We start from the raw sequence: 144,179 nt of genomic DNA on the forward strand, positions 1-144,179 counted from the left end.
GACTGTAACGTGCTTTTGGGACGTCCGGAGGTCGGGAAAGGTGCTGTATAAAATGCAAGTCTTTATTTCTTTTACAACTGGAACTCCTGTCCATTAGCTTCTTAAAAGGATGCCACATAAATAATCCTCTAGCTCAGCCTAGCTGCATGATTCAGGTGCATGTACACACACACACACACACACTGAATATCAGAGGGGCCCTTAGCTATCACAGTATGTGAAAAAAGGCCCAGATAAAAATATACTCCATAATGCTAATAGGGGAATTTAGCGCATATCAGCAGTACTGTGTTGAAATGTCACAAGGGAGTGATTCAGCTGTTCGTAGTATTGAATCTTTACTTGCCGACATTTTTGTATTTGTATGCTATTACTGCTCGGTTCATTTGAGTGATCGTGGTGTTAGAATTCTGTTGCTGTGCTCAAGGGGTTACTCCTCACACAGCCGGAACATTCGGAGTGTCCCTGTTTTCAAGATGCTTACAAAGGAAGATCTATCCAGCCAGATCTCTACTGTGGGCACAAGATTAAAGTCTGCACAAATCCCAGGCACCTCTTTGAAGGTAATGGCACAGTGATTATAAACATGGCAATTAAGTACAAAGACAGGAGAGTAATGTAAAAACCCGCCTGGACCAGCTAATAGGGTAAAGATTGCAAGTCTCCCGGGGTGGAGCCTCACTCAACATGAACATGGAACATAAAGTCGGTTGTGCAGATGTCTCGCCCGCGCTCGCACTTTTCTGGTTATCAATGATTTACTTCATTGTGTTTAATGAGATTACAAGGAACTAGAATAATTTTTATTCACTCCTTTTATATACCTAAATATTAAAATTTAAACAGAGCAAAATGGCAGTTTCTAAATCTTTTAAATAACACAATTAATTAGTGGCCCCGAGCCTTCCATTAGGAGATAATTTAAGATCCTGTTTCAGCTCAGGTCAGCAACAAACAAACAGTTAGCAAGGGGATGTCAAACCTTAAGTACTGTCAACCCTGGCTCAGTGGTAGCACTCTCACGTCTAAGACAGATGGTTGTGGGTTCAAGTCCCACATCAGAGATGTGAGCAGATACTCTAGGCTGACACTCCCAGTGCCAGTGAGGGAGTGCTGCATTGTTGGAGGTGCCATCTTTCAGATGAGATGTTAAACTGTGGTCCTGTCTGCCCTCTCAGGTGGATGTAAAAGATCCCATGGCAGTATTTGAAGAAGAGTTTTCTGCAGTGTCCTGGCCAATAATTATCCCTCAATCAGCATCACTAAAAAAAAAGTCATTATCACATTGCTGTTTGTGGGATCCTGTTGTGCACAAGTTGGCCGCTGCGTTTCCTACATTAACAACAGTGGCTACACTTCAAGAGCTCTTCATTGGCTGTAAACCACTTTAGGACGTCCTGAGGTCATGAAATGCGCTATATAACTGTAAGTTCTTTTTTTTACTAACCATGCAGTGTGTGTGTGTGTGTTAGATGAAGCACAGGCTCGCCAACAGAAAAATTAGGCTTGGCAGATTAAAGCCTGCCGGCTTCGTGTGTGGGCATCGGGCAGCACAGCGGTGCCAGGACTGCAGTGAGTGATGCGCTGGCTCCACCTGATCCCCACTGAATGGACCTCGCGCGAGGTCCGCTCAGCTCAACATTGCCGTGACCAGCGCCTAATGTGCTGGGAGTGCCAGGAGCACCGGTGGCTGGGACGTCAGGTGTCAGCACTTGTGAAAGGGCTGTTGCCTCCTCTGAAAGCACTGACCTTCAGCTGCAAAGACTCCTTTCCAGAATTGGTCGCTGGAAGCCAAGAATATAAAGGCCCATCAACACTAGGTGGCAGCAAGGAGAGAGAGGGCCACCCAGGAGAAACAACAGCAAAGCAGCAATCATTTAATTCTATCATGAGAAATATTTTTCATAATTTCTTTCATGTGCACACAACAAAATGGCCACCTTAATATTACATAGATTTACATAGAATCACATAGCATTTACAGCACAGAAAGAGGCCATTCAGCCCAACTGGACTATGCCAGTGTTTATGCTCCACACAAACCTCCTCCCACCTTACTTCATCTCACCCTATCAATATATCCTGCAATTTCATTCTCCCTCATGCATTTATCTAACTTCCACTTAAATGCTATTTGCTTCAACTGCTCTATATGGTAGCAAGTTGCACATTCTGATACAGGTCACAGGCATAATTACAAATCTGTGCACCTATTCAGAACTTAACACTGAAGCCCTTCAACCTAACAACATAACCTTATCTGAATGTCCTAGAACTGACTTGCACCCCATCAAATAATAATCTCCATGGCCAAATCAGGTAGGTCTCCACCCATCCATGTCTTGATGGCCTGGTGACAAATGTCTCTTCCAAGGTTTGGCTATCATTGATGTCTCAAGCACAGAGGGCAGATGCTGCAACAAGTAAGGATGGGCACTTCGAGCTTCACTCTCAGCTGATCTTGTGTGGGTTCTGAATACAAATACTCTGGGGACTGAGTTTCAAAGTAGAACCTACCCTTCTCGCTAATGCTCCAGCCACGTGACCAGTAATAGACAGACACTCACCCACTGATGCCCACAGGTGGTGTATGCTGTTTACCTAAAGGACTCTTGAGGATTTCCAAGTGAACTGTTTTACTAAAACAATTACATTAGCATCTACACTACACTTCTGTGATATTTTGTTCTGGCCCAATTACAGCAGCAGCATGCTAATGTAATTTGTCTAATCTCAGAATACAACAGAAAATTACATTTTCCTTTGTGTATCATGCTTATTGTTACTGCTTATAATGGGGATTCTCAAACAGCAATACTTCAGTCACTATTGTTTTCCCTTCCTACACAATCTAGGACACAATTGGAGCTTTATTTGTTTAAACAAATAGCAATGCAGATTATTCACTTGGGGGTTTCACCTTTTACCCCCCTTTTTTAACCTTCCTCAGAGAACCAGACAAGTTTACTTTATCTGCATCCTTGATTGGTTGCATCACAATTAATGTGCAAATAAGGAGCTAATTGGAAAATAACCTGCAATAATTGTGCAGAGTGGTATTAATACTGCTGAGTGCATCAACGAACTTATGGGGTGTATAAATTGCAGCGCTGTTACTGATGAGGCCCTTTGGGGATGGTGAATAGGAAGCAGTAATGTCTTCCACTGATTGAAAAGTCAATGCAACACCAACTAGCAGTCATATGGGAGGTAAACCTAGTTTCCTACAACTCAATCCAGTTGAATAGATATGTGGAAGGAGGTAGCTAAAGAAAAGTGACTCAGTAAATGACGAGCTCACTCCTTTACTGCACTGTGCATGGTGATAGAGTTGTTGCTTTGCATTACCATATATGGGTAGAATTGTCAATTATCTTGCCCGGGTAGAAATGCCCATCCAGAGCTATTACAAGTGTTAACCCTATTTTCATAAATAGATTTATACAGTATTGTAACCAAAATGTAACCAGTTCCTTGCTGTAGGCGAAACACTAAAGGAAGACATTGACAATTACAACAGCCTAGAAAAAGCAAACCAGCTTACGAGCAGCTGAACAAGATTGTTGGCTGATATAAGTGATTGTTATACTCTTTATTACCTACCAGACTTCAGACCTATCTAAATATGTCCTTTACTGTGTGGCCATCTTGATTCTAAATTGCAAGGGGTTCATTTTAACTCCTGAGTGGGAATATGGCAGAGTGAGTGAAGTACCCACCTGGGGTTAGGGAGGCTTTGATGAAGGCTAAGTGTCACTTGCTGACTTCCTGACCAAAATGGCTTGGGAGTCGTGGGAAATGGCTGCTTGGCCGTTAAAATTGGGCAGTGGGAGGCTGCTGCTTGGGACTTGGGTGAGTGGTGCCTGGCGCAAGGCACCTGGCCTGGGATAGTTGCACAATTGTACCTAAAATGTGGAGGCTCGCAACAGATCTCATCAGAGTCTTGGTCCCAGTTTTTGAAAATGTGGTTGGATTTATTACTTTCTCCAATACAATTGTTCCATTTTTATTGTCTAGAACTATCAATCCTGTCTTCCTTGGTCTTAAACTTGAGGCTATCTAGTATTTTCCAATGGCTCCTTGCCAAAGCTGGTGGCTGGTGTAACCATCTGACCTCTGGCTCCTTAATGAGATGAGGCCTGATCTCTCAATCGGGCACTTCTAGCAAAGACTGACACTGACGGGGAGCACTGGACGGGTAACTGAAGACCCACAGTGTAACATTTGCATATTGAATTGTCATTGGCCCGCAGGCATCTGTAAGGAATACCTATTATATTCACATGTGATCACATGCTGAGTTGTCATTGACCTGCAGGCATCTGTAAGGACTGCTATTGTTTAGAAGACACAGGGGTCCTGACTGCATCTTGTCCACATGGTGCTGTACTGATATGAGTTAGCACAGACCTGATGCTTCATTAAAAGAGTTTAAATTGTAACACTCCGTTTTCCTGCAATTTATTATTTTTGTACAAAGTGTGCAAAACAAGACATGGTGTCAGAAGTGGGATTTGAAATGGACATCGTTGGAGCTCCCTTACCTCGAATGAATTGGGAATCTTTGAACTTACATAGAGAATGGTGCAAGTTCAAGTAAAACGTGGAGTTGATGTTCTCGGGTCCACTGAAAAGCAAAGGGGAGGAAGAAAGATGCAGCTACCTACTCCTGTGGACCGAAGAAAAAGGGAGAGACATTTTTAACACATGGTCTCTCACCGCGGATGAAGCAAAGGTACTGAAAAGTTATTTTGACCATTTTGAAGCATATGTGATGCCCAAGACAAACACGATATTCGCTAGGTACAAGTTTCAGAAGAAAGTACAAGGAGCTAGTGAGTCGTTTAGACAGTTCATGACTGAGTTAAAACTGCTGGTAAAAGACTGTGTATATGCAGATAAAGATGAGATGGTCAGAGACCGCATCGTGTTTGGAATACATTCAGCTAAAGTGAGAGAAACTTTTGAATGTTGGGTCCGGGCTAACGCTGGACAAAGCTACAGACATAGCTAGATCACACGAGATAGCCCAAGCACAGTTGAAAACCATAACCGGCGCCACGAGCAGCTCGAGTGAACAGACAGTTCACGCAGTTAATAGATACACACCAAAGAACACTGCCCAGAGAGCGTGTTTCAGAACAGAAAGAAAATGCAGAGGAACTGTTTATTGATTCTGTGTCACAGAAAAAACAGATTTCAGAGACTGAGCAAGCCTTTGCCGATATTGAGATAGGCAAACAGGGCAAAGAGCTTAAGTTTAAACTAGACACTGGATCTCAGGTTAATGTAATTCCTCTGAGTGAGTATCACAGCTTGAAGGATGAGTGTGAGCTACAGCCCACCTCATGCAGACTGACCGGCTATGGGGGTGAGCAGCTCATTGTAAAAGGCACATGCGTGATGAAATGCAAGTACAAAGAAAGTGACATGATGTTGGACTTTTACATTGTTGATACTCGAGCACCTCCAGTGCTAGGTCTAAAGGCATGTTTAGACATGGACCTCATCAAGCTAGTGCTATCATTGACAGCACCAGTTGATCAGCAGACAGTCATGGAGGAATTTGCTGACGTTTTCAAAGGAATCGGATTATTCCCAGGTGAATGCACTATTCACCTTGATCCAGCAGCAACCCTGTGGTTTGCCCACCGAGAAGGATACCCCTTGATCTACGTAGTCACCTGAAGGAGGAGCTGCAGAGCATGGAGAATACAGAAATCATTGTCCGGGAAACAGAACCGACAGAGCGGGTCAACGCGTTAGTAGTGGTTGAGAAACCACGTACAGGCAAACTCAGAGTCTGTCTCGACCCCAGAGATTTGAACAAGGCTATCAAACGCCCTCACTACCCTCTACCAATGCTAGATGACATCACACCCAAGCTAGTAGGAGCACATTACTTCAGTGTAATGGACGCACGATCAGGATACTGGACTATCAAGCTCACGGAAGAGTCATCTAAGCTAACAACATTCAACACACCATTTGGACACTACCAATTTCTGCGTTTACCATTTGGTCTTATCTCAGCTCAGGATGAATTCCAGCGGAAGATCGACGAAACCTATGAAGGCCTCGACGGAGTAGTCGGAATCGTAGATGACATCCTCATCGATGGCAGGAATAGAGAGGAACATGACAGGAACCTCCATGTGCTGCTACAAAGATCACGGGAGAAAGGTATCCGGCTCAACCCCGAGAAAAGCATAATCGGATCCACTGAGATCAGTTATTTCGGGCATCGCCTCTCAACTGATGGCATTAAGCCAGATCCAGAGAAAATCTCTGCCATCAAGAAGATGGAGCCGTCGAAGAACCGCACAGAGCTAGAGACAGTACTAGGCATGGTTAACTACTTAGCCAAGTTTGCCCCGAGCCTCTCCGAAATCAACGCACCCATGCATCAGTTGCTCAAACAATCCAATGAGTTCCTGTGGGACAAACAACATGACACAGCATTTCAGAAAATGAAAGACCTAATCACCAGAGAACCAGGACCAGTTCTTGCCTACTTCAACCCCAACAAAGAGCTCAGACTACAAGTGGGTGCGTCAAAGTATGGACTAGGTGCAGTATTACTGCAAGAAGGAAAGCCCATCGGCTACGCTTCCAGATCTCTCACAGACAGTGAAATCAACTATGCTCAAATCGAGAAAGAGCTATATGCAATCCTGTTTGGATGTAAGCGTTTCCACCAGTACGTCTATGGCCGACAAGTCATTGTGGAATCCGACCACAAGCCCCTCGAGTCAATCATGAGGAAACCACTAGCCGCAGCCCCACCAAGGCTACTAGAATGATCCTTCAGCTACAGAAGTATGACTTCACAATCATTCACCATCCAGGCAAAGACATTCCTGTCGCAGACACGCTCTCCAGAAAGTCTCTTAGCTACCAGGACAGCAGCCTCAGTTAAGGCATGGATGTGCAGGTGCACATGGTGTACAACAGCTTACCTGTGAGTGACTCAAAACTGAAGGAGATCCGAGCAGAAACAGAGAAAGATGCACAACTCACACTGCTGAGCAAAGTCATACATGAAGGATGGCCTGAGGAAAGGAGGAAATGCCCTCAGAGCATATCTGAATTCTGGAACCACAGAGGCGAACTGTCACAAATCAACAGAATCATCTTCAAAGGGGAGAAAATCATCATTCCTACCAGTCTCAGAGAAGAGATGTTGACAAAAATTCATGCTGGACATATGGGCATGGAAAAATGCAAACAAAGAGCACGTGACATTATGTTTTGGCCTGGAATGTGCAAACACATTGAGGACATTGTCGGAAAATGTTCCATTTGTCTAGAACGCCGCCCATCAAATGTCAAAGAGCCCATGATACCTCGCCGTATCCCAGATAGGCCCTGGCAGGTTGTCGGTTGCAAGCAAGTGCATGCAAAACGTGTACAGAGACAGCAACACCAAAAGAGATACTATGACAGGTCAGCTAGACTACTGCCGCCGCTGCACAATAGAGAATCCATCAGAATCCAGGAGCAAGACTACTGGAAGCCAGCAGTCGTCATCCAGCCAGCTGACACTGAGCGATCGTATCACGTCTGCACCCCAGAAGGACAGGCGTACCGCCGCAATCGCAGGCACCTCCTGAACACCAAGGAACAACACCGTCATTCCGATGAGAGGATCAGTTCAACAGAGTGTGATGAACAGAGCAATACACAAAACACATCATACTCACCTGAACCTAAACCTGAACCGGAATTGTTGACCGATTCAGGAGCATGCTCAATTCCATACCACACAAGGTCAGGACAAGAGGTCAAGCCTAGAGTTATCCTTGATTTGTGAACTGTCAAAGGGTGTAGGCGGATCGCTGCCCTAAAAAAAAACTGTACATCGTTATTGAAATGTTGAGATGTTTTCAGCGCTAGTTAAATGCTGAGTTTACTTATATGTTTATGCTACCGAGAACATTAGGTAGAAGCAAGGTTTGAAAGTAATGCATAACATTTTTCTTTTAAAAGAAAGGGGATGTAACATTTGCATGTTGAATTGTCATTGGCCCGCAGGCATCTGTAAGGAATACCTATTATATTCACATGTGATCACATGCTGTGTTGTCATTGGCCTGCAGGCATCTGTAAGCACTGCTATTGTTTAGAAAACCCAGGGGTCCTGACTCCATCTTGTCCACACGGTGCTGTACTGATATGAGTAAGCACAGACCTGATGCTTCATTAAAAGAGTTTAAATTGTAACACTCTGTTGTCCTGCAATTTATTACTTTTGTACAAAGTGTGCAAAACAAGACACACAGCACCTGACTTTCTGAGCTCCAATCACTTTCAGGCTCCTTCTGCTTGTGCCTGGAATCCTTTGCAGGGCTTAAAGGAGAATTTGTGCTGAGCTCCAGGTGGGAGTTGGAAGAGCCTGAAAGACAGCAGAACTGGGAGATGGAGAATGGGGAACACTATCCTTCTGGGGGCATGTGGGGAGGGGAGAAAGCGAGGGTGGGATGCAGGATACTAGAATGAGAAGGTAGGCTGAAATGCAAAAGAAATAAGGGAACTGGTAAGAAAAGATAGGAAAAAGGGGAGAAGCTAGAGGATATACACATTTGTCTGCTAATACAACAAAGTATTCGAGTTTGCTTTTTATACTGCAGCCGAGCACTGTGCTAATGGTCTGGTAACCTTGCTCCTTTCATCAGCATGCTATAGGGCTGGCCTGCCATAGTTATCAGGCTTCAAAGCTCAGAGAGTACTTTACCCACAAAGCAGAATAAAAGAGAGATTTTTACAAAGGGACCCTGTAGAAGGTACAATTTTCACTTTGGCTCTACTTTTCCCCTGGCGACAGGTATTGCAGTCATCAAATCGACTTCAGTCACTATTATTTTTCTGGTTGCAAATTGAGGATAGTTGTCTTTTTGAAAACAATATTTGAACATGAAAGCCCTTTCGCGACAGCCAAAAGGACAGGTGATGTAATAACATTTAATACACCCCTCTAGGATTTCAAATTTAGATTTCATGTTTTTGAATGTCTACATTTCGAAAGGCATTTGTAGCCCATCACTTGTTTGTAACTGCAGTAAAGGAGGTTGGGGACATCTCTGTCTCCATTTCAGTTCTGGAAGGACTTCAACTGATTGCTCTGTAGGATGGGGCAGTGTTTGGGTTGCCCCAGGTATGCGTTCAAATCCAATCCAGACTGGGTGAAATTCTGCTCCCTTGAACAGCTCCTCGGGGCACTGAGAACCCTAGAATCCTTTCAGCGGACTACCTCAAATCTGATCTGAGTGCAGTCAAACTGGGCATAATTCAGCACTTGTCAGCATTATTCTCTAAAGCCATACAAATGCTAGTGTGGAAAATGGTAATTTAACACTGATACGGTAAAATGGTGGGTAATTAGCACTAATGTCAAAACAGTTTATTACACCTGATCAACACCACGCTTAAACTGGGATACGTAGTTGCTTGATGTACACATTCAATGGGAAGAGAATAGAAATTTAGTTTTCCGCACTGGTATTCCTTGCCCAGGGAGGACTAGATATAATCAATTTTGCATCTATGCAGTTTCTGTCTACACAACCCTACTCTGGTTACATTTTTGTTTGCTATGCTTTTCAAGTTTGTTCGAATTCTGCATCCCCCACCTCCTCTGCCTGTACTGCAGAGAAACTCCTATGCACCAAACAATTTGACTTCCCAAGTTACTGCAAGTTTTTCAGTTTAACTATATAAAAACGCAAAATACAAGTATTTTACATAACTGCACAACACGACATTAAAATGCAAGCTGCATTACATCTGTATGCTCTGGGCCGATTAAACTTGGCTTCTAATCCCACTTCAACTTGACAATGGCACCTTGTTCTTGATGCCCCTGTGTAACACCATGGGGAGATTTTTTTTCCATAAGCAGCATAAATGAATGCGCAAAGATGAATTTGGCTGGGATAGAAAGAGGGGAGGGACTGGGCTGAATTATTGGAGATGATTGTTGCTGTGTTGGAGAAATCTAACTCGCTCATTGGAATTTTGGGTTAAACTGTATATAAAAGAGGGACAGTTGGTCTAACGTGCAGCATCGTTACTTGTACTGATCTAAAGGGTCGGAGCAGAGTGTTGGCTGAATCTGTCACCAAGGTCAGAATAAGCAGCATATTTCTTGTCTGGCACATTACCACTGGATATTAAACACTAACTGAAGTGAAAGGAGGTGCTGGTACCAGCTGTTTACTTCGAGAATTGGCAGCGCTTTCATTGTCATTAGTGAAAGTTGCCTACAGTTTACCTGTTGTATTACATCAATACCTGCACAGCCAAGTCATTTAGGGGAATGAGGGAAAGACGAAAGCAATGGAATCCTGCCAGTCAGTCATAACCTTTATGTTGTATCGACACATCCACGTCCAAAGTCTTATCAGTATGTGGCTATGCATACTGGGTTAAAGAAATTGGTGAGAAGTCATCAGTAAATTGAAGCATAGCATCTTCCTGAGCCACAGAATTTAGAACTATAATAATATTTGTTTCAACATGTATTCTGGAAGCTTTCCACCTTGGTGTCCAGGAACCAATATATATGCAAATACTGTATGAAAACTTCAGCATCAAACATTGAGATGACTGTTTTGAAATGTGACATGATTTACTCTCCTCTGGTTTTGAGACCAATGCAATGCTAGTCCTGTTCTTCTCTCAGAACTCAAACTCCCCAAGATCTTACAAACTGAATATTGCAACCGTATAATATTTTTTAAAAATATGAAAGAATGCATGTACCTAGGTAAAAGTTTTGGTATAGGGTTTGGTTAAATTCTGAAATTGGCAAAGATGGATAGATAATGTGATTGGGTACATGTACTGTGTATGTAATGGATGTATGTTAATGATATAAGTAGTCCTTTGCCACACCAATTGAACTGATGCTGTCTCCTTAATCTGTCTGCTTGCCATACAGTAAGAATGTAGGGGGTCAGTCCAGTATCCTTTTCTACTGAATAACACATGTAAAAACAATAGGGATTGTGTGTGTTTCTTGGCATATTTAACATTTGTTCCCCTGGCCCAAATATTTGCTTTGATCTTGAAGCAGGTGGACTATGAAAGGGTCATGCTAGCCACATGCCTAATATCCCAGTTGGTGTTGCGTGTGCAGCTTGAGGCTGGGGGTGCTAATTCATGGAATCCACCTTCAAAGCCTCAAAGGCAAAATTGGGTAGGACTCTGGACATTATCCTATAGACACCTGTCTCTCATAGATCTCTGCAGTCCTCCAATTCTGCCCTCTTGTGCATCCCTGATTTTAATTGCACAACCATTAGCGGTCATGTCTTCAGCTACCTAAGCCCTAAGCTCTGGAATTGCCTCCCGAAATTTCTCTGTCTCTCATTCCTTAATACATACTTTTTGACCCAGCTTTTTGTCCTAATAGTTCCTTACGTGGCTCAGTGTCAAATCTTGTTTAATAACACTTCTGTGTTTAGGGCTGTGGGATGTTTTATTACATTAAAGGCGCCATGTAAATGACTAATATGCCCACACTGGATATAGCAGGGCAGAAGCACAGAATGTGGATCCAAGTAGCATAATAGGATTAAGTGTGTGTGTCGAACTGTAAAGTTAATATAGGATGAGGACTGTATTGAGCCTTAACGTAAGGGCCTGTTGTAGATACCACAAAGGCAACTCTGGAACCCGATATCAATCTGAAGGCTGCTTCCGATTGGGGGTGGAATTGGGTGGGCGAAATCTAGAAGTCAACTCAATGGGGCGGAATCTGTGATCACAACTGAATTGATGCAATAAATTTTGACATCCAGGTTTCACGTTTCCAAGTTTCGCAGCAGGCATGATGCGCACCTGCATGACGCGGTCTCGGCTGTATTTAAAAGGACAATGTACAAATAGAAATTGGAGTAGCCAGGAGGTGTTCACAATGGATTCTGCACACAGAGTAAGGGCAGCACCCAGACTCAATGAGGCATCGTTGGAATTATTGTTGGGTACTGAGTACCATCAGGATAGGAGGGACATACATTTCCCCAGCAATAGGAGGAAGAAACCTACGGCTCGCACCTAGAAGGCGCGGTTGGAGGTAGCTGAGGAGGTGAGCAGCAGCAGCATTGCACCTAGGTCTTGGATGCAATGTAGGAAGCGGTTTAATAACCTAATCAGGTCAGGAAAAGTGAGTACATTTGCTGATTCACCTACATCCTGTGGTTTAAGCCCTCGCCTACTTTCACTCTGTCTTGCTAACCGTTCTCCATCACATCACTCTACACGCCCACTCAACTTTCAGCAACACCCAGCCGTCACTTTCTATGCACTTCATCACCTGCCCATTTATCCATCCACTGTTACCACTCATCCCAATCCTCATGCAATGTGATGCATCTGTCTCATAGTCACCCTCACCGAATGCACTGGATCCATTGGGTTAATACCTGACTTCCACTCACATATCTTTTTTCACCAGCTTGGAGGGAACAATAGTATTAAATGCAGAGTTGTAGTCAATGAACAACAGTCTGACGTAGGTGTCCCTCCTGTCTAGATGTTCCAGGGCAGTGTGTAGTGTTAGGGAGATGGCGTCGTCCACAGACCTGTTCGCCCTGTATGCGAACTGGAACGGGTCCGAGGAGTCGGGGATGATGCTGTTTATGTGTGTCATGACCAGCTTTTCCAGGCACTTCATGGCTACGGGTGTTAGAGCTATGGGTCGATAGTCATTGAGGCCTGTTACCTTGGTCTTCTTAGGTAACGGCACAATAGTTGTCTCCTTGAAGCACACTGGTACAACAGACTGCTGTAGTGAGATGTTAAAAATGTCCGTAAACACAGGAGCCAGCTGGTCTGTGCAGGTCTTGAAGACACGGGGTGGAACCCCGTCTGGGCCAGCTGCCTTCCGTGCTTTCACCCTCCTGAAGATTCTCCGGACCTTGGACTCAGTCAGCTGTAATGTGTAATCCTCTGGATGGCTGGGGGTTTTGATAGCCGGCTCAGTATTCTCCCTCTCAAAGCGAGCATAAAAAGTGTTCAGCTCGTCTGGTAGGGAGGGATCGGTGTTGGCGACTCCCGCTGAGCTCCCCCTGTAGTTGGTGATGGCCCTTAGTTCCTGCCACATGCGTCTGACATCGGAGCCCCTGCCATACTGGGACTCCAGTTTGTTCTTTTAGTCTCTTTTTGCTGTTTTGATGGCCTTTCTGAGGTCATACTTGGCCTTCTTGTAGAGTTCGGTGTCCCCTGATTTGAAAGCGGTACACCGTTCTCTTAGTTTGTTGTGGATGCCTGAGTTCATCCATGGTTTGCGGTTGGGAAACGAACGGACAGTCTTGGTAGGAATGCATTCATCCACCAGTTTGTTGATGTATCCAGTGACGTGGCCTGCATACACATCCAGGTCTGGGTTCTTGAAAACACTCCAGTCCGTTATTTCCAACCCTCCCTACAGTTGTAGTTCTGTGTCCGCTGTCCAGCTTCGCACCGTTTTCACTGTTGTGGGTGTGCTCTTTAACCTCTGTTTATAAACAGGAAGTAGGAGCACGGAGGCGTGGTCTGACTTGCCGAAGCCCGGCCGAGCAATGGCACGGTAGGCATGTTTTATTGTTGTGTAGCAGTGATCTAAAGTTTTTCCATTTCTCGTCGGACAGGAGATGTGTTGAAAGTATTTCGGCAATACTTTCTTTAGGTTGCAGTGGTTAAAGTCTCCCGCAATGATGGGAACTGCCTTGGGATACCGGTTCTGAAGTTTGCTAACCTCACTGTAAAGTTCGCTCAGTGCAGTGTTAGCGTCGGCTCGTGGCTGGATATAAACTGCTGCCATGAGAATAGCAGAGATTTCCCTTGGTAAATAAAAAGGGCTGTGGCGGAGCCACTAAGGGACTCCAGTCAATTGTATATAATTCCCTTTAATAATATGTTGGCTACAGCCTGAGTCTGTATCTTTGTTTTCACTGTTTACATGTACAGAGCGCAATCACTTTAATAGCGCGGGTAAACGCGATGACGTCACGCCATTCGTCACGTGATCCCCACCGGCGGGAAAAACGTGATGACGTCATGACGTCAGTCACGGGACCGCCCTAGCAGTCCTCGTGGAGCCTCCGAACTGACTAGACCTATATTCGATGTTCTCCTGTAGTTATCTGTTAAACTTTGTTACTTTTCATTAAACCTTGTTTATTTGATCGCCTGAGTGGACATCAGTCTTTTGGATAGGAACTAGACATTCCTACAGGGCGACACTTGATTGTTAGTAGTTCCAGATTAGGTGAACAGTGTTGTGAAAGTACCTGGACATCTGTACACCAGTTGTTGTTGATCAGGCAGCAGACAACCCCGCCTCTGTTCTTCCCCGTTGAATCAGCTGTTCTGTCAGCCCGAAACAAAAAGAATCCCTGGGGCTGCACTGCCTCGTCAGGTATCATGGAGGTTAGCCATGACTCTGTTAGGAACATGGCACAGCACTCCCTAATGTCCCGCTGTGAGGCGATACGGCAATTCAGCTCATCAATCTTATTTGCCAGAGATTGAACATTGGCAAGGAGAATGCTGGGCAAGGCTGGTTTCCACCCCCGTTGGCGTGATCTAACTAGCAGGCCTGCCCACAACCCCCACCTGCGGGCTCGTTTGCACCTACTCCCCGGGGCCTGATGGTTCTAGTCGAGGGGTGGGCTCCCCTGCCCCCGCTGCTCTCCATTGTCCCTCAGTACCTCCACAGGTAAGTCTGTTGTTAAGTTTCTTGTTGTGATGTCTGTATTTCCATAAAAATCCACTGAAATGTTCCGTAAGTCCAAGAGTGTTTGGCGACTATATATAATAACCACTTTCGCGCTCAGGACACACATGATAATAAATAAAAAGTACGTAAAATATACAAGAAAATACTATTGTTCCCTCCAAGCTGGTCCTGAAACTGAGGGACCTAGGCCTGGGCACTCCCATCTGTAATTGGATTCTGGATTTCCTGACTGGCAGGCCTCAAGTGGTGAAAATAGGGAACAACACCTCATCCACTCTGGTCCTCAACACCGGAGCGCCACAAGGCTGCTGCCTCAGTCCTCGGCTGTACTCTCTGTTTAAACATGACTGTACAGCCATACACAGCAACAACCGGATCATCAAGTTTGCCGATGACACCACAGTAATTGCCCTGATAAGCAACGACGACGAGACGGAGTACAGAGATGAGATAGTCCAGCTGATGAGATGGTGCAATGACAACAATCTTGCCCTGAACGTTGGCAAGACTAAGGAGCTCATCATAGACTTCAGAAACCACCGAGGGAACCACCGCCCCATCAGCATAGACGGGACGCCAGTGGAAGTCATCAGTTGCTTCCGATTCCTGGGACTGCAGATCTCCGATGACCTGGCCTGGAACCACAATACTGAGGTCATGCTGAAGAAGGCACACCAGCGCCTCTACCCTCTATGGTGCCTGAGGAAATGCGGCATAAGCACACAGTGGCTTGTGAACTTTTACCACGGCACCATAGAGAGCGTCCTGACGGATGGTGTCAATGTGTGGTATGGTAACACCACTGCACAGGACAGGAAAGCCATCCAGAGGATTGTGAGGATGGCAGAAAAGATCATCGGGTGTGCACTTCCGCCCATCGAGGAGATCTTCCAGACCAGGTGTCGGAACAAGGCCCGTTCCATCATCCAGGACCCCAATCACACTGGGCACAAACTGTTCTCCCTCCTGCGGTCCGGTCGTCGGTACCGTAGCATCCAAACCAGGACCAGCAGGTTCAAGAACAGTTTCTACCCACATGCAGTACATCTACTGAACTACTAACCGCACTGCCCCACATATCATAGTCACATTCTCCCCCCCACCCTGGAATTGTATATCACATGAACCGTGAGCGCACAAGAACATTCTTGATCACTGGACTGTGTGCACATAGGACTCTTGTACCTCAACCTTAACTTATAACTTATATAACTTATAACTCATTTGTACATTGCACACTGCATTTTAACTTATACTTATTTATATATAAATATAGATATTATACTTATACTACCATATACTTATCATATTACATTACTATTACTTCCAGTGGTAATAGAGGCTTTTTGCACTATTCATCATATTCTGCAACTTGGACTGTCATTGCTATACTTATTTGTTTATTTGCTTATTGTTTCTATATTTATACTTGTTTTTACTTTTGCTTTTTATATTTATACTTATATTGTGGGAGTGAGTGGGGAGTAAGCATTCCATTGTACCAGTTACATATGGCAATAAAATAACCTTGAATCTTGAAGAGAACGCAAAATGCAAGGGAGAGGACTGGAGGTGGCCCATCACAAATTGTCCAGCTAACTGATGCAGAGGAGGAGGCCCTGGAGATATGTGACTCATCTGCATTCCTCTCAGTCAGAAATGGAGAGAATGGGAGCTCGCAGATAGCTGGTGACAGAATAACAAATATCTCTGACACATGTATGCTGACTTTATTTCATCAGTGAGAACTATGAGAAGACTGAGTATGGTGATTGTCAAGATTGTGACTTTGGCATAACTAAATCATATCCCTTTAATTTGTCTTCCAGGATCTTCAACCGTACAGAAAGTGTCACAGGACATCCATGAGGATGATTCCTCAGAGGACCTCATTCCTTCTGAGGGTGCACCGTCAAAGGATGTGCAGCCATGCACCACTGCAAATACTCACTTCAGTTGATCCACTTTAGACAGTTGGTTGGGTTTTCACCTGGTGATTCACACTTCACAAATGAGCACGAGCAGACACTGGGGGCAGAGACAGCTGTGGAGAGTCTGTGTCAGGGGACGCAATCCTCTCCAAGCTCTGCTCAGCTGGACATAGATGCTGAACCCCGAGGTGTATTGTTGAGAAGGACAGTGCTAGAGGTGCATCAGCAATGTGGTGCTGGCCTAGGAGTGGGATGATGGCGAAAGGGGATATGAAAGTGGGAACTCCATTCAAAGCGCGCCCACGTTTCACCCATTGCCTCCGCCGCTGACCCCCACCCCCCCCGCCCCCGTCAGTACCCGATATGCTGCCTGATCTCCCGATGGCCGAGTCTGCCCCAGCACAGGTGCAGTTGGAGCAGGCTTTGGCAGGGTCCTCGGGCTCCAAATCCCAGAGGGCATCTCGGCAGTCAGCAGGGATCTGAGCAGCCTGCCTTTACCTCTGCTGAATCCATATGAGATGCATCACATAGAAGCATTAGGAAATGTAAGTTAAAGAAATTGTAAATCACCAAGGGTATGCACATGAGAAAAAGTTATGTTATTAAATTTCCTTTTTACTTTTTATCATGCCACATAAAATCTATTGATTAGCACCCCTTCCACATCTTGCCTATTATTGCGTCCTGAATGCCGACTCACCCTTTCACTTGTTTCATGGTAAATGCCAATACATGACGGGACCCATTGGGCAGATGTGCAATGGGCCACTGTGTATTTGAAGGACTGTTTAGTGCAATGAGAGAAGGGATGGTGCCGGTGGTAGGAGTGGGCCAGAGGATTTAATTTGTTATGTCTTCCTGTGTGAGTCAGCAATAACTGGACCTTTGCGCTATAAAGCGTCCTGGTCAGCAATATGCGCGGCTGGTCTGGCGACGGGTGCCCCTTCGTCCTTCCACCTGTAATCCTCTCTGTTGTGCAATGTTGTGCAGGATGCAGCACGGCACTATCATTCTGGACACTCTCGCTGAAGGGCGTCTCCAGAACTATCTAGGCACCTGAAGCACATCTTCAACTTTCCAATGGTTTGTTCTGCGACACACCTGGTGGTAATGTGGCTCTCATTGTAGCGCTCCTGCGCCTCATTGGTGGGGTTCTTCACAGGTGTCATGAGCCAAGTTTGAAGGGGGTTTCCCTTGTCTCCTACAAGCCAGCCCTCAAGTCTGCTTTCTGGAGCTGACAGCTCCCAGGGAATCTGGCGTACAACTGCATGAACCTCCTCTTCTGATTGCACGCCAGCTGTGTATCGATGGACGAATATCCCTTGCGGTTTACATCCCTTGGGGTGGTGCTCAGATTGCCACGTGTGTGCAATCGATGGCACCCTGTATCTGTGGGAATCCAGCCAAAGATGCAAGTCTGGCTATTGTCATCACATGGGAAGTTTATACAACTTCCAGCCCTGACAAGCAATCTATCCATCACCTGCTTTGTGCATTTATGTGCAACAGACTGTGAGGCCCTCGGTGTCTCCGGTTGTGCCCTGGAAGATACCAGAGGCAAAAATTTGAGGGCGGTGGTGACTTTCACAGCCATTGGTAGTACGTGGCCAGCAAGTCGTCTTCTTCTAGGAGGCTGCAGATGTCTGCCATCACCTGACATGGCGGCCTCAGCCTGCGGAAACATTGCTCTTCTGAGAGGTCAAGGAAGCTGAGCCTTTGGGCAGGATTTTCATTGGGCCATGGAGGCGGGATTGGAGGCATGTGGGGGTTTAAAATCCCGAAATCAGGGTGCACAAACCCATCCTGCCCCCAACCCGCCTCCATGCCAGTTTCAAAGGAGGCGGGTACCTGACCCGCACTGGGATCCACCTCCCCGAGGCAGGAAGGGGATTAGTGCCAATTAACTGCCTGTTAACAGGTAGTTAACAGGCAGCTTTTAGCCAGTCCCTATTTTCATTGTTGAAATGTGGGATTCCCGATGGCTCTAAACCACGCCAAGTTAGTGAGGCGGGCCGTCGGGATGAAGGGCTTGGAGGGGTCGAGATGTCCGGTGTTCAGGTGAGTGATGGGTGCATGAGTGCAGAGGTAAGTGTGTTTGGTGTGTTTAAAGTGATTAAAGAAGTTTTACTTACATTTACATACCTTTACAGCCTTCCTTCCCTCAGGTCTCGGGAGTCCCTCATCTCACCGGCACAGAAAGCAGAATGGCCTCGATCTGTCAAAAGTTCCAACATTCAGCTTTCTGTTCTGGGGAGATCTCTAAATCATCCTGACAGGAAGGAATTAACTTGGAGTACAGATTGTCAGTGTTTGACAGCTTCAAACAGCTGTGAACCGCTGATATTTCATCTGTCAAAAGGTCTTGACAGATGAAATATCAATCTGTGACGTCACCTGTTGCCGGGTGGCCCCTAATTGGCCTGCTGAGCCCGCCTCCTACCCGACTCCTCAATGAAAATCCAGCCCAAATTGGCTGTAAACACTGTGATGTGGATAGTAGCTCCTATGACCTCGGCCAGTCTCTCCTGTGCAGCTCCCTCCTGTGCACGTGCTGATACTGCCACAGCATGTCGTTGCTGCCAAGGATGGTGAAGGTCTTTCTCTTCTGATGTACTGTCAAATATATCCAACGCGCCTCCTATCCTGACCTTGTTAGTTTGAAAGCCACCAAAAGTTTAGGAAAAGCTATATCTACACAAGAACTCTCTGCCAAACATTTGCCAGAGTTAACCGAGACACCAATTAAAATAAGTGAGGTTTCATTCAGGTGGGGCAATCACAAGTTTAAATACCTACCTCAATCTCGCCTCTCTTTCACTGGTCAGTTTCCCGATCCCCAGGAAACCCGTGCTGAAGACGTTCAATTTAAAGCTAATTAAAATTCAATGTAAAAAGATCTCATTAAAGTCTCCTAAGGACGCCAATTGCTGCAATAAGTACCTGCCCATCTGCACTAATTAAAACCCCGACATTGGCGAGTAGTTTACTCGCAGACATCCAAACGTGTCTCCGTTAAACTCAGATGTGGCCGTGTTTGAGCCGGGTTTTGGTCGCAATGTCAAATTCAGTTATTTTAAATACTCACCCACCCTCAAACCACCCATTCTTGGGGTTAAAATTCCGCCCCCCCCCCCCCCACCTCCCCGTCTCTGTAATTATGTACCTGTTACTGGCACTCTAGTTTATATCATTTCATTCACATTCTAAAGTGGCCTTGCTCTTTATCTAGTATCGGAACATGTAGCCATGAAGCTGTCAGATTGTTGTTAAAAACCCAACTGATTCACCAATGTCCTTTTTTTAGGGAAGGAAACCTGCTGTCCTTACCCGGTCTGGACTGTATGCCTCTAATCCCACACCAACTTGGTTGATTCCTAACTGCTCTCTAAAGTGGTTGTAGAGATTCGCGTATCTCTGGTAAACAGGATCGAGTGCAAACCAATATGGCGGATGTATTGTGTTTAATCGGAGTTCAGGATGGAATATAACACACTAGTAATACAGCAAAAACATATAACCGTGACAAGTAGCTGATACCGGACCCGATTGGACAGACGGCTGGCGTGCGTGAACAGTTCTCTGGCTTACGGCCTCTCTTCCTCTTGTCTAAAACCTCCGAGTTGGTGAGCATGGGATCACTCTCGAAAGAGCACTCGACCAGCCCAACTTTTGCTTAGCTCTTCCCTCCACCATCCGTGTGGGCAAACCCTCAGGGTGTTATTTTTATTCCCTTTTTAGGGGTGGGCCTAAGGCCAAATTATTGACAAGACCATTTAACCTATAGAGGCTCCCCTAAAACATTAGTGTAGCGTATGTACCTTGAAGAAGGAACTATATTCTGCAGCCCCTGTATACTGCAGTACCAGTAGTGACCACCCCTGTATATAAGCCTGTGTAGTAACTTTGTATAGTAGTTCCAGTTTTGTCTCCATTCAGTAAACACCTGTTATAACCAACTTCTGCAGTCCATGTCTCAATTACACACGGACATTACATTGGCGATGAACAGATCCGAACTTACCTACAGTTCTGCACCACCTCACGGGGATCCATCCCTGAAGCGAAGTTATTAGAGGTCGAAGCCAGAAGGAAGAAATCCAAAAAAAACAAAACAAAACAAACAGAAGAAATGGGCGTCAACCGTGGGCAACCGCCCTCTGATTCATCGAATTCGAAGATTTGCAGGAGAGGCTGTCGAGAGCTGGGCTTGGTTATCCAGTCTATGGTGTTACAGCTAATCGGGCTGGTGGCAGGTAGTACACTGATCCTTCCTGGGCTGCGGCGGGCTAGAGCTCGATCGGGTGGCTTTTCAACGGGGCCGAGCAGCGTTGTCGGGAAGAGTAGAGGGAGAGAGAGGGTGGAGCACACACGGCGCGGCCGGTGCTACGAAGCCGGGCAGCGTACAGACCCGAGAAGAGGGAGGGAAGTGTCCCATAGGGTCTGCTCTGACAACGGGAACAGTAATTAAAATAAAAGAAAAAGAAATTAGAAGCGCAGAAAGCCGCGAGGAGCTGCAGTTTGCCACGGGGACCGCGGAGAGCGGCATTGGCAGCAGCGCGGGGGGAAGCGCACAAAGACCATAGGGCGTCGCCATCAAGGCATAAAAACACCAGCAACAGCGCTGGCAGCAGCGGAAAAGGCAGAAAGCGCGGGAGGCGCCATCTTAATCCAGCGGGGAAGAAGGCAAAGCGCGGGAGGCGCCATTTTGTTCAATCGGGGAAGAAGGCAAAGCGCGGGAGGCGCCATCTTAGATCTCCAAGATGCCGAACACTGGCAATATCCCTGCCTTCGATAATGCAATAGAAGACTGGACCACGTATGTGGAAAGAATCGAAGTATATTGCAAGGCAAATGAAGTAGCCGATGAGAAAAAGGCATCGGTACTACTAAACTTAATGGGCGCAAGAACGTACGGCCTATTGCAGAACCTGATCACTCCAGTCAAACAGATGGCGAAGAGTTTTAACGAAATTGTTGATATCCTACAGGAACACCTAAATCCTACACCGCTGCTGATAGCAGAAAGATTTAAATTCCACAAGAGAAATCAGCATAAAGATGAGAGCAATGCTGATTACCTTACGGAACTACGCAAGCTAGCAAAGCACTGCCAGTTCGGAGCAGGACTGGCAGATACCCTACGGGACAAATTTGTCTGTGGACTCCTGAGTGAAGGAACCCAGAAGAGGTTACTCTCAGAGAAAGAGCTGACGCTAGATAAGGCTTTCAGCGTGGCAGTATCGTACGAAGCAGCAGCAAGGGGAGCTGCGGAAATACAGCAAAAGCCACAGGAATACGGCACCCATGAAATGACACGGGGATTTGAAAAATGTTATCGCTGCGGCAGAACAACCCATGACCAGAAGGACTGCTGGTCCAAGGACAAAACATGCAGGCAATGCGGAAAGATGGGACACATTGCACGAGTTTGCAGGTCCGGGAAGAAGACTAACGACAACAAAAAGACTACTAAGGAACAGTACAGGAAAGTACAAAAGATGACGGACAGTAGTTCCGAAGACCAGAAGAGCGATAGTGAATCCGGGAACAAGAGACTAAGCTGTCTCAAACTACACAACGTAATCACAAAAGAGGATCACCGAACCATTTGGGTCACCTTCACGATAGCAGGGTCCCAAGTCAAAATGGAATTGGATACAGGATCAGCCCTGACCGTCATGAATCGACGAGACTACGAGTGGCTATTCTCACACATACCCTTGAAAGACACATCCATTGTCTTGAAGACATATACGGGGCAGAAAGTATACCCCAGAGGGAAAATAAGGGTGCCTGTCGAATACAACGGCAAGGAAATACAGAAATTGTATCTGTACATACTGCAAGATGGTGGACCACCATTATTGGGACGTGAATGGATCAGAAAGATAAGTTTAGACTGGCACTCCATTCAGGCACTGACTGTGGCTAGTAAAAAGGATGACGACGTCACACCTGGATGATTGTCTAAAATCTTAGCTAACGCTAAAGAGGTATTTCAACAAGGACTGGGAACTCTTAAAGGCGTAACCACCTCGATAAAAATAGAAGAGAATGCAATTCCCAAGTTTTTCAAAGCAAGACCGGTATGGTATGCAATTCGACCAGCCGTCGAGGCAGAGCTGGAGAATCTGGAGAATGCAGGCGTGTTATCTAAAGTAGACTGGAGCGAGTGGGTGACACCCATCGTTCCTGTCATGAAGAAAACGTTAAACAATAAGTCTGAGGAGCCAAGGAAGGTTCGCATCTGTGGGGACTTCAAGGTGACTGTGAACCCAGTCCTTCACACAGTACAGTATCCTCTTCCGAGGATAGAAGATATTTTCGCCTCACTATCTGGAGGGAAACGTTTTACAAAAATTGACCTAGCGCAAGCATATCTGCAGATGGAGGTTGAAGAATCCTCTAGGAAATATCTCACGATAAACACTCACAAAGGTCTTTACCAGTATAATCGACTGGTATTCGGAGTAGCATCAGCTCCGGCTATATGGCAAAGAGCGATGGAACAAGTTCTGCAAGGGATTCCGGGGACTCAGTGTTACTTGGACGACATCCTAGTGACAGGTGAAAATGACAGTGAACACCTTGCCAACCTAGAGCAGGTGCTCACTAGACTAAGAGAACATGGGCTACGAGCCAATCGCCCCAAGTGCGAGTTTTTTAAGAAACAAATATCGTATTGTGGCCACGTGATTGATGAAGAGGGGTTACATAAGCCCCCTGACAAAATTGAAGCGGTAGTTAAGGCTCCAGCGTCTGAAAATGTGTCGCAACTGAGGTCATTCCTCGGATTGGTGAATTACTACCATAAGTTTTTGCCGAATTTGTCCACAATTCTGCACCCACTGAACACCCTGCTACAAACTGGAGTAGCATGGAAATGGAGCGATAAATGTAAGCAGGCCTTTCAGAAGTGTAAAGGCCTGATCACTTCAAGAGAAGTATTGGCTCACTACAACCCATCACTACCGATAAGACTGGCGTGTGATGCGTCTCCCTACGGTGTTGGAGCGGTACTGTCACATAAATCCCTTGATGGTTCAGAGAGGCCGATAGCTTTTGCGTCACGCTCGTTAACTGCAGCCGAGCGTAACTGCACCCAGATTGACAGAGAGGCCCTCAGCCTGGTGTGGGGGGTGAAGAAGTTCAATCACTACCTGCATGGTCAGAAATTTACTCTACTAACTGATCATCAACCTCTTGTCTCCATTTTCAACCCTAAGAAGGGCGTCCCGATAATGACAACACAACGGCTACAGAGGTGGTCCCTTTTCCTAGGGGCACACCAATATGACATCGAGTACAAAGGAACTAAACAGCATGGGAATGCTGATGGATTGTCGCGCCTACCGTTGCCGACGGTGGAAGAAGCACCTGCAGTGGATCCTGTGGAGATATTCCACTCGACCATAGTCGAATGTCTACCTGTGACGAATGCAAACATAGAAAAGGAAACACGAAATGACCCGACACTCTCCAGGGTCTATGATTTAACAGTGGAGGGATGGCCAGCACATGGCGAACCACTGTTGCCAGCATTCTCGCCGAGAAGAGAACAGCTGTCAGTGTGCCGAGGAACCTTGATGTGTGGATCCAGAGTAGTAATTCCACCCAAATTGAAGGATAGAGTGCTCAATGAGCTTCATGAGGGTCATCTGGGAGGGGTAAAAATGAAGAACTTAGCCAGAGCGTTTGTGTGGTGGCCGGGAATCGATAGAGAAATCGAAGAGATGACCAAGAGCTGTACAGGATGCCAGAAGGTCCAAAACGCCCCACCTCAAGCCCCTCTACACCCATTGGAGTGGCCCTCATCTCCATGGCAAAGGGTACACATTGATTTTGCTGGTCCATTTATGGACTCAATGTTTTTCATTGCGGTGGATGCACATTCAAAGTGGCCAGAGGTAATAAAAATGTCCTCAACCACCACAGAAAAAACTATCACAGTCTTACGAACCATATTCGCCAGAAATGGGCTGCCTGAACAGGTTTGCTCCGACAATGGACCACAGTTTGTGTCTGAAGAGTTCCGGAGGTTCTTAAAGAACAATGGTGTTAAGCATTACACATCCGCCCCATATCATCCAGCCACCAATGGATTGGCTGAGAGGTTCGTTCAAACATTCAAGAAGGCTATCAAGGCAATGTGTAATGAAGACATACCCCTACAACACAAGGTGGATAACTTCTTGTTTGCCTACCGGAATGCGACACATGCGGTTACCAACCAAACTCCAGCCATGATGTTCTTCAATCGAAGACTAAGATGCCGCTTGGATTTGATTAAGCCAAACATCAGAAGAGATGTGGAGAACAGGCAGTTTCAGAATGTGAATGAAAGGCCAACCAGGAGTTTCAAGATAGGTCAACCAGTTTTGGCCCGGGACTACCGCACAGAGAAATGGCAGCCAGGAACGATCTGCACACGGCAAGGACCTCTAATGTATACCGTGGACGTTGGAGAGAGCATTGTAAGACACCATGCTGACCAGATTCTAGAGTCACTGGAAAACGTCAAATCTACACCACGATCCTATACACCTGGTGATGAAACCGAAGTACCAATTGCATCTACCTCAGAATCGGTGATGCTGGAAGCAGACGAACCAAACAACGACGTTGATCCCGAATCAACTTTGCCAGAAGAACCTGATACCCCGAAGAGGCGTTTTCCGGACAGAATCAGGAAGCCTCCTCAAAGACTGAATTTATAATTGATTAACTTCAGCTAATGTATATAGCAACTGTAATTGTAAATATGTTGTTTAATTATTAATCGAATGTTATGTACTGTTTAGCTAAAAGGGGAGGAATTGTAGTGTATGTACCTTGAAGAAGGAACAATATTCTGCAGCTCCTGTATACTGCAGTACCAGTAGTGACCACCCCGGTATATAAGCCTGTGAAGTAACTTTGTATAGTAGTTCCAGTTTTGTCTCCATTCAGTTAACACCTGTTATAACCAACTTCTGCAGTCCATGTCTCAATTACACACGGACATTACACTTAGTACCCAATGGGGCGTCGAGTTCTTTGTCTCAATTCTTGGATGAAAGCCCTCCCCTAAAGAGGTGTCATGGGCCTTGAAATTCGGTGGCGCCCCATTTGGGGCGTCAAGCTCGCCTGGGTGCTGGAATTACCGCTGCGAACGGAGCCGTTTGCGCCATCCCGATATTCAGTTTCAGCGCCCCAAACGGAAGCGTGGCGTTGCTCGAGGCGCCCGCGTCCCGCTTGGGGCGTTGAAACTGAATATCGCAGTGCAACGTGCCGCAGTGCCACACGCTGCGGCATGGCACGCTGCGGTACTGCAGGCCTTCCTCCCCTTCTTAAAGGGGAGGGGCCTGCACCAGCGCGATCTCTGATCACGATTGCCGGCAAAAGAGCCCGGCACCGAGGAGAAGTGCCGGGCTCTCGGGACACAGCCGGCACTGCCTTGGCGGGAGCTCAGGAGGCTGGGGAGGGCGGCGCGAGGAGGTGCTGGCAGGTGGCCAGCAAAAAAAATGGCCGCCCCGCACCTCCCCTTTAATTAGCGCCACTACCGCCGCAGGTAGGCCCCCCTGACCCGGTCGCAATTTGCGACCGGCATTACAGCGGGGGGCGCGACCAAATATTGCGATCGGGGCGGTAGCGGGGCGCTGCGCACACCGATGATGTCATCGGCGGTGGCACAACACTACAGGCTAACGCCGCCTTTAACGCCCCGCTAAATATCGCGGGAGGCATGGCCAGTGGCACTAAAGCCACTGAGTGCCCTCTTTAGGCGCTAACTGGTGGCGCAGCCCACCGAATTTCTGGGCTATGATCTTTCTCATTTTTACATTTTGAAAGTTCCTCCATTGGAATTTGTCCTATCTCTCTTTGTCCCTATCCTCCCTGTTACAATTGGTACTCAGCCTGGCCTTGTCCCCTTTCAATCATGAGGCCCAAGCCAGAGCAGTCCCACTTCAGCCAGTCACTATCTCACTCTATTCAATGTCTTTTTATATTAATTAACTTTTAATTATCTTCACAATCTGCTTACCAAACTCCAAATTTTACCGTAGCATTATAATATGGTTATTAGTAATAGTGGAAGAAACATTGGCCAAATTAAAGATACATTAACAAAGTCAAAACCCTAACTTACAAAAGACAGATATGGCAGGCAAAGCCATCCTGTGGGCCCCTTTGTGGAATGTTTATGCCTCATCTAATCTAACTAACTGAAGACACTTTGTCTCAAATTCTAATACGAACCTCCAGAAAAACGAAACTTCTACATTAACCCCTTACTTGTCTCGAGCAGAAACGTACAATCATTTAAACACAGTATTATTCGCATAGCCATGTACATTTTTGGGCACCCCCAGTTTCTAACATGGTCAAGCCACTCAGTTGTTTCAAACCGCTACGAAAGGCTCAGCACCTTCTCGGGGCAACTACGGATGGGAAATAAAAAGCTGCCTTGCCTGTGAAGCACACATCCCGACAATGAATATTTATTTTAAAAATTGCAGCTCAGGGAATCACTATTGCAACAGTTCTTGCCTTTCATTGCATGAGATTTTTTTTTTTGTTTAGGTTTATACTGGTCAATCCCACCTTTTAATATTCGTTAAAATATCTACATTAAATATTAAAGGGAGTAAGGTAAAGACTGTATGCAATCTAAGGCTTCAGATGACATTTATAAATGTCTCAAACCTTCCACTCTGGCAGTTTATTTCATCTAATCTTCTCAATTGAGTTACCCTGCATCTCACTCCCAGATATCTATCATTTTATATATCACATTAGACAGTGGTGCCCTCTTAAGGTCAACTTTTATTCAAAACTTCATTTTTAGTTTCAATTTTCTCCAGCGGCTGTATCTGTGGATAAGCTTCACCTCCTCACAATGGGCCATATTTTCCTCTCTTGCTAATTTTAGTGAAGAGGTAGAAGTGTTAAATAGTATTATCCTATTGGTAGAATGCACCAGCCTGCTATTCATCAGTGGTTTAATGTTGCTTGGCCAACGGCCCCTACCTATAATGAATGGTGGCTTCACAGTGAATCAAAAGTGAAAGGAAAATGGCTGCAAATGGTGACTTTTTTCTCATTCCAAATATCAAATTGAGTGTAGAAACAAACCATGCAGTCTGTAAACTTCCAAATTTCATTGAACCAGCCATATTGTTACCCCTGATGGCTCCTCCAATAGCAATTAATAATTTGACCCTTGTTGTGTGTATAATGGGCAACATCTGTGGAACAGTGCTCCTGTGGAAATCAGCTGAACAAGTGGTACCGAGTCCAATGGTTTGCAAATCGTACCCAATGTGAGTATCGGGGCTTTTCATATTACCCCAATGGCCTTCATAAAGAGAAAGGGGGAAAAATTCAGTTGTTTGCGCCTCCCGTTAGCACCTTAAGAGGGCGCTAATGGGGCGCAAAGCAACTAGCGCCCGGGCGCGGCGATGTTTGAGCCGCTCGCGAAATTAACTAGACATTTTGCGGCGGCGCTAAACACTACCGCCACGATCTCCTGCGCCTGCAGATCGTGAAGTCAGTCGAGTGCGCATCGCCCAGTTAGCGCCCCAGACCGGATATTGAGTGGCGCCCCCTGCCTTACCGCCTGTTGGAATAAACGGGTCTTTCTCCGAGTGGCAGGCACTGACTAGTGGGGTACCGCAGGGATCAGTCCTCAGACCCCAGCTATTCACAATATATATTAATGATCTAGACGAGGGAACTAGATGTAATAGCTCCAAGTTTGCAGACGACACAAAGCTGGGTGGGCGTGTGTGCTGTGAGGAGGATGCCGAGAAACTCCAGTATGAATTGTACAGGTTGGGTGATTGGGCAGAAGCATGGGAGATGCAATACAATGTGGATAAATGCGAGGTTATCCACTTTGGTGTCAAAAACAGGAAGGCAGATTATTATCTGAATGGCAATAGATTGGGAGAAGGGGAAGTGCAACGAGACCTGGGTGTCCTTGTGCACCAGTCGCTGAAGGTAAGCATGCAAGTGCAGCAGGCGGTTAAGAAGGCAAATGGTATGTTGGCCTTCGTAGCGAGAGGGTTCGAGTACAGGAACAGGGATGTCTTGCTGCAGTTGTACAGGGCCTTGGTGAGACCACATCTTGAGTATTGTGTGCAGTTTTGGTCACCTTATCTAAGGAAGGATGTTCTTGCCATGGAGGGAGTGTAGCGAAGATTCACCAGGCTGATACCTGGGATGGCAGGAATGACGTATGAGGAGAGACTGGGTCAATTGGGCTTATACTCACTGGAGTTTAGAAGAATGAGAGGGGATCTCATTGAAACTTATAAAATTCTAACAGGACTAGACAGACTAGATGCAGGAAGGATATTTCCGATGGCCGTGGTATCCAGAACCAGGGATCACAGTCTAAGGATAAGGGGTAAACCATTTAGGACAGAGATGAGGAGGAATTTTTTCACCCAGAGAGTGGCGAACCTGTGGAATTCTCTACCACGGAAAGCAGTAGAGGCCAATTCATTAAATATATTCAAGAAGGAGTTAGATATATTTCTTAAGGCTAAAGGGATCAAGGTATATGGAGAGAAGGCAGGGACAGGGTACTGAATTTGGATGATCAGCCATGATCGCATTGAATGGCGGAGCAGGCTCGAGGGGCCGAATGGCCTACTCCTGCTCCTATCTTCTATGTTTCTATTTTTCTGGAGAGATTCAATGCTGTGTGAAGGAGTTTTGAGTACTGAGCAGCACTTTGCAGGTTTAACTTGATTTGCCCTTCCTTGCTTTACCAGCGCTCTGAGGTAGCGCCTCGCTCCTCGGCCTTTGCGCCTTAAGACAGGTGTGAAGTGCCTGATTTAGTGCTCCAATCACCTCCAGGGGTGATAAAAAGCCAAGTTTGCCGTCGGAGGCGATAATTAGCGCCAGGCGCTAAACTTTGCGCATGACCAATAATGGCGCCCCAAACGGGGTGATATTGAATTTTTCCCCCAAAGGGTCTTCACTCAATTTTCAGGTGGCATCTAACCACAGTAACATCATTCTGCACATCAGGGCCATTAATCAGGAACCTGCCGTGATGTCTCCCTTGTGCAGCAGTCCAAGATGCCTGCATTATCTGAAGGCCCACTGGATGGACAACTCGAGGAAGCAGGTCCATCCTCTGCACCCAGGGCTGCTGACCCCACTGAGCAACCCCTTATCAGCAGAGCAGCCCCCTGAGCTGGGCACCTCCGCATCTGTTCGCAATTCACTGGCTGCTACCTCCATCTTCACAAAGTGCGCCATGCAATTTGGGGAACAATGAAAAAATGTGTGCAATGCTTGGAATGGAACTCTCTGAAGGAGATGGTAATCCCCAACGTGGGTTTGCACCATGGTTAGCAGCACTAGCAATGTGTGCAAAAGTGAGGATCAGTACCTTTTGCCATCCTCTTGATGCCTGCACACTTTCTCCTTTTCAGTTAAGTATGAGGAATCAATGTGGTTCTACAAATTCTGGACCAGCCACGTAAATACTGTGGCTACAAGAGCAGGTCATAGACTGGGTATTCTGTGGCGAGTGTCTCACCTCCTGACTCCCCAAAGCTTTTCCACCATCTACAAGGCACAAGTAAGGAGTGTGATGGAATACTCTCCACTTGCCTGGATGAGTGCAGCTCCAAAAACACTCAAGAAGCTCGACACCATCCAGGACAAAGCAGCCCGCTTGATTAGCACCCCATCCACCACCTTAAACATTCACTCCCTCCACCACCTGCGCACCGTGGCTGCAGTGTATACCATCTACAAGATGCACTGCAGCAACTTGCCGAGGCTTCTTTGGCAGCACCTCCCAAACCCACGACCTCTACCACCTAGAAGGACAAGGGCAGCAGGCGCATGGGAACACCATCACCTGCAAGTTCCCCTCCAAGTTACACACCATCCTGACTTGGAAATATATCGCCATTCCTTCATTGTCGCTCGGTCAAAATCCTGGAACTCGATCCTTAACAGCATTGTGGGTGTACCTTCACCATACAGACTGCAGCGGTTCAAGAAGGCGGCTCACCACCACCTTCTCAAGGGCAATTAGGGATGGGCAATAAATGCTGGCCATGCCAGTGACGCCCACATCCCAGGAACTAATAAAAAAAAGTTCAATATTACCCTCCATGCAGCTATTAACTTGGTGCTCTTGCTACAGGACTTGATTGTAAAGAAAATCTTCCCAAAGTACAGTTATGATACACAAGAGGTGAGTTAACTTATTATACCAGCTCCATGCATTGCCATTGAAACTAGTCATGTACAAGGCCAGATTGAGCCTCGGATGTTTACATATTCACAAATTAGTGTTTCCACCTCTGGAGAGAGGAAAGGGATAGCTCTCAGCCAGTATTAGAACATCCATTTGTACATGTGGTAGTCAGAAAGGCTGCATTATTTAAAAAGAAATGACATTTTACTATCTTGTCCACACAAACTAGTCCTGTTCAACAGACTGACAGTTGCTGGTAACTGCTGTTCCTGAGTTAAATGTCTCTCCAAATATCTCCCAACATATCTCAAATAAAATCCTGCAAGCACAGCCTTGGGGAAACTTGTTGCCAGTGATTTGTTCGTTTCAATGGATACGGGGACAAATGCAGAATTTTGGAACTTCAGTAAGAATTGTTCTGCCTAGATCTGTATCACAATGAAACCTGATATAATTACTTGCCAACCCTCTGGGCTGTACACTTGCAGAGTGGGACCGTACTAGATTAGGGTTTAAATGATGGATGGACTCCAGTTATAACAATAACCACTTTATTTATGATCTATTTTTTCCCATCAAGATCTTGCAAAACTGCTACACTACACTACTAGCTCTACATTATACATTTAGTTGTAGAAGTTTAAACACTAATACAAGTACTGTTAATGCGGCCAGGTTTTGGGTTTGTTGTGGCAATATGATAGTGCAGTGAGGATAAAATGTGAAGTGGTCCTACTGTATTCTTTCATGCTATCTAAAGCACTTCAAAGCTTTGGGGGCTTCTGCACACTGGTCTTGCATACAAAAAGCTAGAAGAGCAACCTCTTAATAAAGATTTTGGAGCACATAACCTATTCCTCTGGACACTTGGGGGAGGGAAAGCACAGATCTGTCCCAACTTCCCTGTGTCTCTTCCTATTTCAGATGTTCACGGGGGGTACACTTAACACTCAATCCTAAGGTTTCCCTCTTGGTATTGTTTTAAGGCTGAAGATGTTTTGCTGCTCAGCATTTCCCACTCCCATTGGCAGCTGTTTTCTTGTTGGACCAGAGACGGCCAGTCTTGATCACCTTGGGGCTGTTATCACTCTGAGAGGGATGGGTGCCTCCCATTGTCGGGAATGGATAGCTCCGTTGTCCCCGTCTTCATGGAGCTTTTCCTTGACTAAGCTGAAGGCAGAGGATTCCATGTTAGTGAAGGGAGGCTGTTGTCTCAGCCATGTGCTTTCATGCTCCGCACGGTGGCCTGAATTGGTGACGTTCACAAGTTCAGTCCCACAATATAAATCCACACAACTCAAACCAAACCCATGTTAACTTATTATTATTATTCAGTTACAAATTAAGGGGCGACTGCTGGCAGCCTGAAAGGACACAATCCAGATGTTGCTATATTTCTTTCATTCTCGGAATGTGGGCATCACTGGCAAGGCTGGTGTTTATTGCCCATCTCCAATTGGCCTGAGAAGGTGGTGGTGGGCTTTCTTGAGTCGCTGTAGTCAGTGCGAAGGTGTTCCCACAATGCTGTTGGGGAGGGCATTCTAGGAGTTTCACCCAGCAACAAGGAAGGAACATGTCCAAGTCGGGGTAGTGTGTGAGTTGGAAGATAATTTGGAGGTGATGGAATGCTTTGCAATTGTAGTCACTGCAAGTGTTTGTATAAAAACGCCCTGGAAAAACTTGCCATCAAATCGTGCGTGGCGGTTTGCACCTTTAAGGCACAGCAGTGCTTCTGGTGATCTTTCTTCCAGTGCTTATTGCCAAGCAATCTATTGAGGTGTTAATACAAAACTTTGGTCCTCTCTCGCACTGTGACCAGCTCCAGTGAAGGAGTTTCATTACACGCCCACCCACACCCCACCCCCTGCCCCCACATTGAACAGTTTATTTGTTCACTGGCTCCAAACAGCCAAGAAACTAAATTATGTAAAAGGTTAATTATCTTTTGTTCCATCTAATACGGGTTTGGAGTTTATTGCTCCAGCTATTAGGAATATAATTATAGTCTTTGGATCGTGATAATTGGCCAGTAAATCACCATTAGCAGTTAGTTACTTTCCCTTTTTCAACAAACACTGAAAAAACGCACCTGAAAATATTTCTCATACTTTGACCATAAATGTAATTCAATTCCTTGGAAGTCAAACTCCAAACCATCGTCAACACCTTCACCGAAGCATACAAGAGCATGGGCCTTACACTAAACATTTGTAAGACAAAGATCCTCTACCAACCTGCCCCCGCCACACAATACTGCCTTCCGATTATCAAAATCCACAACAAGGCCTTGGACAACGTGGACCACTTTCCACACCTCGGGAGCCTACTGTCAACAAGGGCAAACATTGACGACAAAGTCCAACACCTCTTTCAATGTGCCAGTGCAGCCTTCGGTCACCTGAGGAAGAGAGCGTTTGAAGACCAGGACCTCAAACCCGGCACTAAGCTCATGGTCTACAGAGCAGCAGTGATACCTGCCCTGCTGTATGCCTCAGAGACATGGACCATGTACAGCAGGCACCTCAAAGCACTGGAGAGGTACCACCAACGCTGCCTCCGCAAGATCCTGCAAATCCATTGGCAGGATAGGCGCACCAGCGTCAGTGTTCTTGCTCAGGCCAACATCCCCAGCATCGAAGCTCTGACCACGCTCAATCAGCTCCGATGGACGGGTCACATCATCCGCATGCCCAATACGAGACTCCCAAAACAAGTGCTCTACTCGGAGCTCAGGCATGGCAAGAGAGCCCCAGGTGGGCAGAGGAAACACTTCAAGGACACCCTCAAAGCCTCCTTGAAAAAGTGTAACATCCCCATCGACACCTGGGAATCCCTGGCCCAAGACCGCACAAAGTAGAGGAGAAGCATCCGAGAAGGCGCCGAACACATCGAGTCTGTTCGCCGGGAGCAAGTGGAAGCCAAGCGCAGGCAGCGCAAGGAGCGCACGTCAACCCAAGCACCCCACCCACCCGCCCCTTCAACCACCGTCTGCCCCACCTGTGACAGAGACTGTAGGTCCCGCATCGGATTCATCGGTCACCTGCAAACTCATTTTTATTGTGGAAGCAAGTCATCCTCAGTTCCGAGGGACTGCCTAAGAAGAGAAGAATTCAATTCCAATCTTTTGCAAAGGTGCAAAAATGAATATGGTCCATATGCACCATCAAGACTGCCCCTGCCCCCAGTGGGTGTCATGCAGTCTCCAGGGAGAGGAAAAAATCTTTGGGCCAATTGAAGAGAAAAATTATTTCTCTGACCTTGAGCTCCAGAGACTGCAGTGACTGTCACTAGTCATGTTTATCCCCATCCATAGTTTGGCTCTGCCTTCCCCTCACAGAACTTCAGCTCACCACTTTGAAGGTCTTTGGCAATGTTGGTAATGCCAAGCAATAACATTTTGCTAATGATTTTGGCTGCAGGATTGTTGGAACACTTCAAACATGCAAGTGGATATCAGCAAACCTGAGGCTAGTGAGCACAACCAATCTTAATTTCCAGACCTATGTCAATAGAATCATAGAATCATACAACACAGTAGGAGGCCATTGGGCCCATCGTGCTTCTGCTGGCTCTTTGAATGAGCTATCTAATTTGTCTCACTCTTCTGCTCTTTCTCCACAGCCCTGCAAATTTCTCCTTTTCATGTGTGTATGTACAATTTCCTTTTGAAAGTTACGATTGAAGCTGCTTCCACCATCCTTTCAGGCAGTGCATTCTAGAACATAATGGCCCAGAAATTCGGGTCTCCACAGGCGAGTACGCGCTGGGTACTCACCCGTAAGCCCGATGGAAGTGCCGGTTTCGTGCATGCACTGCGCATGCGCGGGAAACCGGCACTTCTGTTCCTCTGAACGAAGGGGTTCAGAGGTCGAATGCGTGTGCAGGGGAGTCTGCGCGTGCGCTTTGAACTTACGTTTTTTTTACAGGTTTTTCCGTGAGGGTAAGTCTTTAGAATTTAGAACTTTAAAAAGCAGTCGCAAGGCCTGTTTTTTACAAGGTAAGTGGTCAATTAATTAAAATTAAAACATTTTTTCCACAGGTTTATTATTTTTAAATACTTTAAAGCAAGGTAAGTTTATTTTTAGCCCCGTTAGAATATAAAATTATTTTTTCAAAAATTTAAATTATTGTTTAAAATAGTTATTTAATGTAATTTATAGTTTATTTAAAAAATGTGATTTTTAAAAAATTTATTTGAAGGTTTACTGCTATTTTGGGGCTGTAGTATTTATAAGTCTTGACAGCTCTTCCTGTCAAGACTTATGAATGGGCTTTTCCCTCCTCCGATTGGCTGCCCATGGCCCACGTGATCCCAGGGGACGCATCGAACTAACTGCGCCCCTGGGACACGCAAGCACTGCGCGCTGGCAGCTGGGCCAGGCCCCAGATCGGAATTCCACAGGGCCCTACAGCTCAACTGCCGGCACGCAAGGTAAGTGCAGGTCGGGGGCTTGCACCCGCGGGAAGCCCCCGACCCGAATTTCTGGGCCATGCATAACTCCTCGCTGCGTAAAAAACGTAAAAAAATTTAATAACAAGCTCCATATCATCCTGAATCTTGGGCCGCTTTTGTAATGGTCCAGGTGAACTGTAAATGCTAAAATAAGAAACGTAATAGTTCAAGCAACTATGATTCGCACTTCTTTTGAAGATTGGATCGCTCTGTTTCCAGCCTCTATCACCCTCTCCCCTCATCCATGGTTTCCCTGGACTGCCTACTTGAACAGGTGAGCAGCTGCTGTGCTTATAGTCTTCTGTTAATGCTGCACTAAAGCCAGCAACTAGGTGGGTGTTTACATGAGAATAGCCTGAGGGCACTTCTGACTTCCCCTCCCTCCTCCCTACAGAGGTGCCCGACTGCCATTTGGTACCTTCCAACAATAGCTAAACTGAGATTAGGAACTTGGAAGGGACCAATCCTGCATCCCTGTCATTCCGTATTTCACACATTGCTCTATTATGTCAACTGCCGCATCCTTTCCTAAGGTTTAAGTATGTAGAAAGAAGCGCATGAGACTAAAGTGTTAACTGCACTGCATTTCATTTACTGGTCTGTTAAATGTGACTAATGGTGCGTTAGTTGTCAGGTGCTTCTCACTATCTTGGTACCATTCCTCAGCCATGCCATGTTGATTTTTCTCCTTTCTTTTCACCCCCTGTTGCTCCCCACCCCAACCAAAGCCTTTGGGAGCTTTGGGAATGGAATGGAGCATCAGTGGAGCGGTGGATCTGGAGTTTGCTTTCAGTCTGCAGGATAGCTCTCTATATATAATAAAACAAAACAAACCTGGTATAATTTGGAGTTTTGAAATGTTTCACTTTCCAGGCTCTGACCTGTTGACCTTTCACTTCTTCTGAGAGACTCTCTTTATCCTTGCTGCTTTCTTTTATTCTCTTTGTTCTTGCCCTATCGGCTTTAATGAGACCGCATGCCAGCTGCCACAAGTAATGCTCATTTTTAGTTGTAAAATATTTTGATCTGAAGATGAGCACATCCACCTCCCACATTCACAGTGATTTACAATCTGACCATAAATCTCACTTTTAAATTTCCCTGATGACTGACTCCATGACAGTTCACCGAGCAAACAGAATTTGTTTGATTTGAAATTGACTAGCTGAATTGTAGAGTGAAGTCTGTTGAATCTGGCCTGATTGTTCACTGTTGATAGTCCAGCATGACATGGGGCCCTGTGACCGTTTAAAAAACCATCCTTTTTATTTGTTTCTCAACTTCAAAAGTTCTTGCTTGTAACCAACTGTGTCCCGTGCTCCATTGGAAGCTGGCAATAAAATATCTCTGTGAGCATTAAACAAACTGTGCAACAGAAGCCTATTCTGAACTGGAGGCTCCAGTGGAATGAGATCTATCCTGTCAGATTGTGCATTTGCGGCCTCCTGGGTGTTCCAGAGGGGGTAGAAGTGGCATCTAACTGCTGAGGCAATGGGCAAGCTGGGCTGATGCCTGCATCTGCTATTAACTCCGTATCTGAAGTGCCCTGGGCTGAGGTCACTAACCTGTTGCTTTCTGGGGCCATGGCCGCAGTTTGAACTTTGCCAGATTGTGCACATTTTCGTTGGTAATTGTGCAAGTCGGTTATCTGCACTTACCATGCTAGTCTAGTCCTTGCTAATGTAAGAGTTGAGGGACCGGTCCACACCTCCTTCTTAGTCTATTGTAGAGGTGGAGGAAAATTGTTTGTTCTCTAGGGAGGTTTAATCTGTTGGATTCATGCATATTCAAATTCTGGATATTCTGAATTTAAAACCTTGGGGGGAAAAATTTGTGTGCGCCCACAGAATTGCTGGTGTCACCAGCAACTCGAGTTAATGGCCGCCGAAAATGGCCGCAGCGCTACCGCTGGAAAAATTGGCGATGTGAAGTGCAGCGCTAACTTACTGTGCAACGCCCTCCTGGTGGCATTAATGGAGGCCCCCGACCCGAAGTTCCCATCCACAGTTGGCGGTGCTGCTTCTTGCAGCCTCTGGGAGCAAGGCTGTGGAGTTCGCAAGGCATTGTGGGCAATTAAAGGGGCCATGAATTAAAGGGGCAATGCATTCAAAACTAATAAAGATTAAAATCAAGTGAAAAAATGCATTATTCAGCCCTTAGTGCCTTTCAAAAAAAACATTAAAAATAATTCCCAAATGACAGCCTTCAACTCTTAAAGCTGAATTCCCTTCCACACCTAAAAAAATGGTATAAGTGCTTCAGCACTAACACATATGGTTCAGCAAGCCAGGGAAGGGGCACCCAGGGTCTCGAACACAGCACTCCAACACTGCAAGAGAGGTTCTCGACCCACAGGGGCCAGGGGGCCCTCCAGAAAGAAGCATGTGGGACCACATCATCAAGGCAGCCACTGCCACCAGTGTCGTCCCCACCACCTGGCTCCAATGCCCAAAAAAGCTTCATGACCTCAGACCACTGGTCAAGGTCAACGAATGCATCTTCAAAAGCCGTCTCCTACCAACTGCATCACTAGCCTCACACACTGCTCAATGCATGACCCCCACCCCCAATCACTCACAAGTCACACCTCCCATTCCTAGCCTCACCTCACCCCCTTGGAGGAGATGGTGCAGGCCATTCTTGGCAGGGGCATGGCTGTGTCATTGGCCAACGGCGGAGCTGAGAGGATACAAGATGCTGGTACCCTCACACGTTATCCTCCTTCTCGCATGCACCTCTTGCTTTTCCACCCTCCCCTCACCACAACTGCACCCTTGTGCCTTCCTCTTTTCACACACCCAAGAAATGCAGCCTGCCCAGGCAGCAGGTGACCAAGAAGAGGGAGAGGAGAGTGTAGAAGAACAAGAAGAAGATTGATTTGACATTCCCAGCCACCAGCTCCTCAAGGTCAACCAGCAAGGCCATCTGCAGTATCCCCCACTGAAAGTCAGCAGCCTTCCAGCAGCCATGCTACAGCCACTGGGGTAGCATTGCATGACAGCAGTAGGATAGGCAAAGGCACACACAAGACAGTCACTAATAGAAGGGTGATGAGTTGATTTCTTGATGTCATATTGGATGGATAGATGTATAAAGTTGGATTGGAAAGTTTGGAAAGTTTGCTTTTTGGTGGCTTTTATTTAGGTATCGTGGCCAAGATGACGGTGCGATGATCAGTAACAGAAGGAAGGTAAGGTGTGGGACAAATGTTGAAAGGGGAATTGGAGTTGTAGTCACTGGGACCATGGGCGGATGATTCTATCTTGGCCACAAAGGTGCTGTTTGGGATGTATCCTTCCTTCAGCTTCCTCCTCTTCGGCTTCCTCTACTTCTGCTTTTTCCTCCTCTGTGTCTTCCTCTTCCCTCTGCAAGCAGATGCTGTAAATCTGAAATGCCAGCATAAAATGCTGGAAATACTCAGCAGCTCAGGCAGCATCTTGACTTGAGACGTGAACTCTGTTTCTCTCTTCATGCATGTTGCCTGACCTGTTGATTATTTGCAGCATTTTCTGTTTCCTCAGAGGCCTTCCTTTACCATCTGAAGCCTTCAAAGCGTCCAGCAGAACTCCCTACACACTTAAAAAACTTTTAACATCTATTACAGCGAGCTGCTACTTCAATAAAATTTCAAAAAACAGTCCAAAAGCTTAAATGCAAACTTACCTGAAAAGTGTGTGTCCCTTTAAGAGGTGCTGACAGCGCCTCTGTCAGTCTCCGCACGCTGGGTTTCCCTTGATGTGCCTCAATAAATCCGAGACTCGATGTTAGCGAAACAAAACAAGGCTTTTATTGACTTAGAAGGTAACACACAGAGGAGAGGTATCTTCCATCCAGAGGTCTGCCGTACTGGATGTGCTGCAGGCTGGGCCAGCTTACATAGGGGCCAGGTATGGGCGGAGCCCTACACATAGTACAATACAATGGGCCAGGTATGGGCGGAGCCCTACACATAGTACAATACAATGGTGAGGAAACGGAACTGAGGTAAGGGAAATGAAACTGAAACCAACCACAGTCACAGGCAGAGAATACCAATGAGCGATGAATGGAATATTTCATCACATCCCTGACATGCTTAAGATCCAGCGCTGAACTCAGCGCTAGTGTCGATGTTGGCCATGATGACGTTAAGTCTCTGACTCAGAAGTGAGAGGCCTACCCACTGTGCCAAAGCTCACAAGTTTATCCTCTCGCCTCTCCACACCAGAACTGTCAACCTCTTGTAAATTGGAGCCCAAGATCCCAGTCACAGTATTCACAATAATATTCAAAGAAAAACTATGTCTGCACTTCAGTCCTAAGGGGTTTTGCTGCATTTGGTGGTAAAGCTGCCACTTATTCTATGGTAGTGTGCAGGTTTTCAATACCCCCTTGCATGACAGCACAGATATCACAGCAGCACTTCTGCATCGACTCCAACATACCACACAGATTGTTTTCTTTGGAACAGAGGAGGTTGAGTGGAGACTTAATTGTGTGTATAAAATTATTAGGGGCCTAGATAGAGTGGATAGAATGGACCTATTTCCATTAGCACAGAGGTCAATAACAAGGGGGGCATAGATTCAAAGTGATTGGTAGAAGGATTAGAGGGGAGTTGAGGAGAATGTTTTTCACCCAGAGGGTGGTGGGGGTCTGGAAATCACTGCCTGAAAGGGTCTTAGAGGCAGAAACCCTCAACGCATTTAAAAAGTACTTGATATGCACTTGAAGTGCCATAACCTGCAAGGCTATGGACCAAGTGCTGGAAAGTGGGATTAGGCTGGATAGCTCTTTATCGGGCAGCATAGGCACGATGGGCCGAATGGCCCCCTTCGGTGCTGTAAACTTCTATGGTTCTAATTTGGCCATGCTTTTTTTGCAAGGCGCTAATACTTACTGGCAGCGCTACGGAGAGGGCCAAAATGGAGGACGCCGTGGGACCCGTCACCAGCTGATGAAAGAGCGGCTTTTTGCCAGTAACGGGTGGCATTAAGCCCCCGAATGTTGAGCCCAGGTTGTTTCCAAAATGTTGAAGTTAATCTGGACCCTCCAAAACAACAGCATTCTTAAAAAAAGGCAATTCCATCTATTTTCCAGTGCTACAGATGAAGAAGAGGAGGTTACAGTTTACAAGAATGAGATAGAAACAGGCAGGTGATTGGGGGTATAGCCAGCCATCAATGAAACTAGTTAATTCCTATCTGGTTTAATAGTTGAAAATGGGATTATAATAGTTTCCAGACTTGGCCTTTGTTCTTGTAATTCGGACTAACCTTCAAGTAAAAGATATTAATTATTTTCCTTCACTGGGGATAATATGCAATGTATGAGACGCAGAGCTTTGAAAGTAATGCAGTATTGTGATCTCTATGTAGAATGGGTCTTGTTCTCAGCTCATGCAACTGGTCTTGCACGTTATTTTTCTCCGCTGTACAGCTATCTAGATTGAAATCAGCAACATCACTCATGTACGAACCCGTCTGTTCCACATAGTCACTACATTCCTCCTTTAAAATGCCAATTAAGCAAGTTCAATCAATCAATTTAAACAACTATTAATGACTCCTACAAATCTAAAGATTCACTGAAGGTTTTTGCCTCTCTGGTAACGTACCTATTCTTGGTTGTCTTGTGGGAGGGAGTCTTGACAAGATGGTATGAAATTAAAACATTTATCCGAGAATAATTTGGGATTCACTGTGGTAAATATTCCTGTGACGGGACAAGTAACATTCAAGAGTTACGATCAGCTGAAGGGATAATACTTGTGATCCAAACTCTTGCTCATTCAAACTGTGCAAAATATATTGTTGGAAGCTTTATCCTTCTTAAATTTTGAAGCAACTTTTACAACTGCAAAGAGCACTTTAATCTGTGCATTTCATGTGAGCTGCCTCTCTACAGAGCTAAATCCGCCAACACAGATTAAGTATTAAATTCATAGAGTTGTCTCGGTACATCAAATCAATTGAATTCTGCAATGCATCACAGAGCTGTTATGAACTTTCAGTTGCATGACCCATGTGAATGCAAAAATAAAATGGAAATGCATGTTCAAATTAACTACTAGCTACTGTTTGTAGACCAAACTTACCTTCTGCTTCAAGTCCACAGCACACCAAGTAGCAGTGAGAACTGAATTTGGGTTCTGAGGCTAAATACAAATGTTAAGAATTGAAATGGTAACTTTTTACTCCATGTTCTTTAGTGTAGCTGAAAGGAATGTGTAATAAACATTGATATGAAGTGAATAGAAGCATCAATAGTCCCAAGTCCTCTATCTAAATAAGACAGAAAAGAGTTGAGCACATTAGCACTGAAGGGTTGCATATCACTCTTCTACCAAATCAGAAAATCCTCATCCCCCCACATAGCACAAGGAGATTGATTTTTTTTTTTTTAAAAAGCTAGCTCCTCATGGATTAATGGACAAATGTACGATGTATGGATTGAGCCATGCTAAATTAAAATGTTTCCAGTTCAATCCAGCTCCATGCTGAGTTAGCTTACCTCCCCTATAGTTTGTCTGCAAAACACAGACTATATTTCAAATGCAATTCATTTGTGCTTTGGGGTGTCCTGCGGTCATGAAAGGCAATATATAAATGCAAATTTATTCTCTTATGCAGTTGGATGCTACACAGGGGGAAATCGGCAAGGGTTCTCCTTATGGACGGCTATCCAATGTCTTCTTTAGAATGCTTGCACATGAAAAACGTTTGGCAAGGATAGAACCCAGGCTGGTCTGATGCTCATTGAAGTCTGACCTGAGTGGTTATTAGAGAGACATGCCCTACTACTGGTGCCGGTGAAACTAGACCCCAACATGAGGCCATGAGAAGAAAGGGTAATTAACATTTATGTGCAAAAAAAAACTTTAAATGAGCTGATTATGATTCAACTGCAGAGTCTCGGCTGCACTGTTACTTTTGGTGTTTAAAGAAAAATGAAGACTTTTTTTTAAACTGGAGTCCGAGTGTCTAGTTGGAATTGTAGAGAGCTGTTCCCTTTTTTTCCTGACTGAGCCCTATGTTAAAGTAATTGATGTATCTTGCTCAGGGGTTAGTTGATGGATTAATTAACCACCCAGCATCTAGATGAATTAGCTTCTCGTTCTTTTGAAGCTTCAAGTCCCCAGGTTCTGTCTTGAAAGATCCATTTTTGAACAATGTATTTAAGAAGTTTTTATGTGTTGAACTTATTGCTGATTTAGATTGATGAATTAAAATCTTTGAAGGTTTATTAGGCCTCTTAAGATATTAAATTAAATGTATTGGTGGATTTATGATTCAATGGAGGACAGGCATTGAAGTATTTCCTCATTTCTCTTGATATTTTATTATTCCTTTTGAGAATTCAGGAAGATGATTTGCAGAATAGATGCAATGAATAAAGGGAGGTTAAGATTTTGTGCTGTGCTCCAAGAAAAATAGATTTTTCTATCTATTCTTTAATTTGAATTGTTGAGATGCTGAAGAATTGCTTTATGCTTCATATTTGGTATTTTTTGCTGCAATATTTTCTGTCATCATCGATCAAATTTTTCAAAACCTAGTTCCTGAACAGTGTGTGTGTAGGGCCTCTCTTATCTCAGGGGTCAGGGTTCAAATCCAGTCTATACTGATGGGATGAAACTCTTCTGTTTGTTGGCTTGAGGATTTTAAATAAAATTGGTTTGCGGCTGTTTCAACTCTATTCCTAATAAGCACAAGCCCACATCACAAGTTTTTGAACAACCTCGTTTTCCCTTTCTTGAAGATTTTCTTCTGTGATCACTGGAATTGGGCATTTGTATGCATTTAATTTGTACTATGATTTTGAAGCACCTAAAGTGAAAGGGGCAGCAGTGCAGGTCTTGTTTCTTGTCAGCCAATCACAAAGCACATTGATTGGCCAAATAAAAGTCTGGGCTAGTTTTAGAAACTCCTCCCCTATAGCAGGAGAATTATAGAACTTGAAAATGTTGGTGGGGGAAAGGGAAAGCAAAAACGAATGTTCATTTACTGCTTCAAGTTTGTTTTAGCCAAGGCTGGCTTGCTAATGGATAAAATCATTTGTTTCTCAATGGCACCTGTAATGATCAATAACATGTCATTCTATAGTGGACACTAGGTGGAGCCGTAGAGCTGTGTAGAGCTGTATATAAGACTACACTACCCAGCTGTATATATATATTAAGACTACATTACCCATGAGGCACTAGGCGACCCACAAGGCAACAGTCAAGATGAAAGCCTCTACAGATACTGTACCAGTCCACATGTGCTCAATAAAGTAACTAGCAAAAGCTAGCTGTGTTCATAATAAGAATGTCTATTTATTAATGAACATAAGATGGTACCAGGATGGTGAAGATCTGCTGAAAATTGTGAAAAGCGACATGGAGAATTTGAAGCCACTAGAGCGTTTGAAACTCACAGGAAACATCGACTACAACTGGCAGACTTTTAAACAACAATTCAAACTCTACATTGCAGCCATCGGATTCGGTACGAAGCCAGATGCAGGGAAGATAGCGTTGCTGCTTACAGTTGCAGGCCCACAGGTGATAGAGGTATTTAATACATTTGTACTTAATCCAGTGGAGAACAGAGAAAAATTAGAAGATGTGCTAAAAAAATTTGATGCACATTGCTCTCCCAAAAAGAATGAGACCTATGAAAGATACATCTTCTGTTCTCGGACACAGCAGCAAAATGAGACTTTTGATAGCTTTATAACTGATCTGAAACTGAAAGCACAGACATGTAATTTCTCTGAGCTCAAAGCATCCATGATTCGTGACCAGATTGTGTTTCGTATTCATGATAAAAAAGTCAGGGAACGTCTGTTGAGAGAAACCGAACTGAATTTGGAAAATGCGGTGAAAATATGCCAAGCCAGCGAGCTAGCTCAAAAGCACGCAAAGACTTTCAGTGAAATCAATAATGATGCGATTGTAACGAGTGATAATGCTGCTGTCGGTGCTGTGTCCTATAAGGGGAAGAAACATGGGCAGAACAGAAATGAAAAGCAATCGGAGGATGAAATTTTTAATTGTAAACGCTGTGGTTACAAACACCAGTTAAGACAATGCCCAGCATTTGGAAAAATGTGCACAAAGTGTAATGGAAAGAATCACTTTGCCAAACAATGCTTTTCAAAAGTACAAACTAAGAAAGGGCAATGAGTTAATGTAATTGAGGACACTGATTTAAGTGAGACATTTTTTGTAGGAATGGTGTCATGTGACAATATCAAAAAGGATACAGAAAATGTGCAGCCCTCAGAAATGGACAATGCTGAACATAAAGTTAATGCAGTAAAAGAGGACAAATGGATGATCCCACTGCAGGTAAATGGAGCATTAGTTACCTTGAAACTAGACACTGGGGCAAAAGCAAACTTAATCAGTATGAGTGACATTAACAATATGAAAGAAAAGCCCAAAATACAGAAAAAATCAGTACTACTGAAGGACTATAATGGACAGAAAATAGATAGCTTAGGTGTATGTACACTTAAAGTGACAGTCAAAGACAAAGTGCATCATCTCATGTTTTCTGTTGTGGCTGAAAGGCTTGATTCACTACTGGGTGACAAACTTGTGAGGACTTAGAACTGGTCAAAAGAGTCTACCATATAAACTGTGCCATAAGCAGACCAGATGACTCGATGGATTCTGTGGTGAATAATTTCCAGGATGTGTTCAAAGGATTTGGAGTTCTACCATTCACTTACAAGATCCAGCTAAAACAGGATGCTCAGCCAGTGGTACATGCTCCACGAAGAGTTCCAGCACCCCTGCGTGACCGGCTCAAGAATGAACTGGACAGAATGACCACACTAGGAGTCATCAGGAAAGCCGAAGAGCCAACAGACTGGGTTAACTCCATGGTATGTGTAAAGAAAAAGAACAATGATCTAAGAATATGCATGGATCCAAAGGACTTAAATGCAAACATAAAATGTGAACACTACCAGATTCCCAAGCGAGAAGAAATCACCAGTGAAATGTCAGGTGCCAGATACTTTACAAAGCTGGATGCCTCACAAGGATTTTGGCAACTAATACTAGATGAAGAGAGCACCAAATACTGTACCTTCAACACACCATTTGGCAGGTATTGTTTCCTCAGAATGCCTTTCGGGATAATATCTGCATCTGAAATCTTTCATAGAGCGACGGAACACATAATTGAAGGTCTGGAAGGAGTTCGGGTCTATGTTGATGACATCATCATCTGGGGCTCCACACTGAAAGAACACAATGAGAGACTGACTAAAGTGCTACAGAGCATACGCTGGAATGGACTGAAGCTCAACAAAGCCAAGTGTCAGTTTGGCATCCAGGAAGTCACTTTCTTAGGTGATAATCTATCTGGTAAAGGAATAGAGCCAGATATGGAAAAAGTAAACGCCATACTCAAAATGCCCCGACCCACTGACAAAAAAGGAGTGCTATGCATCATGGGGATAATAAACTTCATTGGAAAGTTCATTCCTAACTTGTCAGCCAAGACAGCCTGTCTGCGAGACCTGCTACATAAAACAAATGAGTTCGCATGGACAGAAAGACATGAACAAGAGTGGATAAACCTCAAAACAGTGTTGACAACCACACCTGTACTCACCTTCTTTGACCCAACCAAAAGAATCAAAGTGTCAACGGATGCATCAAAAGATGGCCTAGGTGCGGTCTTGCTACAAGCAGAGGGTGAAGATTGGAAGCCTGTTGCCTATGCCTCCAGGTCTATGACTAATACTGAGTGTCGGTACGCCCAGATTGAAAAGGAATGTCTAGGCTTGGTAGTTGGACTAGAAAAGTTTCATGGCTACATATATGGACTTCCCACCTTCACAGTTGAGACAGACCACAGCCCTCTGGTTGCCATCATTAAAAAAAACCTGAATGAGATGTCTCCAAGGATTCAACGACTCATGATGAAGCTGCAAAGATATGACTTTGAACTGATCTACACACCAGGCAAATACATAGTGTTAGCAGATGCACTATCCCGAGCACCCACAATGAGTCATGTGAGCTCTACTGAAGAAGACGTGGATGTTCATGTGAGTATGGTCACTGCTGCGCTGCCCGTGTCAGACACAAAATCAAAGCAAATAGCAGAAGAAACAGTAAAAGATACAATATTACAAACAGTAATAGAGAACATTCATCATGGTTGGCCAAAAGGTTCCTGTCCAAAATATTTTCACATAAGGTCAGAATTGAGTGTCGCAAGTGGACTATTACTAAAACGGAACAGAATAGTCATTCCATAGGCTCTACGTCAAGACATGCTCAAAAGGATTCATGAGGGACACCTCGGAATTGAAAAATGCAAAAGGAGAGCAAGAGACACTGTTTATTGGCCTGGCATAAATAAGGACATTGAGAACATGATAGGCAAATGTGAGACATGTCAGAAACACCAAAACAAACAAGCAAAGGAACCAATGATAGTAGCTGACATAGCAACAGCAGCATGGCAAAAGGTTGGTATGGACCTTTATCATTTAAATGGTAAAGACTATCTAATAGTGATTGACTACTATTCTAACTATCCTGAGATGGTGCTGCTCTCAAGCACCACAGCAAGCAGTGTCATAATGCATGTGAAATCCATCTTCGCCAGACATAGAATTCCCAGGATTGCCGTTAGCGACAATGGTCCGTGCTTCAACTGTAAGGAGTGGCAACAGTTTGCAGCACATTTTGACTTTCAGCACATCACATCCAGTCCTTTGTATGCTCAGTCAAATGGTAAGGCAGAGAAAGGTGTTCAAGTTCTCAAGCAGCTACTGAAGAAAGCGACAGAAAGCAAGTCTGATCCTTATCTCGCCCTGCTGACCTACCGAGCCTCACCTTAAGACTGTGGTTCTTCACCTGCTGAACTACTAATGGGTCGCAAGTTGCGCACCACGCTACCCTGCTGTGCAAAAGAACAGCAAAGTGAGGAACTGAGACAGAGACTTCAACTGTTAAAGCTGAAACAGAAATCATACTATGACAAGTCATCCAAAACTCTAAAACCATTGACAAAGGATGATGCTGTCAGGATTGAGGATCCAGATGCATGGAACAGGAAAGCTACAGTTCTTGAGGAAGTAGGACCAAGGTCATACACTGTTAGAACTGAGGAAGGACAGATTCTCAGGAGGAACCGCCGTTCCCTCCTAAAAACACGAGACTATTCAAGACCAGATTGATGACAATGCCGCAACTGCATCTTGTCATTCACCGCCAGAACAATCTCATGAAGACACATCAGACTTACCCGTGTTGAGAAGATCCACACGTGAAGTAAAAGAGCCTGATAGACTTAATCTTTGAGTACAATGTAAAGCTTTGAAAATGTGTTGACTGTTTTGAAAATGTTTATGTTTATAGAGCACTAACAAAAGTGTTACTGATATTATCTTTATTGTTTTCTTGAAAGTTGATTGATATTGATTTTGTTAAACCTCAAAGAAAGGGGGATGTAATGATCAATAACATGTCATTCTATAGTGGACACTAGGTGGAGCCGTAGAGCTGTGTAGAGCTGTATATAAGACTACACTACCCAGCTGTATATATATATTAAGACTACATTACCCATGAGGCACTAGGCTACCCACAAGGCAACAGTCAAGATGGAAGCCTCTACAGACACTGTACCAGTCCACATGTGCTCAATAAAGTAACTAGCAAAAGCTAGCTGTGTTCATAATAAGAATGTTTATTTATTAATGAACATAAGAGCACCTTTATTTGAAATTTACCAAAACAAAGTTAATAAAGTGAGGCAAAAGAGTATTAACTCCTACCGAACATACTGGAAGTCAGATAATCTCTTCAGACTTCTCACTGGGGGAGAAATCCCAATGAGAAACCAAATCAGCACTGGACATGCTATAAGCAAGATTTTCATGTAGAATTACTCAATTATAAATAGTTCAGTGTGACCTTGTGGTTACACATTATAGGTCAAAATGATTAAATATGGAAATAAGACAGCAAATGTTATTTCTATTGAGGGCAGAGATTTTAAAAGGCTATTTATCATACAACCTTAAGATAAGGATTCATCCTGTCCTCAAAGCAGATTTCAGATGATCAGATCATGTGCGTAATCCAATTTAATGAAGCATCACTCAGATGCTAGCAGGAAACAGTGCATCTCTGGAACCTTGTAAGTGATAAGTATCCTATGCCACTTTAATGGAATATTAATGGGGAAAGGGCTGATTGCAGGTACTTGTGACAAAGTGATTTATTGTCTGTACAGAGCTGTTGACTGAGGCTACTTTTAGTTATTCATATGGTTTAGTGTGTTATCGCGAACTTCATACTGATTGTATTCTAAAGAAATAAGGGTGACCTAATAGAGGTCTTTAAAATTATGAAGGTGCTTGACAGAGTAGAGATAGGGAAGATGCTTCTTTCCTGTGAATTCTATGTTCAGAAAGACACTTGTAGCTTGTCGAAGTATTCTCGACTTCCCAATCGGAAGTTCACGAGTTCTAGTAATCAGGGCTTCCTATTGGCTGAAAGTGCTCTTGCTAGTTGGCAGGCAATTAGTTATCTTTGATCAGGATAAGAGATGAAGGTTTAGAAAAATGAAAAAGTAATGCTGTCTTAAATTGGGGAGGGCAACTGACGTATTCTCTTTGAACCAAGCCTCCCACTGGTTTATTCAAGGAATGACATTGACCTTGATGAACTGTACACAAGTCTTTAATGTCCCATCTCTAGCTAGAGATTTTGTGGTGGCAAGTGGAAACTAAGATGTTCTTTTTCATGGGTGAACCTTTTTGGTACCAGGTAAATTAGTAGATATCAAATCAGGATGGATGAAGAAGAAAAACTTCAACAATATTCAGTTCCAAAACTGCAGTATGTTATACACTTCCCTGGTAAATCTATTTCCAAGTTCCAACTCCATAGTGTTTCATTAAAAAAACATTATTCCAGGAACTGGGTTAAACACTAGGCTTTCACATCTGGAGCTTGGGCTGCAATCCAGCACTGACTGACTGGTGAAAGTTTCAGCTGTGCTGTAAGCAAGCTAACCTTTGTGGAGCCTCAATCAGTTCATAATGAGCTTGATTGGCCACCACAAGTTGATGCTAATTTGGCAATGTCACAATGGTGGCTTGTGTACAAAATGGAAGATTGTCATCCTGGTGAAGTAGGAAAGTTCTGAGGCACATCATTGTGGCAGAGTAGTGTCTAACCTGACCTGGGGTTGTTTTGACACTGACACTGCTCGAAATGGAACGTGTTCCCCAGCACTAATCTTGTCTTGAGCACAGAAATTCACACATTTTTATGTTGCATAGAGACTAAGCAGATGTTTGATTCGGATGCTGCTGGCTCCTCCCTTTCTGTGGTACTTTTAATTTTCTTCTCCTCCACCTTGTCCAGAGAGGTATAGCAATATAGGTCACCCTTTGTAAGAAGGTCAATGAAGGATTCTGGTCTTCCAAGCCATGATCCCACTTCTGACCTGCAACGGTCTGGATGCTTGATATTTCTTCCCAGATAGTAGCTGGAAAGGAGGAAAGAGCCACATAAATTCAGACGGCAGAATCCATCATTCCATCAGGGGTCTTCTGCTGGGTGGCTGGAACATCTTACCTGCCCCACTGGAAACTCTTCTGGCTGGAGACTGTAGTGTATGTACTTTGAAGAAGGAACTATATTCTGCAGCCCCTGTATACTGCAGTACCAGTAGTGACTGTGGTAAACCACTGTATTGTATATTGCCACCTCTGGGTGGCGCTGTGTATGGAGGCATGCCTCAGCTGACTCCACCCACCACTGTGTGGGTTTCGTTCAGACTTGTTCAGTCACTCACGAAGAAGCATGGTCTCTTCTTAGCTAATAAAAGCCTTATTCATCTCTTCTTTCGACTCATCATCTCTTCTTCGACTCATCACCTTTTATGAAGTAATTGATAAGCGTATCAATTTTATTAGCTAAAAGTTAAATGGCGACACCTGAGGAGCAACAACAGCAACGGATACAGCAGACATTGCTGAGAGCCCTCAGACCACCACGCCTGGACCTCGACCCTCAAGATGTGGGTGCATCAGCCAAGTTTGAACACTGGCTGAGCTGCTTTGAATCCTTCCTCGCAATCTCACAGGTTACAGAGGAGGATCACAAACTGAAAATTTTGACCGCCCAGGTGAGCCATCAAGTATATATGCTAATCCGGGACTCTAATACGTACGTGGCGGCCCTCGAGCTACTAAAAGGGCAATATATGCGCCCAGTGAACACAATTTACGCCCGACACCTCTTGGGATCCCGCAGGCAGCAACCGGGAGAATCGGTAGGGGCATTTGCACGGGCGCTACTGGCACTCTGCAGAGACTGCGATTGTAAAGCGGTAACGGCTGTGGAGCACGCGCAGGGACTCGCCTGTGATGCCTTCGTCAGGGGCCTCCAGTCAGACCACACCCGGCAGAGACTGCTAGAAAGCAAGGAACCCGACCTGAAGACGGCCATTGCCCTTGCGCTCTCGTTAGAGGAGGCCCACCGAAACCTCGAGGCATACCCCCGTAACGGCGCCGAGACATGGCAATCGAAACCGTGGGACACGGGACCGCCGCCCCCGGCACCAACCGCTGCAGCGACCCAACCGAGACAGCAGCCTCCGGTAAGAACTGCTTCGATGCCCAGTAACCAGGCCCAAAAATGCTATTTCTGTGGCCAGTTAAAACATCCCAGAGCGCACTGCCCAGCTAAGACAGCTACCTGCTCGGGCTGCGGGAAGAAAGGCCATTACGCTAACGCCTGCAAGGGGAAGCCAGCCAGCAGCGCAGCGTGCGGGCCGTGGGAGCAGCCATCTTATCCGCCATTTTGTGTACCCCCGGCCGCATGGCATCCGCCGCCATTGTATCCAACGCACTCAACCGCCATTTCGTCACCGGAACCGACCACCGTCTCGGCGGATGACTATAGTGACTCACTAAGCCACATACTGGCCTCCGTGACGCTGGATCAAGGCCACCCTCACCATCTATCCAGCTCCATGATGGATATCGCGGTAAACGGCCGCGCCATCAGTTGCCTGATCGACAGCGGGAGCACAGAGAGTTTCGTCCACCCCGACACGGTACGTAGCCACTCCCTCACGATTCTGCCAACGCACCATCGCATTTCTATGGCGTCCAAGTCCCAGTCAATGGACATCAGCGGCTACTGTGTGGTGACCCTGTCAGTAGGGGGCACTGAATATCAAAAATTTAAACTGCTAGTCCTGCCCCGTCTTTGCGCTGCCGTCCTGCTAGGGTTGGATTTTCAGTGCCACCTTAAGAGTGTCACACTAGCATACGGTGGACCCCTCCCCCCACTCACAGTCTGCAACCAACAACTTTTAAATCGCCCGCTGCAAACCACCTGCAGCCTTTCCACATTAAAAGTCCCCCCCCCTCCCCTGTTCGCTAACCTCACCCGCGACTGTAAACCCATCGCTACCAAAAGCAGGCGGTACAGTGCCGGGGACAGAGCTTTTATCAGCTCTGAGGTGGAGCGGCTCTTGAAGGAGGGCATTATCGAAGGTAGCACTAGCCCCTGGCGAGCCCAGGTTGTAGTCGTTAAAACCACTGCAAAACGCCGCATGGTAATCGACTACAGCCAAACCATAAACCGGTACACCCAGCTGGACGCGTACCCGCTCCCTCGCATATCTGATATGGTCAATCAGATTGCGCAATACAAAGTATTCTCCACCATCGACCTTAAGTCAGCGTACCACCAGCTGCCCATCCGCCATGAGGACCGCCAGTATACTGCCTTCGAGGCAAACGGCCGCCTCTACCACTTCCTTAGGGTCCCCTTCGGCGTCACCAACGGGGTTTCGGTCTTCCAAAGGGAGATGGACTGAATGGTTGACCAGAACGCGCTGCGGGCAACCTTCCCCTATTTGGATAACGTCACCATCTGCGGCCACGACCAGCAGGACCACGACGTTAATCTAGCAAATTTCCTCCGTACGGCCCAACGGCTGAACCTAACGTACAATAAGGAAAAATGTATGTTTCACACCAAGCGCCTGGCCATCCTCGGCTGCGTGGTGGAGAACGGAGTCATCGGGCCTGACCCCGACAGAATGCGCCCCCTAATGGAGCTACCCCTTCCCCACTGCCAAAAAGCACTGAAGAGATGCCTGGGGTTTTTCTCCTACTACGCCCAGTGGGTGCCCCTCTATGCAGACAAAGCCAGGCCCCTCATCAAAGCCACCTCCTTCCCCCTGACACCAGAGGCGTGTGCAGCCTTCACTCTTATCAAGAACGATATCGCGAAGGCCGCAATGCACGCGGTGGATGAGTCCATCCCCTTCCAAGTGGAGAGCGATGCCTCCGACTTCGCCCTAGCCGCGACCCTTAACCAGGCGGGCAGACCCGTGGCCTTTTTCTCAAGGACCCTCCAGGGCCCCGAGACGAGACACTCCTCCGTCGAAAAGGAGGCCCAGGCTATTGTAGAAGCGGTGCGTCACTGGAGGCATTACCTGGGCGGGAAACGATTTACCCTGCTCACTGACCAGCGTTCAGTAGCTTTTATGTTTAATAATAAGCAGAGGGGTAAAATCAAGAACGACAAGATCTTGAGGTGGAGAATCGAACTCTCCACCTACAATTATGATACCTTGTATCGGCCAGGGAAACTCAATGAGCCCCCAGATGCCCTATCACGTGGTACATGCGCCAACGCGCAGAGTGATAGGCTGCAGTCCCTCCACAATGACCTCTGCCACCCGGGGGTCACCAGGTTTTTCCATTTTATCAAATCCCGTAACCTGCCCTACTCCATCGAGGAGGTCAGGACCATGACCAAGAGCTGCCAAATCTGCGCCGAGTGCAAACCGCACTTCTATAGGCCGGACAGAGCAAGCCTGATCAAGGCCACCCGCCCCTTCGAACGCCTGAGCGTCGATTTTAAAGGGCCCCTCCCCTCCGCTGACCGCAATGTGTACTTCCTCAACATAGTTGATGAGTACTCCCGTTTCCCCTTTGCCATCCCTTGCCCAGACATGACCAGTACCACGGTCATCAAGTGTCTGAATGACATCTTCGCTCTGTTCGGGTTCCCCAGCTATATACATAGCGACAGGGGCTCATCGTTCATGAGCGACGAACTTCGGCAGTACCTGCTAACAAGAGGTATCGCCACGAGCAGGACCACCAGTTACAACCCCCGGGGGAACGGCCAGGTGGAAAGGGAGAACGCGACGGTTTGGAAGGCAGTCCTCTTAGCACTAAAATCTAAGGGCCTTCCGACCTCCCGCTGGCAGGAGGTCCTCCCTGCAGCGCTTCACTCCATTCGGTCACTGCTTTGTACTGCCACTAATGCGACCCCTCATGAGAAAATGTTCGTTTTCCCCCGGAAGTCTACATCGGGAACCTCGCTACCGGCATGGTTGACTTCTCCTGGGCCCGTCCTACTGCGGAGGCACGTGAGGACGCATAAAACGGACCCCCTGGTCGAGCGGGTGCACCTCCTACACGCCAACCCCCAGTATGCCTGGGTGACATACCCAGACGGGCGGGAGGACACGGTCTCCATACGAGATCTCGCACCCTCGGGTACCCCTGAATTACCACCGTTATCCCCCTCACCACCGTTATCCCCCTTACCACTGTTATCCCCCACCACCCCTCCCAACCCAACCCCTGCAGACGGCATGCCAAAGCCCCAGGAATCTTCGCCAACCACCCAGACACCAGACCCGACGTCGGATGCTGCAACACCACCGCCGCCACCACGACGATCAGGACGTCAGACAAGGCCTCCTGATAGACTTAACTTGTAGTACCCTTCACCCCGCCGGACTTCACATTAAACAAGGGGTGAATGTGGTAAACCACTGTATTGTATATTGCCACCTCTGGGTGGCGCTGTGTATGGAGGCATGCCTCAGCTGACTCCACCCACCACTGTGTGGGTTTCGTTCAGACTTGTTCAGTCACTCACGAAGAAGCATGGTCTCTTCTTAGCTAATAAAAGCCTTATTCATCTCTTCTTTCGACTCATCATCTCTTCTTCGACTCATCACCTTTTATGAAGTAATTGATAAGCGTATCAGTGACCACCCCGGTATATAAGCCTGTGTAGTAACTTTGTATAGTAGTTTCAGTTTTGTCTCCATTCAGTAAACACCTGTTATAACCAACTCCTGCAGTCCGTGTCTCAATTACACACGGACGTTACAGAGACTTGATCTGATTTTTCTTTGTGTCTCTCTTCCTCTCCCCCTTTTGCATTCCTGGCCAACTTGCATCCAGTTCTTGAATAGATTCAGGCCCGTGTATCTAAATTTAGGATTTTGATACTGGTGTAGAGCACTAAAAATATATAAATACTATGCTTATGAGTGAAGGGTGCACTGCTGTACCTGCTAACACCCCTTGTAGAGCTTGAGAGAAATAGGCTCCGCTTTTCTTCAAAGGTTATGGGGATTTTTTTGGAGGGGGGAGAGAAACTCAGATGAATGAGACTGCTATCCAAGTGGAAAATGGAGTCCATTTAATGTTTTTACTGGGTGAGGGGAAAAGCTGCAAAATTCCTCCATACACAAGATCTATAGGAAGAGACCTTTCCATTATAAAGCACTTTGTGTCCTCTGGACAACACAAAGTACTTTTGAAATGTAGTCAGTTTCTTCTTTTTTCTGGCAAATATAATGGCGAAATTACACAGCAAGGACCCAGAAACAGCAATGAGAGAAATGGCTGGATATTCTGTTTTTGGTGTATTTGGTAGAGGGATAATTGTTGGTCAGGACACGTGAATGAAGTACAGCATCCACCTTCCTAACATGCAACACACCAGCTCTTGCCCTCAGCACAGGTCCTCTCTGATGTAGCAGGGTTTTAAAGATGGGCACACCATTTCCCCAAAATATGACTTCTATTGTGTCCAGCACAAAATGATGAAATAGGGCTTTGGCCTCTGATTAACTGCATTCAGTGTATAATCTAATCAACCCTGTTCTTAAAATAGAACCTCATTAGATAGTACAGCAAATGTGCAGTGACATAGATTCCATCTACAAATCCCCTAGGGTAAGATACTGATCTCTTCATGGCTGTCGAGGGAGCCCAGAGAATGGGCACGATGCTTTTCCCCAAGGGCATGAGAATTGGAAGATAAGTGAACCAAGATTGTCCTTGCATACTGCCCCATAAGTCAACTGTTAGTAGCGCTGGCTGGGACCCAGGATCCCGTAGCTTGCCAATTGGGTAATGATGCATCATATGAGGGAACTTAACTAGGAGGAAGAAAAATAGAAAGGGAATAAAAATCTCCTCTACCAATCACTTTCGAACTGCAAAACAGTTGCAGTATTTTTTCTATTGCAGATTTTTTTTTTAAATTAGACATCTGAAACAAATAACCCTTCTATGTTCTATCATTTTGGAAATCCTTGCACACTACCAAGTACCTCACGAGCCTCAAGTGTACATTGGAAAATCGCAGGCCCCGCGATCGTCTGACATTCTCGTGGCATATTGCTATTTGTGAGGATTCAAACATTTATCCTTGTAAGACTATCTTGGTTTAAGTGTCAACCTGTCTTTTCTCTCTACACCTGCTAACTGACCTGTTGTGTATTTCTAGTATTTTCTGTTTATGTTGCAGTATTTCTTGGCTACCAGTTTTTTAACCTTTTTTTACATATTACATAGCATTACTTAGGATATACGGCACAGAAACAGGCCATTCAGCCCAACCAGTCCATGCCGACGTTTATGCTCCACGTGAGCCTCCTCCCGTCTTTCCTCATCTAAATCTATCAGCATAACCCTCTATTCCCTTCTCTCTCATATGCTTATCTAGCCTGCCCTTAAATGCATCTATACTATTTGCTTCAACCACTCCCTGTGGTAGTGAGTTCCACATTCTCACCACTATTTGGGTAAAGAGGTTTCTTCTGGATTCCCAATTGGATTTCTTGGTGACTATCTTATATTGATCTCCTCTAGTTATGCTCTTCCCCACAAGTGGAAACGCTCGCTCTGTGCCTACTCTATCAAAACCTTTCATAATTTTAAAGACCTCTATTACGTCACCCCTCAGCCTTCTTTTTTCAAGAGAATAGAGGCCCAGCCTGTTCATCCTATCCTGATAGGTGTACCCTCGCATTTCTGGTATCATCCTTGTAAATCTTCTCTGCACCTTCTCCAGTGCCTCAATATCCTTTTTATAATATGGCGACCAGAACTGTATGCAGTACTCTTAAGTGTGGTCTAAACAAGGTTCGATACAGGTTTAGCATAACTTCCCTACTTTTCAATTCTATACCTCTAGAAATAAACCCTAGTGCTTGGTTTGCTTTTTTTATGGCCTTGTTAACCTGTGTCGCAACTTTTAGTGATTCGTGTATTTGTACTCCGAGATCCCTTTGTTCCTCTACCCCACCTAAACTCGCACCCTCCAAGTAATAAGTGACCTCCCTATTCTTCCTACCAAAATGTAATACCTCACATTTATCTGTGTTGAACTTCATTTGCTAATTATATGCCCATTCTGCAAGTTTATTAATGTCCTCCTGTAATTTATTGCAGTCCTCCTCAGTATTGACTATACCCCCCCCCCAATTTGGTATCATCCGCAAATTTAGAAATTGTGTTTTTGATTCCCAAGTCTAAATCATTAATGTAAATTGTGAACAGCAGTGGTCCCAGCACTGATCCTTGTGGAACATGTAAGGTTCAAAAATTTCTGCACAACCCCAAAACAGAAGAATAACCTTATTTAAAATGATTTTGGAACATCACAGAAGAAATCTGTAAAAGGGATAAAAGTGTGGTTGGGCCTAACAGAAGAATTCAAAGAGTTAAATTACACATTTTCCCTAAGTGTAAGGCAGGAAGAAATTTTGGACTGTTTTAAGGAGTTATTGGGCCAAAGGGATTTAAAATAAAAATCCCAGGAAGATTTGGCTGGTTTGAAAGACATGTTCAGGCTTGCAAAAGGCTGTGACACAGAGGAGGTGGGGTGGGCCCCCGAGTTTGGATATTGGACAGTCTGAGAATGTCCTGGGCCACCCCAGCTTTACATAAAGACAATAAAACCTGTTCCCGCCAAGAATTCGCAGAGCCAGGTACATGAATAAAACAGGACATCTCCCCAGCAACACAAAGGAAAAAAACATAGCCCTACAGGATACAACAATCAAACCACAGTCCAAAACCAATTAAAGAGATTGACAAACGTTTTGCATTTTTAAACTAGCTTCAAGGCAATCCCGAAACCAGTTAAAGGCCGATTAAGAGTTAGATGGGCCATCCCCGAAGCTCGTTAAAGTTTAAAAACATATTAAAAATAACAAGCCCGCCAAATTTAACAAAGAAACCCGAGATTTGGCGGTCAGATAAGCCAGGCCCCAAATTAGTATAATTGAGGCCTGCCTTTTCAGTTAAACAGTCGGTCAGTTCAGCTCAACAGTCAGTTCAAGATCGGAGCAGTTGAAGTTCAGCCAACCAGTTCGAGAGAGAGATCATCATCGGAGATTTGAAGAAACAGAAAGAAGAAATGGAGATCGCAAACCAGTTAATATTGGGCCACCGCGACCAACAAGGAACCAACCGCTGAAAAACTCACGAACCAAAGACTTGTTTCCACTATACAGGCTAGTCTGACTTACCCCTGGGTAAGATTTGGACACAAAAGACCCTAAAACTAGCCCTAACCAAAGAAAATCGGGTACTCACCTGATACATCCAACAGCGCGACTAACCGCATCTGCGGACAAACCCAAACTGAAGACCCAACGCAGGTGCAGTCTTCTACCACATCCGGGGTATGGCAGGCCCCAACCGCCACAACTAAGGAGAACCCCGAAATTGCGAACCTCTACAATCTGTCAAGAAAGTCGTTTTGGTGAGCATTTCCTGGTCCTCTGGATTCTAGCCTAGCTGGTGACTAACCCAGGTGTCTGTTGCAAGTTTATTACAACCCCCAAATAAGTCCAAAGTCTGGAATAAAAGGGAGTGGGAGTGATTCGAACTGCTCAAAGGAGTCAGAGGTGAAGCTGACAAACAACCCAACACCACCACCCCTTACAAACACCACTACCCACCTTCTGCCACTGTGAATAGCTACCCTTTACTCCTACTCTCTGCTTTCTGTCCTGAAGCCAGCCAGCAATCCATTCTGCTACTTGTCACCTGACTCTGCATTCTCTGACTTTGTTCATCAGTCCATTATGGGGTACCTTATCGAAGGCCTTTTGAAAATCCAGATAAATTACATTTACTGCATTACCATTATCTACTCTCTGTTACCTCTTTAAAAAATTTAATAAGGTTGGTCAAGCAAGACTTTCCCTTTTGAAATCCATGCTGACTATTCATTATTATATTTTTGGTTTCTAGATGTTCTTCTATTTTCTCCTTTAGTAGGGATTCCATTATTTTCTACCACCGAAGTTAAGCTGACTGGTCTATAATTCCCTGGACATGTTCTATCCCCTTCTTAATTAGCATTTTAGTGGAATAAAATGTAATTTGCTCTTGGAAAAAATAATTGGGGAGTTTAAATGACTTGGATGAAGGAATAGAGAGCCGTATATGCAAGTTTGCTGACAACACCTAGTTAGGCGGCGCAATAAATCATGTAAATAGGAGCAGGAAGTTGCAAAGGGACATTGATAAATTACGTGAGTGGGCAAAACTGTGGCAGATGGAGCTCAATGTGGGGAAGTGTGAGGTCATCCACTTTGGACCTAAGAAAGATAGATCACAGTATTTTCTAAATGGTGAGAAGCTAGGAACGAACTATGGAGGAGCAGGGAGATTTAGGGGTCCAAGTATAGATATCACTAAAACTAGTGGACAGGTACAAAAAATAAAGGCTAATGGAATGTTGGCCTTTATCTCAAGTGGTCTGGAATATAAAGGAAAAAAGTTACGTTAGTTATATGAGGCTCTGGTTAGACCCCATTCAGAGCACTGCATTCAGTTCTGGCCAACGGACCTCAGGAAGGATATATTGGTCTTGGAATGGGTGCAGCGCAGATTCACCAGAATGATACCAGGGCTAATAGGGTTAAATTCTGAGTGCAGGTTGTGTGGACTAGGCTTGTGTTCCCTCGAGTATAGAAGAGTAAGGGGTGATCTAACTGAGGTGTTTAAGATGATTAAAGGGCGTTGAAAAGCTGTTGAGGCTAGGTCAATTGAAAATATCAAAACTGGGATTGATAGATTTTGTTAGGCATGGGTATTAAGGGGTATGGAACCTAGGCAGGTAGATGGAGTTAAGATACAGATCAGCTACGATCTAATTGAATGGTAGAACAGGTTTGAAGGGCTGAATGGCCTCCTCCTGTTCCTGTGTGAAAGAATGGGTGTCTTCTCATTTTGCAACAGATTTGAAGAAATTTCTAAAAGCCTACAAAGTGTGATGTGAAATGATCTGTAGCTTTTGTTGCTTATGAATTTTTAATTTATTTTTAGTCTCTGCTCGTTGTCTTGAATATTTAAACTCTAACAGCAAAGCACTCAATCGCCATCCATATTTGATGCATTCAAACAATTTTGAAATGCTTTTTTAAAAACCTATTTTTATCATGCTTAATTCAGTGCGAAGGCTGAGATTTCCATGTTCCTGGCATCTGTTCATGTATAAAGTCTGAAGCTGCTGCTGAACACAATCACATGACCAGCAGCCATTTATTATTGAGCCAGAACTAATTTACAACCATGAAGATGTATTCTGTGCTAGGATGTGAATGACAGGCAGCACACTCTCTGCTTTTTAAAGATTCTTTAATCAGGTAGTGCAAAAAGAACTGGGGAGGGGAGGGGAGGCTCTGGTTTGTTTGTGATGCAGTCCCCTCTTCCTCTACATGTAAACTGCTTAAACCTTCATTGTCTAGGTTTACACATGAATAATGGAGGGACGGGTGAGGTCACGGAGTGGGTGGGCAGGGGTCCTTTCGAGCTTTACCTCTGTCGGAGAGCTTCAGTGATGCCTTCTATATTTGTTAAGCACTCTGGTTTATTTTTCTATCTCCTATTACTTTTACTTCAGCTACTTTGTACTTAAAAAAAAATGTTCTCCTCTCCCGAAGGCTTGAGTCCAGTTCCACCGGTGTTCCTCTTTCTGTACCTTGCCAGGTGCCCATTCGTAAATCTAGACAGCAAGGCCTTGATTTTTACTGGGTGGTGGGGGGGAATGGGAACGGTGCGGGGGAGCCCAGTAGCAGGGCAGTGAAGCCGGAGAGGCAAGGAACATAGAGGTCGAGGACCCTTGGGAACGGTCCCTGGCAGTCGGATCTGGAGGGGATCGGAGGGGAAGGGCCAAGTGCCAGCAGACATTTCAACTACAGAGGTCAATGCAGCCAAGCCTAGTTTCACCGTCACCATCCCATTCCAGCAGGGGTCATTGGATACTGATCAAGAATGGAAACCCCCTGGTTGTGTTTTAAACCCCAGGGATGCTGGGTGTCCCAGGCTACCCCTGGCCAAGATTAACAGGACACTTAGAAAATATCAACAGGATTAGACAAAGTCAATATAGATTTATGAAAGGGAAATCATGTTTGACAAACCTACTGGAGTTTTTTGAGGATGTAACTGGTAGAATAGATAAGGGAGAACCAGTGGTTGTGGTGTATTTGGATTTTCAGAAGGCCTTTGATAAAGTCCCATGTAAGGGGTTAGTGTGCAAAATTAAAACACATGGGATTGGGGTAATATACTGGCATGGATTGAAAATTGGTTAACAGACAGGAAACAGGGAGTAGGAATAAATGGGTCTTTTTCAGAGTGGCAGGCGGTGGCTAGTGGGGTACCGCAGGGATCAGTGCTTGGGACCCAGCTATTCACAATATATATCAATGATTTGGATGAGGGAACCAAATGTAATATTTCCAAGTTTGCTGACAACATGAAACTAGGTGTGATTGTGAGTTGTGAGGAGGATGCAAAGAGGCTTCAAGGCGATTTAGACAAGTTGAGTGAGTGGGCAAATATATGGCAGATGCAGTATAACATGGATAAATGTGAAGTTATCCACTTCGGTCGGAAAAACAGAAAGGTAGAGTATTATTTAAATGGTGATAGATTGGGAAATGTTGATGCACAAAGGGACCTGGGTGTCCTTGCACACCAGTCACTGAAAGCAAACATGCAGGCGCAGAAAGCAGTTAGGAAGGCAAATGGTGTGTTGGCCTTCATTGCAAGAGGATTTGAGTACAGGAGCAAGGATGTCTTACTACAGTTGTACAGGGCCTTGGTGAGACCACACCTGGAGTACTGTGTGCAGTTTTGGTCTCCTTACCTAAGAAAGGATATACTTGCCATAGAGGGAGTGCAGCGAAGGTTCACCAGACTGATTCCTGGGATGGCAGGACTGCCGTATGAGGAGAGATTGGGTCGACTAGACCTGTATTCACTAGAATTTAGAAGAATGAGAGGGGATCTCATTGAAACGTATAAAATTCTGACAGGGCTAGACAGACTGGATGCAGGGAGGATGTTTCCTCTTGCTGGGGGGTCTAGAATGAGGGGTCACAGTCTCAGGATACGGGGTAGGACATTTAGGACTGAGATGAGGAGAAATTTCTTCACTCAGAGGGTGGTGAACCTGTGGAATTCTCTACCACAGAAGGCTGTGGAGGCCAAGTCACTGAATATATTTAAGAGATAGATAGATTCCCAGACACAAAAGGCGTCAAGGGGTATGGAGAGAGAGCGGGAATATGGTATTGAGATAGAGGATCAGCCATGATCATATTGAATGGCGGAGCAGGCTCGAAGGGCCGAATGGCCTACCCCTGCTCCTATTTTTCTATGTTTCTATTTTATCTAATGCTGCAGAGCTCGTACAAATATTGAACTGCTCATTGCGACTTTGTACTGAACAATATCAATGGTCTGCAGAGCCTCCTCCACTGGTTGAGAAATGAAGATCCTTGATTTGATCCCTTGTCTGTCTGGTCTCAGCCCTTACAGCAGTAGGGAACACTTAAATAGGCCTCTTATGTCCCCGGGTTAGGGAGGGGGTAATCGGCCATGATGCATATTCCTGATTCCCCATCCCAGTGAGTTTGCTGGATGCCTGCATGCCAAACTGTTGTGTGATGCCCCATGGTGCAATAGCCTACCAACGTTCAACTTTCTAGGCTCACACAAAGAATTGGCACTTGGATGAAGTACGGGAGGATTCCTGTAGGTTATTGGATCAGCTCTTTTATGAAAGGCAGGAAGAACATTGAAACAAAAATTCCACACTACTAGTAGTGAGCGAGAAATCGGCCCTTGGCTGCCATTTCCCATTCTCTCAAGCAAGAGAGCAAAAGCAGCTAATCGAGTGTGAGTGATCATTGACAGCAAGGGGGTCAACACGCAAGAGGAATGAAGGAGATAAAATTGGTGGAACGAGGGGGGGGGGGCGGGGGTGAAATCTCAAGAGAAAGAAAGGTAAGGGAAAATAATTGGATCACCACTAATAGTAGTGAGGAACTGAAATTGAACATTGTATGGTTCAGTGAGTAGCTGGGCCAGCTGTCGGTGGGGGGGAAGAAAAAATGCACGCTGGTTATCAAATATCCCTATCTGCTGCTGCACTGGGAGGGGGGGGGCGTGCATTAGCATAGAGATGTTACTGGGACTGCATCTGAAAATTGCAGCATCTCTTCGCATTTTATGCCTAAGAAAAAAAAGCTCCTGCTTTTTTATGTGTAATGAAAATAATACGGAAAATGAGGCATTTATAATCTAAACATTGGGAAGAATGCATCCAAACATTTTTCAATTTGAAATAGGATCCCAGTTGAGTAACATTTCATTTTATTAAAATGGTGAGGAATCCTTCGAACTGTGTGCCTTTTTTAATTAACCTCAACAAGTGTTGGAGAAGAGAAACAATATTCAGAGGACGGTTGAGTATGTAAATTGTCTGCTGGTGCACGAGCTTCAGTAGAAAAGGAAAGCCTTGGAAATGATGAGAAATGGCTCTTGTGTTAATTAAACTTGGTGCTTAGTGGTGATCTTTGTGGCATGTAACAGCAGAATTACTGAGAGACTTTTGACATAATTTCACTGTAGTTGCCGATAATCTCAAGTGCCAAATTAGTATAGCTGACTGAATGAAAATGTTTCTTTGCTGAACTCTGGGAGAGAGTAGGGCTGGCGGAAGAAGAACCTTGGATGCGTGTGAAGATTAACCCTTTGGGGGACTCTCCAGCTTGGATGGCTATGCAGTATTTTTGTTTGTTTTTAAATGTGGAGTGCCAAACACTTTCAGAAAGAATTGTTTCATTGGGATGACCCAGCAATTCCACCTGAAATCTGTTGTGGGGCATTGCGAGTACATTTTTGATGAGGGAGGGAGGGAGGTCCCAAGTATCTAATGGGAAAGAAAGAAAAGCTCGCCTTTCACAACCACCAGACGTCTCAAAGCGCTTTACAGCCAATGAAGTACTTTTGAAGTGGAGTCACTGTTGCAATGTGGGAAACGCGGCAGCCAGTTTGCGCACAGCAAGGTCCCACAAACAGCAATGTGATAATGACCAGATAATGTTTTTGTTATGTTGATAGAGGGATAAATGTTGTCTAGGACACCGGGATAACTCGTCTGCTCTTCTTCAAAATAGTGCCATTTGCATCTGTAGTGTATGTACCTTTAAGAGAGAACTACTTTTACAGCTCCTGTATACTGTAGTACCGGCAGTGACCACACCTGTATATAAGCCTTGAGCATGCCTCTGTACCCCAGTCTTGAGACTACCCTACTCCAGTAAATACCTGTTGATTGTTAAGTTACAGCATCCGTGTGGTTATTGAAAAACATCATACTCTCAGAATCACGGATCTAACAGTGGCGACGAGTGTCGATTCGAATCTACCTGCAACTCTGCATTTCCCTTCGAGGATTCACTCCGGGAAGGCGGTGGAAGAAAGTCGAGGCCAGAAACACGGGCGTCGACCACGAGCAACCGCCCAGTCATCCGGCAGAGAGTGAACCTCGCAGGGGAGGCTGTGGAGAGCCGGGCTTCATGCCCCAGCCATGACGATCAGCAATAGACTGACGGCAGGTACAGCGCAGACCCTTCCCGGACAGCGGCGGCTGGAGCCGACCGATGGCGGAGAGAAAGCCCAGCAGCGTCGACAGAGTAAGATAGAGGGTGAAGCACACAGGGCGCAGCTGGGGGTTGAAAACCGAGCGGCGTCGAGGAAAAACAAAATGGAGAGAGAGAGGGTAAAGCAACAGCCGGGTTCAGGACCAAGCGGCGGGAATGGGAAAGGCGCACAAAAAAAAAGAACGCGCAGAGCACAGCCAGGGCTCAAGGGCTGAACAGTGTCCACGGGGAGAAGAAGGGAGAGCGCGGGAGACGCCATTGAGCCGCGGAGAAGAAGGAAGAGCGCGGGAGACGCCATTTTTAGAAGCCGCAGCGGAGAAGAAGGGCGAGCGCGGGAAGGAAGGAAAGCGCGGGAGACGCCATTTTTGACAGTTAAATCACACCCAGGGATGCAGAAGAGTGGCAGTATCTCTACGTTCGACAATGAAGTCAAAGATTGGGTGACATATGTGGAACGTATTGAGGTGTACTGCAGGGTGAATGAAGTGCCAGATGCTAGGAAAGCACTGGTTTTGTTAAATTCCATGGGTGCAAAAACTTATGGGTTACTGCGAAACCTAATAACCCCAGAGAAGCCTGTGAACAAGAATTTCGAAAGCATAGTAGAAATCCTACAGGACCACTTAAACCCCACACCGCTGCTGATAGCAGAACAATTTAAGTTCCATAAAAGGAACCAACACAAAGACGAAAGCAATGCTGAGTACCTAACAGAACTGCGCAAGCTATCGAAACACTGCCAGTTTGGAGCGGGACTAGCAGATACGTTAAGGGACAAGTTTGTGTGTGGGCTGCAAAGTGAAGGAACCCAGAAACGGCTTCTATCAGAAAAGGATCTTACGCTGGACAAGGCTTTCAGTATGGCAGTATCACACGAAGCAGCCACAAGGGGCGCTGCAGAGATACAACATAGACCGCAAGAATATGGCACCAATGAAATGTCCTATGGAACAGGGAAGTGCTATCGCTGCGGCAGAACAACACATGACCAGAAGGATTGTTGGTTCAAGGACCAAGTGTGCAGACAATGTGGAAAAGCAGGACACATAGCAAGAGTCTGCAGGTCTGGGAAGAAAACCAACAGTAAGAAATCTCCACAGGAGAAGTACAAAAAGGTACACCAGGTGATGGACAGTAGTTCAGACGAACAGAAAAGTGACACAGACTCCGGAAGCAAGGAGTTGGGTTGCCTGAAACTACATAAGGTAACCAAAATGGAGGATCACCAGACTATCTGGGTTACACTCAAGATAGACGGAGTCCAAGTGAAAATGGAATTGGACACAGGATCAGCCCTAACAGTCATAAACCAAAGGGACTACAAGTGGCTATTTTCATATATACCCTTGAAAGCTACAGAGATTGTCTTGAAGGTGTACACGGGGCAAAAAGTCTACCCCAAAGGAAAAATAAGGGTGAAAGTGAAATATAAAGGCCAGGAAATACCTAAAATGGATATATATGTATTGCCAGATGGAGGACCACCACTGCTAGGACGTGAATGGATCCGGAAGATACAATTAGATTGGCATTCCATACAGGCACTGAAGGCTGAGGCCAAAAAGGATGACGACGTCACACTTGGACGACTGTCAAAAATGCTAACTGACGCAAAAGAAGTGTTCCAGGAGGGACTCGGAACACTAAAAGGCATAACAGCAACGATTAAAATAGAGGAAAATGCAAGCCCAAAGTTTCTTAAGGCCAGACCAGTGCCTTATGCGATCAGACCAGCTGTCGAAGCAGAGCTAGAAGGGTTGGAACATTCAGGAGTACTGTCCAAAGTAGACTGGAGCGAGTGGGCTACACCCATTGTTCCTGTAATGAAGAGGTCGTTGAGTAATACGCCTGGGGAACCAAAGAAGGTCCGCATCTATGGGGATTTTAAGGTGACAGTGAACCCAGTCCTTCACACGGTGCAATATCCGCTTCCACGAATTAAGGATATTTTCGCCTCGCTATCTGGAGGTAAACGCTTCACCAAAATTGATCTAGCCCAGGCGTACTTGCAAATGGAGGTAGAAGAAGCCTCGAAACAATACCTTACGATTAACACTCATAAAGGTCTTTATCAATACAACCGGCTGGTGTTCGGGGTAGCATCGGCTCCGGCTATTTGGCAAAGGGCGATGGATCAAGTCCTGCAAGGGATTCCAGGGACCCAGTGTTATTTGGACGACATCCTGGTCACGGGGGAAAATGACAGTAATTACCTCGCCAACTTGGAGAAGGTGCTCACCAGATTAAAGGAATATGGGCTACGAGCTAATCACCACAAGTGCGAGCTTTTCCAGAAGCAGATCTCGTATTGTGGCCATGTCATCGATGAAGAGGGGTTACATAAGTCCCCTGAAAAGATTGAGGCAGTAGTCAAGGCTCCAGCACCGGAAAATGTGTTACAACTGAGGTCGTTCCTCGGGCTGGTAAACTACTACCATAAGTTCTTACCAAATTTGTCCATGGTATTACACCCACTGAACACTCTACTGCAAACAGGGGTACCATGGAAGAGGAATGACGAAAGTAGACGAGCTTTCCAGAAGTGTAAAGAATTGATCACATCAAAAGAGGTGTTGGCCCATTTCAACCCAGCACTACCAATTCGTTTGGCATGTGATGCATCACCCTATGGTATTGGAGCGGTGCTGTCGCACAAATTCCCATTTGGGTTGGAGAGGCCAGTAACCTTTGCGTCTCGATCACTAACCTCAGCCGAGCGCAACTACGCCCAGATTGACAGGGAGGCCCTCAGCCCAGCATGGGGAGTAAAAAAATTCAACCACTATTTGCATGGGCAGAAGTTCACCTTGCTGACTGACCACCAACCACTTGCCTCCATCTTTAATCCTAAGAAGGGCGTTCCAGTAATGACGGCACAACGGTTACAAAGATGGTCCCTGTTTCTAGGGGCAAATCAATATGAAATAGAATATAAAGGCACAAAACAGCATGGAAACGCTGATGGGCTATCACGCCTGCCACTGCCTACTGTGGAGGAAGCACCAGCAGTGGACTCTATCGAGATATTTTATTCGTCAATAATTGAACGATTGCCAGTAACGAACGCGGATATAGAGAAGGAGACCCGCAATGATCCGACACTGTCTCGGGTATATGATTTGACGGTGAGGGGATAAGGACCTGCGACCAGGAAAAGCTTGCGGGACAGACGGCATACTAAACGAGATGATTAAACACGCAGACGACAAACTGAAACTGGCTATCCTAAAACTCTTCAACTTGGTTCTGAGTGTCGGTTATTTCCCTGACATCTGGAACAAAGGACTCATAACACCCATATACAAAAGTGGGGACAAAATCGACCCAAACAACTATCGAGGCATCTGTGTAAACAGTAACCTGGGGAAGGTATTCTGTAGCATCATAAACAAAAGACTTATAAACTTCCTTGAAGAGCACAATGTCTTGAGTAAAAGCCAAATTGGATTCCTGCCAAACTATAGAACATCCGATCATATCTTCACCCTACAGACCCTAATTGACAAACACATTCACCATAACAAAAGCAAAATCTACGCATGCTTTGTAGATTTCCAGAAGGCTTTCGACTCCATCTGGCATGACGGTTTATTCCTGAAACTTATCGAAAGCGGGGTAGGAGGTAAAACATATGATGTAATTAAATCAATGTATACAAACAATAAATGTGCAGTTAAAATTGGAGACAAACAAACAAAATACTTCCCACAGGGGCGGGGGGTGACGCAGGGCTCGCCAATCTCACCGACACTCTTTAATATTTACATTAATGGATTGGCAAAACTACTTGAACAATCTACAGCACCCGGCCTCACCCTATATGAATCCAAGGTTAAATTCCTCCTCTATGCCGACGACCTGGTTCTGCTGTCACCAACTAAGGAGGGTCTACAGCAGAACCTGGACCTGCTGGAGTCATACTGCCAGACTTGGGCCCTGACAATAAATCCCCAAAAAACCAAAGTCCTTGTGTTCCAGCAAAGATCCAAACAACATGGACCCACAATAAATTTCACAGTAGGAACAACCAAAATTGAACAAACCACTCACTACACATACTTGGGCTTAAAAATCAGTTCTACGGGAAACTTCAAACTGGCTGTGAATGAACTGAAAGAGAAAGCAAGAAGGGCTTTCTATGCCATCAAAAAATCAATCCAAATAGAAATCCCAATTAGCATTTGGCTCAAAATTTTCAAATCAGTAATTGAACCAATTGCACTCTATGGCAGTGAGGTCTGGGGACCACTAACACAACAAGATTTTGCAAAATGGGACAAACACCCAATTGAGATCCTACATGCGGAATTCTGTAAAAGTATCCTCCGGACTCAAAGGAAAACAGTAAACAACGCATGCAGGGCGGAACTAGGCCAATACCCATTAATAATCACTATCCAAAAAAGAGCCACCAAATTTTGGAATCACCTACAAATGAGCAACCCCCAATGCTATCACTACGACGCCCTGAAATGCCAAGAGCTGACCATAAAGAAGAATACCCTCAGTCAACTAGTCCTGGGACTCAATAAAGTAACTAATAACAATACTAACAATAACCAGCCCCAGGACAGTGACAGGGTAACACAAAGAATTCGACCCAACACAATCGTCGCTAAGCAAAAGGAAAAATATCTGTCATATTGGGCAGAAACAACAAAAACCCAAAGCAAACTCAATTGCTACTTGGCCCTAAACAGACAATACAACATAGCTGATTACCTGACCATGGTAAAGGATAACAAACTGAGAAGAACCTTGACAAGGTACAGACTTAGCGAACATAGCCTAGCGATCGAAAAAGGCAGACACAGGCAGACCAGGCTGCCAAGAGAAGACAGGATATGCTCTCACTGCAGTCAGGGAGTAGTTGAGACAGAGATGCACTTCCTCACAGCCTGTGGAAAATATCAGGGCATCAGAGAGAATTTCTATCAAAAATTCTCACAAATATGCCCTGAATTCAGAAATCTGACTGACAACCAAAAACTCCCATTCCTACTGGGGGAGGAGAGAAGCTGTGTAACACTGGCGGCACACTATGTTACAGCTTGCCATGAACAGAGGGACAACCAGTAAACTAAGACAAGAGTATATATAAACAAGGCGAAAATATATTTATAAACTCAGGGATATACCTGTTTATACACTGTATGAATGGAACCGCGTTTATGTGTTCAACCATAAATGTATTTTGATGCTTTGGCAACATAAGATGTACCTTATCATGCCAATAAAGCGATTTGTATTGTATTGTATTGGATGGCCAACACATGGCGACTCACTGTTGCCAGCATTCTCATCCAGAAGAGAACAGCTGTCAGTATGCCAGGGGACAGTGATGTGTGGATCCAGAGTGGTTATTCCACCCAAGTTAAGGGAGAGAGTGCTAAATGAGCTACATGAAGGTCATCTGGGGGGAGTGAAAATGAAAAGCCTTGCTAGGGCTTATGTGTGGTGGCCGGGAATCGATCAACAAATCGAAGGCCTAACCAAGAGCTGCTCAGAATGCCAGAAGGTCCAAAATGCACCACCACATGCCCCTCTACACCCATGGGAGTGGCCCTCCTCTCCATGGCAACGGGTGCATATTGATTTTGCTGGTCCATTCATGGACTCAATGTTCTTAATAGCAGTGGATGCTCATTCGAAGTGGCCTGAGGTGATAAAAATGTCCTCAACCACTACAGAGAAAACGATTGCAATCCTATGGACCATATTTGCCAGAAACGGCTTGCCAGAGCAGATTTGCTCTGATAATGGACCACAGTTTTGTGTCCGAAGAGTTTTGAAAATTTATGAGAAGGAATGGGGTAAGGCATTACACATCCGCCCCGTATCATCCAGCCACAAATGGATTGGCTGAGAGGTTTGTACAAACCTTTAAGAAGCCGATAAAGGCCATGTGCGACGATGAATTTCCACTACAGCATAAGGTGGACAATTTCTTATTAGCCTACCGAAACGCGACACATGCAGTTACCAACCAGACCCCGGCCATGATGTTCTTTAACCGAAGGTTGCGATCTCGTCTGGACGTGCTTAGACCAAATGTGCGAAGAAATGTTGAGGATAAACAATTCCAGCACATCAATGAGAAGCCGACAAGGAGCTTCAATGTAGGACAGCCAGTCTTGGCCCGTGACTACCGAACAGAGAAATGGCAACCCGGAACAATATGCACACGGCAGGGGCCATTAATGTACACAGTGGATGTCGGGGAGAACATTGTGAGACGCCACTTTGATCAGATCTTAGCGTCACAGGAACGAGTCAACCCCATGTCTTGCGTACCTGGGGATGAACCCGACATACCGGTAGCATCTACCTCCGAACCAGTTGCAGTGGGACCCGATGAACTAACCGATGAAAAGGGGCCAGAATCGCCTCCGCACCAAGAACAAGGACCTCAGGAAAGGTGCTATCCCGAAAGGATCAGGAAGCCGCCCCAAAGACTGAATCTATAAATGGACTATTGTTGTTTAATGTACATGTTAAAGTGTTAATTGTTATTTGAATATTATGGGTACTACTAATCTAAAAGGGGAGGAATTGTAGTGTATGTACCTTTAAGAGAGAACTATTTTTACAGCTCCTGTATACTGTAGTACCGGCAGTGACCACACCTGTATATAAGCCTTGAGCATGCCTCTGTACCCCAGTCTTGAGACTACCCTACTCCAGTAAGTACCTGTTGATTGTTAAGCTACAGCATCCGTGTGGTTATTGAAAAACATCACACTGTCAGAATCACGGATCTAACAACATCCACCTGAGAGGACAGACGGAGCCTCATTTTAACGTCTCATCCTAAAGACAGCACCTCCAACAGTGCAGCACTCCCTCAGCACTGCACTGGAGTGTCAGCCTAGCTTTATATACTCAAGTCCCTGGAAGGTGACTTGAACCCACAACCTTCTGACTCAGAGGCGATGGTACTACCAACAGAGCCACAGCTGACACTAATGGAGGAAGCAAGTTGGAGAGCACCAGACAGACATGGCAAATTTTGTATCTGCCATGTGAAGGACATGGATACCAGGGAAAGAAGGTAGCTCTGGAAGAGAGGATAAGATCTGAATCTTGGGATAAAAGTAGCAGAACAGGACAGCAATGTACTTGATAGTGTTTTTATAAAAAAATAAATTGCAGGCTTATGCAAATCACATTATGCACCCCGTGATTTTCCATGGTGCAAATCATTTGTCAATCCCCGCTGCTCTATTAAAAAGCTAAACGCGCGCATAATTGGAAAGTCAAGGTGATGGATCCGTATATCATACATCACAGGTGTGTATGAGCATCCTATGCGGGAGATGAAAGCTTAGAAGGCATTGGGCTGGGGGGGTTGGAGGGCAGCATAGAACTCTTGCTATACATTAGATTCTTTCGGGTGAGACGTTAAATGTTGAAGCTTGATCAACTAAAAATTTCAATTAGAAATTGATAGATTTTTGTTCGGCAAGGGTATTAAGGATTGCAGAACAAATGGAGTTGAGATGCAGATCAACCATGATCTAATTGAATGGTTGAACAGGCTCAAGGGACTAACTGGCCTACTGTTCCTATATCTGCTCAGTAGCACGCCATATGATGCGTGGTATAGCCACTTCCTGCAGCTACAGCACCACTTCACAATTCCACGGGCCCAATATTAACCTGAAGGCGACTTCCGGGCTGTGGGGTGGGGCGGGGCGGATAGAATGGCGTGGGCGCAACTCGGAAGTCAACTCAACGGGTCAGAATTTGTGATTCCCAACTCAACTGAAGCAATTAATTTTGACTTGTGGGTTTTGCCGTTCCAAGCTGCGCAGCATGACATGGGGCTCGATTTTGCCGGTGCTCAGGGGTCGGGTTTGGAGGTGGGACTGCTGGCAAAATCAAAAAGATTGGCAGCGGGTCCCGAACCTACTTCCAACTCGCCTCCAATCAATCTTCTCGGGAGTCGGGTCCCCGATTTGCGCAGGGACCCGACTCCTAGCAGTGGGAAGAAGATTATAGCCACTTAACTGCTTGTTAACAGGTAGTTAAGAGGCTTTTTCCAATTTTGCCAGGTCGACTGCAGGCTTCCCCATGTCCGGACTCCACGCCAGGTAAGTGTGGCATGTTGTGAGTCTACTGCAATGTTTCTTCATTGATGACAGCTGAAGAAGTGGTGTGAAGGATCCAATGGTACACTGGTAAGTTTCAGAGGTGAGGAAATGCTAGGAAAATCATTTTTAATATTTTTAGACTTTTCTGTAGGTAATAAGGTTTGAAGTGTTTGTTAGTCCCACCTCATTGGGAGAACCTCTCTCACCAGTGACAGATCACTTCTGTAACCTCACCTGCAGCTGCCATCTGTTTTATCCTAAGGAGAGAGTCTCTGGAGAGCCTGGGTGCAAGGGCTCACCTTTGTATAGTGATTGTCAGTGTTTGCAGCACCTCAATGCTGTCAAACACTGAAAATTCATCTGTCAAACAAAAATGAGCATATCCCCTTTAAGAAAACCGGCAGATGATGTGTCATCAACTGATGTCATCTGACACCGGCTTTCTCTTAATTGGCCGGCAAGCCACAGGGCGGGCTTAACAAGGTCAATTGATGCAAAATAGCGTCTGGGTGTCGTTGAGGGTGGGATCGGAACAAGCAAGTCAGATGACCCACTCCCAACTCGCCTCTTCAGGTATTATTGCGGCCCTGATCTCAGCTCTATTTAAAGGGACAGTGCACAGATCGAATTTTGAGGTGTTCATGACAGATGCTGCACACAGAGCAAGGGCAGCACACAGATTCAATGACTCATCACTAGAAGTACAGCTGGGTGTAGGGGGTGGCGGGTGGCGCGTGCGCCCAGTCAGTTATGCCCCTGACTGCCTGTGAGTGGTTCGAATCGCTCCCACGCCCCTGGGTTCTAGACACCGGACTTAGGTACAGGTGGTGATACAGAAAAACTCGAGTAGACAGGTGGTTTGGTGTAAGAAAACCAAGATTTTATTAAAACAGAAACGAAAACACAGTCTTATGAGAAAATTACTGGTGGAGAACAATTACAGGCATATAACAATAACTATACTTATACAGGGAATGGGGAACACATGGCACATCGAGGGAAAAAAAACTACTTTAACAATCCCCTTATCCTTATCCCACCCCTATACCTAACTAGATTAAGCTATGAGGGGCCAGGAATTCATGCTCAGCAATCCCAAAGCAAAGCCTGTTGTTTTCGCAATTGCGAGTTTTGAGGTCTGGTCTCCTGTCCTTTGGGGTACTCCGTCGCCACGTGGTCTCAGGTCGCAGTGCTGGAGCTGTTGCTGCGACACACCTTTCTTCTCCTCAGCTACCGTCGTCGTCTCGTCGCAATGGGTTCTCTTCTTCTTCTCCCTCGGGCGGTCGTCGGCGGTAACGTTGTGTCAGCGAGACGGTTGGCAGTCTTCACTGCTTAGATTTTCCTACCCATTCTTTGAACATCGGTATATTCGTTATGGCGCGGACACCTGCGTTTAACGCCTGCTCATTTGCAGTGTTTAACTAGCCAACTTAGTCTCACTGTCCATATATTTTCTTCCCCCAAGTGCCAGCTTATAACTAGGTTCTCGGTCTTAATTAATGCGTCTTCTGCTGCCCTTCTCTGCTCTTTGTTGGGTCTACCTTATTCTTCGTCTTGGTTCGTTTCGCCTCGTTTCCTCTGCCCTCTCTCGTGGCCCGGGTGTCCTGGGTGACCTTGGACTTGGGTCTCGTCCCCCACCTGTGATTGGTATGGATGTCCTTGGTTGCAACTTAATGTGGGGAGCGAGAAGAGAACTTGCCATGAGGCCAGGGCATGAGTACGGGCGGTGGCAGCCCAAGGCCTGACAAGAGGTCAGAGTCGAGAGAGCAGTGAGCAGAGAGCCAGAGAGCGATTGCTACTAAGGGCCTACAATTATACTCCTTTCGATGGCCCTTATCTGCGTGCCAAATCAGGTCAGTCCATTGTTTCACTTTTGGCGGGCTGTTTTAAATGATTATACCAATCTAAACTAACTAGTTTTAGATGGCCGTTTATCGCACCTGATGGCCTGATGTCCGAGCTGTATTGTCATTAATGCATTTTAATCGGCCTGTCCAGCCTTGATGGCTTCCTTAAGCTGTTTCCGATTATTTATGCGGACAAACTAATGGCCTTGTGCTTAGGCCTAACTGGGTTGATCTGTTCCAATCAAATGAAATGCATATTCAATGTTTGCCTAGCTGTCTGGTTTTTCAAACACAAAAGTCCTTTTCACAGAAATGCATTTTAAGTTTCGATTTCCCAAAGCAGCCTGTTCTGTGCTGCAGAGTTCAAGCTTTTAAAATCTCACAGGCTTTTGGTCACGAGGTACGGATGCCATCTTTGAGTACCCTTTTTTTTAATTATCCATAGAGCCCATTTTATTAATAACCTTGGGGGAATGTGGAAATTTTGTGAATCCTACAGGGTGCAGTCAAGAGCAGGAGGGACATACTTTTCCCTAGCAATGGAAGGAAGAAACCTGTGGCTCTCACCAAGAAGGCATGGTTGGAGGTAGCTGAGGAGGTGAGCAGCAGGAGCATTGTGCCCAGTTCTTGGATACATTGTAGGAAGCTGTTTAATGACCTAACCAGGTCAGGAAAAGTGAGTGCATTTGCTGAATCACCTACATTCTGTGCTTTCAGCCCCTGCTCCCTTTCACTCTGTCTTGCTAACCGTTCTCCATCACAGCACTCTACACGCCCACTCATCTTTCAGCACCACCCAGCCTTCACTTTCTATGCACTTTATCACCTCCCCATTTATCCTTCAACCATTGCCACTCACCCCAATCCTTATGCAATGTAATGCGTCTGTCTCATGACACCCTCACCAAATGCACTGCATCAATCAGGTGAATACCTGACCTTCACTCGCAGATCGGTTTTCATCCCTTCCCCTTTTAGGAGAAGAGAGCGCAAAACGCAACGGAGAGGACTGGAGGTGGCCCACCACAAATTGTCCAGCTAACTGATGCAGAGGAGGAGGCCCTGACCTGGAGCTAAGTGGCACATCTGTGTCCCTCTCAGTTAGAGATGGAGAGACAGGAGCTCGCAGATAGCTGGTGACAGAATTACAAATGCCTCTGACACATAAATGCAGACCTTATTTCATCAATGACTGAACTATGAAAAGACTAAGTATGGTGACTGTCAAGATTGTGACTTTGCCATGACTAATTCATATCCCTTTCTTTTGTCTTCCAGGGCCATCATGTGTACAGCAAGTGTCGCAGGATATCCATGAGGACGATTCCTCAGAGGACCGCACTCCTTCTGAGGGTGCACCATCACAAGACGTACAGCCATGCACCAGCACAAGCACTCACTTCGGTGGGTCCACTTAGACAGTTAGTTGGGCTTTCACCTGGTGATTCACACCTCCACAGTGAGCATGATCAGACACTGGTGGCAGGGACAGCTGTGGAGAATCTGTGTCGGGGGCACAATCCTCTCCAAGCTCTGTTTAGCTGAGATGCTGAACCCTGGGGGCTATGGTTGAGAAGGAGAATGCTAGAGGTGCATCAACAACTTAACCAGGTACTGACAGATGTGCCACACACACTCTCCACACTAGCGGAGAGGATGGAGGAATCGCGAGATTGCCATGGAGAGAGTGGCCGCCTCCATGGAGTTTCAAGTGCGGCTCTGAAATTAGTCCATACAGGCCCTGACAACAACCATGCAGTAGATGTCTGCCACTTGAAACAAGAAGGCGATACTGTATCTGTGGCCTAACAACCTGTCACTGATCTCTACCAACCTGGTCTGTGGGTATTTCACCTCCTGACTCCCCAAAGCCTTTCCACCATCTACAAGGCACAAGTAAGGAGTGTGATGGAATACTCTCCACTTACCTGGATGAGTGCAACTCCAACAACACTCAAGAAGCTCGACACCATTCAGGACAAAGAAGCCCGCTTGATTGGCACCCTCTCTACCACCTTAAACATTCACTCCCTCCACCACCGGCATACCGTGGCTACAGTGTGTACCATCTACAAGATGCACTGCAGCAACTCGCCAAGGCTTCTTCGGCAGCTCCTCCCAATCCCGTGACCTCTTCCACCTAGAAGGACAAGGGCAGCAGGTGCATGGGAACACCACCCCCTCCAAGTTCCCCTCCAAGTCACACACCATCCTGACTTAGAAGTATATTGCCGATCCTTCATCAGCGCTGGGTCAAAATCCTGGAAAACTCTACCTAACAGCACTGTAGGAGTACCTTCAGCACACGAACTGCAGCGGTTCAAGAAGGTGGCTCACCACCACCTTCTCAAGGGCAACTAGAGATGGGCAATAAATGCTGACCTTGCCAGCGACGCCCACATCCCACAACCGAATAAAAAAGAGCAGCAGGAGTGATATGGAGCTGGCCCAGGAGATGGATGATGGCGGAAGGGAACATGGCTGTGGGAATGCCACTCAAAATGCTCCCATTTTCACCCGTTGGCCCCCCTCACACCCACGCCCCCCAGCCAGTACCCAACATGCTGCCTCACCTCCCGATGGCCAAGTCTGTCCCTGCACAGGTGCAGGTGGAGCAGTCTTTGGTGGGGCTCTCAGGTCCTCCAAAATCCAGAAGGTGTAAGACAAAAGCATTTCAACAATCAGAGCTGGGATCTGAGCAGCCTGCCTTTACCTCTGCTGAAACAATACGGGTGCACCACATAGAAGCGCAAGTTGAAGAAATTGTAATTTGCCAAGGGTATGCAGATGGGTGTTTGACAAAATGTTGGCCCAGAAATTCGGGTCGGTGGGATTCCCGCGGGTGCAAGCCCCCGATCTGCACTTACCTTGCGCGCCAGCCATTGAGCTGTGCGCTCCTGTGGAATTCCGATCCGGGGCCTGGTCCAGCTGCCGGCGCGCAGTGCTTGCGTATCCCAGGAGCGCAGTTAGTTCGATGCATCCCCTGGGATCACGTGGGCCATGGGCAGCCAATCAGAGCAGGGAATGCTCCATTCATAAGTCTGACAGGAAGTGCTGTCAAGACTTATAAATACTACGGCCCCAAAATAGCACTAAATCTTCAAATAATTTTTTTTTTTAAATCACATTTTTAAAATAAACTATAAATTGCATGAAATAACTATTTTAAACAATAATTTAAATTTTTGAAGAAATAATTTTATTTTCTAAGGGCTAAAAATCAACTTACCTTGCTTTAAAGTATTTAAAAATAATAAACCTGTGGAAAAAATGTTTTAATTTTAATTACTTCACCGCTTAACTTGTAAGAAGCAGGTCTTACGCCTGCTTATTATATTTCTAAATTCTGCAGGCTTACCCTCCTGGGAAAACCTGTAATAAAAATGAAGTTCAATGCGCACGCGCAGCCTCCCCCGCGCATGCGTTCGACCTCTGAACCCCATCGTTCAGGGGAATGGAAGTGCTGGTTTCCCACGCGTGCGCAATGCATGCAGGAAACCGGCACTTCCATCGGGCCTATGGGTGAGTACCCCATGCGTACTCACCCGTGGAGACCCGAATTTCTGGGCCCATATGTTGTTAAGTCTCCTCTTTTTTATAATGCCACATAAAATTTATTGATTAGCAGCACTTTCACGTCTTGCCTATTATTGCATCCCGAGTGCCAACTCGCCCTTTCTCTTGTTTTGTGATGAATCTCATTACTTGACGGGACCCATTGGATGGATGAGTGCTTGAAGGACTGTTCAGTGCAAAGGGGGGAGGGGGGAGCTGGTGGTGGGACCAGGCTGCAGGATTTCACTTTCTTATGTTTAACATGAGGTGAACCTTCAAAATAGTAGGGCATCCCAGGCAGCAATGTAAGCGACTGTCTGGCAATGGGTGCCCCATCTACCTTCTTTTCCTCCTTTATGTTCTCCTCATTCGAAGATGAGTGATGAGCCCCATTCGTCCTCCTCAACCTGCAATCCTCTCTGCTGCACAATGTTGTGCAGGATGCAGCACTCCACTATCATTCTGGACACCCTCGCTGAAGGGCACCTCCAGACCTATCTAGGCACCTGAAGCACCTCTTCAACATTCTGATGACTTGCTCTGTAACACACCTGGTGGTCATTTGGCTCTCGTTTTAGTGCTTCTGCGCCTCAGTGGTACAGTTCCTCAAAGGTGTTGTGAGCCAAGTTTGAAGGGGATATCCCTTGTCTCCTATGAGTCAGCCTTTAAGTCTGCTTCCTGAATCTAAAAGGTCTAGAATGTTGAACGCCGCAGTACGAATGTTTCACGGCAGCTCTGAGGAAATCTGGCGCGCAACTACATGAACCTCTTCTTGTGGTTGCACACCAGCTGCGCATTGATGGATAAATATCCCTCACGGTTTATAAAAACTCCTACTTTTTGTTTATTCATTCACGGGATGTGGGCATCGCTGGCAAGGCCAACATTTATTGCCTATCCCTAGTTGCGGACTGAAGGGTAAGGGTGATTCCGAGCTTCCGGTCGTTTGTCACTTTAATTCTCCCCTCCACTCCCACTCTGATCTCTCTGTCCTCGGCCTCTTACACTGTTCCAATGAAGCTCAACGTAAGCTCGAAGAACAGCACCTCATCTTTCGATTAGGCACTTTACAGCCTTCTGGACTCAACATTGAGTTCAAAAATTTCAGACTATAACCCCCCCATTTTTTCAGGCGGCAGCTGTTGATGATTCTGCCATCCTCATTTGCAACATTTTATCTCTCCTGAGTTCAATCCTAGCACAGACTGTGCTTTTAGTTCCTTCCTCCCCTTCCCCCGCCCCCCCCTTTCCCTGCCTCTGCACCTCCTTAAAACCTGTTACATCTCCAACTTTTACCAGTTCTGACGAAGGGTCACAGACCTGAAACGTTAACTCTGTTTCTCTCTCCACAGATGCTGCCTGGCCTGCTGAGTGTTTCCAGCATTTTCTGCTGCTCTTTATTCACCCTGACCTTTGTGCTAACATTAGGGCATGGAGAATTTGATGAGTTGAATTATATAGCTACGAGGGGGAAATTTAAAAAAAATTGTGGAGTTGCCTTTTTCCCTGTTTCTTGGGAGACTTGCTGTAATGGTTGAATTTTCTCACTAGTTTTTTCTCAACCCCCCCCCTTGCATATCAGTGGGTCCAGGTAACCTCCCCAGAGGGAGAGAGACAATGGTTCCTCCAACTTCAGATTCAATCATCTGTCTTTAGACACTCTTTGTGCAGTTTTTAGTTTGCCCACTTTCAATTTATCCAGAACATCTTCCAAGCTTTGATGGGCTTTCACTTTGAGCTGCAAAATTACTTTGAATAGTGGTTGAGGCTGTAACCATACAATGGGAGTCAATGGAGATCTCACATCTCTCCTTTATTAAATATTGGACTCTGCTACATAAAAGTAGTGAAAGGAAAGGAGAATGTGCAGTCCAAATTGTATCATTACAGCTAATAAGATAGTCTTGGCTCAGATTTGTTGTATGCTTCACTACTAAGGCTAATAACATATAGCTACATAGCTGCACTACAAATGAATCCCTGGAAATTGAATCAGTTGGCACTGGGAGTCCTCAAAGGCCATCCTTGTTGCTGAGAGTTTGGTTAACACTGAACTTGTTGTCCATCAATGAATCATTGCACAGTTTAAAATGGACAGGGCCTTGGCATGTGAAATAAAAAACATGCTGAGGGAGCTGGCCTGACACCATTTTATATCTGGTTTTTATCCGAGTAATGTCAGATTCTTGAGACCTGAAATTCTGATTGGGCCCTGGCCAGAATACATCGTGGGGGACCAGAAAGTCCGAGCTAGGGTGCTATCGTCAGCTTGCTTCCTCCCACCTCCTTCAGAGGAGTGTTTCTGGGAGTTTCTAGGCTACCTTGGGAGTTCTACCCCCACTATAAACTGAAAGGTCTCTTAAGTGAACCAGCTGTGTTTTTACAACACTCTGGCAGCTCACTTGTTTCAATGCCAGCTCACAAATTACCAAACGTATTAAATTTCACAATTTTCTGTGAGATTATGAACTCCTTTTCTAGTTGGGTTGCTAGACCTGAAACATGACCACTACACTACTCTCCCTGACTAATCCAGGCATATCTTTAAGACAACTAGAAACACCCATTAGGCTTGACCAACCTAAAGTTTAAATTGAAAGGTACTGTAGGTGGTAAGTAGAGGTCCTGTTGGTATGGTTTCTATCCTTTCGATACAAAATGTTTAGACCAACGTGTGCAGAGAGGTAATACCCATCAGGAAAGATTGATCAGGCTGGGACTCTTTTCTCTAGAAATATGAAGACAAGGGGTAACCTCATAGAGATCTTTAAGATTATAAAAAGATTTGATAGGGTAGCCTTAGATAAAATGTTTCCACTTGTGAGGGAGATCAAAACTAGTGGCCATAAATATAAGATGGTCACTAATAAATCCAATAGAGAATTCAAGAGAAACTTCTTTATCCAGAGAGTGGTTAGAATGTGGAACTTGCTGCCACATGGAGTAGTTCCTGTGAATAGCAGAGATACATTTAAGAGGAAGTTAGATAAACATATGAAGGAGAAAGGAATAGAAGGATCTGTTGATGGGGTTAGATGAAGTAAGGCGGGAGGAGGCTTGTGTGGAACATAAATACTGGCATGGATCAGTTGGGCTGAATGGCCTGTTTCTGTGCTGTACATGCTATCTAATTCTATGTCATTTGCATTACCGTTGATTTCAAAGTTGCCGGTTATAGCATCTTAAACGCTCCTTTTATTTCGGACAGAATCAGCTGTGCTTGCTCACTGAATGCGCACCAATGCTGTCCTTCTAGATAATAGAGGTCATGGGTTTGGGAGCTGCTATCAAAGAAGACTTGGCGAGTTGCTGCAGTGCATCTTGTAGATGGTACACACTGCAGCCATGGTACACCGGTGGTGGAGGGAGTGAATGTTTAAGATGGTGGAGGGGGTGCCAATCAAGCAGGTTTCTTTGTCCTGGCTAGTGTTGAGCTTCTTGAGTGTTGTTGGAGCTGTTCTCATCCAGGTAAGGGGAGAGTATTCCATCAGACTCCTGATTGCTAGCACTGAGCCAAAGGCTGGCTCCCTTACTTGAGTTTTAGAAATTTTCCGAGCAATATTTAGTCTTGCTAATCTTGTGAAATGTTATAGTGTCAGCATGAGGGCTGGTACGTGGGGGAGAAGGGAGACTTGGAGTATTTGGCCTTGGTGAGAATTGGAACTTGTACATAATGGAGGAATCCCTTTTACTCTTGAAGACATCTGAACTGTTGCCCACAAAGAACATTTGCGCATAGTTGTGGAAAATGAGAATTCTACATGGAATAAAATATTAAATTTTGTCTGTCTTACCCATTTACCTCTAATATGATTTACAATGGAGTAAGTAGGAGCGGGCATTGCCTGCACCAGAATCCCATATTCCAGCTACACAAGGAGCAATAATACCAGCATTTGCAAGTGACCAAGACACAATGATTTCATCTGGCATAGATTAGGTAAATCCATTGATAAATAGACATGTAAACTGATTCCATATAAATCTGGTTTGAATCACACAAATTATGTAACTGTGATCAATGCAGAAATGTGCTTTGAATACAAAGATTTTTATGAAGTCTTCTCCCCCTTCCCCCTTATGACACTGACTCATACTAGAGTATAGTTCCATGCCCTTTGCTACTTCCCCTAAGTGCCAATTTATCACGCATGATCTCAGATGGTGAATGTCGATGGGTTATTTCACAGTGGCTAGGCATCACGGCCAAAGCCCCATTCTGTCCTCTCCTGACAACCAAACACATTCACTCTTCTAGCCCTGGCCTGAATTTTCACTCCCAAACATGTGGATGCTAAGGTCAATTGTAGTGCTTCTACTATCGCTGGAGCTGAGATCAGATAACTGCACAAATCTGGGAATCTAACCTGGCTCCGTTACTTGCGGAGTACCAACTGAGACACTAAAGGAATTGCCCCTCCCCTTTTATTAAAACAAAGGCTTCCAATTTTCTTCTCTTCACAGACTGTAAAAGATTTTGCCAAATAATAGCTTTGCATGAATTACTTATTAATCTTTATTACTTATTATTAATTCACTCAAGCTTTGCCATAATGCTTTAGGCTTCATCCTTAATGTGTGGCTTGCAGTTTAGATCATTAATAATTTATCACTAATTACTTATTACGTAGAGAGTGGTTATGATCTGAAATGCAATGCCCGAAAGAATGGTGGCAGCAGATTCAATAGTGATTTCAAAAGGGAATTGGATATATACATGAAAAGGAAAAATTTGCAGGGCTATGGGGAAAGAGTAGGGGAGTGGGACTAATGGGATAGCTCTTTCAAGGTACAGGGACAGGCAATATGGACTAAATGGCAGCCTCCTGTGCCCTATGATGCCATGGGGGAAAAAATTCAGTTGTTTGCGCCTCCCATTAGCGTCTTAAGAGGGCGCTAATGGGGCGCAAAGCAACTAGCGCACGGGCGCGGCGATGTTTGCGCTGCTCGCAAAATTAACTAGACATTTTGCGGTGGCGCTAAACACTACCGCCACTATCTCCTGCGCCGGTAGATCGTGACATCAGTCGAGTGCGCAATGCCCCGATAGCGCCCCGGACCAGATATTGCATGGCACCCCCTGCCTTACCGCCTGCCGCTAGCAATGACAGGTTGAGGGGAGCGTTTTGCAGTCAGAAAGGGACTGGGGGAGCGCAATTTAAAGGCGACTGCTTCCTGCCTTTTTTTGTTGGTGACATTTTTGCACCACGCATTCTGAGAGAGAGAGACTTCTGGAGAGATTCAATGCTGTGTGAAGGAGTTTTGGGTACTGAGCAGCACTTTGCAGGTTCATTTTGATTTGCCCTTCCTTGCTTCGCCAGCGCTCTGAGGTAGCGCCTCGCTCCTCGGCCTTTGCGCCTTAAGACAGGTGTGAAGTGCCTGATTTAGCGCTCCAATCACTTCCAAGGGCGATAAAAGCCAAGTTTGCTGTTGGAGGTGATAATTAGCGCCAGGCGCTAAACTTCGCACACGGCCGATAATGGCACCCCAAACGGGGCGATACTGAATTTTCTCCCCATGATTTTAATATCTTCCAGTTGAACCAGATACTTAGTTAAGAAGAGATTCTTTGGGGGAATCATTCAGTTGGTTAGCGCCTGGCGGGCTGCTAACGGGGCGCTGATGCAGTTGCGCCGGAGTGAGGTGAATCCAATGCCGCACGGCAAATCCATCCCCCCCGCTGTAGCGTCACTGTTAACAGTTACAGCAGAACTCGCATGCGAACTCGTCTCTGGGAAGCTGGACTCCCGTGTTACACTTTCCCCCTGGCCTTGCTGCAGCCCACTCATCCCCGGTGCCTCACCCTGTGCAGGTCCCGTTATTATACTAGCTTCTAAAGAATACGTAGTGCCAGTATCTGAGCTGGTGCCTGTGGGTGAGACATGCAGTGATGAGATGTGTTCTTCCTTCTCCCGCCTCGATCTCAACGGTACCCTCAAGGACAGGCTGCTCAGGTGCTTGCTCATTATCTGAAAGTATAAAGGCACAGGATTCGGGTTATGGTGAGGGGAGGAGGTTAGGAAGGGAGAAATGCATGCATACAGCATGATTAGCTGGAAAGTGCAAAACGCTTGTGGGGTGAGGAGGAAGTGGGATGTGAGAAGAAAGAGTAAGGATGAACATACCGTTGTTGTCCCCAAGGGGGTCAACGTCGCTGGTTGCCATGGCGCCCACCACCTGAGGTCCAATAATGTGCAGCACTCGAGTCTCCAGCTCAGACAGTGTTTGAGTGTCAGCTTGTCCCACGCCTGTGCACTCCTGATCCCTCCTGTTGTGGCCACCTTGGCCTGCAAGAGAAAGGAAAGTGTGTGAGTATTGTGTGCAGTTTTGGTCGCCTTATCTGAGGAAGGATGTTCTTGCCATGGAGGGAGTGCAGCGAAGATTCACCAGACTGATACCTGGGATGGCAGGAATGACGTATGAGGAGAGATTGGGTCGATTGGGCTTATATTCGCTGGAGTTTAGAAGAATGAGAGGGGATCTCATTGAAACTTATAAAATTCTAACAGGACTAGACAGACTAATTTAATAGGACAAAGTCAGCATGGTTTTATGAAGGGGAAGTCATGTTTGACAAATTTGCTGGAGTTCTTTGAGGAAGTAACATATAGGGTGGATAAAGGGGAACCAGTGGACGTAGTGTATTTAGACTTCCAAAAGGCATTTGACAAGGTGCCACACAAAAGATTATTGCTTAAGATAAAAAATCACGGGATTGGGGGTAATATTCTGGCATGGATAGAGGATTGGCTATCTAACAGAAGGCAGAGAGTTTGGATAAATGGTTCATTCTCAGACTGGCAATCAGTAACTAGTGGTGTTCCGCAGGGGTCAGTGCTGGGTCCCCAACTCTTTACAATCTATATTAACGATTTGGAGGAGGGGACCGAGTGTAACATATCAAAGCTTGCAGATGATACTAAGATGGGAGGGAAAGTAGTGAGTGAGGAGGACATAAAAAACCTGCAAGGGGACATAGACAGGCTAAGTAAGTGGGCAGAGATTTGGCAGATGGAATACAATACTGGAAAGTGTGAGGTTATGCACTTTGGCAGGAAAAATCGTAGAGCAAGTTATTATCTTAATGGTAAGGAACTGGAAAGTACTGAAGTACAAAGGGATCTGGGGGTCCTGGTGCACAAAACTCAAAAGGTTAGTATGCAGGTGCAGCAAGTGATTAAGAAGGCCAATGGAATGTTGGCTTTCATTGCTAGGGGGATAGAATATAAAAATAGGGAGGTATTGCTTCAGTTGTACAAGGTGTTGGTGAGACCGCACCTGGAATACTGCGTACAGTTTTGGTGTCCATACTTAAGAAAGGACATACTTGCTCTCGAGTCAGTACAAAGAAGGTTCACTCGGTTAATCCCGGGGATGAGGGGATGGACATATGAGGAGAGGTTGAGTAGATTGGGACTCTACTCATTGGAGTTCAGAAGAATGAGAGGCGATCTTATTGAAACATATAAGATTGTGAAGGGGCTGGATCGGGTGGATGCGGGGAGGATGTTCCCGATGATGGGTGAAACTAGAACTAGGGGGCATAGTCTTAGAATAAGAGGCTGCTCTTTCAAAACTGAGATGAGGAGGAACTACTTCACTCAGAGGGTGGTAGGTCCATGGAATATGCTGCCCCAAAAAGCTGTAGAAGCTACATCATTACATAAATTTAAAACAGAAATAGACAGTTTCCTAGAAGTAAAGGGAATTAAGGGTTACGGGGAGCGGGCAGGAATTTGGACATGAGTCTAGGTTCGGATCGGTCATGGCCCTATGGGTAGCGGAGCGGGCCCAGGGGCCATGTAGCCTGATCCTGCTCCTATTTCATGTGTCTAATTCTGTTAGTTTCAGGAGATAGTTCTGTGATAGAGATTGGCGGTTAGGATCAGATCAGCCATGATCTTATTGAATGGCGGAGCAGGCTCGAGGGGCCGATTGGCCTACTCCTGCTCCTATTTCTTATGTTCTTATGTTCTTATGTAGATGCAGTAAGGATGTTCCCGATGGCGGGGGAGTCCAGAACCAGGGGTCACAGTCTAAAGATAAGGGGTAAGCCATTTAGGACTGAGATGAGGAGGAATTTCTTCACCCAGAGAGTGGTGAACCTGTGGAAATCTCTACCACAAAAGGCAGTTGAGGCCAATTCATTAAATATATTCAAGAAGGAGTTAGATATATTTCTTAAGGCTAAAGGGATCAAGGGATATGGGGAGAAAGCAGAGACAGGGTACTGAATTTGGATGATCAGCCATGATCTCATTAAATGGTGGAGCAGGCTCGAGGGGCCGAATGGCCTACTCCTGCTCCTATCTTCTATGTTTCTATGTGAGTGAGTGTGGAGCAATGTAAGTCTAGCTGATGTGCCTGCCATAGTTGAATAGCTGTCATTGTGTGCAAGGTGTGAGATGTGGGTGTGAATGTTGGTAGGCAGAGATTGTTGGTGGGTGAATGCTGCGGGTCTGGTGCTTTGGGCAATGTGTGCAGACTATGGTTCAGATGGTGGTATGTAGCATTTGTTTGAGCATTGACTCACCCTGCCCACCCGAGTGAGGTCATTAACTTTCTTCCTGCACTGCGTGTGGGCCCTGGGGACCATGCTACCTTCACATGGTGCGGAAGACTTTGTGGTGAGGGCCTCCTGCCATTTGCTGGGGAGAGCACCGCCCTCCATCCTTCCACTGCCACACCACACCAATGCCTCCAATGCATGGTTGCAGAATCTGCAGGCTTTCTCCCTGGGGCATGGAACTGCCATCATTATGGCTTCTTGAATCATCTGGCTCCTTCTCCGTGACCCGCTGTTGCTGGCTGAGACGGCTGCACAGCCAGCAATGATGAGAATGAGGTTCTGCAGCATCAATGAATCTCCCCTTTAAGAACTGGAAAGAGCCTGTGGCAATGATGACTTGTTATTAGAATGTTTCGAGTTTAACGCCACTGAGCTAAGCCATTAGCGCTTGATTTAGCGCTCCAATAATTTCTTTGTGCAATGAGACTTAATTTTGTGTGTAGTCTGAAGCATTAGCACCTGGCAAAAACTCTCCAACTTTTCAAAAGGTATTACCCATTCCTGGGCTATAATGAATGTCTCCCCCTTTGTGTTACAAGGCAGTCTGTCACAATATATAGTTAAACATGTTTCTTTGCATCGTGAGGTCATGTGCATTTATCTGTAATCGTGTAGATTATTTTATAATACTCTGTAAAACAAAATTAATGTGCTGGGGATTTTGCACCCTGCGATAACAGACATTCAAGGGTTGCACCATCTGAGACGAGGGGAAGTTTGTGTGTTCTTTTCGAAGAGAATCAATTAATTAACAGTTTAAATGTGTCTAGGGTGACTAGTTCCCCATGGCATGGTGACAGGATATATTCACACCTTTTAACTAAGCTGTCATCAGACATCCATGTTTTATGTGATTCGTCTGTTGAATTTTCCTACAATAGAGGAACACTTTATTGAATCAAGTGGTGCAGTATGTTATCAAGCGTAATGTGATTATCAAGAGATGAATAGAGTAAAAAACATGTCAAGACTGGAAAGATAATGAGGAATTACAGATAATATTGTAGAGAAATTCTGCACCACAACTGTAGATGAAATGTAATCACTTTACCACCTAGACTAAATGGAAAAGCATTTTTTTTTTCCTGGACAAAATGAAATGAATCCGTCTTGCAATAAAATAGCAGACTGCAATTCCAACTGTTGCCTTTGCTTCTCCCCCCTCCACCCACCCCTCCACTTCATTTATGATCTAAAATACAAGCCATGCATTAGGGACAAAGCCTAAAGGATTATGGCAAAGCTTGAGTGAAATTGGACAATGGAATTTTGAGACAAGGATCGAAAGGTTTAATTATTGAGGTGGACTAGCACTGGATTGTTGCAATTGGGGATCACATGGAAATGTCAAGAGCTTGTGCACAGTATATACCAAAATGGTCAGATTATTAAATGTCAAAAGTATGAGTAACCCAGGAGCAAGTAGTTAACGAGGTTTGAGCTAGTCTGGAGGTAATGTGGAGAGATGGCATGAAGCTCACACCTGAGCCGTTGCCATGGTGATGATCTTCAGTGTAATAATCAAAAATAGGTACAAGAGGGAATATGGCTTATCCATCAGTTTTACAATCTGGTTTCTGGCAATTTCAAAATTACTTCTTATTTGAAGACTCTTGTGAAATACAAGGTAGATTTCCATTCCTGCTACCATCACTGAAGCTAGAAATATTAAACCCAATCTGGTAGAACAGTGGGATACTATTGTCACCCATAAGCGAAAACTTGCAATTGGCGGAGTTCACCTTTTACTGCTCGATGCTGTTGTGCTCCATTCCTGAATGCATTATTTTAATGTAGATGTTGACCTGTTTAGTTCAGGTGGGTTAATGACTGCATAATATATCATATGCAGGAATGTAGTGCGGGCGCAATAAGCAGTTGTATCTGAACTTTGCCAATCTGAAGTTCTATCAGGTTGTCAAGAGCATTCTCTAGCTTGGTAAATCCAAATTAGTAGCAAGCTAATGATTCATTCCCATCATTTTAAGTAATGTGATGGGAAACTAATGCCATGGTATTTGATTTTGGTGGATATTCTGGATTAAGAATAAGTAGAAGTGTGGAAATGTAACGAAGTTAAGATTTGAGAATAAGGATCTCTGATAAGAAATGTAAGCTATTTGTATTTTGAATTGTTAATGTTGCGACTGACTCAACAGCTGTTAAATGAATGTCAGCTCTTAAATAAATCTATATATTTTTTAAATTGTCTCACAGAGTATTTCTGTATCAATCTCGCGAACCCAATTTCTGTACACTCTTTTGTAAGGAGTTGCGGAATTCTGGGGGGTATTCCGGACCCTCATGATATCCGGAAGGTTACAGTCTAGTTAAAAGTGATTTTATTAAAAGTGCTATCCGGAGGACTGTAACATCTTCAGTCGTTCCTTTCTTTTAGGGAGAGATAGCCTGAAACTTTAGACCCATTTAAGTGTCTTATAGAATTCAGCTATCTCTAACTTTAGTTGAAGGTGAACGTCTGGGGAATACGCCTGATCTGGGGTAGGCCGAAAAGGGCTAGGACTTGTAATTATCCCGTCAATGGTTCCCTTTCTTCGGGCACAGTCTCTTTCCCTATCAAAACTGCTGCCATCACCCCCATCTCCAAGCTCTCTTTCCTAGATCATGAACAACTTGCATTTGTACACCACCTTTTAACATAGCGGGAAAAACAAATTCCCAAGGCATTTCAGAGGCGTAAGGGAAAAATGAATGCTGAGCCAAAGAAGGAGCAATCAGGAGGGTTGAAAAAGTTGGTTTTAAGGATGGTCTTGAAGGAGATTGGATAAGAAGTACCTTTTGGATATTCCAATAGCATTATGACTTGGAGAAGGATAAATTCATGAGGGTACATCAATGGGGGTGTGCCCTTGACGTTGCCCCTAGAAGAGATTCTTTGGTTCATGGAGGTTGTGCCCAAGGATGTCAAAAGGGTAGAGAGAGGAAAACTATTTCCCCTGGTGGGGGAGTCAAGAACAAGGAGGCATCATCTTAAAATTAGAGCTAGGCTGTTATGGGGGTGATGTCAGGAGTACTTTTTCACACAAGGGGTAGTGGAAATCTGGAGATCGTTAGATTTTTATTAGGCAAGATTATTAGGGGTTACAGAACCAACGTGGGTAAATGAAGTTAAGATGCAGATCAACCATGATCTAACTGAATGGAGGAACAGGCTGGAGGGGCTGAATGGCCCACTCCTGTTCCTAAGAGGTGGACCTGTTTCCAGTGCTTCTACTTCACCAGGGAGGCAGCGATCGAGCTGTGTCGCCTGCCACAGATTGATCTGCAGACCATGCCAATAACTGGTATAGCAGTCCTAGTTGCTGCAAAGGTGGCAACACTCCTGCATCTTCATCCAACTCCAGTAATGCTCTCCTCTGCTTTGAGGGAGAGTAGCACACTCTGAGCACCTGGTTGTCCCAGTTTTCCAACTTACACCCAACCAGCCTCCTGGCCTGACTCCATGTATACATTTTCCATGTGCAGGGAGCCTGTTTAAAATTAGAGCGAGAGACTTAAATCCCAGTTTTGGTGGGATTAGAAAATGGGGTTCAAGTGTGTACAGTCAATGTGGACAAGTTATTAGACAATTTTCAGATAATACGGTTCACTCTCCTCCAATATTGTCACCCTTTCCTTCAAATCTGCTGTCATCGCCCCCTCCTCAAAAATCAACCCTTGACCCCTCTGTCCTTGCAAACTACTGCCCCATCTCCAACCTCCCTTTCCTCTCCAAAGTTCTTGAACGTGTTGCCGCCTCCCAAATCTGTGCCCATCTTTCCCAGAACTGACGATGGGTCATCGACCTGAAACGTTAACTCTGTTTCTCTCTTCACAGATGCTGCCTGACCTGCTGAGTATTTCCAGCATTTTCAGTTTTTATTTCCCAGAACTCCTTGTTTAAATCCCTCCAATGAGGCTTCCGCCCCTACCACAGTACTGAAACTGCTCTTAAGGTCACAAATGACATCCTAATTGACTGCGACAAAGGTAATCTATCCCTTCTCGTCCTTCTTGACCTGTCTGCAACCTTTGACATGATTCATCACACCATCCTCCTCCAACGCCTCTCCTCCGTCGTCCAGCTGGATGGGACTGCCCTTGCCTGGTTTCAATCCTATCTTTCCAGCCGTAACCAGAGAATCACCTGCAATGGCTTCTCTTCCCAATCCCGCATCGTCACCTCTGGTGTCCCCCAAGGAACTATCCTTGGCCCCCTCCTATTTCTCATCTACAAGTTGCCCTCGGTGGCCTCATCCGGCAACACAACCTGAGTTTTCACAAAAACGCTGATGATACCCAGCTCTACCCCTCCCCCACCACTTTCGAACCCTCCACTCTCTCTATACTATCAGACTGCTTGTCCAACATCCAGTACTGGATGAGTAGAAATTTCCTCCAATTAAATATCAGGAAGACCGAAGCCATTGGGCTGGATTTTCATTGGGCCGTGGAGGCGGGATTGGAGGCGTGTGGGGGTTTAAAATCTCAAAATCGGGGGTCCCGACCCCATCCCACCCCCAACCTGCCTTCATGCCAGTTTCAAAGGAGGCGGGTACCCGCCCCGTACTGGGACCCGCCTCCCCGAGGCAGGAAGGGGATTAGTGCCAATTAACTGCCTGTTAACAGGTAGTTAACAGGCAGTTTATAGCCTAATCCCTATTTTCATTGTTGAAATGTGAGATTCCCAAGGACTCCAAACCACGCCAAGTTAGTGAGGTGGGCCGTCGGGATGAAGGGCTTGGAGGGGTCGAGATGTCCGGTATTCAGGTGAGTGATGGGTGCATGAGTGCAGAGGTAAGTGTGTTTGGTCTGTGTAAAGTGTTTAACAAAGTTCTACTAACCTTTACTTACCTTTACAGCCTTCATTCCTTCAGGTCTCGGGAGTCCCTCATCTCACTGGCACAGAAAGCAGAATGGCCGCCAGCTGTCAAAATCTGCAGCCTCTGCTTTCTGTTCCGGGGAGATCTCTAAATCATCCTGAGAGGAAGGAATTAACCTGGAGTACAGATTGTCAGTGTTTGACAGCTTCAAACAGTTGTGAAATGCTGATATTTCATCTGTCAAAAGGTCTTGACAGATTAAATTTCAATCTGTGAGGTCACCTGTTGCCGGGTGGCCCTTAATTGGCCTGCTGAGCTCGCTGGGTGAGCTGAACAAGGTCAATCAAGTCTAAATCGCGTGGGTTGGCTAGAACTCGATGGAGGCGGGACTACAACCTCAAAAGTTGTAGTCCCGCCTCCTCAATGAAAATCCAGCCCATTGTCTTCGGTTCACACCACAAACTCCATTCCCTTTCCACTGATTCGATCTCTCTCTCTGGCAACTGTCTAAGGCTGACCAAGCCTATTCGCAACCTTGGTGTCACATTTGTTCATGAATTGAGCTTCCTACCTCATATCCATTCTATCACTAAGTCCGCAGATTTCCACCTACGTAATATCACCCGTCTCCGCCCTTACCTTAACTTATCTGCTGCTGAAACCCTCATCCCTGCCTTTATCATCTCGAGACTTGACTATTCCAATGCACTCGTGGCCAGCCTCCCTGGTACTACCCTCCATAAACTTGAGGTCATCCAAAACGCTGCTGCCCATGTGCTAACTCGCTCCAAGTCCTGTTCATCCATCTCCCCTGTGCTTGCTGACCTACATTGGCTCCTAGTTAAGCTATGCCTCAATTAAAAAATTCTCATCCTTGTTTTTAAATCCCTCCATGGCTTCGCCCCTCCTTATCTCTGTAATCTCCTCTAACCCTATATTCCCCCTAGACCTCTGCATTCCGACTATTTTGGCCTTTTGAATATCCCCGATTTTAAATGCTCCACCATTGACGGTCGTACCTTCAGCTGCTTAGGTCCTAAGCTCTGGAATTCCCTCCCTAAAGCTCTCCGCCTCTCCACTTCTGTTTCCTCCTTTAAGACGCTCCTTAAAACCTACCTCTTCAACCAAGCTTTTGGTCATCTGCCCTATCATCTCTGTATATGGCTCGGTGTCAAATTTCTTTTTTTGATAACACTCCTGTGAAGCGCCTTTGGACATTTTATTACATTAAAGGCACTATATAAATATAAGTTGTTGTTGTTGTAATCTAGTTATTCCTGCCAATCTAAGGTATAAATATTATGGACATCACAATACAAGAACTACATTGGAAAATACCCAGTTAAACTTCTATGCAATTCTTATAAAAGATAAATTCCTGACAGTGGTTTTGCAGCAACCCCTCAGTATGTTATTTTTTTTTTTATTCGTTCATGGCATGTAGGCGTCACTGGCGAGGCCAGCATTTATTGCCCATCTCTAGTTGCCCTTGAGAAGGTGCTGGTGAGCTGCCTTCTTGAACCGCTGCAGTCCATGTGGTGAAGGTACTCCCACAGTGCTGTTAGGGAGGGAGTTCCAGGATTTTGACCCAGCGACAATGAAGGATCAGCGATATACTTCCAAGTCAGGATGGTGTGTGACACGGAGGGAAACTTGGAGTTGGTGGTATTCCCATGTGCCTGCTGCCCTTGTCCTTCTAGGTGGTAGAGGTCGCGTGTTTGGGAGGCGCTGCCGAAGAAGCCTTGGTGAGTTGCTGCAGTGCATCTTGAAGATGATACACACTGCAGCTAGGGTACGCTGGTGGTGGAGCGAGTGAATGTTTAAGGTGGTGGATGGAGTGCCAATCAAGCGGGCTGCTTTGTCTTGGACGGTGTCAAGCTTCTTGAGTGTTGTTGGAGCTGCACTCAACCAGGCAAGTGGAGAGTATTTCATCACACTCCTTACTTGCGCCTTGTAGATGGCGGAAAGGCTTTGGGGAGTCAGGAGGTGAGACACTCGCCACAGAATACCTAGCCTCTGACCTGCTCTTGTTACCATAGTATTAGTGCTGTGAAAACCACCCTGTTTGTGGTGCAGGGTTGATTCTGGCAGCAACAGGAACGAGTGTGTAGTAGTTTAAGTCACTGTTAGTGATTTTGTTTTTAGGGAAGGTGTGCAAAACCTCTTCACTGTCTCCTGGGTGGGTTAAGCTACTCTCCTTGCGTGTTGCTAAGAACGCATGGCTGCCTCTGTACTTCGAAGTGCTTTGGCACCTCTCCCAATTGACTTAAGTGCTGGTTTTAAGAGAGAACAAATTCCCATTTAGACAGCGCCTTTCATGTCCTCAAGACGTCCCAAAGCGCTTTGCAAGCAATGAAATTCTTTTGAAGTGTATTCACTGTTGTAATGTAGGAAACAGGGTTTTAGTTCAGTAGTGGTAAATAATGTGTTAAACCCATACTGTAATATTCAAAGTGGTATTAAAAGCACCATTAACCCTTAAAGTGCAATGGAATACCTGTCCCTATTAAATTGGGAGATGCTTAAACTTATAATAATCTTTACATATTAAAAAAATGCATGAAATGACAGCAACAAATGCCCCCGGGAGCGCTAACAACTTTTCACCTGGGCGCGGCACCGCTAACGACTCCCGCTAAATTCAGCGGGAGTTTAGCGGCGGTGGTAACTGGTAGTGCCCCGCTCTGCTGGTGATCACCGTGAGCAGCGCCCCATTTTTGCCCCACCTGCAAAATTGGCCCATGCCCCCTGAATCTACGCGGGGCAATGATAGTGGCTGATTCAGGGGCGCGGGAACGGAGCAGCAGGAGGCTCGCGGGGCGCTAACTAAAGGGGAGGTGGTGGGCGGGGAAAAATAATCGTCTGACTTACTTGTCGTGGCCCGTTGCATCTTTGAGCGCGGGGTCCATGCCACGATCTGGCAGCCCGGCACTCCTCTTATGTGCCGGGCTGCTGGCACGGCACCCCCGTTCCCAGGTGGTCCAGGCAGGGCCCCGCAGAGTTGTGGGCTTGGGCCCTCCCCTTTCATGAGGGAAGAGCCCTTCCATGAGGCAGCGCTACGCGGCCCAGGGCGTAGCGCTGCAGAAAGCACCGCCCCGATATTCGGGGTTAGCGCTCTAAGAAGGAAGTGGAGCTCTTGAATTAGCGCTCCACCTCCCTCTTGCGGCGCTAAAACTGAAGTTAGCGATCGACGGCGTTATTTTTCGCCGGGCGCTAAATTTAGCTTCCAGACGATGGTAACCACCCAAAATGGTTGCTGATGAATTTTTCCCCTCTGAATCCACAAATAAATATTTCACTTACAGAAAATGACTGGATTCGCTTAGCCATATATTCCTCAGCACACAGCCATGCAGAGGACATGCTAGCTTCTGCTTAAACAGGTTTTCTTCCAAATGTGTATCGTCACAGCACGTTAACAGCGCTAAGTAATATTTCTGTTTGGATGTGTGTGGTTGGAGATTATTAATATAATCATTGGTATTATTTGTATAGATGTGTTACTGTGTGCATTTTATCCCTACAAAACAAAACAAATAATGATGATTAGATTTTACCCACAGTGAACATTAAAATCACTTTCTGTAGTTTTCTCATAACCGGACGGTGAAATATTTCCATAGAAACATAGAAGATAGGAGCAGGAGTAGGCCACTCGGCCCCTCGAGCCTGCTCCGCCATTCAATGCGATCATGGCTGATCATCCAACTTCAGTACCCTGTCACTGCTTTCTCCCCATATCCCTTGATCCCTTTAGCCTTAAGAAATATATCCAATTCCTTCTTGAATATATTTAATGAATTGGCCTCTACTGCCTTCTGTGGTAGAAAATTCCACAGGTTCACTGCTCTCTTGGTGAAGAAATTCCTCCTCATCTCCGTCCTAAATGGCTTACCCCTTATCCTTAGGCTGTGACCCCTGGTTCTGGACTCCCCGACCATCGGGAACATCCTTCCTGCATCTAGTCTGTCCAGTCCTGTTAGAATTTTATAAGTTTCAATGAGATCCCCTCTCATTCTTCTAAACTCCAGCGAGTACAAGCCCAATCGACCCAATCTCTCCTCATAAAATTTGAAGCACTGGTGGACATAATGGGCCAGAAACAGATTGGCCCAATATTCTATATTCAAAAAAGAAAGAGTGCGTTCTGCTATTTCGAGTCACAATTGAATCGTTAAGTGGTTGATATTGTTTGTGTAACAGAAAATCTGTGTTCATAATTGTCGAAATCTCTTTTCTAGATATCTGTGATCTGTTTGAAGCTGCCAGCCTTTATTATATCAAATACTTGGAATCATCTGACTTATCTTTCACGTATGCCTGGTAAATTTAATTGCATCTGTATTGTCTGTTAAATGTAGCTCATTTGTAATGAAAAGAGCATCAGTGTAAAGAAGGGAAATGTTATAGGCTGCGGAGCTGTCCTATAATTGCCTTAATAATAGCTTAAACTAACATTGATGCTTTACCTAATGTCACTATTGCCATGCTCCGTGAGGAGAACATCATCATAATAGTTGTGGTCTAGCTGAAATAGTGTTGTTAATTAGGAAATGCTAATGAAATCGTAAGCTCAACTAGCCTAAAATAGTAGAATCATTGCTTTGGAGTGCACTTCAATTTAATCAAAATGAAAGCAAATAGGGTAATCCCTCCCTTTCTTATAGCACAACCTTTGATGTAGTACAGATTGGATCCTCTAATCACACTCTATAAATCCCACGATTGTAGGATAATAAATTTACCCTGGCATGGCTGTGCGGGCAGAAATACCCATGGAAGGTGCGGGGGTGGGGGGTGGAGGGGGGGTGTGGAGGAGGTGGTGTTGCGAAAGGACACTGAGATCAGCAAAATTTAAAAATATATTGTTCTCGCTTTGCAAAGAGGGCATCCTTCACTCCACTCCAGAGACTTGAGCACAATATTCTAGGCTGACGCTCCAGTGCAGTGCTGAGGGAGTGCTGCACTGTCGGAGGTGTCATCTTTCAGATGAGATGTTAAACCGAGGCCCCATCTGCTCAGGTGGACGTAAATAATCCCATGGCATTATTCCGAAGAACAGCAGGGGAGTTGTCCCCGGTGTCCTAGCCAATATTCATCCCTCAATCAACATCACACAAAAAAAAGCAGATTATCTGGTCATTATCACATTGCTGTTTGTGGGAGCTTGCTGTGTGCAAATTGGCTGCCGTATTTCCTACATTCTTCTCTTCTTCTTCTTCTTAGGCAGTCCCTCGGAACCGAGGATGACTTGCTTCCACATTAAAAATGAGTTCTCAGGTGACTGATGAGTCCAATGCGGGAACTACAGTCTCTGTCACAGGTGGGGTACATGGTGGTTGAAGGGGTGGGTGGGTGGGTGGGGTGCTTGGGTTGACTTGCGCTGCTTATGCTTGGCTTCTGCTTGCTCCCGGCGAAGAGACTCAAGGTGTTCGGCACCTTCCCGGATGCTTCCTACATTACAACAGAGACTACACTTCAAAAAGTACTTAATTGGCTGTAAAGCGCTTTGGGGCGTCCGGTGATCGTGAAAGGTGCTATGTAAATGCAAGTCTTTCTTTCATTTTCTTTTCTCACCAGCCTGATGATCGAATGGACAACAAACTGACTGACTGCTGATGATGTCACCTGTTGCAGCCTGGAATGAGACCGTGGCATAGACGTTGAGAGCCGCTGTGCTGTGAGTGCCCTGGTGCTTGGCTCCAATTTCTGCAATTTCAGGTGACAGAGGTCAGTGACTGCCGCCCTGCTGAAGCACAGCCTCCTCATACACTGCTCCTCTGACACGCTGAGGTATGACATCCTGGTCCGGAAGATCCGCAAGCTGTAAAGCCTCCTTGGCCCTTGTCTCCGCAGGTCTGTGCTGCTGTCGGCCACTACTGTGGCAACCTCGATGGTAATCCCAGCAACATTCTATCTCTGCTTACCCCTCACAAACCCCCAACACTGCTTTTCCTCCTGTACAAGCGCCTTGTGCTTTATCCTGTGTTTCCCAAGTCACATTGCTATTTAATTGTTGTAGCTGCCTACAGGCAGTTACTGTTCTCCTTTTGAGCCGGTGTTGAAAATCCTTGTTCTGCGAAGTGAGCAGTGACCCATTAGAGGTAATCTTGTGAGTTTGTGCTTCTTCTGGGGAAGTTTATGCTGACTAAAGGGTGCTCCTGACAGGTGAATCTCTGCACCCAGGAGTAGCACACCATGTGAGTAATAAAATATATCATTAAAACAAGTGAATATGCTCTTGGCTAGTTTAAAATGTAATAAATTGAACTTGAACAGGAACATTCATCGAAAAGACCTTCGCAAGGCAGCTTGTGTGAGAGCCCACAGGCTACTGCACAGCCTAGGGTCAGCAGGTCATAGGTTCAGTAGCTAAAGGAGAGAAGACAGATTATAGATCGCACGTCCATGTATCTCTGCTCTTTCCTTTTTTTTTAGTAGGTCTAGGATCAGGGAGTAGAGGTGGCAGCAAAATAAGTTACCTGCAGGTAGTGTTAACATTTCTTCAAAACCTTCATAGACCTGAAACGGTAACCCTACCTTCCCCTCTCCACAGATGCTGTCTAACCTGCTTCTAGCATTTTTCTGTTTTTTTTCATATATTTCAAATTTCCAGCATCTGCAAGATTTTGCTTTCAGTGAGCTGCGGGCCTGGAACACAAACAATGGCAGGTGGAGCTGGGCGACTAGTGCTACCAGTGGTGGGAGGACTGAATAGCGGGCTTTAGTGTTCCCTATTGAAAGTAATGGCTATTTCCCCTCTACTGTACCCAAGTTACAAAATCATTACCAAATCATGACAACAAGTGTTTTATGTAGATGGCACCACTCTGACTCACTGATGCTCACCGGCTCACGCTTACGCTTCAAGCTTTCTCCAATACATCTTTTCTCATGAATACAGCTCAATGGCAGTTTCCATGAGAGAACATCATATATTATGAAATGTAAACGGTATCCTTTGCAGACTGCCATATTGAGTTTGTACAGCCCAGGTCGAACTGCTAACCCCAATCGCGCTAAATTGCTTACTGGAGAGGTGGCGTACGATGCTCACTATATCTCCTTCAATTCAGAAGATGGAAACTGTAATGCTTGACCACCTAGTGTAGCTTAAACTAGTGGTCAAATTTATGTTCAATTAAAAATGATTCACAGAAGCAAAAATATAGGCAATCTCTGATACAACATAATTAGCAATTTACACTACATGCAACAGTGATGACTGTTTGCTCTCAGCAAACCCTTACTAAGGCCCAGACTCTGGTGGCACATGTATAAGCACTACTTAGCTATCTCTATCCATATCCACCTGTAATGGTGCAATGAGCAGAAGACTCCCAAGACCACTAGAAGAGTTTTGGGTATGGAGGATATTTTTTCCTTTAATGAAGTTCAAACACTTTGAGGAGGTTGAACAACTGAAATGTAAACAGTCTTAACAGCTCACTAACAAGAAAAAATGTGCATTTCTATAGCACCTTTCACGACCTCAGGATGTCCCAAAGCGCTTTACAGCCAATAAACTAATTTTGAAGTGTAGTCACTGTTGTAATGTAGGAAACACGGCAGTCAATTTGCATACAGCAAGGTTCCACAAACAGCAATGTAATAATGGTCAGATAATCTGTTTTTTAGTGATGTTGATTGAGGGATAAATATTGGCCAGGATACCAGGGAGAACTCCCTTGCTCTTCTTCAAATAGTGCCGTGGGATCTTTTATGTCCACTTGAGACGGCAGAAGGGGCTTCGGTTTAACGTCTCATCCGAAAGATGTTAAACCAATAATTTGCTTTGTATTCTGTCCAGTATGCCCTCTGCTGGTATCCATTAAATTCGTTTTCTTTGTGAATTGTGCCCTAAATGCAAAGGAGTTGTAGATTAAGATGGAGTAGTATGGCCCATGGAAATTTCTTCTTACAATATATCCTCTTTATCAACATGGCATGTCTAATGTAATCTGCATAAGCCTGCATTTTCACTAGTGCTACCTTTCTTCTACGTCCTTGAGAATCTTTCTCTGCATCAGTGCAGCACTTTTGCATATCTTTAACAACCACCATTTTTCATAACACTGACCATGGCAACTGGTAACATGTGACTTGTTGGATGGGTGGTCTAAGAGGATGCTGTTCTAGGCAATTTTGAAAGAATTCCATTGCTTGGAGACTCTCTAAGTCTGATTAAAGGTTTCAGATACCCAGGTGATTAAAGAAAAGTGACTTTCATGCCCATATACATCCTACACACACTTTCTGGTAATATTTGACTTATTTTTGTGCTCTTTCTCACATTGTGCAATTTCTTCTGCACATAGAATCAACAACAACAACTTGTATTTATATAGCGCCTTTAATGTAGTAAAACGTCCCAAGGCGCTTCACAGGAGTGTTATAAAACAAAATTTGACACCGAGCCACATAAGGAGAAATTAGGGCAGATGACCAAAGCTTGATCAACGAGGTAGGTTTTAAGGAGCATCTTAAAGCAGGAAAGAGAGGTCGTGAGGCGGAAAGGTTTAGGGAGGGAATTCCAGAGCTTAGGACCTAGGCAGCTGAAGGCACGGCTACCAATGGTTGAGCGATTATAATCAGGGATGCTTAAGAGGCCAGAATTAGAGGAGCGCAGAGATCTCGGGAGGGTTGTGAGGCTGGAGGAGATTACAGAGATAGGGAGGGGTGAGGCCATGGAGGGATTTGAAAACAAGGATGAGAATTTTAAAATCGAGGTGTTGCTCAACTGGGAGCCAAGGGAGGTTAATGAGCACAGGGGTGATAGCTGAACAGGACTTGGTGCGAGTTAGGAGATGGGAAGCCGAGTTTTGAATGACCTAAGTTTACGTAAGGTAGAATGTGGGAGGCCAGCCAGGAGTGCGTTGGAGTAGTCAAGTCTAGAGGTAACAAAAGCATAGATGAGGGTTTCAGCAGCAGATGAGTTGAGGCAGGGGCAGAGACGGGCGATGTTAGAGGTGGAAATAGGCGGCTTTAGTTATGGCGCGGATATGTGGTCGGAGGCTCATTTCAGGGTCAAATATGACACCAAGGTTGCGAACAGTGTGGTTCAGCCTCAGGCAGATGATAGAGGGAGGACAGAGTCGGTGGCTAGGGAACAGAGTTTGTTGCAGGGACCGAAGACAATGGCTTCAGTCTTCCCAATATGGCAGGAGTGGAAACCTGATTGGAGGGATTCAAACATGGAGTTCCGGGAAAGATGGGCATGGATTTGGGAGGGACAACACGTTCAAGGGCTTTGGAGCGGAAAGGGAGGTTGGAAATGGGGCAGTAGTTTGCAAGGATGGAGGGGTCAAGGGTTGTGTTTTTGAGGAGAGGGGTGATGACGGTAGATTTGAAGGAGAGGAGGACAGTGCCTGAGGAGAGAGAACCGTTAACAATATCAGCTAACATGAGAGCATAGAAACATATAGCACATTCAGCCCATCGTGCCTGTGGCTGATCTATGAAAGTGCTAAAGAGACTTCCCAACAGATCCTCTAAACAATGGACATGGGGCTGACATTTCCCACTTGCTCACACTTGGGGGACATATTATAAGCTCGACATTGCTTCCGGTGCAAAATGCTGGAAGGAGCAAGCAGAGAGCCAGCGGAATTGCTTCTGAAGAAGTTTCCACCACGACACCCTCCTGTAGCTCCAGCAGAAAGTCTAAGCTTGGGGAATTTAAAAGCCAGCTGTAGTTAAATTAGTGTCCCTAGACTTAGTTGATACAAATGTTGCAAACTTAGTTTTGAAATCCTTTGTTTTCAAGTACCTCCATGGCCTTGCCTCTCCCTATCTCTATAACTTTCTCCAGCCCTACAACCCTCTGAGGTCTCCGCACTCCTCCAATTCTGGCCACTTGCGCATCCCCGATTTCCTTTGCTCCTTCATTGGCGGCTGTGCCTTCCGCTGCCTAGGCTCTGAGCTCTGGAATTCCCTCCCTAATCCGCTCCACCTCTTTACCTCTCTTTCTTCCTTTAAGATGCTCCTCAGAACCTACCTCTTTGACCAAGCTCTGTGCTCAGTGTCAAATTGTGTTTGTTTACACACCTGCAAAGCACCTTGGGTATTTTATTATGTTAAAGGCGCTATATAAATGCAAGTTTTTGTACAAAGATAAAGGGGAAGATATTTGGGCCAGGGTACGCTGACAATATTCACTCCCTATTTGACAAGAAGTGCACACTGACATAAGGGGCTTGATTTTAACTCAGGTGCGGGCTGTTGTCGTGTTATCCGAATTTTGTGTTTCCCACACGAATCTAAATGGATGTGGGAAATTGATGCAATTTTAACTCAATTGGCCAATTGATTTCCAACATGTGGGAAGCCTTTGCAAAGGGGTTTTTCATGACTGAAAGTCCCCTCTGATGATGTCATCATTGCTGCTGCATTTACGGTCCACAGCAAGCCTTGCTTCTTCTGCAGGCTTCCAAGCTTCCTCCATTTGGTGTCAGAGGGACCTGCAGGAAAGATGACAAGCGGGAGGGCAAGAGCAGCTCCTCACTTTGACGAGGCGGCACTGCAGGCATTAGTGGATGGGGCTAGGGCCAACAGGGAGGTCCTGTTCCCTTCATCAGGGAGGAAGAGGCCTCCCACTCAGATCAAGGCAGTGTGGATGCAGGTGGCTGAGGAAGTCAACTCCTTGGGAGTCACCCGCAGAACCTGGATACAGTGCAGGAAAAGATTTCATGACCTTCAACGCACTGGAAAAGTGAGTATGAATTTCCCATCACCCTCAATCTGATCCCCATTGCCTTTCCTCACCAGCACTCAGCTTTAGCAATCTCTTCCTCCACATTCCACTTGACACTGACATCCATGCACCCTTACCCATTCCCTCTCTCTCTATGCTCACATTCACATAACTATTCCACCATGCAGCCCTCACACTCCCTATCACTCTGATGCTTTGAACACAACTGACAACACACAGGGAGGGCCCTTGGTCTTGCCACTTCACTCCATTTTTGTCTCCTTCTTAGTATCTATGCTATGGATTCTCTACACTCACTCCTTCATTCTCACTCAACTTCCACTTGTCTCCCTCATTGCAGGAAAAGAGAGCTCACAACAAGAGAGAGCGAGCCAGGACAGGAGGAGGGACAGCCTCAATAGCCCACCTCACCCCCTGGGAGGATGCCGTCCTGGAAATCATGGGCATTGAGGATGATTTGTGCATGGGGGGTGGACAGACAGGCGCAACACAGCAAGCTGGTGACAGAAAAGTTTCCCATCTCTCTCTTTGACATTGCATGAGTCGCTGATAATGATTGTGAAGCTGTAACAGATGCATTTATGCTATTTATTTTCTTTTTGAGTGTTTTTGTTCAATAAATATTCATGACAGTTAAAACCTTACTGATGTTGTGATGCTCCATCAACTCACTCCTCACCACTCTAACTCACACTATCCACCGGAAGTATGATCAGGAAGATGAGACATCGTCCAAGTGCAGGCAGGCTCATTATAAGTGCACGCAAATAACTGGAAATGGATTGTAAAGTATTTCCTGAAATTTGTGCCTTAGTGACACTTAGTGGTGGGCGGGTCATTTAAATTTTAAAGAGTCATAAACCAACGGCACTGATTGCAGAGTGATTCTATTACTCTGGGCGGGTTACTGACAGCTTACTGATATCGGGGCTAGTGAAGATACTGCCCAGGACACGGGGAGTTGGGATTCACTTACGAGAGTGATCTAAAATGGGGAAGGCAAAAAAGCTAGAGCGAGGAGGGTAGGAAGACCTAAGGTTCTCTCTGCCATCCTTTTGGAAGTCAATCTTTCACTGCAGTCTTCTGCATCCCTCTTGTTTTTTGACGTTTCACTAAATTTGGCACAATTTTGCTCCATGCCTCTTAGACTCGCTTGTCGTAAACAAATGACTTTACCACCCTATAATTTCCTCCTTTCCCTTAATGAACACTTTTACTGCACACTCCTTCTAAAAATGTAGCTTAAGCCGCAGCGTACTTTGGTTAGCCATTTTACTCTGATTACTGCCAGTAGAAAATAAATCACATTCATTAACAAAGGTCATTTGTGTTATTTCCAGTGGTTAAGTGTTTTCATTTGCATTATTATGTTCCATTGGTACCAAATAAACATGCAAAAAAATTGTAGAAAGTGGAATATAACAGCTGGGGTGTAACTGCTGCCCACTCATGTTTGTAATAGCACTATAGCCACAGTTAGGACAATCCTCTCCACCTGTCCCATTACATTTCCTCATGTTGAGTTCAGTAATCGCCAAACCAGTATCCCCCATTGCAAAACACATCTTCATTGTTTTGAACAAAAATATTCCAAAAAATGAAATCCCCAAGATCACAAGGGATGGGGGGCCATTTAAGACTTAGCCCCGTGTATTTTAATTTTTATACAGATTTCAAAGCCCCTCGTCAGTTGCACCAGAGGAGGGCCACTCCATTACCCTCTCCCACCAGAGGTGGCCCACTCCATTATGCCCTCCCACCAGGGGTGGCCCACTCCATTACCCTCTCCCAGCAGACACGGCCCACTCCATTATCCCCTCCCAGCAGACACGGCCCACTCCATTATCCCCTCCCACCAGACACGGCCCACTCCATTACCCCTCTCTCACCAGACACGGCCCACTCCATTACCCCCTCCAACCAGACACGGCCCACTCCATTACCCCCTCTCACCAGACACGGCCCACTCCATTACCCTCTCTCACCAGACACGGCCCACTCCATTACCCTCTCTCACCAGACACGGCCCACTCCATTACCCCCTCTCACCAGACACAGCCCACTCCATTAGCCCCTCCCACCAGACACGGCCCACTCCATTACCCCCTCCCACCAGACACGGCCCACTCCATTACCCCTCTCACCAGACACGGCCCACTCCATTACCCCTCCCACCAGACACGGCCCACTCCATTACCCCTCTCACCAGACACGGCCCACTCCATTACCCCTCCCACCAGACACGGCCCACTCCATTACCCCTCTCACCAGACACGGCCCACTCCATTACCCCCTCCAACCAGACACGGCCCACTCCATTACCCCTCTCTCACCAGACACGGCCCACTCCATTACCCCCTCCAACCAGACACGGCCCACTCCATTACCCCCTCTCACCAGACACGGCCCACTCCATTACCCTCTCTCACCAGACACGGCCCACTCCATTACCCCCTCTCACCAGACACAGCCCACTCCATTAGCCCCTCCCACCAGACACGGCCCACTCCATTACCCCCTCCCACCAGACACGGCCCACTCCATTACCCCTCTCACCAGACACGGCCCACTCCATTACCCCTCCCACCAGACACGGCCCACTCCATTACCCCCCTCTCACCAGACACGGCCCACTCCATTACCCCCTCCCACCAGACACGGCCCACTCCATTACCCCCTCCCACCAGACACGGCCCACTCCATTACCCCCTCCCACCAGACACGGCCCACTCCATTACCCCTCTCACCAGACACGGCCCACTCCATTACCCCCTCCCACCAGACACGGCCCACTCCATTACCCCCTCCCACCAGACACGGCCCACTCCATTACCCCCTCCCACCAGACACGGCCCACTCCATTATCCCCTCCCACCAGACACGGCCCACTCCATTACCCCCTCCCACCAGACACGGCCCACTCCATTATCCCCTCCCACCAGACACGGCCCACTCCATTACCCCCTCCCACCAGACACGGCCCACTCCATTACCCCCTCCCACCAGACACGGCCCACTCCATTACCCCCTCCCACCAGACATGGCCCACTCCATTACCCCCTCCCACCAGACATGGCCCACTCCATTACCCTCTCCCACCAGACACGGCCCACTCCATTACCCCCTCCCACCAGACACAGCCCACTCCATTACCCTTCTGCCACCAGACACGGCCCACTCCATTACCCCCTCCTACCAGACACGGCCCACTCCATTACCCCCTCTCTCACCAGACACGGCCCACTCCATTACCCCCTCCCACCAGACACGGCCCACTCCATTATCCCCTCCCGCCAGACACGGCCCACTCCATTATCCCCTCCCACCAGACACGGCCCACTCCATTACCCTCTCCCACTAGAGGTGGCCCACTCCATTACCCCCTCCCACCAGACATGGACCTCTCCATTACCCCCTCCCACCAGACATGGCCCACTCCATTGCCCCTCTCCCACCAGATTGGCCCACTCCATTACCCCTCTCCCACCAGACACAGCCCACTCCATTGCCCCTCTCCCACCAGATTGGCCCACTCCATTACCCCTCTCCCACCAGACACGGCCCACTCCATTACCCCTCTCTCACCAGACACGGCCCACTCCATTACCCCCTCCCACAAGACACGGTCCACTCCATTGCCCCCTCCCACTAGACATGGCCCACTCCATTACCCCTCTCTCACCAGACACGGCCCACTCCATTACCCCTCTCCCACCAGATTGGCCCACTCCATTACCCCCTCCCACCAGACACGGCCCACTCCATTACCCCCCTCCCATCAGAGATGGCCCACTCCATTACCCCTCTCCCACCAGACATGGCCCACTCCATTACCCCTCTCCCACCAGATCGGCCCACTCCATTACCCCTCTCCCACCAGAGATGGCCCACTCCATTACCCCTCTCCCACCAGAGATGGCCCACTCCATTGCCCCTCTCCCACCAGACACGGCCCACTCCATTACCCCCTCCTACCAGACATGGCCCACTCCATTGCCCCTCTCCCACCAGACACGGCCCACTCCATTACCCCTCTCTCACCAGACATGGCCCACTCTATTACCCCTCTTCCACCAGACACGGCCCACTCCATTACCCCTCTCTCACCAGACATGGCCCACTCTATTACCCCTCTTCCACCAGACACGGCCCACTCCATTGCCCTTCTCCCACCAGATCGTCCCACTTCATTATCCCTCTCCCACCAGAGGTGGGAATCCAGCTGGGAGGTAGCCTAAAATCATCCAGGATCGGAGGGGGTGGGGCATTGAGGTGGGCAGACATCCTGACCCCGCGAGCACCTGCTGATTACCTGTCTATGGGATGATCTGTCCCAAGGGCTATAACATTGTAAGCCTAATTCTCTGACCTACTCTTACATCTAGCAAGGCGTTCATGTGGTACAGTGGAGCGTTGCCACGTTAACCCTATTGTGTTTGCGTAGAAAATACTGTAGCATTTGATTCTTCTTTAACTATCCATGCAACTTACAATTCAGTTTTTTTAGTATTTAACTGAATTTGGTGATACTCACTTCAGAATTATACATATGAATCTGATAGAACTTATATATATGTGTCTGTTATGGCCTCAGAACATTCTAAAGTGCCATTGAATAGCTTTTGAAGTGTAGTCACTGTTGTAGGAAATGTGGCAGCCAATTTGCGCACAGCAAGGTCCCACAAACAGCAATGTGGTAATTGCCAGATAATCCATTTTAGTGATGTTGGTTGAGGGATAAATATTGGGCAGAAGTCCCCTGCTCCTCTTCAAATAGTGCCATTGAATCTTTTCTGTCCACCTGAACTGGCAGCCGGGGCCTTTTTGGACACCTCTTCCGAAAGATGCTTAGTAGAATCATAAAAAATAAGAAATTAGGTCAGTGTGATTGACAGTAAGCAATAACTTCATACAGTTCCTTCATCATTCTCTCCAGCTAACTTGAAGGTAGAACTTAAACTGGCTTGCTAGTCTTTTTATTTAAGCCTGTTAAATTCCTTCTCATTTATCCTTTACACTATTTCATTCATTCCCCTTTATTTCTAATAAGCAACTTTTTATAATCCATTCTGTAAGGTATCATTAATATTCATTAAACAGGGCTGTTTATAACATTTTCATATCTTAGAAAACCAATGAAACACTTTTCAGCCTAAAAGTCTATGAATATATAAACAGTGACACTGTCAATGCTCAGAGGACCCAGTCTCTCTCTGTGATGAGAATAAAGCATAGAGATAGCTTTCTAGTGTGTAATGAAAATCATCTGTTCTCTTTCTGATGGCTGCAAGGTTTCTAAGTGTCACATGTTTGTACAGTCTCAATGCAGTCCTACTAGGCATGCATCCATGGCACAAACTAGCACTAAATTATTGGTTTTACACGTCTTAAAGGAGGAGAGAGAGAGAGAGGCGGAGAGGTTTAGGGAAGGAATTCCAGAGCTTAGGGCCTAGACAGCTGAAGGCACGGCCACCAATGGTGGGGCGATGAAAATCAGGGATGCGCAAGAGGCCAGAATTGGAGGGGCGCAGAGATCTGAGGGTTCTATGGCTGGATGAGGTTACAGAGATAGGGAGGGATGAGACCATGGAGGAATTTGAAAACAAGGGTGAGGTTTTAAAATTTGAGGTGTTGCCAAAACGGGAGCCAATGTAGGTCAGCGAGCCTGGGGTAATGGGTGAACGGGACTTGGTGCAAGTTAGGATACGAGCAGCAGAGTTTTGGATGAGCTCAAGTTTAGGGAGGGTGCAGGGTGGCTGGCAAAATAAAGGAGGAGGCAGGAAACGGAGTTTATGAGGAAATCATGCTTGGCTGTCAAAGTGGGTGCTGCTGCACGAGTTGGGTGAATGAAATCTTCCTGGTCTGGCACTCCAGGGCACCGTTCCCAGAAGGCAACAATGCAGCATACGTGGCAGGGGGCAACTGTCATTGGCAGTGGTGTCCTTACGGTGCAGGTTGGCCGCGGGTATCCCTTGCAACTGATGGCACAGATTTTGCAACAGTCTCCCTGCTAACCTGGAGTCTTCAGAACAAGTTCTTTCTGGTCATTGCCAGAGAGGGTGTGTGCCAGGGCCTTGGGAGAAGGTTGAGGAGGTGACCTGTGGGTGTGTGGGCTGTCTAGTTCAGATGTCAGCTGATCTCCCTGGCATGCCTTGTATCGCTTCAATCATGAAATACTGCCATAGGGCACTTCAGAACTCCCCTGTTGCTACGTTTTATTGGACTTGCTAACTGTCTGTGACTGTTCACTTGCAATGCAGGTGCTTAGGCAGCAGCAAGAATCTCCTTCATGTCCTTCCTTTTTTTGCAGCTCTTCCCATTCTGCACATCTCTTGTAAATGCTTCAACTGGACTCGGCTTTTTCGTTGAACTAACAGACGATGTTCAGTAACTTCAGGTTCTATATGAACATTACGTACTGTTACAAAAGAAAACCTCGAAAAGAAATTTTACAAAATGCATGTTCTTCATAAAAATGCCAACAAAAATCAATAGACTGCAGTAAAAATGTACTGCACAACTAATAAAGGATAAGAAGCTCAGTAACGTTTTAAGACTTTAGTCACTTGGACACTCCAGCTCAATCCCAGCTGAAGTGGATGGAAAATGGTGCTAGGCTTTAAGTCTAATTTAATATTCATTTATATTAAGTTACTGTTCCTTTTTGACATTTGCACTTCTCCCCCAGTCTAAAGGTCCAGGTCAGCACTGAAGTGGCACAGATCCAACTCTTTGGATCTTAGATTTTCCAGTCCCACCTGTCCCGCTCCACTGGCTGTAGGGATCGGAAAGTTAACCCTATTTTCTCCATTCATTACTAGGGAAACATTTTACTCCAGGCAGGTGTGAAAAGCAATTAATGCAAAGAAATTGCTAATGTTTTAGAATATTGACAATATTGAGAGTAATATGGACACTGCAGGAAAGGCATCCCTGCCACCACCACCTCCCCCATCCCCCAACCCCCCACAACACATGCCTCTACCTCTTGAACAATTCCTCCTCTGGGGCAAATCTTCTAGGGGTAATTAGGATTAATGGGCGGAAAATCATTGGGCGGGGGTGAGAGGGGCGGTAGGGCGGCAGCATTGAATTCCTGACGTGTGTTCACAGCACAAGAGACTGCACTGGGAGTGCTAAAGATAAACCTATATCCTGATGTCTCTATGATCTACCTTTTGTAATTGGTCGCACGTCTCCAAGTACAAGTATCACCTTCATGTTTCCATGACTCTCGCCAGCTGCTTGTTATCGCTGAGATTCCCCCACCTGGTCCTGATAGGAGAGCTCGGATCCCTGGTCTGCGCTAAGTTAGTTGATTTCAGCAAAGAAGGTTTTGGGGTACTAGAATTGGGTTGAGACTTCCTGAGCTAGCCAGGTTTCCTGTCCTTGATTCCTATCCATTGAACTTACTTTTACTGGAGAGGACGACATCTTCCAAGGCCTTAATATGCCAAGGAACCCAGATAATATAGACGTAAGTGACAGGTTATCAGACTTTGAACATAGAACTAGAGGATACAGGTTGAAATTTAATAAGTCTCAGGTGAGACTAGCAATGATTTTCCCACAAGAGGAATGAGTATGTGGAACAGACATACAGCAAAATTAGGTGATCAATTGCTTCCTTCAAGCGAGAGCTGAACCTGTATCTGGCTGGAGGGGGTGGGGGATCCTTATACAAGAGGTAGATATCCTGTAACGTAAATCAACGTGATCTCCTGAACTAGTTTTGATCTCCTAAGGAGGTCAGAGAGGACTGTTTTCCAGGTTTCCCCCCCTAATTGGCCTGGCATTTTTAAGGGCTCCCCGAAAAGATTACATAGCTCCGGGTGGGGTCGGTCGGACTGACTGACTGACTGACTTAATTACTTACTTACTTACTTACTTAATTACTTACTTACTTAATTAATTACTTAATTACATACTTGCATAAGGCATCACAACTGTGCAGGACAGGTTGGATGGATCAGGAGGTCTTCTCCAGTTTGTCATTTTCGTATATGTTCCACAAAGAGCTGGTTAAATATTCGGTTAGAAATGCATTAAAAAGTTAAAGAATGTTTATCGACGAGCAGGGTTAACAGATAGCCCAGTTTAACATAAATGGATTACCACTAGTGTCAAATGCCACCTTTAGTGGCACATCTGAAATTAAAGTATCCAGTACATAAACAAGGGGGCCTAGAAATTGAGTGGGCTTTGCGCCCATTTTGCGGCGCTAGAGGTCATTGCGCTGGACTTACAGCCGGTTCAGAAATTCCCTGGGGCCCTGCCATCGGCGGTAGACCGGTTGCGCTGCGCCGGCACCGATGACGTCATCGGTGTGCGCAGCGTCCCGGTTGCCGTGGTGACGGGCCCCAGTGCCGAAATTGAGTTGCGGCCGCCTTGCCCGTGGCAGCCGCAACTAAGACTCTGGCAACCGAGTCTTACAGGAGTTTGCGCCGGCGCATTAAGGTCGCGCGGCGGCCGGCCGCTTTCCCGCCAGCCGCCTGCCAGCACCTCCCTCCCCGGACTCCTCCACCCCCCCCCCCCCACGGAACAGATGCTTCTGGGCTGCGAGCCCGGCACTTCCCCGAGGTGCCGGGCTCATTTTTGTGAAGATTTTACCGGCCAGCGGGCGGGTGCAGGCAGCTCCTCCTTAACTGAAGGAGGAGGCCTGCACTTCCCGAGCCTGCCGCACCGCATCGGGCGCCGGAATAGCGCCGCAATGCGGCAGGTAGCGCCCATTTTCAGGTGCAAACACCCTTCAGTAGCGCCGGCAGCCGTTTGGGCGCGGCGCTACTGAATATTTGGCGCGCGCAGGGGGACTTAGCGCCGGCGCTAACTTTCCGGCGCTAAAGCACTGGCGCGGCGCCAACTGAATTTCTAGGCCGGGGTTTTCAGTGTTACAGTGCTATCGCAGGGCTACATATTGGGCAGGAAGGAAACTCCTGGGCCTAGAAATTGAGTTTTGGCTTAGCCAGGGCTTTAGCGCCGGAAGTTAGTGCCGGCGCTAAGTCCCCCTGCGCGCGCCAAAAATTCAGTAGCACCGCGCCCAAACGGCTGCCGGCGCTACTGAAGGGTCTTTGCGGCGGTAAATCGGCGCTAACTGCCGTTTCGCGCCACAATTCCGGCGCTGCGGCACCCGATGCGGTGCGGCAGGCTCGGGAAGTGCAGGCCTCCTCCTTCCCTTAAGGAGGAGCTGCCTGCACCCGATCGCGGCCCGCGAAAATCTTTTAAAAAATGAGCCCGGCACCTCGGACAAGTGCCGGGCTTGCTTCTGTTCCGGCGGGGGGGGGGGGGGGATGTCCGGGGAGGGAGCTGCGGCCAGGCGGCCGGCGGGAAAGCGGCCGGCCGCCGCGGGGCCTTTAATGCGCCGGCGCAAAGACTCGTAAGACTCTGTTGCCAGAGTCTTAGTTGCGGCTGTCACGGGCGAGGCGGCCGCAACTGAATTTCGGCGCTGGGGCCCGTCGGCATGGCAACCGGGACGCTGCGCACACCGATGACGTCATCGGTGCCGGCGCAGCGCTACCGGTCTACCGCGGCGTAAGGGCCCCAGGCAATTTCGGCGCCGGCGCCAAATGCAGCGCTAGGCCCTCTAGCGCCGCAAAATCGGCGCTAAGGGCACTCAATTTCTAGGCCCTGATCGTAAGGCCCATGGGATCCACTTGGGGAGAGACTAGTGTTGCTGAATGCAAGAGTATATCTAGTGAAGACGCAAAATTTGTAACCCCTTCCCTTAGAGGAATAAATAGGTGGGGGCAGACTTAATAACACTCTCTGGGGATGGCATGGGTTTGATGGACTGAATGGTCTTTTGCCATTTCATATTGTCTTATGCTCATAAATACTAGATTACTCTTGTTTGCCAACTGGAAATGTGACAATAAACATGAAGCAGCAGTAATGAGCTTGCATTCTGATTTGATGTTTGCCTGACACAGAATGATTAATTTTACAGTGGAATAAATCATTATAAAATGTCAGTGACCGCACAGAGTGACGTGCTGCACTAAGGTTGAGGAACCTTTAATTGCACCAGCCCATCTGATGGAGCTACAAACATTTCCACATGACCGATGTGCCTAAATAACTTGGAGGGGAACTTGCAGGTGATGGTGTTCCCATGCGTCTGCTGCCCTTGTCCTTCTAGGTGGTAGAGGTCGCGGGTTTGGGAGGTGCTGCTGAAGAAGCCTTGGCGAGTTGCTGCAGTGCATCTTGTAGATGGTACACACTGCAGCCATGGTACGCCGGTGGTGGAGAGAGTGAATGTTTAAGGTCGTGGATGGGGTGCCAATCAAGTGGGCTGCTTTGTCCTGGATGGTGTTGAGCTTCTTGAGTATTGCTTTGGTGCTGCACTCATCCAGGCAAGTGGAGACTATCCAATCATACTCCTGACTTGAGCCTTGTAGATGGTGGAAAGGCTTTGGAAAGGAGGTGAGTCACTCGCCGCAGAATACCCAGCCTCTGGTCTGCTCTTGTTGCCACAGTATTTATGTGGCTGGTCCAGTTAGGTTTCTGACCAATGGTGACCCCCAGGATGTTGATGGTGGGGCATTTGGCGATGGTAATGCCATTGAATGTCAAGGGAACGTAGCTAGACTCTCTCTTATCAGAGATGGTTATTGCCTGGCAATGGTGTGATGCGAATGTTACTTGCCACTTATCAGCCCAAACCTGAATGTTGTCCAGGTCTTGCTGCATTCGGGCATGACTGTTTCATTATCTGAGGAGTTGCGAATGGAACTGAACACTGTGCAATCATCAGCGAACATCCCTACTTCTGACCTTATGATGGAGGGAAGGTCATTGATGAAGCAGCTGAAGATGGTTGGGCTTATTGCCATGTAACCAATAGTTTGAAAATGCACTTGTGATGAAATATTTCCATTCATCACTGCCTGTGACTGAGATCGGTTTCAGTGTCATTTCCCTTCCCCCAGACCTCATTGTATTGTGTACTGGAATGTGCTGTATTGTATACTGGAATGTGCTGGAATGTGCTGTGTGTAGGGCTCCGCCCATACCTGGCCCCGTTTGTAAGCTAGCTTCAGTCTAGCCCCAATCTCCAGAAGGACGACATCTCTCTTGCTTACGTGTTTCGTTCTAAGTTAATAAAAGCCTTGTTTTGTTCTGCTACCTTCGAGTCTCAGAATTATTGAGGCACATCAATTTTATTAACTTATTTTTTCAACACTATGGATCAACTCCTGAAACCCGAACGTTTGGATTTGGATCAACATGCTCCGGACGCATCAGCACGCTTCGGACACTGGTTTGAGTGTATGGAATTCTTCCTGGACAATTCTGCAGCCGTCAAAGACGCTACGGACGCTGCAAGGATGAGACTCGGAATTTTGCGGAATTGGGTAAGCCACCGGGTTTACCCCCTCATCCAAGACGCCGAGACGTACCTGGCCGCCTGCGACATCTTAAAGGCGCATTACCAGCAGCCTACGAATGAGGTGTATGCTAGGCACCTGCTCGCCACCCGCGCACAGCGACCTGGGGAATCGGTGGAGGAGTTCCTAAGCACCCTGAAAATGCTTGGCAAAGACTGCAAGTGCCGAGATGTAAAAGCCGCGGTGTACACTGACGAGCTTGTTCGCGATGCCTTCATCACAGGCCTCAGCTCCACTTACATCTGGCAAAGACTGCTGGAAAAAACGGGGTTGGACCTGAAACAGGCTGCGGACACCGCGCGATCCCTGGATGTGGCCCAGAGAAACTCAGACGCCTACTCTTCAGCCCGCGCCGTCCACGCCGCCACGTGTGCACCGAGGGCGCCGCCATCTTGGAAGGCATCTTCCCCGCCCGACAGCCCGACACCGGCTGGGCCCCGCTCTCCCCCCAGAAGCCCTACGACAGCCGCGACGCGTCAGGGACCCAACTGCTACTTCTGCGAGCAGCCAAAGCACACCAGAAACCTGTGCCCGGCGAAAGGCACCACCTGCTTTAAGTGCGGTAAGAAGGGGCACTTCGGGAAGGTGTGCAGAGGGAACCCCGCCGGAAAACCTGCCACCGCCGCGTGTGCGCCGTGGGAGCGGCCATCTTGGACGCCATCTTGCCCGACCTCGTGGGGTCCGCCATCTTGTGAGCAGACAGCGTGGACGCCATCTTGTATCGATCAGGGCCCTACAGTGGCATCAGTCACAGTGGACCAGACCAGGCCACACCCGCTATCCAGATCAATGGTGGACATTGAGGTAAACGGGTGCCGGGTTAAATGCTTAATTGACAGTGGAAGCACGGAGAGCTTTATCCACCCAGAACTGGCACAACAACTCTCCCTAAAGGTGGTCCCTACTCAGGGTACCATCTCTATGGCTGACAAAACCCAGACATCGACCATTCTGGGTTACTGCACGGTACAATTGTGCGTTAACGGAACTGTATATGATAATTTTAAAGTATTAATCATGAAGAACCTATGTGCGAGCGTGATCTTGGGCCTGGATTTCCAGTGCAACCACCAAAGCATCACGCTCAAGTACGGTGGGTCCCAGCCGCCCCTCACAGTGTGCGGTCTGGCTACCCTGAAGGTAAAGCCGCCTTCGCTATTCGCGAACCTTACCCCTAACTGCCGGCCAATAGCGACCAAAAGCAGGAGGTACAGCTGGGAGGACAGGCGGTTTATCGCGACCGAGGTAGACAGGCTCCTGAAAGAGCGCATTATTGAACGCAGCAACAGCCCGTGGCGTGCCCAAGTGGTAGTGGTAAGGGGTAGCGAGAAGAAACGGATGGTGATCGACTATAGTCAAACGATCAACAGGTACACCCTACTAGACGCCTACCCGCTACCCCGCATATCAGAAATGGTGAACCAAATCGCCCAATACCGGGTGTTCTCCACCATCGACCTCAAGTCAGCGTACCACCAGCTCCCTATCAGACCAGAGGACCGCCCGTACACCGCCTTCGAGGCGAACGGACGCCTCTACCAATTCCTCAGAGTCCCCTTTGGGGTGACGAATGGGGTCTCGGTCTTCCAGAGGGAGATGGACCGCATGGTCGATGACCACCACTTGCAGGCAACCTTCCTCTGCCTCGACAACGTCACCATCTGCGGTCACAACCAGCAGGATCACGACTCGAACCTCGAGAGGTTCCTGAAAACCGCACAAAAACTCAACCTCACCTACAACGAGGACAAGTGCGTTTACAACACCACGCGCCTCTGCATACTAGGCAGCGTGGTGGAGAATGGGGAAATCGGACCAGACCCCGACCGATTGCGCCCCCTATGGGAGCTGCCCCTGCCCAACACTCCCAAAGCCCTGAAAAGATGCCTGGGGTTATTTTCTTATTATTCCCAATGGGTCCCCAACTACTCCGACAAAGCCCACCCCCTCTTGAAAGCATCCTCTTTCCCGCTCTCTGCTGAGGCCCACGCCGCCTTCAAAAGCATTAAGCAGGATATTGAGCGGGCCACGCTACAGGCAGTGGACGAGAACACTCCATTTCAAGTGGAAAGTGATGCGTCTGACTTCGCCTTGGCGGCCACCCTCAACCAGGCGGGGCGGCCCGTAGCTTTCTTCTCGAGGACCCTCCAAGGGCCCGAGATCAGACACTCCTCCGTGGAAAAGGAGGCCCAAGCCATCGTGGAGGCAGTGCGCCACTGGCGCCACTACCTAGCCGGCAAACGCTTCACCCTACTTACCGACCAGTGGTCGGTAGCGTTTATGTTCAATAATAAACAGAGGGGGAAGATTAAAAATGATAAGATTCTTAGGTGGCGGATCGAGCTCTCCACCTTCGAGTACGACATCATTTACCGGCCAGGGGCCCTTAACGAATCCCCTGACGCCCTCTCACGAGGGATGTGTGCCAGCGCCACCGGGGATCGGCTACAGACCCTCCACAACGACCTCTGCCACCCAGGGGTCACGCGGCTGTTCCACTTCATAAAGTCCTGTAACTTACCCTACTCGATTGAGGAAGTTCGGTCCCTGACCAGGAACTGCCGCACTTGCGCTGAGTGCAAGCCTCGGTTCTACCGCCCAGATAGAGCCCACTTAATCAAAGCTACACGGCCCTTTGAGCGGCTCAGCTTAGATTTCAAGGGCCCCCTCCCGTCCGTCGACCGCAATGTTTACTTCCTGAACATTGTGGACGAATACTCCCGGTTCCCATTCGCCTTCCCCTGCCCAGACATGACCAGCGCCACGGTCATTAAATGCCTCAACAGCCTGTTCTGCCTGTTCGGTATGCCGAGCTACATCCATACGGATAGGGGGGCGTCCTTCATGAGTGAAGAGCTACGCCAGTACATGCTGTCCAGGGGGATCGCCACGAGCCGTACCACCAGCTACAACCCCCGGGGTAACGGCCAAGTGGAGCGAGAGAACGGGACAGTATGGAAAGCAGTCACTCTAGCTCTAAGGACCAAGGGCCTCCCTATCTCCCGCTGGCAGGAAGTCCTCTCGGATGTGCTCCATTCAATATGGTCGCTATTGTGTACGGCCACTAATACCACGCCTCATGAACGAATGTTTGTCTTTCCCCGGAAATCCACCTCAGGCGTATCCATGCCGTCATGGCTCTCCACCCCAGGTCTGGTACTTGTGCGAAGGCATGTGAGGGGCCACAAGACGGACCCTCTCGTGGAGCCAGTACACCTACTCCACGCCAACCCCCAATACGCATATGTCCGGCACGCCGACGGAAGGGAGGACACCGTGTCCATAAAAGATGTCGCCCCAGCCGGCATCGACAACAACCACGGCAATAGCGGCAACGACGATCACAGCAACTCTTACCCACCCACTACTCTTTCATCACCCCCGGAAGAACACCGACCAACGGCACCCCCACCAACTACCCCTTCAACAACCCTGGCGGCACCCCCGGCAGAGACCCAGGAGGCTACCGGGGACACCCAGCCAACACCCGCGGCACCGCAACAGCCACGTCGGTCGCAGAGGACTATCAAACCCCCGAACAGACTAAATCTATAGAAGGGGTGAATGTGATGAAATATTTCCATTCATCACTGCCTGTGACTGAGATCGGTTTCAGTGTCATTTCCCTTCCCCCGGACCTCATTGTATTGTGTACTGGAATGTGCTGTATTGTATACTGGAATGTGCTGGAATGTGCTGTGTGTAGGGCTCCGCCCATACCTGGCCCCGTTTGTAAGCTAGCTTCAGTCTAGCCCCAATCTCCAGAAGGACGACATCTCTCTCGCTTACGTGTTTCGTTCTAAGTTAATAAAAGCCTTGTTTTGTTCTGCTACCTTCGAGTCTCGGAATTATTGAGGCACATCAGCACTGTCCAGTATTAGCAACATATTCTGATGAAGACGTTAATCCGTTTCAACTGAACAGGTTAACACCATTCATTAAAATTATGCACGGGGGAATTTCACACATACGCATTTGTACAATTTCAGACCCAAGGAGTGTATTTTCCCTGGCAGCGTATTGGTCAATGTGTTTGCGAGAAATCTTTCTCTGCAATATTTTAATTCGATCACTCAAATAAAACAGCAGACAAAATTATTTTCCTACGAAGGTGTGAATACACTCACTGAAATATTGTTTCCACAGATTCGTTTTGAATTAAACCCCCTCCCCCCACTTCAATCGCAGGCCAGGTCCTCTGGTTCTACTGTTCTTGGCAAGGGGAACTTTCATTGTTACTGAAAGGAGAGTTGTTGCTTTGCCTTGAGCCATTCGTATGGTTGAATTAATGAATTTGGGGAGATTTGTAGCTGCTTCAGATGTGCTAAAGGATCTTTATTGCAGGTGCACTATGATTGATTGACTAACTATTTCCTTGTTACAGCCAGGCGAAGGGTACTTTTACGAATTTGTGCTCTAGGCACGGAGCTTCATGCACCGAGCGCACATATCGGAAACTTGGCCCCGGAAAACCCTGCAGGCTCCTCTGACCTCTGTAGCTGAATTGACTGCACATGAAGTTCTGTGCCAGGAGCTCAAATTCATAAATGTCTACCCTAGAGCCTTTTTCATTGGAGTTTTAAAAGTGTGCATTTCCTGTGCCTTCACAAGCTATCCATGAGTAGTAATAAATCAAGCAGGCCTCTCTGTCAATTTTCAACAAAATAGGAATTTAGGTGCCTTTAGTATGTGACATCCAACTCTGAATCAGCTGTTAAGGAATTAGATACTATAGTTGTCAAATGTGGACTTGGAATTTTGTTTTAAAGGACAAATTCCATTGTGGGACCCCTCACTTTGCTAGACAGCACAGGTGCTTTGAGAAGATAGGAGAGCAAGGAGTAATTAACATCTAAATGATGCTTATTTTTTTAACACTAATTACAGTAATTAATGCAAGAATGCTTTATCATTTTCTTGACAGGACCTTTCCCTCATTATCCTCACTCTCCATGGTTTATTGATACTTATTGTTCCGACAGCCTGCAGAGTAAAACCACACAGATAGAATTCTAAAGTATGACAGAAGACAGAGGCTTATGCGGCACTAGGGAAAAATATTTGACATGATTAGCCGTCTTGCACAGGATTTGTTTTGAACTGGATGAGAGGCCTTTAACAAAATAGCGTGACTGCTGTAAATACTGAAGAGTGTTTCTTTTTTGCAATCCTTTTATGAAAGGAAATAAGGAAGGAACGACATAAAGAGAAGATAAATAAGCCAGTCCTGGGTACGTTGAACCTCCTTGTGCAATGTTAGCGTAAACAAAGGGAGCATTATCTGTTCTACTAGGGCAATCCCACTTAGTATTCACTTCACCTATTCCAATTCTTTTTTTGAAATCTATGACTCATTTGAAAGCATGGATGGACTTATGTGCTGTTGTGACTAAGCGAGGGAGAGCATCTCATTTGAAAAACTATTATTAGGCAGGATAATTAAGGAGACTAATAGCCAATGTTTTTCAGCCCCAGGATTGCAACTGGCTGACCTTGTGAGAGCAGATTCATGTCCTCTCCATATATCATACCTGCCACTTACTTTTTGCGACATTCTAAAGGAAGTCTATTACAAACATAGAACTTCAGAATATTGTGGAGAGAAATGCGAGTCGGGATGTAGGTTGATATCTCAGATGCTAAATTGGGGCACCCGTTTTTTTTAGGCACAACACGGCCACATAAGGAATGAAAATGGGATTCGGGATGATGGTGCACACTTCCGGCAGGAAGTGCGCAGGACGCCATGCTGGTAAAGGACGAGCCCAGCAGCGAGGTCGAGGCCCAGGAGTGGTGCAGTGTGGACCAGCAGTGGGGTCGGGAGGACCACACTGCAACCTATGAAACCCTGGCAGAGAGGACCTATGGGAAGGAGGGAGGAGGACAGTAGGAGTATGTGCTAGGCTGATGTAGCAGAGCCTGGTCTCCAATCGTCTTGGATCCCCTTGCCATTGGACCAAGACCTTGCTCTGTCAAGCCCGTGTGGTAGCTGGTGTGCAACAGCCACCCCACGTTAAACAAATTCACGCACAGGCATCTTCCACCCTTTAAAATGAAGTTCGGGACCTGGAACGTCAGGACCCTCATGGACAACCCCAACAGCGACAGATCAGAACGCCGTACTGCTATCGTTGCCCGGGAGCTCAGACGTTTTGACATAGACATCGCCACCCTAAGCAAGACCCGGCAGGCAGGGGAAGGCCAGCTCAAGGAGCAAGGCGGTGGTTACACCGTCTTCTGGAAAGGCAAACCTGAAGAAGAACGCCACCTCCATGGGGTAGGCTTCGCCATAAAAAATGAGCTAGTTGAACGTCTCAGAGACTCCCCTTGTGGAATAAACGAACGCCTCATGACTCTACGGCTCACCCTAGCCCGGAACCAGTGCGCTATGGTCATCAGTGCGTACGCCCCAACACTGGAAGCCACAGATGAGACCAAAGAGGAATTCTACTCCAGCCTCGAACAATCCCTGTCCTGAGTCCCAACGGGCAACAAGCTGATCCTCCTTGGCGACTTCAACACCAGAGTTGGAAAGGACACAGGCCTCTGGGGAGGTGTGATCAGCAGAGTGGGGGTAGGGAAAGCCAACTCCGATGGTACCCTCCTCCTGACGAAATGCTTAGAACATAGCCTTGTCATAGCCAACACCTTGTTCCGTCAGAGAGACAAGTACAAGGCTTCATGGCAACACCCTCGCTCCAAGCACTGGCATCTGCTGGACTACCTCATCATCCGAGCGAGGGTCTGCAAGGCTGTCCGCATCACCCGCGCCATGACAGGAGCTGACGACTGCTGGACAGACCACCGCCTAATCCGCTCTCTCATCTCCATCAACGTAGCCTCAATACAGCGGCGGCAACAGAAGCAATGCTGCAGGCAAATCAACAATGGAGCACTCAAAGACCCTGCTAAGAAAGCCCTATTCAGCCTACGCCTCTCAACTAACCTGACGACTCCCAATGATTCAGAGACACAGAGGCCCACAGTGCCTGGTCTGCACTCAAGGCCTCCATAATCAGCACCTGTGAAGAGACACTCGGTCACTCGACCAGGAAACACCAAGACTAGTTCAACGAGAATGACCAGGAGATCCAGGAGCTAATAAGCCACAAGCACAAGGCATTCCTGATCTGGAAACAGCAACAGAACTTGAGAGCAAGAAAGCAGCTCTACAGACGCCTGAAGGCCGAGGTCCAACAAAAAACTCGCGACCTAAAGAACAGATGGTGGGTGGAGAAAGTGCAGGATATCCAGCAACTAGCCAACAACCACGATGTGCGTGGATTCTTTAGCGCAGTCAAGACCACCTACGGTCCAAGCACCCAAGGCCCTACCCCACTGCGGGCCAAGAATGGAGAGATACTCATCAAGGACAGACAGGCAGACAGTGCCCGCTGGAAGGAGCACTTTGAAGATCTCCTTAACCGAGACTCTGTCTTCAATGCAAGTGTCCTCAACTCCATCCCGCAGCATGCTACCCGCCACCACCCCAGCACAACCCCAACCTGGCATGAGGTTGAAAAGGCCATCCGACAATTGAAGAACAACAAGGCCTCAGGAGCAGATGGAATCCCTGCTGAGGTGCTAAAACATGGTGGAGAAGCACTACTGGCGCGAATACATGAACTCACTTCCTTTATTTGGAAGGATGAGAGCATGCCAGGGGATCTCAGAGATGCCGTAATCATGACCATCTTCAAGAAAGGTGACAAGTCCGATTGCGGTAATTACAGAGGAGTCTCCCTGCTGTCTGCCACAGGGAAAGTCAGCGCAAGAATCCTCCTCAGTCGCCTTCTCCCAGTGGCTGAAGAGCTCCTCCCAGAGTCGCAATGCAGATTCCACCCACCAAGGGGCACAATGGACATGATCTACACCACACGTCAACCACAAGAGAAATGCAGGGAACAGCACCAACCGCTGTACATGGCCTTCTTTGACCTCACAAAGGCCTTCGACACTGTCAACCGTGAGGGATTATGGAGTGTCCTCCTCAAATTCAGCTGCCCTCAAAAGTTTGTCACCATCCTCTGCCTGCTTCACGACAACATGCAAGCTGCAATCCTGACCAACGGATCCACCACAGACCCAATTCACATACGGACCGGGGTCAAGCAAGGCTGTGTCATTGCACCAATGCTCTTCTCAATCTTCCTTGCTGCAATGCTCCATCTCACCCTCAGTAAGCTCCCCGCTGGAGTGGAGCTAATCTACAGGACAAACGGGAAACTGTCTGACGTGATAAAACTCACTATGCACTTGGTTTGAGCATAAAGCAAGGCTTTAATCAACTTGTTTCAAAACATGGAGGTCTAGTTGTACTTCACTAGTTCCTTTTCTTACAAAATGTCCCTGGAAAGCTGGGCCCATGCCCGAGTATTTATTCTCCTTGGACGGCGCCACCAGCTGGCCGTCCAGCCTTATTTCATGAGTAGTTTCTTGATGATGATGAGATTTATAACACTGTCCAAACTCCGTCGCCTCCAGTCCAGATGCAAGGTCGTCCCATCCTCTGCCATCGAATTACAGTATGCAGACGACGCTTGCGTCTGTGGACACTCTGAGGCCGAACTCCAAACCATCGTCAACACCTTCACCGAAGCATACGAGAGCATGGGCCTTACACTAAACATCCGTAAGACAAAGGTCCTCTACCAACTTGTCCCCGCCACACAGTACTGCTCCCCGATTATGAAAATCCATGACGATGTCTTGGACAACGTGGACCACTTTCCATACCTCGGGAGCCTACTGTCAACAAGGGCAGACATCGCTAACGAAGTCCAACACCACCTTCAGTGTGCCAGTGCAGCCTTCGGTCGCCTGAGGGAGTGTTTGAAGACCAGGACCTCAAACCCAGCACCAAGCTCATGGTCTACAGAGCAGTAGTGACACCCACCCTCCTGTATGCTTCAGAGACATGGACCATGCACAGCAGGCCCCTCAAAGCACTGGAGAGATACCACCAATGCTGCCTCTGCAAGATCCTGCAAATCCATTGGCAGGATAGGTGCACCAACGTCAGTGTTCTTGCTCAGGCCAACATCCCCAGCATCGAAGCTTTGACCACGCTTGATCAGCTCCGATGGACGGGCCACATCGTCCGCATGCCCGATATGAGACTCCCAAAACAAGCGCTCTATTCGGAGCTCCGACACGCCAAGAGAACCCCAGGTGGGCAGACGAAATGCTTCAACCACACCCTCAAAGCCTCCTTGAAAAAGTGCAACATCCCCACCAACAACTGGGAATCCCTGGGCTAAGACTGCACAATGTTGAGGAGAAGCATCCGGAAGGTGCCAAACACTGAGTCTATTCGCCGGGAGCAAGCAAAAGCCAAGCGCAAACAGCGGAAGGAGCGCACGTCAACCCAAGCACCCCACCTTAAGGGATAATTAGTAGTTCTAGCCCCTTTAGGGCTACCCCGGATCAGGCGTATTCCCCAGACGTTCACTTTCAACTAAAGTTTGAGGTAGCCGAATCCTAAAGTTGCTTAATTGGGTCTAAAGGTCCGGACTGTCTCTCCCTAAAGGAAAGGAACAACCTGAAAATGTTACCGTCCTCCAGATAGCACGTTTAATAAGTTTAGCTAGACTGTAATGTTCTGGATATTAGGAGGGTCCGGAAAACTCCCCCAGAATTCTGCAACTCCTCACCAAAGAGCGTACAGAGATTGAGTTTGCAAGTTTGATACAGAAGTATTATGTGAGACAATACTAAAAATATATAGATTTATTAAAGAACCAACATGTAATTATAGTTGGTGAGTCAATTGCAACATTAACAGTTCCAAAAAGAGAAAGCTTTTACAATTTTATTTTCAGAGATCATTATTCTCAAATCTTAACTTCACTACAGTTTAACAGTTCTCAGTCTTATTCAGGATATCCACCAAAATCAAATACAGTACCTTTTGATCCCTGAGGTACAAAGAGTTGGAGACTTACAGAGCCGCCTCTGAAGCCTAAGAATCTCTTTGCCCCTTTACAGCGAATCTATTATCCCATTTGAAAGTTCAATATTTATACCCTTTTTCAGTGGTATTTCCTTTGAAGTTTTCTGCTGATGTAAGCTAATTATCTCTAGTCATTTTTCTGCTGACCCCTGCTATTCTTACAGTCACCTCAGCTGGTAGCAATACAGACTCATGTCTCTCCTCTAGGTGTTCGAAGCTTACCATAAAAAACAGTGTAACAGCAGGTGCATTTCATTTGATGTCATTTTTTACTAAGCCCTTCTGTTTGTGCCTTTTTACGAAGTGTAATTTAGAACACCTTAACCAGGGTGATCTATGCAATTCTTAGTCAGCTCAGCTGGTAGTGATGCAGAACCGTGTCTCTCCTCTCCTCTAGGTATTCTAATGTAACAGCAGGTGCATTTTATTTGATGTCATTTTTACTAAGCCCTTCTGTTTGTGCCTTTTTAGGAAGTGTAAATTAGAACACCTTAAACAGGGTAACCATTGTCTGCTCCCAAAGATTCAGACTGTCGGGAGCCTTCAACCTTCTGCTTCAATAAGGTTATTGATTCAGTGTCAAAAACTATCTTATCTCAATAGCCTATATTCTGTTACAGCTTTAGATTGTTGAGGCTTCCAGATTTCCAAACCCAGTTTGTCATGTTTTAATAAGGCTAGAATACTTTCACAGAATGTTGTATTTTTCAGAATAGGTTATATGGCTTATTCCTTCACACACCCACCCGCCCCTTCAACCACTGTCTGCCCCACCTGTGACAGAGACTGTAGGTCCCACATTGGACTCATCAGTCACCTGAGAACTCATTTTTAGTGTGGAAGCAAGTCATCCTCGGTTCCAAGGGACTGCCTAAGAAGAAGAAAGGACAAATGAGAGGCGACCTTTACCCAAGTCTGAAGGAGGCGTTAGGCCATTTGCATATGCAAATAAGGGGCCTCACAACTGCTTCTGGTCCCTGCTACAACTTTGGTTTGTCCTGAGGCAGCCAACGCCAGTACTGGTTGCCTCCGGGAAAGCCAACTCTAAACTCCACGTAAGTAAAAAAAAAGCTAAGTACTTACACAATTACTGCTGCTACCGGTCCTGAGATCTCCGACCTCCCTTCCGACCCCGACCTCCAGGCCCCCCCTCCACCCCGCCCCACCACCAACAGCACTCCCAACCCCTCAGCAGTACTCCTGAGGCCAGCTATCTCCCTAACCGATCCCCCACTGAACCCGATCATGACTCCGAGTCCTACCCATTCCTCCTCCAGAACCCCGAGATCCAACCCAATCACTTGCCTGGGAATTGGAGCATTAACGCGTGCGGGCTGCTACCACAGCGCCATCTACATCATGATGAGGTCTGAGGCCCAAAATCCAGGGCTCTTCGGACCTCATCATTTGAGACTGAATTGGGTAGAGGAGCAAAGGGATCTTGGGAATACAGATATGCAGATAACTAAAAGTAGAGACATAGGTTAATAAGGCCATGGAAAAAGCAAACCAAACACTGGGGTTCATTTCTAGAGGGAGAGAATTGCAAATCAGAGAAGTTATGTTAAACTTGTATCAAACCTTGGTTAGCCCACACTTGTGCACAGTTCTGGCATCCATATTATAAATAGAATATACAGATATTGGAGAAGGTGCAAAATACTTATCAGGAAAGGCTGAACAAGCTGGGGTTCTTTTCTCTGGAAAAGAGAAGGCTGAGAGATGGCCTGATAGAGGTCTTTAGATTATGAAAAGATTTGATAGGGTAGATTTAGAGAAGGCGTTTCCACTTATGGAGGAGACTAGATCTGGGGTCCACAAATAAAAGATGGTCACTAATAAATCCAATAGGGAATTCAGAAGAAATTTCTTTACCCAGAGAGTGATAAGAATGTGGAACTCGCTACCACAAGGAGTAGTTGAGGCGAACAGCATAGATGCATTTAAGGAGAAGCTAGATAAACACACGAGGGAGAAAGGAACAGAAGGATATGCTGATGAAGTAGGGTGGGAGGAAGCTCGTGTGGAGCATAAACACCAGCATAGACTAGTTGGGCTGAATGGCCTGTTTCTGTGCTGTAAATACTCTATGTAACTCGATGTAACTCACCCTTGCTGAATACAATGTCTGCATGCACAAAAACATTAGTGTAACCACAAGTTTAATCATAACCCAGGATGTGTGTATGTGCCTGGGTGCTGCCAGAGGGTTGGCAGTGCATGAGTTGATGGGCAGCTAAGTGTCAATGGGCCATAATTTGCTGTGGTAGGGCATCTAATGGTGTCTGCCATTAGGTTCTTAAAATTTTTGTATAGCACACTGTTAAAAGTGCGAGGTGATATCATTGCAGCGAGGTAAAACCGGGCAAGCAAGGAAGTTATGATGAACCTGTATAAAACACTGGTTCAGCCCCAACTGGAGAACTGTGTCCAATTCTGGGCACTGCACTTTAGGAAGGATGTGAAGGCCTTAGAGAGGGAGTAGAAAAGATTTACGAGAATGATTCCAGGGATGAGGGACTTCAGTTACGTGGATAGACTAGAGAAGCTGGGGTTGTTCTCCTTAGAGCAGAGAAAGTTGAGAGGAGATTTGATAAAGGTGTTCAAAATCATGATGGGTCTAAACAGAGTAGATAGAGATAAAGGCCGCAATTTTTCCTCTCAATGCAGCTTGGGGGCGGGACAGCTGCCTTCCGGGTTCCAATCCCGCCCCCAACGACGTCCGACGCACAGACGCAATTTTGCATCAATTGGCCTTGTTAAGCCCACCCTGCGGGCTTGCCGGCCAATTAAGAGAAAGCCAGTGTCAGATTACGTCAGTTGACGATGCGTCATCTGTCGGTTTTCTTAAAGGGGCCACGCACAATTTTCTTTCACAGCTGATTTTTCGGTGTTTGACAGCATTGAGGTGCTGCAAACACTGACAATCACTGTACAAAGGTGAGCCCTTTCACCCAGGCTCTCCAGTGACTCCCTCCTTAGGTTAGAACAGATGGCAGCTGCAGGTGAGGTTACTGGTGACAGAGGTTCTCCCAATGAGGTGGGACTACACAAACAATTCAAAACTTGTCACCTACAGAAAAGTCTAAATACATTAAAAATGATTTTCCCAACATTTTCTTACCTATGAAACTCACCAGTGTACCATTGGATCCTTCACACCACTTCTGCAGCTGTCATCAATGCACAAACATTACAGTAAACCCACAGCATGCCACACTTATCTGGCGTGGAGTCCGGACATCGGGAAGCCCACTGTAGACCTGTCAAAATTGCAGAAACCCTCTTAACTGCTTGTTAACAACCCATTAACAAGCAGTTAAGTGCCAATAATCTTCTTCATGCCGCTAGGTGTCGGGTCCATGTGCAAATCGGGGACCCGACACCTGGGAAGATTGATTGAAGGCGGGTTGACAGCAGGTTTCCAATCCGCTGTCAATCTTTGCAATTTTGCCAGAGGTCCCGCCTCCAAACCCACCCCTTGAGCGCCGGCAAAATTCCTGCCAAACTGTTCCCATTGGCGGAAGGGTTGAGAACCAGAGGACATAGATTTAAGGTGATTGGCAAAAGAACCAAAGGCGACATGATGAAAAACTTTTTTACGCAACGAGTGGTTAGGATCTGGAATGTACTGCCTTAAAGGGTGGTGGAGGCAGACTCAATTGTGGCTTTCAAAAGGGAATTGGATAGGTACCTGAAGGAAAAAAATTTGCAGGGCTACGGGGAAAGGGTGGGGGAGTGGAACTAGCTGAAGTGCTCTTGCAGAGAGCCGGCACAGGCTCAACAGGCCAAATGGCCTCCTTCTGTGCTGTAACCATTCTATGATTCTATGATCTCTTTAACCAATCAGATTGAAGGATTGTGAAATGAACAGTGCAAAGACTGCGCAGGAAGTGCAAGTTAGAATAGTGAATTCAATGTCAAATCAGGTTCAGAAAGAGAAATAAAGAGAGAGAAAGAAAAATTGGATTAAGAGAAAGAGAAAAAAGAAATAGAAAGGAAAAGTTAAAAAAAATCGTTTACTTTTACACTTTTAAAATCTCCAACAACAATTAGAACCTGAAGGAATGAGACTCCACACTTGTAACAGTTCATTTTCAGTGCCAGGGCGCTTGACTGGCAGAAATTAACACTTATCACAGTGTTCAAAGGGTACTTAGACTGAACTGGACAAGACTTATCTTTCTGTGGTGAGTTTAGTTCTTTCTACCACGCAAGTTCAGCAAGTTCACGCTATTCAATGCATTTCAATGGTAAGCCAGACAGATAGATGCTGTTTTTGTGAACCAATGGTGGAGCGACGTATCTTGGACTTCTGCATTTAACCACGCAACTGCCCTCACCTGAAGTTCCTGTGGTATTTGCTCATAAATAATGGCGAGTGCTATTAGCCTCACCGTTATTTTACCAGCAAATTATGGGCCAATATGATTCTCCTGGGAATGACGTAGCCTTCATCCAGCGGGAATTAAGTCCTAAGTTGAACCTGCCTCCTTTCTGCTATATGTGCAGGCATCTGAGTGGGTTGGCATGAAACCATGCATGTATTGCCAGCCTGAGAAATGGCTCCTTCGTGAGCATAATCCTCCTATGTCACTGGTACTGAGCCCTAGTTCTATTTGCTTCCCTTTGGCACTTCTAAAAATATATTCACAGCTTCCTACAAACATAAGATAAAAGGATGGAAAGACCATCTGGTCCATCAAGCCTGCCCCCTCAAGATACGACACAATCATACGTGTTGTCAAACTACTTCTCCAGTCTCCCCCGCCATCTAGCAATCTTCTAGAAGAGGCAAATAGCTAGAAAAAAAATTATGGCCACTTTAGGAAAAATTCCTCTCTAGCACCAATGGGCAATCTGGGAGACCACAGTATCTCATTGATTATTCCAATCTCAGTTTTCATGATGTGGTCAGGACCCATAGCCTTTGCTGTGCCTAATGCACTCAGACACTTCTTAATGCCATGCTGAGTGAACGGAATTGTCTGGACACTGGTATCTATGATGGTGGGGACCTTGAGAGGGTGAGAAGGATTGCCCACTTGACACTTCTGGCTGAAGACATTTGCAAACACTTTAGCCTTGTCTCTTGCACTCACGTGCTCGGCTCCAGCATGGTTAAGGGTGGGGCTGTTCATGGAGCCTCCTCCAACTGTTAGTTGCCTGGTTGTCCACCGCTATTCTTGACTGGACGTGGTAGGGCTATGTAGTTTTGCTCTGATCTGTTGGTTGTGGGACCACGTAGGTCTGTCTCACCTGTTGTTTTTGTCATCTAGTCAGCAGGTTGCCCTGGGTAGCATCTTCACTAAGTTAATAGTGCCACATTACACCTGAGACTAGTTGTGCCTGCACCTCCCTATGACGGGTCCCGAGTGAGGACCTGGGCACAGAAGCTCCCATCTTTAAGGCCTTGAGAGGGTGCAGTGAAGATTTACTAAAGCGTGGTACCCATAATTGGACACAATACTCAATCTGGGGCCTAACCGGTGATTTATAAAAGTTTAGCATAACTTCCTTGCTTTTGTACTTTATGCCTCTGTTTATAAAGCCAAGGATACTGTATGCTTTTTTAAATAGTCTTCTCAATTGTCCTGCCACCTTCAAGGATTTGTGTATGTACACCCCCAGGTCTCTCTCTTCCTGCACCCACTTTAAAATTGTACCATTTAGTTTATATTGCCTTTCTCATTCTACCTGCCAAAATTCATCACTTCACACTTCTCTGCATTACATTACATCTGCCATGGATCAGCCCATTTCATCAGTCAATGTCCTCCTGAAGTTTGTTATGATCCTCCTCACTGTTTACTACATTTCCGAGTTTCGTGTCATCTGCAAACTTTGAAATAATGCCTGTACACCCAGGTCCAGGTCATTAATGTATATCAAGAAGAGCAGTGGTCCAAATCCTGGGGGACACCAATGTATACATCCCTCCAGTTTGAAAAACAACCATTTATCACTAATCTCTGCTTTCTGTCTCTTAGCTAATTTTGTATCCATGCTCCCAGTGTCCCTTTAATCCCATGGGCTTCTATTTTACTAACAAATCTGTTATGTGATACTTTATCAAACACCTTTTGAGAGTCCATATACACAACATCAACTGCACTACCCTCATTAACCCTTTTCGTTACTTCATCAAAGAACACTCAATCAAATTAGTCAAACACAATTTGCCTTTAACAAATCCATGCAAGCTGTCATTTATTAACTAATATTTTTTGAAGTGACAACTATTTTTGCCTCAGATTATTGGGGTGAATTTTAACCCCCAAAAATGGGTGGGTTGGGGTCGGATGTTAAAACTTAAAAAAATCTCAAACCTGACCCCAAACCGCCGCCAACCCATCCACTTCCGGGTTTAATGAAGACGGGATGGGGGCGGCCAGTCAACCTGCTCCCAGGAAGTGGGTTGGCCATTTAAATATTTTAATGAGGCTGACAGCCTCAGATGGCCGGCTGGGTTTCCCAGGCCTCGGGAAACCCGACAGCTGCAGGGAGGCAAGGACAGCTTCGGGGAAAAGGTAAGTGCCTTTACACCACTGCTTGTGAGCCAGGAGGAGCAGGAGGGCTTCCTCCCGGTTTCCCAAGTTTACCCTTTTGCCTGATCATCCGATCAAGCAAAGAAGCCAATTTTCCTCTTTATTCTTGGTTTCTGCTACATTCAAACCACACCATTCAAGGAGAGGAGGGTGAGCTTCACTTTAATGGTTCCTAATGTGCTGCAAAATTAAGATGAGTAAGAGCAGTTTGGGGAGTGCCAACGAATGCAGATGCAGTGACCCCTAATGTATTTGGACATATCACTACGCCAGAACCTGTCAAAAGAAGCTTTTCCTGCTGCACAATGGCCTGTTTCTGTTTATCTACACAAGCCTTTACGGTTTTATTGCTTTGGAAACTATCATGTCTTTAGTATGTTTCATTTTCCAGCTATTTCCCAGCATTCAGTTCAGCTACTGATGCCATTTTGTGTGGACCCCTTTAAGCTGAAACTCCATTGTGAGAACTCATCAGGCAATTTACAGGGCATTTGCCCTACACATGTCAGTGTCTCCTCTTCTCTCAATCCTCCTCTCCAACTACGTAAAACTATGGGGTTGTAGAACGTCTAGCATATTATAATATCCAAACTGATTAAGCAAATTTATTCTAAACACATTTCTAGACATGTCCGATTCTGGATGACAAATGTCCCAAACTTCAACACCCTGTTTCAAGGATACAGACACAGTGAAGTTGCCTTCCCACCGGTGATAGCTATCTAAAATGTTCCGTGTAAGCGTGTATTCAGGTTATAGCTGTAGATGTGCACAAAGCATCAATCATGAACAATCCTTTCATGAACAAAGGAAAACATAGACATAGAAACATAGAAGATAGGAGCAGGAGTAGGCCATCTGGCCCCTCGAGCCTGCTCCGCCATTCAATGAGATGCTGGCTGATCATCCAAATTCAGCACCCGGTCCCTGCCTTCTCCCCATATCCCTTGATCCCTTTAGCCTTAAGAAATATATCCAACTCCTTCTTGAATATATTTAATGAATTGGCCTCAACTGCCTTCTGTGGTAGAGAATTCCACAGGTTCACCACTCTCTGGGTGAAGAAATTCCTCCTCATCTCTGTCCTAAATGGCTTACCCCTTATCCTTAGACTGTGACCCCTGGTTCTGGACTCCCTGGCCATCGGGAACATCCTTCCTGCATCCAGTCTGTCTAGCCCTGTTAGAATTTTATAAGTTTCAATGAGATCCCCTCTCATTCTTCTAAACTCCAGTGAGTATAAGCCCAATCGACCCAATCTCTCCTCATATGCCATTCCTGCCATCCCAAGTATCAGTCTGGTGAATCTTCGCTGCACTCCCTCCATGGCAAGAACATCCTTCCTCAGATAAGGTGACCAAAACTGCACACAATACTCAAGGTGTGGTCTCACCAAGGCCCTGTACAACTGTAGCAAGACATCCTTGTTCCTGTACTCGAACCCTCTTGCTACAAAGGCCAACATACCATTTGCCTTCTTAACCACCTGCTGCACCTGCATGCTTACCTTCAGCGACTGTTGCACAAGGACACCCAGGTCTCGTTGCACTTCCCCTTCTCCCAAACTATTGCCGTTCAGATAATAATCTGCCTTCCTGTTTTTGCCACCAAAGTGGATAACCTCGCATTTATCCACACTATACTGCATCTGCCATGCTTCTGCCCAATCACCCAACCTGTCCAAATCATACTGGAGTTTCTCGGCATCCTCCTCACAGCACACATGCCCACCCAGCTTTGTGTCGTCTGCAAACTTGGAGATATTACATCTAGTTCCCTCATCTAGATCATTTATATATATTGTGAATAGCTGGCGTCCTAGGACCGATCCCTGTGGTACCCCACTAGTCACTGCCTGCCACTCAGAAAAAGAGCTGTTTATTCCAACTCTTTGCTCCCTGTCTGCCAAACAGTTCTTTATCCAAGTCAGTACTTGCCCCCAATCCCATGTGCCTTAACTTTACACGCTAATTTCTTATGCGGGACCTTATCGAAAGCCTTCTGAAAGTCCAAATACACCACATCCACTGGTTCTCCCTTATCTATTTTACCAGTTACATCCTCAAAAAATTCCAGTAGATTAGTCAAGCACGATTTACCTTTTGTGAATCCATGTTGACTTTGTCCGATCCTGTCACTGTTTTCCAAGTGCTCTGCTATTACATCTTTTATAATGGACCCTAGCATTTCCCCCACTACTGATGTCAGGCTTACCGGTCTTTAATTCCCCGTTTTCTCTCTACCACCTTTTTTGAATAGTGGGGTAACATTAGCTACCTTCCAATCCATGGGAACTGTTCTAGAGTCTATCGAATTTTGGAAGATGACCAGTAATGCATCTACTATTTCTAGGGCCACTTCCTTAAGTACCCTAGGATGTAGGTTATTAGGCCCTGGGGATTCATCGGCCTTCAATCCCGTCAATTTCCCCAACACCATTTCCCTACAAATACTGATTTCTTTCAGTTCCTCCCTCTCATTAGACCCTATGTTCCCCGGCACCTCTGGGAGGTTATTTGTGTCCTCCTTTGTGAAGACAGAACCAAAGTATGTATTTAATTGGTCTGCCATTTCTTTGTTCCCCATTATAAATTCCCCTGATTCTGACTGCTAGGGACCTACGCTTGACTTCACCAATCCTTTCCTCTTCACATATCTGTAAAAGCTTTTACAGTCAGTTTTTATGTTCCCTGCAAGCTTACTCTCGTACTCTATTTTCCCCCTCTTAATTAATCCCTTTGTCCTCCTTTGCTGAATCCTAAACTGCTCCCAATCCTCAGGTTTACTGCTTTTTCTGACCAATTTATATGTCTTCTCCTTGGATCTTATTCTATCCCTAATTTCCCTTGTTAGCCACGGTTGAGTCACCTTTTTTGTTTTATTTTTATGCCAAACAGGGATGCACAAATTCTGTAATTCATCCATGCGATCTTTGAATGTTTGCCATTGCCTATCCACTGTCAACCCTTTGAGTAACATTCCCGAATCAATCCTACTCAACTCGCGCCTCATACCATCGTAGTTTCCTTTATTTAAATTCAGGACCCCAGTCTCTGAGTCAACTACTTCACTCTCCATCTTAATGAAGAATTCTATCATATTATGATCGCTCCGACCCAAGGGGCCTCGCACAACAAGATTGCTAATTAATCCTTTCTCGTTACATAATACCCAGTCTAAGATGGCCTGATCTCTAGTTGGTTCCTCGACATATTGGTCCAGGAAACCATCCCGTATACACTCCAGGAATTCCTCCTCCACAGTATTGTTACTAATTTGGTTAGCCCAATCTATATGTAGATTAAAGTCACCCATGATAACTGCTGTGCCCTTATTGCACGCGTGTCTATTTTCCCGTTTAATGTCATCCCCAACCTCCGCATTACTGTTTGGAGGTCTGTATACCACTCCCACTAACGTTTTCTGCCCCTTGGTATTTCTCAGTTCTACCCATACAGATTCCACATCATCAGAGTTAATATCCTTCCTTTCAATTGTGTTAATCCCCTCTTTAACCAGCAATGCTACCCCACCTCCTTTACCTTTTGCCTATCTTTCCTGAATATTGAATACCCCTGGATGTTGTGTTCCCAGCCTTCATCACCCTGGAGCCATGTTTCCGTAATCCCAATCATATCATATCCGTTTACCACTATTTGCGCAGCTAATTCATCCACCTTATTATGAATGCTCCTCGCATTAAGACACAAGGCCTTCAGGCTTGTTTTTTTTAACACGCTTACACCTTTTAGAATTATTATTTTCTGTGGCCATGTTTGATTTAAACCCTTGATTTCTCTGACTGCCACCTTTGTTTTTCTCCTTCCTGTGTTTTGCTTCTATCCTTGTTTCCCTTTCCTCTGTCTCCCTGCTCAGGTTCCCAACCCCCTGCCATTTTAGTTTAAACCCTCCCCCAGAGCACTGGCAAACACTCCCCCAAGGACATTGGTCCCGGTCCTGCCCAGGTGCAAACCGTCTGCTTTGTACTGGTCCCACCTCCCCCAGAACCGGTTTCAATGACCCAGGAAAAAAGGGTGGGACTCCCAGATCTAGAGCCCCCTGGATGTCAAGGGGCATACAGGGTAGGTTAAGGCAAAAAAGGGAAGCTTATGTCAGATACCAAGAGCTAAATACTGCAGAAAGCCGAGAGGAGTTTAGAAAATACAGGGGTGAAATTAAAAAGGAAATTAGGAAAGCAAAGAGAGGGCATGAAAAAATATTGGCAAGTAAAATCAAGGAAAACCCAAAGATGTTTTATAAATACATAAAGAGCAAGTGGATAACTGGAGAAAGTGTAGGGCCCATTAAAAACCAAAAAGGTAACCTGTGTGTGGAGGTGTAAGACGTGAACATGGTTCTTAATGAATACTTTGCGTCTGTCTTCATAGAAGAGAGGGACAATGCAGACATTGTAGTTAAGGAGGAGGAGTGTGAAATATTAGATGAGATAAACATAGTGAGAGAGGAAATATTAAGGGGTTTAGCGCCTTTGAAAGTAGATAAATCGCTAGGCCTGGACTAAATGTATCTCAGGCTGTTAATGGAAGCAAGGGAGGAAATAGCAGACGCTCTGACCATTATTTTTCAATCCTCTTTGGCTACAGGTGTGGTACTGGAGGACTGCCATAATTGTACCATTGCTTAAAAAGGGAGAAAGGGATAGACCAAGTAATTACAGGCCAGTCAGCCTAACCTTGGTGGTGGGAAAATTGTTGGAAAAAATTCTATGGGACAGTATTAATCATCATTTAGAAAGGCACGGATTAATCAAGGATAGTCAGCATGGATTTGTTAAGGGAAGGTCGTGTCTGACTAACTTGATTGATTTTTTTGAGGAGGTAACAAGGAGGGTTGATGAGGCTAGTGCATTTGATGTTGTCTACATGGATTTTAGCAAGGCTTTTGACAAGGTCCCACATGGCAGACTGGTCAGAAAAGTAAAAACCCATGGGATCCAAGGGAAAGTGGCAAGTTGGATCCAAAATTGGCACAGTGGCAGGAAGCAAAGGGTAATGGTTGATGGATGTTTTTGTGGCTGGAAAGCTGTTTCTAGTGGTGTTCTGCAGGGCTCAGTACTAGATCCTTTGCTTTTTGTGGTATACATCAATGATTTAGACTTCAATGTAGGGTGCATGACTAAGAAGTTTGCAGATGATACAAAAATTGCCCGTGTGCTTGATAGTGAGGAAGAAAGCTTTAGACTGCAGGAAGATATCAATGGACAGCACGGTGGCATAGTGGTTAGCACTGTTGCCTCACAGCGCCAGCGACCCGGGTTCGAATCCGGCCTCGGGCGACAGTCTGTGTGGAGTTTGCACATTCTCCCCGTGTTTGCGTGGGTTTCCTCCGGGTGCTCCGGTTTCCTCCCACAGTCCAAAGATGTGCGGGTTAGGTTGATTGGCTATGATAAATTGACCCTTAGTGTTAGGGGGATTAAATACGTGGGGTTACGGGGATAGGGTGGGATATGTGTTGGTGTAGGGGTTACGGGGATCGGGTGGGATATGTGTCGGTGCAGGCTCGATGGGCCGAAATGGCCTCTATCTGCACTGTGGGGTTTCTGTGATTCTGTGATTCTGTGACTGGTCAGTTGGACTGAAAAGTGGCACATGGAATTCAATCCAGAGAAGTGTGAGGTAATGCATTCGGGGAGGGCTAGCAAGGCAAGGGAATACACAATAAATGGTAGGATACTGAGAAGTGTAGAGGAACAGAGGGACCTTGGAGTGCATGTCCACAGATCCCTGAAGGTAGCAGGACAGGTAGATAAGGTGGTTAAGAAGGCATACGGGATACTTGCCTTTATTAGCTGAGGCATAGAATATAAGAGCAGGGAGGTTATGCTTGAACTGTATGAAACACTAATTAGGCCACAGCTAGAGTACTGTGTACAGTTCTGGTCACCACATTACAGGAAAGATGTGATTGCACTGGAGAGGGTACAGAGGAGATTTACGAGAATGTTGCCAGGAATGGAGAATTTTAGCTATGAGGAAAGATTGGATAGGCTGGGTTGTTTTCTTTGGAACAGCGGAGGCTGAGGGGAGACTTGATTGAGGTGTATAAAATTATGAGGGGCCTAGATAGCGTGGATAGGAAGGACCTATTTCCCCGAGCAGCGAGGTCAATAACCAGGGGGCATAGATTTAAAGTAATTGGTAGAAGGATTAGAGGGGAGTTGAGGAGACCTTTTTCACCCAGAGGGTGGTGGGGATCTGGAACTCACTGCCTGAAAGGGTGGTAGAGGCAGAAACCCTCATCACATTTAATAAGTACTTGGATATGCACTTGAAGTGCCGTAACCTACAGGGCTACGGACCAAAAGCTGGAAAGTGGGATTAGGCTGGATAGCTCTTTTTTGGCTGGCCTCCTTCTGTGTCATAAATTTCTATGATTCTGTGCTGTGATTTACTCTGTGGTTTACATCGAAGATATTTAGTGTAAGAGGAGCCATGTAGGATCACTGGTCAAAGGATCAGGCACCAAGACCCAGGAGAAGATTGGGTTTGATGTGCTGATTCAGACTTACTGAGCAGTACTTCGAACTTTGAAGGGGAAAGAGAAGACGGTGAGCTTATTGAAAGTGCTGGGAGGTAGGAATTTGCCCTGAACCCAGGAGAGAGAAGCAGAACATGTGAAACACTCTGAGCAAGTGGCCCTCAATGATAATTCTGCAAATGTTGGTAGCATGCCAGCTAAAGCACCTTGGAGGACCCTGAGATGAGGACACGGGTGGGTTACAGCTCAGTGGCTGCTGAAAGCAAAGGTGTGAGGCAGTTACTGAACTACTGAGCAGAGAGTCAAAAACTTAAATGTAAAGGAAATTCAGCAGGAAATAGCTTTGGTTAAAAAAAAAACACACTGAGGGAGAGGTTCAAGAAGGCGGCTCACCACTTCCTTCTCACGGACAATTAGGGATGGGCAATAAATGCTGGCCTTGCCAACGACGCCCACATCCCGTGAATGAATAAAAAAAAGTGTATCGGAGATCTGGAATTTACACATTAGAAGGTGAGGTAATAAAGCACAATGGCTAGGAACATTAATAACTAGGAATAAACTGAGCCCAGTACATTATAGGGAAACAATGCAATCTGGGTTATACTGGCCCTGGGTAAATAGCACACCAAGGCATGTATAGTAGGGGAGAGAGAGAACAAGGTGGGAAGATAGACTTCTGGAGATAAATAAAGGAATTTATACATCTCAAACTAAGTACCAAACGTAAAGAAGACTGAACATGGAGAAATCTTAAATTTGGTGTACAGGGATTCAACTTATGAAACAAGATGCCTTGTATAGAAGCGTGAAGGAGGAGATTGTTTATGGATATGGAAACCATCAATGCAAAAGAGCATCAAGCGGGAGACATACTGTGGCTAATCTGTGCTCTGTTGCTGCATGATGGGAGCTCTTCAGAGAATTTTGAGCTGGTCAGCTAAACAGTTAGATTTTTATGGTCTGAATTTTTGTGGAAAGCTTTCAGTGCAATCCTGGAGTTTTACAGTGTGCACAAAACTGAGCAGGTTGGTGGCAATATCATCATTCCCAGTGTGTGTGGCGCACAGGGTGAGAGAAACTGGGCAATGAGCAAATTACAAGTTGGAGTTTTCAGTCCAACAGCCCATGGCTTGGAATCATTTGTGAGAACATGCCTATTTCCTACTAAAAGCTCTTTTAAAAAAAAAACACTTTTTTTTAAAGTCGCTGCAGCAACAAAACAGTGGAAGCACTGTGTTCTGCTCAATTTTCATTACGTCACCACAAGCTACAGAAAAGCTTCCTTAATTAAAGGATTAATTTTTGAAAACTCCCGTAGATTAATTTTTTACTGGGTTGGTAATGCCATTAATGTCTGATAGAACTGATAACAGCAGATAATGTTATTAACATTGAATGAGATTCTTGTTTGAGTTAATTACCAGATTTGGGGGATTATAATTAAGCTCCTGATTAAAAAACGACAAAGTATTATTCTGTTTCGGGAATAATGAATGTGTGAGCTGTCAGCATGACTACTTGACACTTTGGCTGTTTCCGCGCCTCGGGCAACCCAGGGAATTAGATGCAATTTTTTTAACAAAGATGGAGACACAAATTTGCAAAATAAATAAAGGGAAAATAAAAGTTCCCTGTCATGGCTGCTCCAGAACAAATGTCTGATATATACGGTACTTGAATAGTGTTAACCGAACGCTAGATGGCCCTCTGCTGGGAGTAAGCACATTGTAACAATTACCATGCAATGTCTTCTTTTGTGTTACTTTGTTATCTCTTGACAGAATATTCTCGAGGGTCTGGAAATAAAAGCAGCTAGTTATTACCACACCAATACGAGTATTTAATTGGTTATAACAATGTTGAGTTAGGTATATATAAATATATGGGCGCATCAGTCGAGGAAATGCAGTCAGAAAAGATCTATTAACAAATCAACCATTAAAGTGGTCTGTGATATTTCTCTGGGTACAGTAGTGTAGTGGTTATGTTACTGGACTAGTAATCCGCAGCTCTAGACGACTAATCCAGAGAACGTGAGTTCATAATCTGAACATGTTTGAGAATTTGAACTCAGTTGAATTTTTTTTAAAAATCTTCACGTAAAAAGCTGGTGTCCATAAAAGTGACCATGAAGCTGTTGCATTGTAGTAAGCACCCAACTGGTTAACTAATGTCATTTTAGAAAAGGAAACCTAATTGTCCTTACCCAATCTGGAACTAATGTCGATTGTAACTGGGGTGCGTATGGTGTGGGCCAGAGGGAGGGGAGCTCGGCATCAGGTCAGGGCCATTTTAACTCCCGTGCCTAGGGTTGCGAAGGGGTGGAAAGTTTCCGGTAAATTTCCGGAAAATTTCCACGGGAAGTTTAGCTTGGGAATTTTGGGAATTTTGACCAAAAAAACACATGCTAGCATAATATTGTTTTTTTTTTGTATTTCTTTCATTTTTTTTCACAGGTCCTCTCTTAAAATTACTAACAGAGATGGAATCTTAATTATTAAGGAATTTCTTAATCAATATATGTTTATCTTCTTACTTGGCTTGTTTTAATAATTACAAGTTTTGTGTTTGACTGTGTACAAATGTGTCCTGATTGGTTGGATGAGTGGATGAGCGATTAGCTCCCCCTGTTGGTGATGTAGTGTCGTGCGTGCACAGGTCATTCTTCCATCACATGGAGCATCAGGAAAAATTTACTCACCCTGTTGCAATCAAGCTGATCGACCGCAGTTCGACACAGAGACGAATGCCCTTTATTTCTCTGCATAGAACAATGCCACGTTTACCGTCAGATGTGTGGAAGCATTTTACCCCAGGCATTAAAGATGGAAAGACTGTGTACATGTGCAAACACTGTACAAAGCCAGATGTAAAGAATGCCACAAAGATGCAGCAGCATTTATCCAAATGCAACAACTTCACTCAAAGCTCACAGCAGTCAGCCCAGAGTTCCTCTGCTTCTGTTCAAGAAGATGATGGTTCACATTCAACATCAGGCTCTTTATCATCAGCAACTCCTGGCCCACTTGGAAGGTTCTTTGATACAATGGATAACCATAGCCAGGAGAATACAGATGAGTGCTTTGCTCGAGCTGTATATGCGACAGGCTCATCCCTCATGCTCACAGCCAATGTGTATTGGAAGAGATTTTTCAATGTTATTCGCCCTGCAAACTGTCCTCCCACCAGACATGCTTTGTCTACTTATTTGCTGGAGGCTGAGTATAACAGAGTCCAAGGAAAGCTCAAAGAAACGATAGAGATGGCAGACTGTGTTGCATTTATCTCAGATGGGTGGTCAAATGTACGAGGGGAGGGCATCACAAACTACATCGTCCCCACTCCTCTCCCAGTGTTCTTCAAGAGCATAGACACGAAGGACAACAGACACACAGGCACATACATTGCTGATGAGCTGAAAGCGGTCATCAACGATCTTGGATCACAAAAGGTCTTTGCAGTAGTTACTGACAATGCTGCGAATATGAAGGCTGCTTGGGCTCAAGTGGAGGAGGCCTACCCTTATATTACGTCTATTGGGTGCGCAGCTCATGGGCTCAACCTACTCCTCAAGGACATCATGGGTTTGAGAACCATGGAAACACTGTACAAGTGAGCCAAGCAAGTTGTTAAGTATGTCAGAGGAAAACAGGTAGTTGCAGCAACCTACAACTCCAAGCAAACGACAAAGAACAAGAACACCACACTGAAGCTGCCCAGCAACACTAGATGGGGTGGCATTGTCATAATGTACAACAGCCTTCTGGAGGGTAAGGAGTCGCTGCATGAAATGGCAATATCCCAGTCTGGGGATATGGAAACCACCATCAAGAAAATACAGCTGGATGATGTGTTTTGGGAGAGAGTGGTTAGCAGCCTTAAACTACTCTCACCAGTAGCATCTGCAATTGCTCAGATTGAAGGAGATGACGCTGTCTTGTCAGATGTTCTCAGGCTTTTTGCTGATTTAAAAGAACAAATCAGCATTGCCCTACCCACATCCCTGCTGCTCAAAGCAGAGGAGAAGGCAATTATTCAATTCATACAGACATGTCAAGAATTTTGTGTCAAGCCGATTCATGCTGCAGCATACATGCTGGACCCAAAGCATGTTGGGAGACCAATACTTTCTGGAGAACAGATCAACAGCGCTCACAGTGTGATTTCTACCCTCTCACGCCACCTCAATCTGGATGTGGGCAAAGTTCTGGGAAGTCTGGCAAAGTTCTCTACCAAGCAAGGTCTTTGGAATGGGGACGGGATATGGGAATCATGCAAGCATATCAGTGCACATACCTGGTGGAAGGGACTTGGTGCATCTGAGGCCCTGTCAACCATTGCATCGGTGATACTCCAAATCCCACCTTCATTAGCGGCCTCTGAACGAAACTGGTCACTTTTTGGGAATACGCATACAAAGGTGCGTAACAGGCTGACTAACAAGAGAGTGGAGAAACTGGTGGCTATCCGGGTGAACCTACAACTTATTGAGCCAGATACAGAAGTGTCCACCACACAGCTAGACAGTGACACAGAGGAGGAAATGGACACGTCAGAGCCAGAGTCAGAGATTCAGGAGGAGCAATGATGAGTAGAAGACTCAGAAGACTCATGAGTAGAAGACTCAAAGGAACAAAATAAGGACAAATTACAGGCTAAATAAGCTGACGCTCTTTTTATTTTATTTTAGATGGGTCTTTTTTGTGGGGGGTTCAATAAAGTTCAAAATTATAACCTAAATAAAGTTTTGAAAGCCTGTTTTTATTTGTATGGAACAGTATGTCTATTTTGATGACAAAGATAATATAAGGGTCAGAGACAAAAACCATCAGTATGCAAAAAAACTCTAAATTCCCCAAATTCCCATAAATTCCTGAAAATTCCCATGGAAAGTTTCCTCTTTTAAAAATTCCCAGAATTTTGCAACCCTACCCATGCCTCATTTAAATGTTGCCCGAAACTGGAGGGAATGAGGTCAGGGCTGGTGGCTGGGTTCAAAAATTGGTGCAGGAGCCTCAGGATGCCGGGAAAGGCGAAGACCCAAAGGAACAATCCCCGGCTTAAAGTTGCACTGGGCAGAGCCTTTGGCAGTCAAAGCTTGCGCTGGGTGGAAGAGGCAAGGGTAGGGCTGGGGAAGCCAAAGGACTCAGTGCAGGGCCCTGTGGACGAGGGTGGTGGGGTGGGGAGTGGGGGGGTTGGTGGAACACTCCTGAGCCTCCTGGTCCACAAGGATTCCACAAAAAAGTTAAATCTTTAAACTTAACATGGCCTCTTCTGGCCGCTCTGCAATTCCTGCTGTGGCTCAGCTGTTGGGATTGGCCCGGTGTGGCCTCCCAAATCTGGAAGTTAAAATGTTGTTGTGGTGCCAATGATGTCAGCAGGTCACGGCCTTTCGATGTAAAGTAGGTGGCCCCCTGGTGGAGGTGGCCGGCGCTCCCGTTCCTGAATTAAGGCAAGTAAAGATGATGGGGGGACGGGATCGCATCGGAAATGCAGTGCGATCCCACCCCCACCATCTTAATCTCCCCTGCCCGCACTATTCCCTCAGGGTGGGGGAGGAGGGAATTAAAATCTACCCTCGATTGTGAATCACCTGTAGGTCTTTGTGATTCTTTTTGTCATTTTGTTTAGTCTAATTGCTAAAACATTGAGGCCTAGAAATTCGGTGGGGTTAGCGCCCAATTGGAGGCGTTAGAGGGTCTTGCGCTGGAATTATAGCTGGTAACGAAATTGCGTTGGGCCCTACCATCAGCGTTAGCCGGTAGCGCTGCGCCGGCACCGATGACGTCATCGGTGTGCGCAGCGTCCCGGTTGCCGTGGTAACCCGGCCCCAAGCCCAAATTCAGTTGCGGCCGCCTCGCCCGTGGCAGCCGCAACCAACGATTGTTGAAAGGGATGTTACACACCTTTGCACCGGCGCATAAAGGTGGAGCGGCGGCCGGCCGCTTTCCCGGCGGCCGCCTGCCCGCACCTCCCTCCCCGGACTCCTCCACCACCCCCCCGCGGCACTGATGTGTGTGGCCCGCGAGCCCGGCTCTTCCCCGAGGTGCCGGGCTCATTTGTCGGGCAAATCGACCGGCCAGCGGTAGGCTGCAGGCAGCTCCTCCTTAACAGAAGGAGGAGGCCTGCAGTACCCCAGCCTGCCGCACTGCCTCGGGTGCCACAGCGGGGGATTAGCGCCTCAAAACTGCACTGAACGCCCATTGTGAGGCGCAAAAACCCTCCATTAGCGCCCGCCGCCGTCTGGGCCCGGGGCAACCGAATTTTCGTCGGGCGCAGCGGCATTAACGCCGGCGCAAAATTTCGGGCGCTAAAGCCCTGGCGGACCCACAACCGAATTTCTAGGCCTGAGATTATTGTGTGAGTCACACTGATGTAAATATAACTAAAGCCCAACAAACTTGACCAAAGAGAAAAGAAAAATATGCATTGATTTTAGGATTGCAGAGATTAAATCCCATTAAGTTGCAGTTAAACTCCTAGGTTTGCCAGTTATAAAAGATTGCATGATGATGTGACCTACACACTGGGATTTACGGTACTTTATGGCTGAATCTGTATGTTATGATTTCCATTCACTCTGACAACTGAAGCATTTTAGTTGTCTATTTCTCTAAGGTGCATACGTTGATGAGAAAACACATTTTAACCACACTTACGTTCCAGTTTACACAGAGTCACAACTGTGTTGCTGATGTATTGAGAGACTTCTGTCATTTCAGCACTTTTTATAATCCGGCTCAGTCATAACAATAAGAAATTCTGCAAACAAGTGTTGTGGCCATATCTCTGAATTCCTGCTCAGTGAATAGAATCCTGTGATAAATAGGATATTTGTTCAACAGGAGCTAACTGCATCTGGGTACCTTCCTAATTCTAAAATCCTTCAAAATGCACTACCCAAAGCATCCCAGAATGAATTTTAGATTATAGCAAAATACTGCAGATGTTGGAAATCCGAAATAACAACAAAAAATGCTGGAAAAACTCAGCAGGTCAGGCAACATCCGTGGAGAGAAATTTGAGTTGACGTTTCGGGTCGAACCCTTCTTCAAAACGGGAAAGAAAAGAAAATAGATCGAAGGCAGGTCTGCGATCGGACAAAAGAAGTGAAAGAGACAAAAGTAGTAGAAGAGACAATAAAAGGTATTCGAAGCCGGACAAGATGGTAATAGGCTGAGATTAGGTGTGAAGTGTACTGGCAGGGCAAGAGATAGCTGCCAGGTGGGAGAGTGAAACAAAAGGAAAGGGGGGGGGGGAAAGGAGTGGAAAAATTACAAGTAAAAAGTAATAGGGGCCGAGGTTATGATCTGAAATTGTTGAACTCGATATTGAGTCCGGAAGGCTGCAAAGTGCCTAATCGGAAGATGAGGTGCTGTTCCTCGAGTTTACGTTGAGCTTCTGTGGAACAATACAAGAGGCCAAGGACGGTGAGGTCCGAGTGGGAATGGCGCGGTGAATTAAAATGACAGGCGACCGAAAGCTCGGGGTCACCCTTACGGACTGAACGGAGGTGTTCCGCAAAGTGGTCACCCAATCTGCGTTTGGTCTCCCCAATGTAGAGGAGACCGCATCGTGAGCAGCGAATACAGTATACTTGTACTTCTCGCAATCTAGTATACTGTATTCGCTGCTCACGATGTGGTCTCCTCTACATTGGGGAGACCAAACGCAGATTGGGTGACTGCTTTGTGGAACACCTCCGTTCAGTCCGTAAGGGTGACCCCGAGCTTCCGGTCGCCTGTCATTTTAATTCACTGCGCCATTCCCACTCGGGCCTCACCGTCCTTGGCCTCTTGTATTGTTCCACGGAAGCTCAACGTAAACTCG

The sequence above is a fragment of the Somniosus microcephalus genome, chromosome 5, assembly GCF_052327205.1.
Source record: "Somniosus microcephalus isolate GS21.2 chromosome 5, FLI_Smic_1.0, whole genome shotgun sequence".
Taxonomy (NCBI): domain Eukaryota; kingdom Metazoa; phylum Chordata; class Chondrichthyes; order Squaliformes; family Somniosidae; genus Somniosus; species Somniosus microcephalus.